This window comes from Salmo trutta, chromosome 23 (genome assembly GCF_901001165.1).
Source record: "Salmo trutta chromosome 23, fSalTru1.1, whole genome shotgun sequence".
Taxonomy (NCBI): Eukaryota; Metazoa; Chordata; class Actinopteri; order Salmoniformes; family Salmonidae; genus Salmo; species Salmo trutta.
Window position 1 is genome coordinate 6,222,494 of NC_042979.1, and position 115,726 is coordinate 6,338,219.

General features: G+C 42.5%; 3 protein-coding genes and 1 long non-coding RNA gene across 7 annotated transcripts; 2 read left to right on the top strand and 2 right to left on the bottom strand.

The window, feature by feature from the left end:
• Window positions 1–7,158: 7,158 nt before the first annotated feature.
• On the top strand, window positions 7,159–59,232 carry LOC115159169 (exosome RNA helicase MTR4). Its single transcript, XM_029708629.1, has 26 exons — window positions 7,159–7,305; window positions 7,896–8,039; window positions 9,771–9,837; window positions 9,980–10,042; window positions 10,191–10,303; window positions 10,890–11,064; window positions 11,243–11,458; window positions 11,963–12,061; window positions 12,876–12,996; window positions 13,150–13,281; window positions 19,322–19,401; window positions 22,116–22,226; window positions 22,463–22,564; window positions 31,184–31,309; window positions 34,922–35,072; window positions 35,986–36,158; window positions 36,363–36,431; window positions 36,642–36,770; window positions 38,940–39,050; window positions 39,496–39,684; window positions 43,368–43,531; window positions 48,616–48,721; window positions 56,099–56,155; window positions 56,950–57,112; window positions 58,449–58,553; window positions 59,072–59,232. Exons 1-26 carry the CDS (start codon window positions 7,214–7,216, stop codon window positions 59,122–59,124), a joined length of 3,111 nt encoding a protein of 1,036 aa, XP_029564489.1. The 5' UTR covers window positions 7,159–7,213; the 3' UTR covers window positions 59,125–59,232.
• Window positions 59,197–96,315, bottom strand: LOC115159170 (phospholipid phosphatase 1). 2 transcript variants are annotated; one of them, XM_029708630.1, is made up of 6 exons: window positions 95,787–96,315; window positions 81,040–81,194; window positions 68,186–68,469; window positions 62,654–62,711; window positions 60,168–60,344; window positions 59,197–59,871 (listed from the first exon to the last, which is right to left on the bottom strand). In XM_029708630.1, the coding sequence occupies exons 1-6, from the start codon at window positions 95,833–95,835 to the stop codon at window positions 59,749–59,751; spliced, it is 846 nt and encodes a 281-aa protein (XP_029564490.1). In that variant the 5' UTR covers window positions 95,836–96,315; the 3' UTR covers window positions 59,197–59,748. The 2 variants fall into 2 exon arrangements, with proteins under 2 accessions (XP_029564490.1, XP_029564491.1); XM_029708631.1 differs by lacking the exon at window positions 81,040–81,194 and adding an exon at window positions 71,709–71,860 and having other exon boundaries at window positions 95,787–96,308.
• A 1,147-nt stretch (window positions 96,316–97,462) lies between these two features.
• On the top strand, window positions 97,463–98,886 carry LOC115159172 (uncharacterized). Of its 3 annotated transcripts, none has more exons than XM_029708633.1 (3): window positions 97,463–98,025; window positions 98,142–98,336; window positions 98,445–98,886. In XM_029708633.1, the coding sequence occupies exons 1-3, from the start codon at window positions 97,767–97,769 to the stop codon at window positions 98,804–98,806; spliced, it is 816 nt and encodes a 271-aa protein (XP_029564493.1). In that variant the 5' UTR covers window positions 97,463–97,766; the 3' UTR covers window positions 98,807–98,886. The 3 variants fall into 3 exon arrangements, with proteins under 3 accessions (XP_029564493.1, XP_029564494.1, XP_029564492.1); XM_029708634.1 differs by having other exon boundaries at window positions 98,142–98,332; window positions 98,445–98,593; XM_029708632.1 differs by having other exon boundaries at window positions 98,142–98,886.
• A 2,271-nt stretch (window positions 98,887–101,157) lies between these two features.
• On the bottom strand, window positions 101,158–103,354 carry LOC115160208 (uncharacterized). Its single transcript, XR_003869033.1, has 2 exons — window positions 103,309–103,354; window positions 101,158–101,750 (listed from the first exon to the last, which is right to left on the bottom strand). It is a non-coding gene; the product is annotated as an uncharacterized LOC115160208 (long non-coding RNA).
• Window positions 103,355–115,726: the final 12,372 nt, after the last annotated feature.

Here is a 115,726-nt window from a genome sequence, read left to right on the forward strand (position 1 = left end):
ACACCTTAGCTAGCTAGCTTAGCTTTCTACTGCATCGGTAGATTCCCAGGAAAGAGAAATCACAAAAAAAAATTAATAGTAATGTTTTGCTGACTGTGGGAGCTGGTTCAGACTTTTTGACCCTGAGCCAGAGAACGTCTCCATCAGCGACTCCACAGACAGCGACTCAGACGAGCTCACTCTGAAGTCGAGGCTGAGCTCCTTGAGGAGGCAACCAAGGAAGACCACCTGTCAATGGTGGATCTGTCAGTTACGGTGCTTCAGTCGGTCAGGGGGCAATATGTCAATGATGCTGGGAAAAAAAATTAAAAGACTTGCGAATTCAGGTGCACTTGCAAGTCCGGCGAAGGGAAGCCATGCTTTTTTTGTTGTTGCTTTTTTACCCCCCATGAGGTGATAGTCAAAAGACATGACCAGATGAATTAACTCACCAATGCGTTACGTGTTTGACATTCAACTATTAGTAATGTGTGCGTGTTTCTGTCTATCTGTCTGTATTTGTCTGTGTAGGAGGAGGCACAAGTAGACTGACTAGCTAGCTAGTGTATAAAAGCCAAGTGTGTGTGTGTGTGTGTGTGTGTGTGTGTGTGTGTGTGTGTGTGTGTGTGTGTAATTGAGTGAATGAGTGAGTGTGTGTATGTGTTACATAAATGGTTACATAGAAAGGTTACATAAATGCAGTATCAAACATGCCTCATTTATAATACTAGTAAAAGTGTGTGTGTGTGTGTTTTGTGTGTGTGTGTGTGTACTGTTTGTGGTGTGTGCGCTCGTGCGTGCGCTCATGTATGTGTGTGTGTGTGTGTGTGTGTGTGTGTGTGTGTGTGTGTGTGTGTGTGTGTGAGATTCATGCATGCATTTCAACGAGTGCAGGTTACAGCATGTGTAGTCAGTGTGTGTTACTGAAAATGTGTTGATATTACTTGTATTGGCTAGATAGATTATGACGATAACTGAACGTTATAGAATTATATTTTGTTATGTGGAAAACATTAGTGCTCATTGGCAATATCGCTGGTTCCATGAACCTCTGCAAGGAAACGATCATCTTCAAAAGGAGCAAACAAACAGAAAAGAAACATCAGAGGACTATATATTTCGTTGATAGCCAGCACATCTGTTCCTAGGTCGTCATTGTAAATAAGAATTTGTTCTTAACTGACTTGCCTAGTTAAATAAAGGTTAAATAAAAAACAAAAAAACATTTGCAGAGAAACATTCAAGTTCCTAAATGTGTAAGTAATATAGCTTGATGTTTTCTGTTATTATTTTGACTGCAACAGTATTAAAAAGTTGAGGAGGTATTTAAGAAAAAATGAGTAGTAGGTTGTATCATGAATATAAATAAAATACATTGTGCCTTTCAGAACATATTAATTAGAGGCATGTTTTAAACAATTTATTTTCTGCTTTCAGAATTTCTACAAAAGCTGACTGCAGTGATATTTCTACAATGAACATGGTCTGGCTCCAAGGAAGAAGAGGTGTGGTGGCCGTCTTGCCAGCAAACGGGTGCTGTCCTACGAGGACATTCAGCTAATCGTCCACTATGTCAACAACTTCGCCGATGTCCAAGGAATGCTCCTCCCAGGACGGATCTCTGGATTTAAGATGGTAGACATCTGGGTGCCACCGACATTTGAGACCAAGTCCTCTGTGTGGAGCAAGTACAACACTTTGATGTGTTATCATGGTGAGTGTTTTCTTAAATCGTGATACTTATATTTGTATCAAACGTTCGTCAGCTCATGCCAGTGGACCAGTGGCAAGGGCACTAACCTTATGAATCAGATCTAAAGAGACTGTCAGTCCTTACTCTCTGGTGACGTGTATGTGTGGTCAGATATTTCTCATTTCAATTGCTGCTTAGAGACCAGACCTTACTCTGACCCTTTTTAGTTCTCACCCTCTCCATCCACTTCCTTGTTTTAGGTCTTTTCACATGTCATGTACTCTGTGTGACTGTCATAAAAATTCAGGTCCTGGGTTTGTCAGAGGGTTACTTGGGCACATCTGCATGTTTTGTGTGCTGTGCCCAGGGACGTGTCAGACGGAAAACATTTGTTTGAGTATAGCCTGTACACATTCTCTGTGACATGGATTTATAGAAGATGTTATTTAACATGGTAATTTATTCATTATTTATCCGTGCAAGCCTATGGGCCACGACCATGATAAACTATGGGCCACAACCATGATATATTCGTGGACATCACATGTAGTCCTCGAACGTATCACAGCGTGAACATGTGCAGTGTGAGAGAGTGTTTCGCTGTCATACAGTACCAGCCAAAAGTTTGGACACACCTACTCATTCCAGGGTTTTTCTTTATTTTTACTATTTTCTACATTGTAGAATAACTACGAAATAACACATATGGAATCATGTAATAACCCAAAAAGTGTTAAGCAAATCAAAATATATTTTATATTTGAAATTCTTCAAAGTAGCCACCCTTTGCCATAATGACAGCTTTTCACAAGCATGTGTGAAAATAATTGAATGTAGCCAATACATTCTGTTTTATGTATATGTACAAATGTACTGTATGTGTACAAATGTATGCACGTACTGTATATACCTGCACATATACACTACCGGTCAAAAGTTTTAGAACACCTACTCATTCAAGGTTTTTTATTTATTTTTACTATTTTCTACATTGCAGAATAATAGTGAAGACATCAACACTATGAAATAACACATATGGAATCATGTAGTAACCATAAAAGTCTTAAACAAATCTAAATATATTTTAAATGTGAGATTCTTTAAATAGCCACCCTTTATTGTTCTACTAGAAAATAGTAAAAATAAAGAAAAACCCTTGAATGAGTAGGTGTTTGTCACGCTTGTGTGTAGGAACGGACCAAGGCGCAGCGTGAGTATCATTCCACATCTTTTATTTGAATGTGAAACTTTGCAATACAAACAATAAACTATAAACAAAACACAAACCGTGACGACAGCGGTGCAACATGCACTAACTCAAACAATTATCTCCCACAAACACAAGTGGGAAAAACAACTACTTAAATATGATCCCCAATTAGAGACAATGATGAACAGCTGCCTCTAATTGAGAATCATACAAAAACCCCAACATAGAAAAAAGAAACTAGAACACAACATAGAAAAAATTAACTAGATAAAACCCCCCAGTCACGCCCTGACCTACTCTACCATAGAAAATAAGAGCACTCTATGGTCAGGACGTGACAGTGTTCTAAAACTTTTGACTGGTAGTGTACGTGTGCACATATACATATACGTGCACGTGTATGCGCAACAACGATGCAGACATACACTATGTCTGTATAGTTCGCGCAAGATGTTATTTTTATGTAGCGTGTGTGTGTGTGTGTGTGTGTGTGTGTGTGTGTGTGTGTGTGTGTGTGTGTGTGTGTGTGTGTGTGTGTGTGTGTGTGTGTGTGTGTGTGTGTGTGTGTGTGTGTGTGTGTGTGTGTGCGTGCGTGTGTGCGTGAGTGCGCGAGTGCCTGCATGTGTGCTTGAGTTAGCATATAAATGAGCATTAGTGAGTGAGAGAAAGAAGAACATGGACACTCATGCCAATGGATTTCATGTATTGTGTTTTGTATTAAGTTGTTATTAATTATATGAAGAAATGTCTTAAAAGTAACTGCAAACTTTGACTGTGTTTTTCTCAAAAACATGGTTTGGTGACACACCTTGTATGTTGGTCTCATTAGAAAGCTAACATTCTCCTCTTTCCAAATGCGTTTTCGGGTCAATGTGACTGATTATGAGAGAGCAAGTCATCGATTTTGGTCTACCCCTGAGTACAGGTTGTATCTGTGATGTAGATGGTACAGACAACATCTTGGGAAACAAGATTCTCTGGTCTGATGAAACCAAGATTGAACTCTTTGGCCTAAATGCCAAGCGTCACATCAGGAGGATACCTGGCACCATCCCTATGGTGAAGCATGGTGGTGGCAGCGTCATGATGTGGGGATGTTTTTCAGCGGCAGGGACTGGGAGACTAGTTAGGATTGAGGGAAAGATCAACCGAGAAAAGTACAGAGAGATCCTTAATGAAAACCTGCTCCAGAGCGCTCAGGACCTCAGACTCGGGCGAAAGTTCACCTTCCAACAGGACAACGACCCTAAGCACACAGCCAAGACAACGCAGGAGTGGCTATGGGACAAGTCTCTGAATGTCCTTGAGTGGCCTAGCCAGAACCCGGACTTGAGCCTGATCGAACATCTCTGGAGAGACCTGAAATTAGATGTGCAGTAACGCTCCCCATCCAACCTAACAGAGCTTGAGAGGATCTGCAGAGAAGAATGAGGGAAACTCCCCAAATACAGGTGTTGTATAGCTGGTGTAGAGAGTCAGGCGCAGGACAGCAGATCAACGTACTTTTACTCAAAATGTCAAATAAACAAAGTAACAAATACACTCACACCATGACAGACCGAAAATACAATAAACAATCACTCACAAAAACCCATGGGGGAACAGAGGGTTAACTAATGAAACAGTAATTGTGGGATTGAAATAAAGGTGTGTAAAACAAAGGCAAAACAAATGGAAAATGAAAAGTGTATCGGCGGTGGCTAGAAGGCCGGTGACGTCGACCGCCAAACGCCGCCCGAACAAGGAGAGCCTGACACGACTTCGATGGAAATTGTGACAGGTGTGCCAATCTTGTAGCATCATACCCAAGAAGACTCAAGTCTGTAATCGCTGCTAAACGTGCTTCAACAAAGTACTGAGTAAAGGGTCTGAATACTTATGTAAATTTGATATATATTTTTTATTTATACATTTGCAAAAATTTCAAAAAATCTGTATTTGCTTTGCCATTATTGGGTCTTGTGTGTAGATTGATGAGGGGATTAAACGATTTAATCCATTTTAGAACACGGCTGTAACGTAACAAAATGTGGAGAAAGTCAAGGGGTGTGAATACTTTCCGAATGCAGTGTATGCGCTCGGTCTCTGGTTATGAATGCGGTGCTGACAGACAATCGTTGATATATATTAATAAAGCTCCTATCAGGATCACAATTGATTATGGGTGTATAGTTTATGGAACAGAAGCTGTACAAAATCCAGTATATAGCTTTTAAGGGCTCCCGAGTGGCGCAGCGCCCTAAGGCACCGCATCTCAGTGCTAGAGGCATCACTACAGACCCTGGTTTGATTCCAGACTGTATCACAACTGGCTGTGATTGGGAGTCCCATAGGGTGGCACACAATTGGCCCAGCGTCTTCCGGGTTAGGATTTGGCCGGGGTAGGCCGTCATTGTAAATAACAATTTATTTTTAACTGACTTGCCTTGTTAATTAATGGTTAAATAAAAATGAGGATATGTATTGGTGTATTTAAATCAAAATCTGTATGTGCCTTACTAGTGGAGGCAGGTGAGAGGCCTTTGGATATACGGTGTAAAACATTGTCATTAGCTTGTTGGGTTAGATTGAAAAGCTGTGAGGTTGAGCATCCCACTGCTACTGTTCTAGATGACTGTTGGGAATATACTAGTAGACAAGGCAGTGGTTTTGGTTGGACAGTTGGAAAGCTTGCTGATGAGAGTGGTTTGAGGGAGTTAGAGTTTGGCTCTTTCTGTGGTGATAGGGGATGTTCCTCCATGGTTGCTCCCATATCCTGTTGTTCATCTAACCTTGGTAGAGAAAAGGAAAGATTGGTCAGAAGTCAGTGATAAAGGGAAACTGGTTGACAATTACATCGGTAGAAGTTTTTATGCTTTTTTTACTGCTTTTCACAGATGGATCCCAGGACCCAGATAGTGGACACACAGGAGCAGGCATATACGTTCCTGAATTTGATGTGCAGATATGTAGAAGACTAACAGATGAACTGTCAGTATACTCAGTTGAACTGTCGGCGATAATAGTTGCCCTCCAGTGGGCGGAGGATTTACAACCTGTTAGAATTATAGTATGCTCAGATTCTCTGTCTATATTGAATAGTTTATCATCTGGTAAATCTAATAGGAGTGACCTTCTATTGGAGGTATTAATGTTATTATGGAGAATTGAGAGAATGGGTGTAGTAGTGAGATTCTTCTGGGTCCCAGCACTTTTAGGTGTGGAAGGGAATGAAATTGTAGACCAGTTAGCCAAAAGAGCTTTGAAACGAGATATGATTGATATTAATGTTCCACTGGGTAGAGATGAGGCCAAATGTAAGATCAGAGCCATTTTGAGAGACGTGCGGCAGAAGAGACGGGACTCCGAGCACAAGGGCCGGCATTTATATGCCCTCCAAAGAAATGTTGGTGGACCAAGATTCAAAGGTCAGATTAGGAAGGAAGAGTTGGTGTTTGCTTGATTGCGCTTAGGACATTGTACATTGAACTCATCATTACATCTGGTTGGCAAGCATATGAATGGTTTGCGTGTGGAGTGTATGGTTGATGAAACGGTGGAGCATGTGTTGTTATATTGTTGTAAGTATGTTGTAAGTATGCATTGGGGTTGAATGGGGTTGGAGGAGGGGGGTTTGGAAGGGATTTTGGGGATGGGGAAGGCTCTATTACAAGTTAGTAGGACTGTTTTTTATTTTCTCAGAAGTACTGAGTTAGGTAGGAGGATTTAGAAATGTTGTAAACAGTGATTGACCACACACTCCAACACAGTAGGTGGCGGCATGCACTTTTAACATTGGTTTGCGGACTGCAGTTATATCATAGAAGAAGAAAACCAGCTGCGCACATTGCGAGACTTTTGAGAAAGCTTTGAAACAGACAAACAAATCTGACCGGGGTTTGAGAAGTCAATGAGAGAAGCAAAAATTGTTCCTGAGTTGTTAATTTTCTCGAAATCTAAAGGCAAAACCTAGATATAAGCCAATGTATTAAATTGCTTAACATGTTATTACTCCAATATTGCGAGAGTGACAAACTGACACGTTTTTATTATCGTCAAAAACAACATTATATCGAAGGAGTGCCTTTGATTTGACAGCCTGCACATGCGCAGTTTGGCGTGAGACACCCGATGACCGAAAAGTGTGAAAGGGAATTTTTGTTGGAGAAGCAGTTTTATCCTATCGTCATACTGTACTGTCTTTGATAATGCTGTGGCTAGTTTTATGAATAGTAAAACTAGTCTAAAATATTTTTCCCGTGTTATGACTTGATCGTTTCCGGATGCTGTACAGGAAGTGATATTGCTGATACATTTGCATTGTGGGATTTGTGTGCTTTCCTCTTGCAATCATGGCGGATGCCTTTGGTGACGATTTGTTCAGCGTGTTTGATGAAGAACAAACAACTTCAACTAAAAAGAAACTAGCGGTACCTGAAAAGGGGTATGTATGCTATGGGTGTTAACTCAGTTAGGGAGATGTCTATGTCACTACTTGAACTAAACAACTATAAGATGAGAACACGCGCAGGCAGGAATCGGGGCTAAACGTTAGACCTCAATGGTAATGCTACAGTATCTAGCTAGCTACAGCACATTGCCCACGTTTACACCGGCATTGTGTTTGTTTCATCCCAGACCCTTGGTAGTTAGATTGTTGTGTGTTTACTACCTAGTTAATGAGAATAAGCTCTCGCAACATTTTATTTGTTGAAAATGTGTACTATGTTAGTTATGTAGGATGCAGTGCAGTGTGTCAACTGTTTATTTTATTTGGCCCTCCATACTCTCCATAGTCAAATGTAGTGATTTAGCTATTTGAATATTTTTTAAGTGGTGGTATTGTCCTGGATTTCATATCTGATCATTTTGATTGGCAGGTCTATGTTCCTTAGCTAGATGCCATTAAATTTAAATATTCAAATATCAGCCAGAAATTGCTGAGGAATAATACCTACCAACATATGGGGCTGCAGAAAGTCTACTTGTTTCTGTCTTAAAGTAACAGTACCATAAAATATTCCCTTCCACTAGGAAATCGACCAGTAAAAATGGCAAAGGAAGAAAGGATGAGTTCTTTGCAGCCAAGAGTAAGCGGGAAGCAGACAACAACGGGACAGATGAGGTGGTGTTTGGGAAGAGGTCCAAGCTGGAGACTCTTTCTACAGAGGAGATCAAGTAAGATTGACTTTAAACAAGGCTAGATTTTTGGGCTAGGGTGGTCTTAGCCCAATATTGGATGTGCCCAATATTGGACTAATGGAGCCAAACTTTACTCCTTAGTCCAAGGACCTTACATGTTCTGTTTAAATGGTACGATTCTTGAAACATAAATACCTTTCATATCACACAAAAATAATTTCACAAATGCAAAATACACACTTACTGTAACCTGATCAAATAACATTTTATTGGTCACATAGACATTTTTAGCAGATTTTATTGTGGGTGTATCGAAGTGATTGTGTTCATAGCTCCAACGGTGGAGTAGTACCTAACAATTCAATGGTTTTAACAGTTGCAGCCGACAGTATTTTTTGGTGACAACATGTTTTGTGGTGTACGTCTTAAAATCCAATTTTATTGGTCACGTACACATGCTTAGCAGATGTTCATGCGAGTGTATCGAAATGCTTGTACTTCTAGTTCTGACAGTGCAGTAATATCTAACAAGTAATATAACAAATTCACAATGACTACCTTATACACACAGTGTAAGGGGATGGAATAAGAATATGTACATATAATATGGATGCGCGATGGCCGTGCGGCATAGGCAAGATGTAATAAGTGGTATAAAATGCATTACTCATCTCATATGTAAACATTATTAACACCTTCTCCACTACTGTCCCGTCGATGTGGATGGGGGGTGCTCCCTCTGCAGTTTCCTGAAGTCCACGATCATCTTTTTTGTTGACGTTGAGTGAGAGGTTATGTTCCTGACACCACACTCCGAGGGCCCTCACCTCCTCCCTGTAGGCTGTCTCGTCGTTGGTGGCAATCAAGCCTACCGCTGTAGTGTCATCTGCAAACTTGATGATTGAGTTGGAGGCGTGCATGGCCACACAGTCATAGGTGAACAGGGAGTACAGGAGAGGGCTGAGAACGCACCCTTGTGGGGCCCCCGTGTTGAGGATCAGCGGGGTGGAGATGTTGTTTCCTACCTTCACGGGCCCCCGTGTTGAGGATATACACGGCTGTGACTACAATCGAAGAGAAGTCTCTTGGGAGATAATGCGGTCGGCATTTGATTGTAAGGAATTCTAGGTCAAGTGACCAAAAGGACTTAAGTTCCTGTATGCCGTTATGATTACACCATGAGTAGTTAATCAATTCTATTTGCACATAGGTGTTTGGACACACAGCTAATTAGCAAATGTAATCCACTCTTATCTTTTGTCTGTTTTCTGTAAAATAATGCTGTAACATGGAAACCCTACCAATGTGTGTATCAATTGAACTTTTTTTTTCTCCAATAAGATAAGACCCTTATGCTTCCAAAACTTTATCGCAAGTGATGCGTGTTAAGACCGAGTGTTGCGGCTCTTAAACCCCCCACCCCCCCTTACAGAATACGCCTTCGTCCGTCCATTGATCTTATGTGTAATGGAACTGAGTCATGATCAACGGCTACCTCTGGATTAAATATAGCTACCGCTGCAGCACGGGTTCTAATCCAGCCCACTGCTATTTCTGCACACTCGCTATCTTTCATCTCTACCGACTGCCGCACCCCTTAGGAAAAAGAACAATACGGCGAGGCAAGATTAGTATTATTGTCTGGTGTTATTGTCTTGTTATAGACACAATTAGCTTCATGACTATATGATCTGCAAAGGAATGTGAATTATTCTTATGGTTGGTTAATGGATTGAATACTGATGAATGTGAAACTCCCATTTTCAGTCTTGCCGACTGCATGCCCAAAGTGAGGGTGGAGCCGGTTGAGACAGTGGAAGGATGCAACCACGAGGTAAGAGCGCTCACAGGACTTTTGAAATATGAATTTAATGACTTCATTTTTAAAAATTCATTTATGAAACCTAGGTAGGCCTATATCTCAATATTACAACTTGGTTCCCTTTATGGAAAATCTGCTTTCTTTACTTGAACAGGTGGCCCTACCAGCCAATGAGGATTACACACCGCTTAAGCCTCGTGTGGGGAAAGCAGCCAAGGTACTGTAACGGTACATCAGTCCACTGATTGGATAGGGATACTTTGAGAGCGCAGTCTGAAACTCATGGCCTTCAGCATTGCCTTGTCAAATGACTCCAGTCCACCCATCTGTGTTCCTGCTAACATCAAACTGATCTCTTTTTGCAGGAGTACCCCTTCATTCTGGATCCCTTCCAACGTGAGGCCATTCTGTGCATAGACAACAACCAGTCAGTGCTTGTGTCTGCCCACACCTCTGCAGGAAAGACTGTCTGCGCAGAGTGAGTTTGATATGCTGATACCCTTTCAGTTTTAACACTACTGAGTTTGGCTGAACTAAGCCGAGCTGCAATGTACTGTGCAGCACAGTGTGTATCGGGTTAGCAAGATGGTGGGAAAAGAGCACGAGTGCGTTCAGATGTTTTGCGTGTTTGTGACGAGTGAAATACTGGATTGTTTTTCAGCAGGGTTTTTAAGAAAGTTTTTCCATCCAAAACGGTATTTTCAGTGTGAACTTAAACAACTAAAACAAGATATTAAGTATGAATGCATTATTTTTTTGTAAGATCGTCTTTGAGAATTGACAATCACTAAATACAATTTTAAAGTCGGGGAGAATCAAAATGATGCATTCAGGAGTATTTTTGTCATAGCCCCCCATTGCTTTTGTTCTAATGTTCCGCTTATATAGCATAAGCAATTGCAAAATGTGTAGAATTGCAGGAAATTAGCTTTAAAACAGCTAAATTGTCACTGCAGCCAACAGGAGGACCTCAAAAATGTTAGGTCGGTGACTGCGCCATTGGCTTCGCCCCCACCAGAAAAAGCCTCTTACTCACTTTCCCTCCCTCTCCCTTCCTCATCCAGGTATGCCATAGCTCTAGCTCTGAGGGAGAAGCAGAGGGTCATCTTCACCAGCCCCATCAAAGCCCTGAGTAACCAGAAGTACAGAGAGATGTACGAAGAGTTCCAGGATGTTGGCCTGATGACCGGTGATGTCACCATCAACCCCACCGCTTCCTGCCTCATTATGACTACCGAAGTATGACGTTACAGCTTCCCGTTATAATTACATTATTCTCGCCAACAATCTCCACTGTGTCTTGTGGGCTGAGCTAGAATATGACTAAGTTGTACTTATATTTTTCTTTAGTGTTACTAGTATGTCTAGTTTGAAAATGATTGAATATGTTGACATTTCATTTGTTTCTGTGTTTCAGATCCTGAGGAGCATGTTGTACCGAGGGTCAGAGGTCATGAGGGAGGTGGCCTGGGTCATCTTTGATGAGATCCATTACATGAGAGATGCCGAGCGTGGCGTGGTCTGGGAGGAGACCATCATCCTGCTTCCTGACAACGTCCACTATGTCTTCCTGTCCGCCACCATCCCAAACGCCAAGCAGTTTGCCGAATGGATCTGCCACCTCCACAAACAGGTAAAGAAAAAAAATGTGTTTACTTTTATCGATGTGTATGGGCTACCACGGAGCGACCTTAACCCAACAACTAGAGACCTCGTCAAGGGGTTTGAATCGCTTGGGCTAAGGTGTCGGGATGACGGTTTAAAGGTCGCAGGTTCATCAAGACCTGGTTGGGACTACCCTACAATGCATTTCCCTTACCCCATGCCCTGTCTAGTGATCAGCTTCTGTCCCCTTGGCTGTCCAGTCTCCTTCCATTGCCAGATCAACTTCAGTCAGCAGAAAGGCAGGGCCATGAAGGCTGAGAAAACACAGCCGAAAATGTCCCTTGTCTGCTTACATGTGTATCAAGCATCAGGTGCTCATACAATTAACTTGTTCTTGTCTCCTGTAAGCGTATTTTGTGTTTTAACTGTATAGACATGCATCAAGCGTAATTGTTTTAATGAGATGGTTTAAAGAATTTCAGGGATTGTCATTTGGTGCTCATGCTGTTGACTTCCTCCTGTCCCCATGCAGCCCTGTCACGTGGTGTACACTGACTTCCGGCCCACCCCCCTGCAGCACTACATCTTCCCAGCAGGTGGCGACGGACTTCACCTTGTTGTGGATGAGAACGTAAGGAAATACACACAGCTAGAGGTCTTGACTAGGACGATAATACATTACATTCTGCATTTACTACGCACACACAGAGATAATGCACAGCCTGTCAGTGGAAATATACTTCATTCGGTTCCTTGTACAATAATTTAATAGATGTAGCCATAAAGATAATCTAGTGCTGTGTTGAGCATTGCTTGCCTCACTCTGTTGACCAGGGCTGGGTTTCCCCAAAAGCATCATAGCACTAAGATAATCTTTAGTCAATTTAGTTTCAGTAGAATTGAAATAATCTTAGTGCTACCATGCTGATTGGAAACCCAGCCCAGATGCTTTACTGTGCCGGGAACAAACAGAAATCCTCTCATTTCATTATTTAGGTTTGGTTTACAACGTCGGTCAGTGACTAAACATGGCATTAGGCTACACATACAATTAGTAGCTTAGAGTGCGGACCAGTCACACCTCCAGGAATAACTAATGTGTTGAGGAATGGGTCCAGGTGCATAATATCCCAAGATTCCCGACTCATGATTTGTGATTAGAATGCATCCCGCATCACTGACATATTTCACATTTTCAACAAATACAATGTGGCGAGAGTTTACGCTCATTAGGTACTAAACACACAACAATCTCACTACCAAGGGTACTGGGAATAAAACATGCTTGTAAATAAGTGTTATCCTTCACCACACAAGACCCACCTGAGTTGTGGTTAGATCTTAGTCAGTTTGTTGCGGAATGTGAAATGAGGCCAGCTTGTCTGCCTGGTGTACTGTAGGGTTAAGGTTGGCTGTTGATCCTTTGCTTGACTTGTCTCCTCCAGGGAGAGTTCAGGGAGGACAACTTCAACACGGCCATGCAGGTGCTGAGAGACACTGGTGACTCTGGAGGCAGCAGCGGAGGGAGCAAATGGGACCCCAAGGGGCGCAAAGGAGGAACACGAGGTGTGTGTGTGTGACTGAGACCGATAAACCATGATGTTATTTTAGAATAGCGGAAGTATTTATGTGAGAAGTTTTGTCAGGAGATTCAGTGTCATCTAAGTTAGGGTTTCAAATGGTTGCTTTTTTCCCCAACGTGGTTGTGTTTCTCTTTAGGGCCGTCCAACGTGTTTAAGATTGTTAAAATGATCATGGAGCGGAACTTCCAGCCCGTCATCATCTTTAGCTTCAGTAAGAAGGAGTGTGAGGCCTATGCCCTGCAGGTGTCCAAGCTCGACTTCAACACAGGTAGGGTTATCCCCATAATGATAAACGGTTTAATAGCCTAACTCTTAACGATACTCCCTGCAGGTGTCCAAGCTTGACTTCAACACAGGTAGGGTTATCCCCATAATGATAAACGGTTTAATAGCCTAACTCTTAACGATACTCCCTGCAGGTGTCCAAGCTCGACTTCAACACAGGTAGGGTTATCCCCATAATGATAAATGGTTTAATAGCCTAACTCTTAACGATACTCCCTGCAGGTGTCCAAGCTTGACTTCAAAAGCGGTAGCTACTCTTTCAATGAGTGATATGGGTAACACTGTGCCCTAATGGAAATTCATTAGGGCACACTGTAGCAAAGCGCTTTTCAATGGAAAAGGGTGTTCCTTATTGGAGAAGTTCAGGTAGTGTCTCCCCCCCCCCCCCCCCCCGTTTCAGTCGGTTTTCTTCCGTTTGGTGCCTAATGGATTCAACCATGTACTCCCTCGAAAGGTGGGGCAGGTATAAGTCATGAAGTTTGCTACGGGTGTTTTTAATCATCGGCATCACTCAAGTCATTCAATGTTATGTTTTCTATTAACTACACATCTCAATGTTCTCTCTCTCCTTGATGATGCTAACTAAATCCACTGATGTGAACGCACATGCCACTCAGAAATGCATAGCATCTGTCAATATAGCACCCTATTCCCTATATTGTGCCATTTCAGACATAGCCACTGAAGGTAGTGCATTATATAGGGAATAGGGTGCCACCTCAGACAGCCACTAAAAAGAGTGCATTATATAGGGAATAGAGTGCCACTTCAGACGCTGCCATAGATTTGCCACCCAATACAGCCACCAAAAGTAGTGCATTATATAGGGAATAGGGTGCCACTTCAGACGCTGCCATAGATTTGCCACCCAAAACTTGACTACACACTGTGCCAGTAGGTTATGCAGCCTGTGCTGTTTCATTGCAAGATGACCCTGAGCAGCAGGATGAATCTGGGCTGCAGATTTAATTGGTTAGGCCTAACTGTGAAGAACACACGTGTCAGAGTCCGCCCTGCGTAGCTGGCGAATCTACACGCTTTTGTGTGCGATTTCGATGAAGTCAGTTAACGTCCAAGAACACAATGCTCTCTTTCCACTGGGGATTATGTGAACGATCTCTCCATCGAGTTGATATGAATATGGGTGTTGTACTTTCTCAGCTGTTTGTAGATGTTCGCTGATCCACTTATGGCGATACTGCCCAGTCGGTCTCTGGAGGGAGGAGAGATGACAGTGCATTGATAAAGATGGAGCAGATTTCTCTTGGCTTGACTGGAGCCAGGCCCTTGGCAACAGAGGTTTCTATCCCCCCCCCCCCCCCCCCCCCCCCATCCTGACCACAGGAGGATTCTGTTTGTAATGGAGTTCACTTCAGCATGCGCTCCAGATCCCGAGCAAATATTTTTGATGTTGTGCATTTCTCGCTCACTTGGTTCGTTTTTGCTTTGCAACACACTGACACATCCTGTGTAAGATGTTCCATTTACACAAACAAACTATGTGACTTATACTGAAGATTTTCTGAGAATTCCTCAAGACCTATCTAGACGGTGCTAGTGCTCTCGTTTGAGTGAAGTGGCTATGTTATGGAAAGTCAAATACTTTGGTGTTCCGTCTCGCTCTCTTCTGAACCTAAAGCCTGTTTTATCTCATTACTTAATACATGAGCATTTTTCTTTTTAATAAGCAGCAGCCCTGCTGCTGGCCAGTCTTCAGGTTTAGGCTAGCTATTATGTCTCTGTGGTGTAAGAGGGTGGTAGTAGCCTAATTGGAGCCACGTTCCGCTCCCCCTCCTGACTCCATGTCTCTCTCTCTCTCTCTCCATCTCTCTCGCTGTCTTCCTTTAATAAACTGACTGGGGTTTAAACTTTTGTTTCTAGGCTGTGTTTATGGAACTGTCAGTCATGGCTTACTATGCGGCTTATGGTGCCTGCATGGCTTACTCTGCTTGCAAGGCAGCTGTGTGACACTGGATCGGGCCGCTTGGCTCTGGACTAGAGCTTGGACGATAAACCTGAAAATTACCGACATTGTCTTCCTCTCTTACCCGTCTGATTTTTTTTTTTTTCTGTGGTTTTTGCGACACAATATTCCGGTAGATTGTTCTAAAACCATTATTTGGTCAACAATAATAGCATGAATCGACATTTTGCATAGGCTATGAAAGTATCTGCCTGTGCTTGTTTCGCTGTCAGCTGTGGACTCTCTCTCTCCCCGCTGTGCGTACAGAGGTGGTGGAGATGCATTCTGGGACACACAAGCATATAACCGTTGCTCAATATTCTTTTGTAGGAAAAAATATATATTTTTAAAGCAAATAACATTGTTTTAGTTAGGCGACTTACAGCTTTCTGTGAGTGTATCTATTTTTCACCTTTTTATATTGAGTTCATAGCACCACTTTACAACTGGAGTAGGCTGTAGTCAGACCCGTGCAGGGCGTGCCATTTGCAGTGGATATGCCTGCATCAAGTAGCGCTGTACAGTTTTTGTAGGTCCTTATCCATATTGTAGCCTTTAGCCCAATATGCACGAAGATGTCGTAAATTTTTCTGACGAGCCAGGTTGCACATCAAAATATCAGTCATGCATTTCCTGAATATGAATTGGCTTGCTTTTTTAATCATAGGTTACCGTCTGTTGTCTGTCTTGGCACCGGAGAAAAAAAATTCTATATCCCTGCCGCTAATGTAAAGTATGGGCTGGCGTGTTTACACGTGGTCTGTGGTTGTGAAGCTGGTTGGACGTACTGCCAAATTCTAAAACGTTGGATGTATCTTATGGTAGAGAAATGAACATTCAATTCTCTGGCAACAGCTCTGGTGGACATTCCTGCATTCAGCATGCCAATTGCACACGCTCTCAACTTGACATCTGTGGCATTGTGTTGTGACAAAACTGCACATTTTAGTGGCCTTCAACTGTCCCCAGCACAAGGTGCACCTGTGTAATGATCATGCTGTTTAATCAGCTTCTTGATATGCCACACCTGTCAGGTGGATGGATTATCTTGGCAACAAATTTGTGCACAAAATGTGAGAAATGGAACATTTCGGAGGTGATTTTTTTCAGCTCATGAACATGGGACCAACACTTTACATGTTACGGTTTTATATTTGTGTTCAGTATATAATGGTTATCATCTGATGAAGTCACACTGTTATATAAATAGTATATCAGACAGGTGGGCTTTATAATAAATGATAATACTTTTCTGGTGCTGACCTGGTTACTATGGATGGCTGGTGTGGTCATGCTGACACCGCTAGCTCTACGTTACACACTACTCAGGCGCCTCTTGTGCCCGTAGTCGCATGGCAGTTATGTGGTTGTGTTTAGAGTTTAACATGTGACTGTTTCTGTTATGAGATCTCCGAGCCAAAACGGTATCCATGTGTATATTAAATTACTCTTGAGATGAGTTTCTCTATGTGATGGAAACTAGTTTGTGTGTGTGTGCGGAAATGTATTTGTGTGTGTATGTGTAGGCCTACGTGTGTGTGTATTTAAAGTGTTTACGTTTGGGCCCAGTGCCAGAGAGCTGACGTAAGCCAGTGGCCTGCCCGTAGGCTGTGGTTTTGTTTGTTTGTTTGCTTGTTCTCTTGTTCTGTCATTCTGTCCATGTGTTTTTACTGCTGCCCTGGGACTGTCCTCACTCTGCAGTGTAGGCCTTCTCGGGGAGCAGTGGACCATGGCACAGCCTTACTATGGCCACTTACAGCAATAACTAGAGGTCGACCGATTAGGATTTTTCAATGCCAATACCGATTTATTGGAGGACCAAAAAAAGCCAATACCGATTAATCGGCCGATTTTTATTTATCTTTGGAATAATGACAATTACAACAATACTGAATGAACAATGAACCCTTTTATTTTAACTTAATATAATACATAAATAAAATCTATTTAGTCTCAAATAAATAATGAAACGTGTTCAATTTGGTTTAAATAATGGAAAACTCAGTGTTGGAGAAGAAAGTAAAAGTGCAATATGTGCCATGTAAAAAAGCTAACGTTTACGTTTCTGAACATGAGAACATATGAAAGCTGGTGGTTCAATATTCCCAGTTAAAAAGTTTTAGGTTGTAGTTATTGTAGGACTATTTCTCTCTATACCATTTGTAATTCATATACCTTTGACTATTGGATGTTCTTATAGGCACTTTAGTATTGCCTGCCTAATCTCGGGAATTATAGGCTTGAAGTCATAAACAGCGCTGTGCCTCAAGCATTGCTAAGAGCTGCTCGCAAAGTGCTGTTTGAATGAATGCTTACGAGCCTGCTCCTGCCTACCACCGCTCAGACTGCTCTATCAAATATCAAATCATAGACTTAATTATAATAAACACACAGAAATACAAGCTTTTTGGTCATTAATATGGTCAAATCTGGAAACTATAATTTCGAAAACAAAACGTTTTTTCTTTCAGTGAAATATGGAACCGTTCCGTATTTTGTCGATCGGGTGGCATCCCTAAGTCTAAATATTGCTGTTACATTGCACAACCTTCAATGTTCTGTCATAATTATGTAAAATTCTGGCAAATTAATTATGGTCTTTGTTAGGAAGAAACACAGTTCGCAATGAGCCAGGCGGCCCAAACTGTTGCATATACCCTGACTCTGCTTGCATTGAATGCAAGAGAAGTGACACAATTTCCCTAGTTAGTATTGCCTGCTAAGATGCATTTATTTTAACTAAATACGCAGGTTTAAAAAAATATACTTCTGTATTGATTTTAAGAAAGGCATTGATGTTTATGGTTGGGTACATTTGTGCAACGAATGTGCTTTTTTTGCTAATGAGCTTTTTGTTAAATCATCATCCGTTTGGTGAAGTTGAATTAGGCTGTGATTCGATGATAAATTAACATGCACCGCATTGATTTATATGCAACGCAGGACAAGATGGTTAACCTAGTAATATCATCAACCATGTGTAGTTAACTAGTGATTATGTGAAGATTGATTGTTTTTTTATAAGATAAGTTTAATGCTAGCTAGCAACTTACCTTGGCTCCTTGCAGCCACAAGGTCCTTTTGACGCTGCACTCGCGTAACAGGTGGTCAGCCTGCCACGCAGTTTCCTCATGGATTACAATGTTGTGGGTTCGATTCCCACGGGGGGCCAGTACGGAGGAGGGGGGGGGAAAGAAATGTATGCATTCACTACTGTAAGTCGCTCTGGATAAGACCGTCTGCTAAATGACTAAAATGTAAATGTAATCGGCCATAATTGGCGTCCAAAAAGGCCGATTTACCGATTGTTATGAAAAACTTGAATTCGGCCGTAATTAATCGGTTGACCTCTAGCAATAACCTGAGAAACCATTACTCAAATAGAGAGCCAGCCCTGGTTAGGCCTATATCTGTGACAGGCAGCTGGGTGGAGGGTGAGAAGAGGCACACTCTGATGCACATTAGCTTACACCAAACTCGTTCCATTGAGGGCAGAGTGTCTGCTTGTTTATTTCCTGTCCAATTAACACCTAGGCAACCAGGTGAGGGGAGTTCCTACAAATGAGTGTCCTTGGTTGGTCAATTAAGTACAAGGGAGGCGTGAAAGTGCAGACAGCCCTCCGTGGAATGAGTTTGACACCTGTGGCTTAGTCTTTGTGGTGTGGAATATATGGAAATGATAATCAGATCTGCATCAGACCTACAAAGCCTGCATAATTCACTCAGAATGGGGCTGAATTCTGCATCTCTTTTTCAATCGATTTCTATTACACCATTGCATTGTGGTTGGCTGACGGTTGAGAAGCTAAGACGCACTCTTATCACATCCGAACGACTTTGTCTACCAATGACGTTTGATCCATATCAAGCATGAGTACTTTTCTGTATTTCTACAAAGTATTCAACATTGGCCTCAAACAGAACAAAACACACTCCCTGCTCTGTCAGAAGGATAACTTTTAGCATTTGAGTGACTCCTCCATCGGTCAGAAGGCACAAGTCTGATTTGTTAACTAAATGTGTGAATGAATATGTAAATCTGTTCCATTTGTTTTTCCAGATGAGGAGAAGAAGCTGGTGGAGGAGGTGTTCAACAATGCCATAGACTGTCTGTCTGACGATGACAAGAAGCTGCCTCAGGTGAGTACTTCTCATTGATTGATTTGAAAATATACTGAACAAAAATATAAACGCAACAATTTCAACTATTTTACTGAGTTATAGTTCATACAAGGAAATAAGTCAATTGAAATAAATTCTTTAGGCCCGATCTATGGATTTCTCATGACTGGGCAGCGGCACAGCCATGGATGGGCCTGGGAGGGTGTACGCCTACCTACTTAGGAGCCAGGCCTACCCACTGGGGAGTTTTTCCCCACAAAAAGGCTTTATTACAGACGTAAATACTTGTCAGTTTCACCAGCTGTCCTGGTGGCTAGTCTCAGACGATCCCGCAGGTGAAGAAGCCAGATGTGGAGGTCCTGGGCTGGCGTGGGTACACGGGGTTTGCTGTTGTGAGGCCAGTTGGACGTACTGCCAAATTCTCTAAAATGACGCTCTCATCACGCTAAGCTTTGAAATGCTGTGAAGCGTCACTATTTCATACACGCAACACAACCATTTTATACGTACAACACAATGTCAATAGAGGCACCAGGAATGCATCTCCATCGCGTTGAACGGCACTAATAAAGAAGTCTGTGAAAATTCGGTCTTGATGTTTATGGTTGTCTGTGGATATCATAACTCCACCACTTAAGACACAGCAAAGAGCAACCTGAATGTGAGCGCTTGTTCAAAAATGGTGAGAAACTCAACAACAACAAAAAAGTCCTCCCGATGTCAACTGCGTTTATTTTCAGCAAACTTAACATGTGTAAATATTTTGTATGAACATAACAAGATTGAGACATAAACTGAACAAGTTCCACAGACATGTGACTAACAAATGGAATAATGTGTCCCTGAACAAAGGGGGGGGGGGGTCAAAATCAAAAGTAACAGTCAATGCAGCTGGTGGCCACACCAGATACTAAGTACTGCAGTGCATCTCCTCATGGACTGCACCAGATTTGCCAGTTCTTGCTGTGAGATGTTACCTCACTCTTCCACCAAGGCACCTGCAAGTTCCCGGACATTTCTGGGGGGAATGGCCCAAGCCCTCACCCTCCGATCCGACAGGTCCCAGACGTGCTCAATAGGATTGAGATCTGGGCTCTTCGCTGGGCGTGGCAGAACACTGACATTCCTGTCTTGCAGGAAATCACGCACAGAACGAACAGTATTGCTGGTGGCATTGTCATGCTGGAGGGTCATGTCAGGATGAGCCTGCAGCAAGGGTACCACATGAGGGAGGAGGATGTCTTCCCTGTTACGCACAGCGTTGAGATTGCCTGCAATGACAACAAGCTCAGTCTGATGATGCTGTGACACACTGCCCCAGACCATGACGGACCCTCCACCTCCAAATCGACCCCGCTCCAGAGTACAGGCCTCAGTGTAGAGCTCATTCCTTCGACGGTAAATGCGAATCTGACCATCACCCCTGTTGAGACAAAACGGCGACTCGTCAGTGAAGAGCACTTTTGCCAGTCCTGTCTGGTCCAGCGACGGTGGGTTTGTGCCCATAGGCAACGTTGTTGCCGGTGATGTCTGGTGAGGACCTTCCTTACAACAGGCCTACAAGCCCTAGTCCAGCCTCTCTCAGCCTATTGCGGACAGTTTGAGCACTGATGGAGGGATTGTGTGTTCCTGGTTAACTCGGGCAGTTGTTGCCATCCTGTACCAGTCCCGCAGGTGTGATGTTTGGATGTACCGATCCTGTGAAGGTGTTGTTACACGTGGTCTGCCACTGCGAGGACGATCAGCTGTCTGTCCTGTCTCCCTGTAGTGCTGTCTTAGGCGTCTCACAGTACGGACATTGCAATTTATTGCCCTGGCCACAACTGCAGTCCTCATGCCTCTTTGAAGCATGCCTAAGGCACGTTCACGCAGATGAGCAGGGACCCTGGGCAGCTATCTTTTGGTGTTCTTCAGAGTCAGTAGAAAGGCCTCTTTAGTGTCCTAAGTTTTCATAACTGTGACCTTAATTGCCTCCCGTCTGTAAGCTGTTAGTGTCTTAACGACAGTTCCACAGGTGCATGTTCATTAATTATTTATTGTTCATTGAACAAGCATGGGAAACGGTGTTTAAACCCTTTACAATGAAGATCTGTGAAGTTATTTGGATTTTTACGAATTATCTTTGAAAGACAAGGTCCTGAAAAAGGGACATTTCATTTTTTTCCTGAGTTTATTTTGGAGTTTCTAAAAGTAGCTTTTTAAGAGAGCACTGTAAAAGTTTCCACACTCTCTTTGTGGCTCCTTCTGGTGGCTTTGATTACACTCACGAGCACACACAGTATTTTCGTTTCCCTTAATGCCGTAAGTTCAGGCTGTATTGGATTTGTTCTTCTCTGCGGTTATTTCTCATAGCGTAGTTTCGTTAGATTCAGCGGTGGTCGTTATTTTGTAGAGTAGTACAGATGTCAGGAGAAGGCTGCTATGCTATGAAAGCCGGCTCCGCAGGCCTGTTCACGGTCACGATCATGTGGGATCGTGGCTCTGCTAGGGTCAGAGGAGGACAGGCACATTCTTTCTATTGTCCTTGAGATGGATTGCTGCCTCATTCTAGTGTGAGCAGCTTTTGTATACATTTGATCTTACTTGATTGTTGTATGGCTTCACTTTGATTTCTATTGTAGACTGTGCCAGCTTTGGCTTTGTTCTGCTATCTTTGGCATATCTTGGTGCTATCATTGACAAGAAATGTGTTATTAATCAAATGTCTTATTATTCTTGCTATGCGTTTCCAGGTGGAGCACGTCCTGCCTCTATTGAAGAGAGGTATAGGGATTCATCATGGAGGACTGCTCCCCATCCTAAAGGAAACCATCGAGATCCTGTTCTCTGAGGGGCTACTCAAGGTAGGCCTGTCTGGAGCTCACATGGATCTCTCTTTGAATTATACCAACCGTTGTCACTCACCATTCTGTGCTGGCTCGGATATTGTCGTTCCAGCAACTATTATGGATGCATCACAAGGCCAGTACAGCTCTGCTCATCTCAGCTCTGTGATGTGAAAAGGCTATAACCCAAAGGTCTTGCTTTGTGTTTCAATAGGAGTAAGTATGCTGAATGTGATATTATCCTCTCTCCACAGGCCTTGTTCGCCACAGAGACCTTTGCCATGGGCATCAACATGCCCGCCCGCACTGTCCTGTTCACCAACGCACGCAAGTTTGATGGCAAAGACTTCCGCTGGGTAATACTCCTTTTAAAAAAAGCCTACTGTTTCTTACTTAGCCACTACTTTATCATTAGGGATTTAAAGATTCACAGATATACATCGGTCCCGGTTATGAGTGCGTCTGTCCTCGGGACCACAAGCCATCGGTTAAGAAATCGATTCAAACGTTTTAATCGCTGGTTCACTAATGTTTTGCACATATTACTATACCTTCGGGAAATACCTCAACTGCATCCTCTCCTTCAGTGTGGAACTAAGCATGTAATTGTGTTGACACTCGTTGATCTACAAATCATTTTGCATGCCGAACAACCCCAGGCCTAGTCAAACTGCGTGCTGTGAGCAGCTTCTCGCACTGACCAATGAGGTTGCCCTATTCCGTACCTTGCATACAAATGTTTGTAAAATGGTTGCGCAATATTAGGCTTTATTAGTTGAGTGACAACAATGTTATTTGCTAAGTAATGTTTTGGAATCAAATACGCTGTTGAAAATTGTTTTACCTGAATGAAAGTAACCTTAGCTACCGCTGGGGAGACAACTCTCATCTGGCTATAGCCTACATGCTAATTGGGGCAACTCATCTCCATCAGCAGCAGATTTTAATGTAGAATGGAAAATGTTAGCGCTTTGAATCATATCGAACCTAATCTCATCAATTTGTTCTTCTAATCAAACCGAATTACACTGGATCGTTTCAAACTAAAGCGTATTGTTCCTGTATCGAGTCGGAGCCCGTGTATGTAGATATGTATCACATGGTTTTGAAAGGGAACGATGCATATCCATATTGATAATCTTAGTTCATTGAGGAACATAGCCCACTGTACGGTCATAGTATTCCCCTTCCAGTCAATGAAGTGTCCAGTTGATCTTCCAAAGTTCTCAATCCCACCTGTTTGACTGGCTAAACCCAGGACTGTGATTGTGTCACGTTAGTAAAGACAAGGTCATATCATTATGTTAGTGACTGACTGACTCATGGGGGCATTTTATTCATTACACAGTTTCATCTAGGGCTGTTACGGTGTCCTTATTACCGCCACACCGGAGGTCATGATGGCAGTCAAATTCCACGTGACCATTTAGTCACGGTAATAAGGTAATAAGGGGCGGCAGGAAGCCTAGTGGTTAGAGCGTTGGTCCAGTAACCGCCAGGTTGCTCGAGCGACTCCCCGAGCTGACAAGGTAAAAATCTGTCATTCTGCCCCTGAACAAGGCAGTTAACCCGCTGTTCCTAGGCCGTCATTGTAAATAAGAATTTGTTCTTAACTGACTTGCCTAGTTAAGTAAAGGTTAAAAAAAGCTCTGATGCTGCTGTTGGTCATTAGTAGCCTACCAAACTTGCTAACTGCCTGGTACTCAGCACTCTATTGTCCTTCTAATCACTCTGACATCAATGCAAATGCTATCGAAAATCTAATCAAACACTTCATGAGAGCCCATGAGCTCATGTTGTGCAACATTTCTGTAGGCTTTGGAATTGCGGGAGAAAACAGAGTGATGGCCTCTATTAAAAAGAGGAGGATCCCATGAGCTTTCTATAGGCTAGGTCTATTATATTTCTCAACTTTCCTAATGTTAATCACATTGCTTCTCTTTGCAACGGGGTATAGCCTACCTGGCTGGCATGAAATTGAACCACGGGAAAAGCGTCGTCCATTCGCTATTTAAGTGCATAGATGACATGTATTTTTTTCCCCTGCCCCCATTTTGAGAAAGGTGTATGATAATAGTTCATTCTAAATCAAAACAAATTCCACACAGTGTGTGTGGAAAGTGCCCTTAACTTTTTCCACTTTTTGTTAGGTTACAGCCTTATTCTAAAATTGTTGTTAATTGTTTTTTTCCCTCATCAATCTACACACAATACCCCATAATGACAAAGCAAAAACTGCTCTTTTTTTCTCATTTAGAAAAATAAATAAACGGATAACATTCAGACCCTCAGTACTTTGTTGAAGTACCTTTGGCAGCAATTACAGCTTCAATTATTCTTGGGTGTGACGCTACAAGCTTGGCACACCTGTATTTGGGGAGTTTCTCCTGTTCTTCTCTGCAGATCATCTCAAGCGCTGTCAGGTTGGATGGGGAGCATTGCTGCACAGCTATTTTCAGGTCTCTCCAGAGATGTTAAATCGTGTTCAAGTCCGGGTTCTGGCTGGGCCACTCAAGGACATTCAGAGACTTGTCCCGAAGCCACTCCTGCGTTGTCTTGGCTGTGTGCTTAGGGTCGCTGTCCTGTTGGAAGGTGAACCTTCGCCCCAGTCTGAGGTCCTGAGCGCTCTGGAGTAGGTTTTCATCAAGGATCTCTCTGTACTTTGCTCCGTTCATCTTTCCCTCGATCCTGACTATTCTCCCAGTCCCTGCTGCTGAAAAACATACCCACAGCAAGATGCTGCCACCGGCATGCTTCACCATAGGGATGGTGCCAGGTTTCCTCCAGACGTGACACTTTAGGCGAAAGAGTTCAATCTTGGTTTCATCAGACCAGAGAAGAATTACTTAATCCTATCCCAGGTATTCCTTAAAGAGGTGGGGTTTCAGGTGTCTCCGGAAGGTGGTGATTGACTCCGCTGTCCTGGCGTCGTGAGGGAGCTTGTTCCACCATTGGGGTGCCAGAGCAGCGAACAGTTTTGACTGGGCTGAGCGGGAGCTGTGCTTCCGCAGAGGTAGGGAGGCGAGCAGGCCAGAGGTGGATGAACGCAGTGCCCTTCTTTGGGTGTAGGGACTGATCAGAGCCTGAAGGTACGGAGGTGCCGTTCCCCTCACAGCTCCGTAGGCAAGCACCATGGTCTTGTAGCGAGCTTCAACTGGAAGCCAGTGAAGTGTGCGGAGGAGCGGGGTGACTTCACTTGTAGCCTGTGAGAGAGACTTGATCACGTGACTGAGAGCCATGTAAGAGTTGTGCTTCGGTGTGCCCAGCCGGGAGTAACTCCAAATTAAGCCTAAAGGAGAACCTGTTTCTTTGTTAAAACTTCGTAGGGCTCAAATCCCGTTAACGGGACTGATTTGACAACAGCCAGTGAAAGTGCAGGGCGCCAAATTCAAACAACAGAAATCTCCATAATTAAAATTCCTCAAACATACAAGTATTATACACCATTTTAAAGAAACTTCTTGTTAATCCAACCACAGTGTCCGATTTCAAAAAGGCTTTACAGCGAAAGCACACCATATGTTAGGTCAGCGCCGTCACAAAAACATACAGCCATTTTCCAGCCAAAGAGAGGAGTCACAAAAAGCAGAAATGGAGAGAAAATTCATCACTAACCTTTGATGATCTTCATCAGATGGCACTCATAGGACTTCATGTTACACAATACATGTATGTTTTGTTCGATAAAGTTCATATTTATATCCAAAAATCTCAGTTTACATTGGCGCGTTATGTTCAGTAAGTTTTGCCTCTAAAACATCCAGTGATTTTGCAGTGAGCCACATCATTTTACAGAAATACTCATCATAAACGTTGATGAAAGATACAAATGTTTTACATAGAATTGAAGATTATGATTTGATTTTTTAAAATTTTTATTTGGATCTCTTTTAGTCCCCATTTGGACTAATCTTCCAAGAGTCCTTAAATATTAAAATACAATTTATATACGAACACATTTTCACACATAACACACTATTACAAACATACATAATATACTAACGTAATAAACCAATAAATAATCAATCTAAAAAATATGGATTCTTCATCTACTGTAATCCCACAACATTTCTGTGTATTATATTTAAATTGTTTTAAAATAATGTTTCAATTTATATATTGAAAGGTTTCTGGTTTGCTCAGTTCATTTATTCCATTTCTTTATTGAAGATGCACTTCTCCTTAATGCAACCGCGGTGTCAGATTTCAAATCAGCTTTACGGCAAAAGCACGCCATGCGATAATCTGAGTACAGCGCTCAGCCACCAAAACAAGCCATACAGATACCCGCCATGTTGTGGAGTCAACAAAAGTCAGAAATAGCATTATAAATATTCACTTACCTTTGATAATCTTCATCGGAATGCACTCCCAGGTATCCCAGTTCCACTATAAATGTTCGTTTTGTTCAATGAAGTCCATATTTATGTCCAAATACCTCCTTTTTGTTCGCGCGTTTAGTACATTAATCCAAATGCGCAAGGCGCGAGCACAAAGCCCAGACGAAAAGTCAAAAAACGTTCCATTACAGTTTGTAGAAAGATGTATAGAATCAATCTTTAGGATGTTTTTATCATCAATCTTCAATAATATTCCAACCGGATAATTCCTTTGTCTTTAGAAATGAAAGGGAACGCAGCTCGCTCTCACGACCACGCGCGTGACTTAGCTCAAGGCATTCTGCCAGACACCTGGTTCAAACAGCTCTTATTCTCTCCCCCTTCACAGTAGAAGTCTGAAACAAGGTTCTAAAGACTGTTGACATCTAGTGGAAGCCTTAGGAAGTGCAATATGACCCCATAGACACTGTATATTGGATAGGCAATCACTTGAAAAACTATAAACCTCAGATTTCTGACTTCCTAGTTGGATTTTTTCTCAGGTTTATGCCTGCCATATGAGTTCTGTTATACTCAGACGTCATTCAAACAGTTTTAGAAACTTCAGTGTTTTCTATCCAAATCTACTAATTATATGCATATTCTAGCTTTTGGGCCTGAGTAGCAGGCAGTTTACTCTGGGCACCTTATTCATCCAAGCTACTCAATACTGCCCCCCAATCCCAAAGAAGTTAATCGCTCAACACAAAATAGCCGCATGTGCGCACTCCCTCAAATACTTTAGAGAAAATATCCTGTTTTATTGAGCTATATTCAATTGTATTCTTCATACTATAAAATAATGCCACAGAATTAAGCACATCTTGTCTGCTAAATTAGTGTAGCCCATAGCCAGATCAGGACCTGACAACGCAGAGTCTGTTCTTCTGAAGTAGACTACATTTTCTTTATCATGTTTCTTTAGACCTGTCTAAAATAAATTATGGATTTATTGTGATGGATTGAATTTATTATACTTTTTAAAATGTAGATGTTTCAAAGGTCTGAATCAGTGGCTTGTAGGCTATACGTGGAAGCCAGGGGATGCTAAATGTGTTTGAGACAGTTATTTGCTTGACAATCACCGGCTGACAATTTAATTTCCGCCACAGCCCTAGTTTCATCACTCCCTGGAATGATTAATAGCCATCATTAGGTTTAGATAAACACAGTACACGTGTCTTAAGCTGGGTAATCCCTGTTATGTTGCAACCAGACCGACAGATGAACCCAGGGTTAACTTGATGTAGTGCAGAGCGCTCTCTGACTTTTTCATTTTGAGGCTTCCTCATCATTTCCGCTGCGTGTTTGTGTGACGCCTTTATAAAGCCACAGCGGGAGCCAGGGAAGCTCTGACAAAAGATAAACGGCCACGTATTGTTTGTGAGGAGCTGGGGGCCACAGGGCTTGTCGTGAATCAAGCTGTTGGGAATAAAAAGGCTAGATTATTACCCCTTTGGCTCGGGGATGGGGAGAGAGAGAGAGGAGAGCGATTGCTCGCTAGATAGAGGGCGGGAGAGAGAGAAAGGAAACGGTTGTCCAAGAGGCTTACGAGGAACATCTGGTGTGGGAGAACTGATGCCAGAACACCACGCATGCAGTCAAGGCCTTCCTTCCTCCTCTCCCTCCATCCCTCCCTCCATCACAAAGCAAAAGGGAGAGATCCAGGGCCCCTTCACGGGGTGACTGCCCCCTCTTAGCTCTCCTCTGGCTCTGTCATGGTGTGTGCGAGTCTCTCAGAGATATAAGGAGAGAGTAGAGCCCTGTGCCAGTGTTAAACTCGGGACCAAATGTTGTAGAGCACCAACAATGCCCAAGAGATTAGAATTGAATCTGCTTGACAAAGGCATAAAAGGAAGTGTTTGGATTAGCTCGTTCGTGGCAGAGCCAGTAATGTTTAGAAGTCCGAGACCAAATGGAATCTGGCGATTTTAATCAGGGCCATGTGTGGCAGGCAGCTTTAGTAAAGCAGAGGGTTTATAAACCAAGTGGCAAATCAAGCCGTTGCAGCTCTTCTCCATGTTAATGTTCTGAAGAGGTGTTAGTGCACGTTGCAACTAGTGCTGGCACAATTACCGTATAACCTACGGTTATGGATGATGACCGTCATGAAAATAAAATAACCATCATAACTGGTTTAATCTTTTTTTATATGAATAATTACACACACACACACACACACACACACACACAATGCATTCGGAAAGTATTCAGACCCCTTTACTTTTTCCACATTTTGTTACATTACAGCCTCATTCTAAAATGTATTGTTTTTTTCCCTTAATGTACACACAATACCCCGCAAATTTTTAATTAAAAAACCCCCTGATTTGCATAAGCGTTCAGACCCTTTACTCAGTACTTTATTCTCTGCAGATCCTCTCAAGCTCTGTCAGGTTGGATGGGGTGTGTTGCTGCACACCTATTTTTCAGTCCCTCCAGAGATGTTTGATCGGGTTTAAGTCTGGGCTCTGGCTGGGCCACTCAAGGACACCACTCCTGAGTTGTCTTTGCTGTGTGCTTAGGGTCGTTGTCCTGTTGGAAGGTGATCCTTCTTGGTCAAATAGCCCTTACGCAGCCTGGAGGTGTGTTGGGTCATTGTCCTGTTGAAGAAAACTAATGATAGTCATGCGAAGCGCAAACCAGATGGGATGGTGTATCTCTGCAGAATGCTGTGGTAGCCATGCTGGTTACGTGTGCCTTGAATTCTAAATAAATCAGACTGTCACCAGGAAAGCACCATCACACCACCACCTCCATGCTTCACGGTGGTAACCACAGATACGGATATCATCCCTTCACCTACTCTGCATCTCACAAAGACACGGCGGTTGAAACCAAAAATGTGGACTAATCAGACAAAAGGCCAGATTTCCACCGGTCTAATGTTCATCGCTCGTGTTTCTTGGCCTAAGCAAGTCTCTTCTTCTTATTGGTGTCCTTTAGTAGTGGTTTCTTTGCAACAATTCGACCATGAAGGCCTGATTCACCCAGTCTCATTTGAACAGTTGATGTGTGTTACTTGAACTCTGAAGAATTTATTTGGGCTGCAATTTCTGAGGTGGAGTTAACTCTAATGAACTTATTCTCTGCAGCAGAGGTAACTCTGGGTCTTCCTTTCCTGTGGCGGTCCTCATGAGAGCCAGTTTCATCATACCGCTTGATGGTTTTTGCAACTGCACTTGAAGAAATTTCAAAAGTTCTTGAAATGTTCTGTATTGATTGACCTTCATGTGTTAAAGTAATTACGGCCTGTTGTTTTTCTTTGCTAATTTGAGCTCTTCTTGCCATAATATGGACTTGGTCTTTTACCAAATAGGGCTGTCTTCTGTATACCACCCCGACAACTGATTGGCTCAAACGCATTAAGAAGGAAAGCAATTCCTCTAACTTTTAACAAAGCACACCTGTTAATGTAAATGCATTCCAGGTTACTACCTCATGAAGCTGGTTGAGAGAATGCCAAGCTGTCAAGGCAAAGGGTGGCTACTTTGGACAATGTCAAATATAAAATATTTTTTGTTTAACACTTTTTTTTGGGGGGGTTGCTACATTATTCCATATGTGTCATTTCATAGTTTTGATGTCTTCAGTATTGTTATACAATGTAGAAAATAGTAAACATTTAGAAAAACCCTTGAATGAGAATGTGTGAACTTTTGACTGGTTGTGTGTACACAACTTAAAACCTTAATATTGACTTGCACCCCCCCACCCCCACCCCACACACACACACTCTACGAGGTGTCGAAAGTGTTCCACAGGGATGCTGGCCCATGTTATGTCCAATGCTTCCCACAGTTGTGTCAAGTTGGCTTGATGTCCTTTCGGTGGCGGACCATTGCTGATTATTATATTTTATTCATGTATTTAACCTTTACTTAACTAAGCAAGTCAGTTAAGAACAAATTCTTATTTACAATGATGACAGCTTACCGGGGAACAGTGGGTTAACTGCCTTGTTCAGGGGCAGAACAGATTTTTACCTCGTCAGCTCTGGGATTCAAGCCAGCAATCTTTCGGTTACTCGCCCAACGCTCTAACCTCTAGGCTACCTGCCGCCCCACACGGAAAACTGTTGCGTTTAAACAACCCAGTAGCGGTGCAGTTCTTGACACAAACCGGTGCTCCTAGCACCTACTACCATACCCCCACTTAAATCTTTTGTCTTGCCCATTCACCCTGTGAATGGCACACACACATCCATGTCTCAATTGTCTCAAGGCTTACAAATCCTTCTTTAGTATGTTTCCTCCCCTTCATCTACACTAAACAGTCTAGCTTTAGGAACAAAACTCCAATCTCTGTTTCAGAGGAATGCATTTGACATCTGAAAGAGAATCGGCCTTATTTGAGTAAATGAATCTGATTCCGTACACATTTCTAATGACGATTAGGTCAAATAGTTTACCGTCTGTCATTGGTACTAGCTCCACATTTCTGAACTACTTCTCCCACGCAAAAGATGTCCATGCATGTGTGAATATTGACGTGGCTGCTATTTGTGTGCCTGTGAGCGAGCTAGCATGTGTGTTTTGACAGCTGTGACTATTATTAGTGACAATATTAATGTGCTGTGCTCTCTCTCTGTGTTAGATCACGTCTGGTGAGTACATCCAGATGTCCGGTCGAGCTGGCAGGAGAGGGATGGATGAGAGGGGTATCGTCATCTTCATGGCGGATGAGAAGATGAGCCCTGCAGTTGGGAAACAGCTGCTTAAGGTACTGACTAAACACAGACTGCACACTGGGGCTTTGAATAACAGCTGTATGTGTGTCGTTTTCATACAGAAGGATCATCCTCATAGCTTTTCTCCGTGTGTGTACAGTATGTCAATACACGCATGAATGATTGGGATGCCTGCAGTGTTGGCATTGATCTGATATCTTTCTTTTTTCTTTTTTAGAGGTTATAGAACGCGTCTTAGTATGTACACTATATGAGTCCCAGAACACCTAGTAGTCCAGTTGTAAAACACTTTCAGCACCAGATCAGTTACTCTTGAATTTTGCTCTAATCCTAACCTCCTGCTGAGATGATCTCACAATGGTTCTCGGGCCAAGACATCTCCCCTAGTGTTTTTAAAACGACGCAGTCCTCCCCTCCACACACTGTCCGAGTGACGTACAGGCTCTATGAATGATTGCACAGAGCGGGGGTAGAGAGGGCAGGGGTTTACAAGCACAACCTGAGCCAAGAAGCCTAATATTCTCCTGAGCCGCAGTAATGGAGTGAGTCGGTCGTTTTGGGGTTCTCTACTGGGTCACAGAGCTACTTCCCGACCCTCGGGTCATTTACACGCACGCACACACACAGAGAGCGAGACAAGGACAGATGGACATGCCTGTGTAGAAAAACACTTCTCCTAAACTGTAGCTCATTCCTGACCTTTAGGTCATTTGCAAGGACACACTCACTCAGCTGCAGCCAAACACTTCTCCTAACCTATAGGGAGTCCTTAGTCTTGATATAATCAGGATCTATCGGCTCTTGGTTTGATTAACTGACTCTCACGTTCAAACCTCAAGTCTATAGGGAGTCTTAATACAATCAGGGACCCTCTGGACCCTTGGTTTGGTTAAATGGCTTGCAAGCCTGAAACCCCAAAGCGCAAACCTTTCTTTCCATTTAGGTGGTCCTGTAGTTTAGAGGTTGTCTCTGGGGTACAGTCTGTCCTCCATCTCTTCCTGGTCCCTTGTGTCGTTGGTCCTGGGTTGAGGCCCATTAAGGCTCGCACAACACCATCTTTCACAGACAAAAGGGCAGTTAATCTTGGTCTTAACCAGTGTTTTCCTCCTTTCCACTGTCGGCTATACAGCCGGTTACACAATCATTTTCGGGCGGATACTTTTTCCTCTTAAATTAACTTTTAATTTTTTATTCGCAAGTCAGAAAATAACTCAACTGAGCCCCCTCCTGCTAAAATAAGTGATGCGAATTGAAAAGTAGCCTAGTTAATTCATGTTAGAAAAGAAATCTGCAGAGCCCTCCTGCGAGAATGAGCGACGTGTGATTTATAGATAGGACAGGCGCCTGTCAGTCACAAAGTGAGCGATGACGGGGAAACACTGATGGTTTGACAGTCTGCCGCCTGTTCCTCCTGGTACCTGGGTGTGACGCTGTGGTGGTTGAAGTCACATTTCTTTACACGGAGGGGGAGAGCATGATGCTCCTTCGTCTGTGAGTCAATTTGCACGTCCCATATAATGTGTGAACGATGAGTCGAAATCCACTTAGCCTATTTTCTGGCACATTCATTTATTTTCTTTCGTGTATTTCATATGCGGCCACCAAGTGCTGGTGCGTAGGCTATTACTGTACTTGGACGAACAGCAAGCTTGACTAGTTTGTAAAAGGTGTCGAACTGACTGAGGTCGATGTCATATCCTTGGCATTTATAAATCATTTAACTTAGTTTACATGTCCATGGTATCGCATCGGGACAAGTCAACCTAAGATCTCGTTTTGTATTTTCGATCTGAAGTCCATCAGGACTTGCCAGGCAGTGACGTTAAAGTGAGTGACTTGTCAGTAGCCTCCCGAATCGCATTCGTATGAGAGCCATTTATTTGGTTCCCTAATTTGCATACTGGTAGGCTTTTTGGCGATTTATCCGCAGATAAATTGTTAGGCTAGTAGAGCAATAGCCTCACTCTGGTCCAAAACATGATAAAAGAAAATGGATTGAATTGTGTTAAAAGCGAATTTTTCTTAGATCAATTATCTTTGAAAATACCATATCTAATTCATTTAATCCGTGTCGGAGTAGTCAACTGCTGCTTTCTGTGTAGCGAAGCTCATGATTAACACCTGCTTCGTTCTTCAAACATACCAGTATTGCAGATAGTTGAGAAAAAGCCTCTTGAAAGGAAGCTCAAAGCCTGGGGAAGTCAGCAAACTCTTACAAGATTCTTACATTTAAAAAAAAATATATATATATATATATATTTTTATTTTTTATAAATGACATTCTGCCATTCCCAAAGTTGCGCACACTAGTTGAAATTCTTTCACTAATTTAACTGACGTCATTCTATCTCTTAACATGTATGGACCCAGAACTTAAATGAACATCTGCTCTGTTTATTTTAGAGACCCATTTTTCCATTAGAAAAAGTGGCCATCACACAATTGTATTTTTTCTATTGTAACTTTTTATTTTTTCAAGATAGTTTGGGCTATTCTGTTTTAATAAAATGCATAATTTGAAGAACAAACATTGTGGCAATTCATACCTTGCGGTAAAATGCTTTAATTTCAAGAGACGACAGGCTAAATGTAAAAAAAAAAAAAAAAAAAAAAAAATTTACTTTTTTTCTTACTTAGAAAATAGTCCTTATCATATAGGCCAAGACAAATCCAAAAAAGCTAACAATGCACTGAATTCATACATTGTCACTATTTGAAATTGTAAACAATACCACAAAAGATGTGTCCAGTCTGAGGTCAACTCAAAGTATTCAATAATTTTGCTGTGTATTTCGGATGGAACCAAGGCATTAGAAGGTACCAGAGGCCACCAAAAATAGTTGTAGCAAACAATTCTTAAACACGCTTGGGCTTGGGGGGGGCTTACTGCCCGGGGGGTCCTGGCTGGCTACTTTTTCTATTTGGCTGGCAACTTCATGTGTTTGTGGAAAATACTGGCTAACACATGACAGATTAATGGCAGAAATGTATTTTAATGAGACATCTGGCTGCTCTTGTGTAGATATCATTTATCTTCTTACTGTACTGTTGTAATCGCTTTCTGGAAAACACAACTGAAGGATGGGTTTTGATTGCGAAAGATTCTAAGAAACTCCAACTGCCCTTGGCTTCATAGCCAAGTGGTCTCAAACATTTCCTTGGATAATGGATACCTTTTCTGTCGTAATGTGATTTCACAATTTGGTTCATTTAGTCACTCACCATCCGCTTGTGTTGATTTTAATGGGAGCTCCAAACTCCATGTTTATGTTTCAGTCCCTAACTATAGGACTTGTCAGAGTAGGATGTGATGACAATGTTTGACTGATTCAAGGTCTGTTAAGTTTAAACTGTTCCATGAGTTGCCCAGCTGTCTTTATGACAGGGTTATCCAAACACTCCATTTCAATTCACTCAATTGAAGTAATCTGAAATTCCAATGTTCTTCGTTGAAAAGCATGACTTGGGTCCCATACATTCACTGAGTTAATCAGCTTTCCTTATGACGTGACAGTGTGTCTTTTTGAATAATCAGCTGAATGACCATCGTCCTCTCCCCTGCTCCACCTGAGCTACCCTGCTGAATACGTTCGATCTGTCTAAACCTAACCACCTCTCTCCTGTCTTCTCCTTTCTCTCCCCAGGGCTCGGCAGACCCTCTGAACAGTGCCTTTCATCTCACCTACAACATGGTTCTCAACCTGCTGCGAGTGGAGGAGATCAACCCGGAGTACATGCTGGAGAAGTCTTTCTACCAGTTTCAGCACTACAGGGCTGTGCCCGGGGTCGTAGAGAGTGAGTACAGAATACAGGCCTACCTACTCCAGTCCTGTATTTGGTTCTCAACCTCTCCACTGGTTGGGAATTCCCCCTCGCTAGCCGTGCTTTATTCAAGAGAATAGATCAGATTCATTCGGTAGACTGTTCTGTTGATTTGGTTTGGCCAAATATAGTACAAGTAAAGCTTTATAAAGACCTGTTTTGATGTTGCTGGTGTATTATTGATCCTCTTAACTTTAGGAGAGTGTCATGTCGACTCAAGCCAAATGTACTTTTTTAATTTACCATTTTAAGTCATGTCTCCCGCCCGTTCTTGACTTTTCCTGAACACGTCTGTTTAAAACACTGTCATTGTTAGAATCTTAATATGACAAAAAGAATGTTACAAGCAGTTTAAGAGAACATGTCATTTCTCCCCCTGCCCGTCATTCACAGCAAGTCATTCACTGGCAGTCGGCTTGAAACGACACCTAAACTATATCAAAACTAATTTCACACACATCTATAATAATAGTCTAAAAACGAGATTAAATTGACAGTAGTCTGATGGGTGAGAATAGTGTCAATTGTCAAATTGTATGTAAAGAATCTGATTAGCAGTGCACCTTGGAATTGACACAGAGGCATCAAATCCCCTATCCTTGCCAAACAATAAAAATGACCCCGGGAGCTCTATTTTAAAATAAAACTTTGGGCAGAATCACCGCGATTCCGCGAACTTGCGACACACAGTAATTTTAGCGATAGCATATATTTATTAGAATGTTTGTGTATATCATTCATCGGTGTGAGCTGCTATTTTTAGCTCTTCGTTCCATACCGTGTGACCGGAATTACCAGAACGGCAATCCCCACTCTAATGATGTGCGTTCCCATTCTAGTAATTCTATTTCTCTGTGTATGACTGCCTTTCTTCTGATGTCCACAGATATGGCGAAGCTGGAAGAGATGTACAACGCCATAGAGATCCCCAACGAGGAGAGTGTGGTGACCTACTATAAGATCCGCCAACAGCTGGCCAAACTGAGCAAGGAGATAGAGGAGTTCATCCACAAACCAAAATACTGCCTTCCCTTCCTCCAGCCTGGCAGACTGGTCAAGGTTAGAGACCCAAATACCACTCATACCACCAACTCAAATACTATGTAGCGCAGCCCAAAGACAAAATGTACACCACCGTTCTTTAGTCTTCATGTGCTGTTCAAAAGGGCTTACGCAGATAAAAAATGATTTAGTTTTTCTGAGATGGAATATGAGCGTTTGTTGTACATATAGACGTGCCTATAATGTTGAACTATTTTCCAGGTCAAAAACGAAGATGCTGACTTTGGGTGGGGCGTGGTTGTTAATTTCTCAAAGAAGTCAAATGTCAAGGTAATTTTGATATGTTGAATGTTATCAGAAAGGATCTGTGAAAACACAACCTTTTTTTTGTATTAAAACTAAATACAATGTAGATATAGCTTGTGTTTTTATAGCATGTGTTTTGGGGCTCTGTGTTTATGCATTTGTTGTCCTTCAGGTTACCCAATAATGCTTAAGTGTCGCACCCATGTTGAGGGTATGTGATTTGTTTCCCTCCAGGCCATTACGGGTGACGCAGACCCTCTATACGTGGTAGAGGTGCTGGTCCACTGCAGTAAGGAGAGTGTGAAGAACACAGCTACAGAGGCTGCCAAACCTGCTGCCGCTGGGGAGAAGGGTGAAATGCAGGTGGGTACATATGATGGGGGACGACGTGGCTCTGTCAGAAATGGTTCCCTATTGCGGTGGTTCCTTTTTTAAAAATGTTTAGGGAACTCAGGCTTTCAACTTACTCTTACTCTTAAGTTGTAATAGTAGAATGCAAGTAGAATTTAGTAGAATTTTGAAATTGGGTATTGTAGACCTTTATTGGGAATTGCGATGCTATTTATAACTTGTCAAAAATGCCCAGATCTAGCCCATGTCAGCTTCAAGTTTTTTAGCTAGTTTTTTTTTGTTGCCCATAGATATTGTAATGTTTGAGTCGCTCCGACATCACATTAGACATGGCAAAATGTGTAGAATTGCAGGAAATTGGCTTTAAAATGGCAAAAAAAATAATAATAATCCACCCCATGGTGAAATGTATAGAATTGCAGGGGGGAAAAAGGCGTGGGATGTTCCCCAATGATGGAAGGAGGGAATCACTGCCCTAGTGCACTACTTTTGACCCTATATGGCCTCACACAGAGTCAAAAGACCTGATGGGTTGTTAATTCAGACATAGCCAATGGAATGCTGGGATACAATAATACCACTGGACACTATGTACTCCTGATTTTGGTGGTCTGCCGCAGGATGGAATCCAACATTGAAGTGGTTCTTTCTAGAATGTAGACCACACACAAGTCATTTAATGGATGGGTTACAACACTGTAACTGTCCTTGAGAGTGAAGGAAATCAAACATGGCCAAGTCGTTAATGGTGAAACGGCTGCTGTGCTGTCTCCTGGAGCTTCCCTTTAACTTAAAGCAACAACCACGTAATGAAATGGAACACATATTATATCTCTATGTTTTCAAGAGAAATTAGCTTGTATGCTATGTCATTAGTTGTCTTATACAGTATCTTCATGCTCACGTTGAAACACCATGAATGGTGTTGTCGGGATCGATGCCCCTCGTTTAAAACATTTATTTATTTTCCTTTGGTTTTGCAACCCTCCATATAATATAAACACCATTTTAAGCTTTGAGACTTCTCTCAGTTTAGGTTCATATCCAGACACACACACACACACTCACTCTCTGTCTTAGTTTATGTTCATATGGGCACAGAGACTTTAAAAAAAATCTGATTTCATCCCTCTCTCTTTCTCTCTTCCTCTCTCATATATATCCCATATCCCCCTTGCTCTCTCTGTCTCACCTTCTCACTATATCGGCTGTTTTCTACCCAAATACCACCAGACTTGGGTTCTAATACTGTTTGAATCATTTCAAATGCTGTATCTGTCCATGATTGAGCTTGCCTGTTGCAATGGAACCAAATAGAGAACTCTCAACTACAACACTCGCCCGCCTGGCACTCCAGGCAGGCTAAATCGAACGCTCAAAGTATTTGAAAGACTTCAAATAGTATTTGAACCCAAGTTTGCCAAGTACCATGCATTAAAACTGCTGCTTATTTTGCTGCCTGTGCACATTTCTTCCATTTTGCACTAGTCCTTTTAGTCTGTCTTGTTATTTAGTGCAGTCCTCCTGTCCTAAACTCCTCTGTGAGCTCTGTCTAGATGACTTTAGCTGCCTGCCTGTCTCTTGTCTCGTATTATTCTTCCATATCTCAGAGGAGCCTTTAAACTCTAGCTGAAATGCTGCCTGGCCCTGCTTTCTGGGCTCGCTCCTGTTAAACGCGTTACGATTAATCCCTCTGTCACAGCAAAGCCTCTCTTTCTCTCCCCACTCTCTCCCTCATATCTTCCCCTTCACTGTCAAAGTACGGCAAAGTCCCTCTCTCCCCAAGCTCTTCTCGCTCCTCTGTAGCCTGTGCCGTCTATCTGGCAGTGTGTGGACTGGAGGGATCTGCAGACCAATATCCAGTGGCCTTTCTGGCATTAAAAAGTACAGACTAGGGGATCAAATTTGATTTAAATGGAGAGGTTGACAAGTTGAATCAGGTGTTCTGCAGTTTGTGCCAATATACAGATCCCATAGACTTGTAGACATAGTGGCAGACAGGATTGTGTCTTAGTTCTGTATATGCATTTAGAACCCCATTAGTTAGTGTTCAGGAACTCCTGCCTCAGTCAATGATGATAGCTACAATGTTTGATACTAAGTAAATAGATACATATATGTTTGTATAGTAACTGTATGCATAAACGAACATACTTTATAATTTGTATTGCTTCTGATCAGGTGGTTCCTGTGATGCTCCACCTCCTGACCTCCATCAGTTCAGTTCGTCTCTACAGCCCCAAAGACCTGCGGCCTTATGACAACAGACAGAGCATGCTCAAATCCATACAGGTGAGAACCCTGTGGAATCAAAATACTTCTCGGTATCGTGATACTTGGCCTGGTATCACATCATTAGTAAAATGTTGGTATTGTGACAACCCAACTCTGGAAAATAGGCACATTTTCTTGCAGTTTACACCAATATTAAAAAAATAATAATCTGTGCAAAACAAATTGTCACCTTTTTGGGCCCTCACCAGTTTGCATTCCTGGAGGACACAACACCATGAGAAACATTTATCATAAACATTTTGGTTACGACATGATTCCTAATGTTATTTCATAGTTTTGAAGTCTTCACTATTATTCTACAATGTAGACAATAGTAAAAATAAAGAAAAAGGTGTAGGTGTCCACATTTTTGACTGGTACTGTAGATAGAATAAATCTATTTGTCAACGGTGATCAAAGGCTTTCTCATGGATCATTCTCTGGTCCCGTCTCCACCACACAGGAGGTGCAGAAGAGGTTCCCGGACGGCGTTCCCCTTCTGGACCCCATCGATGACATGGGCATTAAGGACCCGGGCCTGAAGAAGGTCATCCAGAAGGTGGAGGCATTCGAACACAGGATGTACTCCCACCCCATGCACTCTGACCCCAGCCTGGAGGCCGTCTACTCCCTCTGCGAGAGGAAAGCCCTGGTGAGGATGGGTGGGGTGGTGGTATTTGGGATGGTTGGTTGGTTGGTTCATGTCCTGTAGGGCCACTCTGTCCAGTGTATTGCCATATGTTCTGTCAGTAAGTAATGATTGATATGCTTGTCAGTGGGGCTATGATGAGTATTATGTTTTGTGGATAGGTTGGGGTTCAAGAAACATTCACTTTGACGAAAAATATTTGAATGATTTTGAACAGTTTTTCTTCTGTCGACGTAAATCAAAGGTGCTGTACTAAATCCTACAAGCGCCCACACCCCAAGGCTTGTTTTTTTCTGTCACTTACGTAGATCTAGCCTAAATCAGAACAATTGTTTTTGGTCTCTTCCTGTCCGTCTGAGCTGGAAACGGTCGTTTACTGACAGAAACAGGCATAGGGTGTGGTAAAGTACAATATCTGATGGAAATGAGATCGCTCTCATTCATTCATCTAATTTTGGCAGAACATTCAGCACCAATCGACTGTGCCTCTTTTAATTGGCTAGCTCTGAAATGCCAAGGAAATATTGTATTTTCACATGTTTGAAGCTGATGTACAAAACCGAAAGTAAAAGACACAAAAACAAAACTTAAGAATGGGAATCATAGAAATAGCACACACAGAACAGATCTACTGCTTCTTAGACTTGTTTCAATGAGATTTAGAACACCTTTCTATGTGAATTTGGTTGGGAAGCCCAAAAAGTTACATATTGCAGCTTTAAATGAAAAATGTATTCAGAACCACCCATTCCTGTAATGTACAGTGTTAAATAACATGTGAAAACAATATTTTTGTAAACAAATTTTTCATTTTGTCATAATGTTGATAGCAACATGTGGAAATCTGTTGCGGCTCAAGTCGACTACATGTAATGTAATGCTTTCTATGGGCTTGCTGGGTAGCTACATAGCTACTCGTGGAGTCTGATGTTCACAGCGGCAATGCTAAGGCACCATGCAATGCAACCTGGACTGAAGAGTTAGACAAATAGGAGAAATGTGTTGGGCCCTCATTCCAGAGAAGACAACCATGTATGATAGACGTTTTCATGATCCAAAACTCGTATTCCTATTAACTTCCAGTGTAGTGAGAGTGACTTTATCACAGTGCTACGTAATACCAGGCGGATTTCTGCCTGCTTGAATGGCAATTACTCAGATACACAAGATATGACCCTGGAATCGATTGAACATCGCTCAGAGATGCACTAAAGCAATATAGCATTCAAAATGGGTGAATCTTTTAAGTCCCGACCTGTACTGTGCTGGTTATTTATATTTTCCATTCCCTGCTCCTACAACTGACCTAGGTCGTGACCTCTGTTACCTCTGTGTGTGGGATGTATTACATGTCTGCGCATTGGAAGGGATAAAGCCCTATAAACCAGATTACACACACACCATGTTTGATTAGGCATGACGTGAGATTTATACCTGCTGGGAAAAGATCTCCAATCCTCGGCCTGGCCTCTGGGATTGGGCCACTGCACAACTGATCGGCAGCTACAGAAGGAAAGACGGACAGACGTACACTTTCACTAGTAACACAAAGCTGGTTCTATTCTGGGTTTTTTTCTGGGTTGACTTGGGCTTGAATAAAATGCGTAGGCATAACCTTACACTAGGGATGTGCATGGTTATTCGAATATCCGAACGGACGTTTAGTATTGGAAACTTGTGAGTGTTCGTTTTTACACCCCAAAAAATGAAATGCCTGTTTTAACACAGGCATTTTTTTTTTTAATCAAAATATCAGTTTGACTTTGTTACATACTACAAGGATATACCATGACATTTCAATTGAATAAAACAACATACCTTTCAATGTAGATTTTATGACGTGTGCCCCAGAGAAAAACTGGTAGCCGACCGGTGGCCTTCACGCGTGTAGCTTGTTGTTTATGTGTATGGGTCCTGACTGGCTCGTTTGGTAGAGCATGGCGCTTGCAAACACCATGGCTGTGGGTTTGACTCCCATGGGGGACCAGTATATTGGGGGGGGTATGAAAATATATGCATTAACTACTGTAAGACTGTTTTCATACACAGGCCTCTTTATAAGTACTGATCTCAGTCCCCTTTAAAGTGAACTCTGAGGTGAAAAAAAATAGAAAAAGCAAAGTTCTCTTTGTAGACACACTGCCCTTGCCTTTGAATGAGGACTCAACTATTTCGTGGTCCGAGTCCTCTTTGCATTCACATTGCTTTGTTTAGAAGAAACCAAGGTATTTTTCTAACATTCACTCAATGCACTCTGCCATTCCATCAATGTGTTATTGGACAGCTAGATATGCCCACTTGCATTTGGAATCTGATAGATTGCATTTAGTTAAAAGATTATACATAATTGTCATCAGAAGATAATATTAACATTTAATATTATTGGTAACTGAATAAATAACAGAAGAATAACTGCAGATTAATTAATGCTGTAATAGAAAATTGTACACCCAATGTAGGCTACTGCCCCTAGAATTGATTTTGTACCCTATGTTGTAATTCTCGCCAAATATGTTGTCTTTGCACACTATTCAAACCCCACAATTGAATGAACAACTTATGATGCTCGATTAGCCTATAGATCACATATTGCAAACAAATAATCTGAACCCCAAACTTTCTTTCTGTGCATCCTTGACAATCGCTAATCAATATCCAAAGCTTTTTTCCACGAACCTGCTCATCTTCTCATTTATGGCACCAATGGCGTTATTGCAGTCTAGTGTGTGGTGTGGGAATAATGACAAGTGAACCTAGGGAGCTTTGTGTTCACATTGTCCTTAAAAAAGGGAACCGGACCACGGAATTCAAGCAAACTGAACTCGGACCACCTCTTGAGATTGGTCGCAGTTTGGTTCGCTTCGGGGCACTTTTGAGAGGTCTGAGTTCCTTTGGAGTGTTCACACTGCACAAAAAAATGAAGCGTACCACACTGAGTTCACACACATTGTCTAAAGGACATAGTGTGAACACCCTGAATCTCTTTGAATAAAAGCATCTGCTAAATGACAAATTTAAATGTTGGTTAATCAAAGCTGCAATGCTCCGGTTACAAACGTACATTGAAAAAAAACATGTAGGCCTATTTCGAATATCCAGATTTTTCAAAACCCATATGTACCTTACACACACTTTTACATTACTAAGTGATATCACTCGGAGCCCACATCTCGTAACCTGTATACTCCACAACATATGTAAAAAAAAATAAAAAATCTTACTCTAGAGCTGTGCCAACTGAGGTTGCCTAATACTGGTGTTGCCTCGTGTTGTCAGTCACTCTCCCTGCAGCATGATATAATGGTGATGGGTGAGCCTGTAATTGGATAATGGTTTTAAGCAGGGACAGTTGGGCAGTGTGTGTGTGGCCGAGAGGAAAACAACTGCCTGTAACAGACCAAGACTGTTAACCAACACTATCTCCGCCTCGGCTGTCAGTCTTGGCTATGGCTGAGCTGAATGCCACAGTTTGCAGCTTCAGTCATGCACGACAAATCTTATGATATGACTAAAATGGTACATTTTTAAATGGATTGTTCAGCCTAATGACAAATGTACATATTTGTTTCCTTGAAAGCGGTCTATGGTCTGGTTGTTAGCACTGAGATCAGTCATATTTTCTTCATATGGTTCCTTACTAGGGCGCAATGGGTTTTAAGTGTCATGTTATCCTGTGTCTCTGTCAGATTGCGGGGGATATCAAAGGAGCCAAGCGGGAGCTGAAGAAGGCTCGAACCGTGCTGCAGATGGACGAGCTCAAGTGCAGGAAGCGCGTCCTGAGGCGTCTCGGGTTCGCCTCTTCCTCGGATGTCATCGAAATGAAGGGCCGGGTGGCCTGTGAGATCAGCAGGTAAGGAAAAGCCACCAGTAACACTTTACCCAAATAGGGCCCTATAATATTGGTTTTATTTTTTAGCCTCTTTCTCCATGTTTTCTCTCTTAATATTTGTTTTTATATAGAAAAAAAATCCACAGCAATGCTTAACACATCAAGAGACTACTTTTCAGGTCTGGGGAAAAAATAAGAATTTTGTGGGTTTGGGTGTAGTTACCCTTTAATTCAAGTGTACACCAGTAAGAGACCATTGTTTGGTTAGCGATGTGATTGCAGAGTTTGCAAAGCAAATGGTCACTCGACTAATGCAAATAATCATATTCTGCCAGGTAGGCATAGGCTACTTTGTAGTTTACATTTAATTGAATGTTTTTGGGAAAGCCTTAACATCTCTACCAGGTGGTTATAGTTAGCATAATTGCTAACAGCTACACAGTGTAGACATACACCGCACCGCACACACATTCCGGGGCATTCTTGTGTGTCAGAAAGTTGCAGGAAACTAAATCACTGATGCATTTTAAGTGTCTTATGATTAACTTAGTAGAAGTTGCTAGCTAGCATTAAACTTATCTTATAGAAAACAATCAATCAATCATAATCACTAGTTAACTACACATGGTTGATGATATTACTAGTTTATCTAGCCTGTCCTGCGTTGCATATAATCGATGCGGTGCGCATTCGCGAAAAAGGACTGTCGTTGCTCCAACTTGTACCTAACCATAAACATAAATGTCTTTCTTAAAATCAGTACGCAAGTATATATTTTTAAACCTGCATATTTAGTTAATATTGCCTGCTAACATGAATTTCTTTTAACTAGGGAAAATGTGTCACCTCTGCAACAGAGTCAGGGTATATGCAGCAGTTTGGCCGCCTGGCTCGTTGCGAACTGTGAAGACTATTTCTTCCTAACAAAGATAGCCAACTTCGCCAAACGGGGGATGATTTAACAAAAGCACATTTGCGGAAAAAAAAAAAATTAAGTTAAAATAAGTGTTCATTCAGTATTGTTGTAATTGTCGTCATTGCAAAAAAACAAAAACGGCCGATTTAATCGGTATCGGCTGTTTTTTTTGAGGCCTCTAATAATCGGAATCGTATCGGTGTTGAAAAATCATAATCGGTCGACCTCTAATTTGGTCCCATATTCCTAGCACACAATGACTACATCACGCTTTTGACTCAACACATTTGTTGGATGCGTTTGCTCTTCGTTTTGGTTGTTCCAGATTATTTTGTGCCCAATAGAAATGAATGGTAAATAAAGTATTGTCATTTTGGAGTCACTTTTATTGTAAATAGGAATATAATATGTTTCTACTCAGTTCTACATTAATGTGGACGCTACCGTGATTACGGATAATCCTGAATAATAATGAGTGAAAAAGTTAGATGCATAAATATCATATTGGCGTTTACTGTATTCCCAAATGTATTCTCAAACATTTTATTTTCTCTGTTAAGCTGTGTGCACTGTACTGACTTGCAGGATTGTTGCTGACACTCCGATGTTCAGATGAAGTGAATTAAATAGTCTATTCTGCGCACCGCCTTGACGTTCAAGCTACTATTTTTGCCATATAATGTTATTAAAACAGAAGCGGACAACTTCGTAGTAGAGTTACCTAGTCGGCTTGTTGATGTGTGTTCTATGCAGGCGCTTTCAAATTGCGAGAGCCATAGAGAGGGAATTTGTTATGACAAGCAGTCAATGCACAACAATTCTTAATTCAATCGTGGGAAAATGCGTTTGAAAGCAGTTTTGGTGTTTGTTAAAAAGGGATCCCAGTTTTCCATTGCTACCATGTCATTTTTTTTGTCCTTCAATTGCACGAGTGGCATCGTTTTACAACTGCAGTTAGAAACGCAGTTTCAAGCATGGTGGAGCAGCTGTGCAACAGTAGTGACGGGTTGTTCGCAGTGATGCCGATTTAGTAACTTTTCAGACTACCCTGGCAACTTTTTTGTCAAACAGCACCTAGCAACACATTTAGCTACTTTTAAAAATGTATTTTGAACTTTTAGTAACTTTTGAAAAGTGACTCAAACGCTAAAATGCACGCATTTTCCCCTCTAAATGACACACAACCGATTTTCTCTGTCACACTCAGTCACAACACACGTGCCTGGCTGCAAAAGTGCATTGAGTGACGTCGGCAGCAGGCGCTCAGCTCGTGCACTGGCAGCAGCAAATTGCAAATCAATACTGCAGTAGTACGGGTTCGACGAGCCAAACCCAATTAATATACACTGCTCAAAAAAATAAAGGGAACACTTAAACAACACATCCTAGATTTGAATGAAAGAAATAATCTTATTCAATAATTTTTTCTTTACATAGTTGAATGTGCTGACAACAAAATCACACAAAAATGATCAATGGAAATCCAATTTATCAACCCATGGAGGTCTGGATTTGGAGTCGCACTCAAAATTAAAGTGGAAAACCACTACAGGCTGATCCAACTTTGATGTAATGTCCTTAAAACAAGTCAAAATGAGGCTCAGTAGTGTGTGTGGCCTCCACGTGCCTGTATGACCTCCCTACAACGCCTGGGCATGCTCCTGATGAGGTGGCGGATGGTCTCGTGAGGGATCTCCTCCCAGACCTGGACTAAAGCATCCGCCAACTCCTGGACAGTCTGTGGTGCAACGTGGCGTTGGTGATGGAGCGAGACATGATGTCCCAGATGTGCTCAATTGGACTCAGGTCTGGGGAACGGGCGGGCCAGTCCATAGCATCAATGCCTTCCTCTTGCAAGAACTGCTGACACACTCCAGCCACATGAGGTCTTGCATTAGGAGGAACCCAGGGCCAACCGCACCAGCATATGGTCTCACAAGGGGTCTGAGGATCTCATCTCGGTACCTAATGGCAGTCAGGCTACCTCTGGCGAGCACATGGAGGGCTGTGCGGCCCCCCAAAGAAATGCCACCCCACACCATGTCTGACCCACCGCCAAACCGGTCATGCTGGAGGATGTTGCAGGCAGCAGAACGTTCTCCATGGCGTCTCCAGACTCTCACGTCTGTCACATGTGCTCAGTGTGAACCTGCTTTCATCTGTGAAGAGCACAGGGCGCCAGTGGCGAATTTGCCAATCTTGGTGTTCTCTGGCAAATGCCAAACGTCCTGCACGGTGTTGGGCTGTAAGCACAACCCCCACCTGTGGACGTCAGGCCCTCATACCACCCTCATGGAGTCTGTTTCTGACCGTTTGAGCAGACACATGCACATTTGTGGCCTGCTGGAGGTCATTTTGCAGGGCTCTGGCAGTGCTCCTCCTGCTCCTCCTTGCACAAAGGCGGAGGTAGCGGTCCTGCTGCTGGGTTGTTGCCCTCCTACGGCCTCCTCCACGTCTCCTGATGTACTGGCCTGTCTCCTGGTAGCGCCTCCATGGTCTGGACACTACGCTGACAGACACAGCAAACCTTCTTGCCACAGCTCGCATTGATGTGCTATCCTGGATGAGCTGCACTACCTGAGCCACTTGTGTGGGTTGTAGACTCCGTCTCATGCTACCACTAGAGTGAAAGCACCGCCAGCATTCAAAAGTGACCAAAACATCAGCCAGGAAGCATAGGAACTGAGAAGTGGTCTGTGGTCATCACCTGCAGAACCACTCCTTTATTGGGGGTGTCTTGCTTATTGCCTATAATTTCCACCTGTTGTCTATTCCATTTGCACAACAGCATGTGAAATTTATTGTCAATCAGTGTTGCTTCCTAAGTGGACAGTTTGATTTCACAGAAGTGTGATTGACTTGGAGTTACATTGTGTTGTTTAAGTGTTCCCTTTATTTTTTGAGCAGTATAGTTGGTCACGAATGTTTGATCTTGAACAGAACTTACAACATCAATCAACATGTCTCAATCAAAATTGTACAGCCAGAAGTACAGATACGAGTGGGAGACTGTACCTGAACAAATGTCAAATCATATTTTTCGCCGAGATGGCCAGTCAATTTGAGTAATGTTACTGTGTATTCTACGTAATGACGCAGTTTTACGTTATCACGCAATGACATCACAACGTCATTTAGCAACTTTTAGCAACAAATCAACCTGCCTCTAGCAACTTACCCTGAAAATGAGTTGGCAACACTGGTTGTAAGCAAACCATGAGTCATTTTTGAACGTCGGTAACCGAATTGCATATTTTAAAGAGCCGTTCATCTGGCTCCCTAATTTGAATACTGTTACTATTGCTTTTTGAATTTGGGACATCGATTATCTGGAGATTAAATTATATAAACTTTATCTGGGGCCTCCTGAGTGACGCAGTGGTCTAAGGCAGTGCTAGCCGTGCCACTAGATATCCTGGTTCGAGTCCAGGCTCTGTCGCAGCCGGCCACGACCGGGAGACCCATGGGGCGCCGCACAATTGACCCAGCGTTGTCTAGGTTAGGGGAGGGTTTGACCGGCCGGGATGTCCTTGTCCCATCACGCTCTAGCAACTCCTGTAGCGGGCTGGGCGCATGCACGCTGACTCGGTCGCCAAGTGTACGGTGTTTTTGCGGCTGGCTCCTGGGTTAAGCGGGCATTGTGTCATGAAGCAGTGCCACTTGGCTGGGTTGTGTTTCTGAGGACGTACGGGAGTTGCAGCGATGGGACAAGACTGTAACTACCAATTGGTTAGAGCGTCTGACTAGTAACCGAAAGGTTGCAAGTTCGAATCCCCAAGCTGACATGGTACAAATCTGTCGTTCTGTCCCTGAACAAGGCAGTTAACCCACCGTTCCTAGGCTGTCATTAAAAATAAGAATTTGTTCTTAACTGACTTGCCTAGTTAAATAAAGGTTAAAAAAAAATTATATAAAAATGTGCCTGTGGCGGTCTGGAATTGGCCAAACTCGCAGTTTCATACACATAAAAAATAAATGATGGTCATGACTTTCTTACATGAAATTTGACATTAACTTGGCCCCAGACAATCCATCTGCGATCTGCTTAAGCTTCTCATGGGATTCTTTTTGTTGTTTTAACCCCTGGCTGCTGGTGACTGAGATGGTGTTCAGCTGTTCTTAGAACAGTTATCTATATCAACATGCTATTAAAAAACACTGACTGGTCTGAGACCTGTGTTTGATCCAGTGCTGATGAACTTCTACTGACTGAGATGGTGTTCAACGGCCTGTTCAACGATCTGTCTGCAGAACAGGTTACCGCTCTACTCAGCGTCTTCGTCTTCCAGGAGAACGTAAGTCACACGCACACACATCTTTTCCTGCGCAATCAGTTAAAACATACTTTTGGCCAGATAAGCAACAATCTTCTTTCCCACACTCTTCAACTTGAAATGTCGTCACGACATTTCTTACACCCCTCACTAAAAGCACTTTGACCTATTACTTCAAGTCTGATAGTCTAATGTCGCCATATCTTGAGTGTTATGTGTTTAAATTAATCAAGTCCTCAGTACATCTTGATGCTTCCTCTCAAAACAAGGAATTCCTGTGCCAAATGCTTGAATTTTTTTGTTGTCTTGGCTTCCTCAATTATTGACCTCCCCAATAACAAAGTCCACTCTAAACTCCATCGTACAGGCAGGTGGTCACTCTGCCAAAAGTAGGTCTCTGGCACGTTTCTCTTCTCTGAGTGTTCATTGTTCTCTGTAAGCAGCGCCACACTCTTCACTGCTGGTCCAAGTATGGCAGCCCTCAGTAAGGGTGTGTTCCAGCTTAGTGATGGGGTGTGAAATGCTGGTCTTTCTAGCTCCATGTGTTTTGTGTATCATAGTGTAATGACAGTACAGGTGTATTATTGAGCAACGGTCTAGTGCCGTGTGTGCATCATCATGTCAACACTACATTTAAGGGTCTAGCTCTGTGTTTGTGTATTATCATGTCTACTGTCTAAACTGCGATTTAATTTTAGGCTTCTATATGTATCATGTCATATCTACTGCCTGCAAGTCTCTCTCTCTCGCTCTCTCTCATATGCCTCTGTTGTGTCTGTTAGCAGATCAGCTCTGTGACATTCACATGCAGCTGTCGTCCAGTGTCCTGTCGCCCCACTTCCCCGCATAAAGGCTACAGTGTGCTGTATGTTGATATTTATGCAGCTGCTCCCTCTTCTCTGTGTGGAGGGAGAGCTTCCACCTGCTGCTGCTGGAGAGGCTGGTGAAGGATGAGGCAGGCAGGCAGGGAAGATCTCATGACAGGCTAAAAACATCAAGGGTTAATGGGGCGTCACACAGGGCACTGAGCCAGAGACAGAATAGGCTTGGGAGTAGGGCACAGAGAGGGAGCTTGGGGGGGCCTGAGGCACTGCCATGGGAGAGTGGGCAATGGGATCAAGATAGTCACACCAATTATTATTTCCCACGAACAAGTGGGAATCTTTATAAAGACAAAAATTGGGGTAACGGTCTTGTATCCCCCCCTCATCTGCAGGAGGTAGACTTCCACTTCACCACTGACCTTTAAAGGTCCAATGCAGCAGTTTTTAATATCAATATCAAATCAATTTTGAGTAACAATTAATTACCTTATACTGAGTTTTTTTCAACCATTTTAATTGAAAACAAAAATAGCTTCTTAGCCAACAGCAATTTCCTCAAGCAAGAATTTTGCTAAGACTGTCTGGGAGTGGTCTGAGTGGGGAGGGGAAAACTGAAAATTAGCTGTTATTGGCAGATTTGTTATTGGTCTGTTAAAGGAAAATTCCACCCAAAAACTATATTTTGGTATTTGTTTCATTAGTCCATTGTTGATGTAGTCCCAAAATGTTTTGCATGTCAGAAATCTAGTTTTCAAAAATATACTTTTTGGGTGGAGTTTTCCTTTTAACTAATTTAACTTTATTATTGGTCTGTTAACTAATTTACCACAACCCTTACACTAAAAGGACATTAATATAATTTTCACAGTAATATTCCAACCTCATAGTGTGGATATTTACAGTACCAGTCAAAAGTTGACACATCTACACATTCAAGGGTTTTTCTTTATTTTTATAATTTTCTACATTGTAGAATAACACATGGAATCATGTAGTAACCAAAAAAGTGTTAAACAAATCAAAATATATTTTATATATGAGGTTCTTCAAAGTCAAATCAATTTTTTATTAGTCACATGCGCCAAATACAACAGGTGTAGACAGTGAAATGCTTACTTACGAGCCCCTAACCAACATTGCACTTTAAAAAAAATACAGATAAGAATAAGAGAAAAGTAAAAAGTAATTAAAAAGCACTAGTGAAATAACAATAGTGAGACTGTATACAGGGGGTACTGATACAGAGTCAATGTGTGTGGGTACCGGTTATTTGAGGTAGTATGTACATGTAGGTATAGTTATTAAAGTGACTATGCATAGATGACAACAGAGTGGCAGTGGTGTAAGGGGGCACTGCAAATAGTCTGGGTAGCCATTTGACAAGATGTTCAGGAGTCTTATGGCTTGGAGGTAGAAGCTGTTTCGAAGCCTCTTGGACCAAGGCTTGGCGCTCCGGTTGCCGTGCGGTAGCAGGGAGAACAGTCTATGACTAGGGTGGCTGGAGTCTTTGACAATTTTTAGGGCCTTCCTCTGACACCGCCTGGTATAGAGGTCCTGGATGGCAGGAAGCTTGGCCCCAGTGATGTACTGGGCCGTTCGCACTACCCTCTGTCGTGCCATGCGGTCGGAGCCCGAGCAGTTGACATACCAGGCAGTGATGCAACCAGTCAGGATGCTCTCGATGGTGCAGCTGTAGAACCTTTTTGAGGATCTGAGGACCCATGCCAAATCTTTTCAGTCTCCTGAGGGGGAATAGGTTTTGTCATGCCCTCTTCACGACTGTCTTGGTGTGCTTGGATCATGTTAGTTTGTTGGTGATGTGGACACCAAGGAACTTGAAGGTCTCAACCTGCTCCAATGCAGCCCCGTCAATGAGAATGGGGGTGTGCTCAATCCTCTTTTTCCTGTAGTCCACAATCATCTCCTTTGTCTTGATCACGTTGAGGGAGAGGTTGTTGTTCTGGCACCACACGGCCAGGTCTCTGACCCCCCCCCCCCCCCCCCCCCCCATTGACTGTCTCGTTGTTGTCGGTGATCAGGCCTACCACTGCGTCATCAGCAAATGTAATGATGGTGTTGGAGTCGGGCCTGGCCGTGCAGTCATGAGTGGACAGTGAGTACAGGAGGGGACTGAGCACGCACCCCTGAGGGGCCCCTATGTTGAGGATCAGCGTGGCGGATGTGTTGTTACCTACCCTTACCACCTAGGGGTGGCCCGTCAGGAAGTCCAGGATCCAGTTGCAGAGGGAGGCGTTTAGTCCCAGGGTCCTTAGCTTATCGATGAGCTTTGAGGGTACTATGGTGTTGAACGCTGAGCTGTAGTCAATGAATAGCATTCTCACATAGGTGTTCCTTTTGTCCAGGTGGGAAAGGGCAGTGTGGAGTGCAATGAGGATTGCATAATCTGTAGATCTGTTGGGGCAGTATCCAAATTGGAGTGGGTCTAGGGTTTCTGGTATGATGGTGTTGATGTGAGCCATGACCAGCCTTTCAAAGTGCTTCATGGCTACAGATGTGAGTGCTACGGGTCGGTAGTCGTTTGGGCAGGTTACCTTAGTGTTCTTGGGCACAGGGACTATGGTGGTCTGCTTAAAACATGTTGGTATTAGACTCGGACAGGGAGAAGTTGAAAATGTCAGTGAAGACACTTGCCAGTTAGTCAGCGCATGCTCACAGTACACGTCCTCGTAATCCATCTGGCCCTGCAGCCTTGTGAATGTTGACCTGTTTAAAAGTCTAACTCGCGTCGGCTGCGGAAAGCGTGATCACGGTCTTCCGGAACAGCTGGTGCTCTCATGCATGTTTGTGTTACTTGCCTCGACGCGAGCATAGAAGTAGTTTAGCTCGTCTGGCAGGCTCGTGTCACTGGGCAGCTCTTGGCTGTGCTTCCCTTTGTAGTCTAATGGTTTGCATGCCCTGCCACATCCGACGAGCGTCAGAGCCGGTGTAGTACGACTCGATCTTAGTCCTGTATTGATGATTTGCCAAATGGAGGGTGAGGGATAGCTTTGTATGCATCTCTGTGTGTGGAGTATTGTTGGTCCAAAGTTATTTTTCCTCTGGTTGCACATTTAACATGTTGATAGAAATTTGGTAAAACGGATTTAAGTTTCCCTGCATTAAAGTCCCCGGCTACTAGGAGCGCCGCCTCTGGGTGAACGTTTTCTTGTTTGCTTATGGTGTAATACAACTCATTCAATGCTGTCTTAGTGCCAGCCTCTGACTGTGGTGGTATGTAAACAGCTACAAAGAATACAGATAAACTCTCTCGGTAGGTAGTATTGTCTACAGCTTATCATGAGATACTTTACCTTAGGCGAGCAATAGCTTGATACTTCCTTAGATATTGTGCACCAGCTGTTGCAAAGAAGCGACCCTTTGCCTTGACGACAGCTTTGCAAACCCATGGCATTCTCTCAACCAGCTTCATGAGGAATGCTTTTCCAACTGTCTTGAAGGAGTTCCCACATATGCTGAGCACTTGTTGGCTGCTTTTCCTTCACCCTGCAGTCCAACAACTTGGGTTGAAGTCGGGTGATTGTGGAGGCCAGGTCATCTGATGTAGCACTCATCACTCGCCTTCTTGGCCAAATAACCCTTACACAGTCTGGAGGTGTGTTTTGGGTCATTGTCCTGCTGAAAAACAAATGGTAGTCCCACTAAGCACAAACCAGATGGGATGGCGTATCGCTGCAAAATGCTGTTGTAGCCATGCTAGTTAAGTGTGCCTTGAATTGTAAATAAATCACTCAGTGTCACCAGCAAAGCTCCCCCACACCTCCTCCTCCATGCTTCATGGTGGGAACCACACATGCAGAGATCATCTGTTCACCTACTCTGCGTCTCACAAAGACATGGCGGTTGGAACCAAAATTCTCAAATTTGGACTCATCAGACCAAAGGACAGATTTCCACCAGTCTAATGGCCCAAGCAAGTCTCTTCTTATTATTGGTGTCCTTTAGTAGTGGTTTCTTTGCAGCAATTTGACCATGAAGGCCTAATGTACTCAGTCTCCTCTGAATAGTTGATGTCTGTTTACTTGAACTCTGTGGATAATTTATTTGGGCTGCAATTTCTGAGGTGCAGTTAACTCTAAGGAACATATACTCTGCAGAAGAGTTAACCCTGTGGCGGTCATCATGAGAACCAGTTTCATAGCACTGAAGGGTTTTTGCGACTGCACTTGAAGATATGTTCTAAGTTCTTGATATTTTCCAGATTGACTGACCTTCATGTCTTGAAGTAATGATGGACTGTCATTTCTCTTTGCTTATTGCCATAATATGGACTAGGTCTTTTACCAAATAGGGCTATTTTCTGTATTCCATCCCTACCTTGTCACAACACAACTGATTGGTTCAAACGTATTAAGAAGGAAAGAGAATGCCAAGAGTATGCAAGTCTGTCATCAAAGCAAAAGGTGGCTACTTTGAAAAATCTCAAATCTCAAATATATTTTTTAATTTAACACTTATTTTGGTTACTACATGATTCCATATGCATTATTTCATAGTTTTGAGGTCTTCGCTATTCTACAATGTAGAAAATAAAAACCCTTGAATGAGTAGGATTCCACATTTTTGACTGGTAGTGTGTGTGTGTGTGTGTGTGTGTGTGTGTGTGTGTGTGTGTGTGTTTAAACTCAGCAAAAAAAGAAATGTCCTCACTGTCAACTGCGTTTATTTTCAGCAAACTTCACGTGTAAATATTATGAACATAACAAGATTCAACAACTGCGACATAAACTGAAGAAGTTCCACAGACACGTGACTAACAGAAATTGATTGTCCCTGAACAAAGGGGGGGTCAAAAGTAACAGTCAGTATCTGGTGTGGCCACCAGCTGCGTTAAGTACTGCAGTGCATCTCCTGAGTTTATGTATGTATGTAATCATGTTTTTGACTTCACTTTGCCTTAAGTCAATTTAACAATATTTGACCTACTATTAGCAAGGATAACAATGGTGACTACCTGGAGTGAGGACAGCAATCCGTGACCTTTACCAGTCAGACATTTAGCCAGCTAGAGTGGATGTGGCGGGAGAAAAGGCTAAGGTCATCAGTGCGGTCATCCATGACCTTTTGAGAAGAAACATTTACAGTGCCTTCAGAAAGAATTCATACCCCTTGACTTATTCCACATTTTGTTTGTCCAGATTGAAAATGTATTAAATAAAAATATATATCTTACCCATTTACACACAATATCCCATAATGTCAAAGTGAAAACATGTTTTAAAAATGTGAAATACAAAAATATATAATTTACATAAGTATTCATAAGTACCCCTGGGTCAATACTTTGTAGAAGCACCTTTGGCGGTGATTTACAGATTTGAGTCGTCTTGAGTGTGTCTGTATCAGCTTTTCTTCCTTTTTTTCTCAAGCTCTGTTAATTTAGATGGGGAGCAGCAGTGAACAGCAATCTTCAAGTCTTTCCAGACTTTCAATGGGATTTTTGTCAACTCCAGGTGTGCTGTCATGTGCCTTTTTCTCAGGAAGACTTCTGTCTGGAAGACTTCTGCTGTGGAGACTGTTGTCCTTGTGACAGGTTCTCCAATCTCAGCCAAGGATGTAGTTCTGTCAGCGTGGTCATTGGGTTCTTGGTCACCTCCCTGACCAAGGTCCTTCTTGCACAGTTGATCAGTTTGGTTGGACGGCCAGCTCTAGCCATAGTCTGGGTAGATCTATATATATATATATATATCTTTCCCAATGATGGTGACCACTGTACACTTGGAAGCTTTCAACACTCTATAAATTGTTTTGAAACCTTCCCCAGATGTATGCCTCATCAATTCTATCTCGGAGATCAACGGACAGTTTATTGGACTTCATGGTATAGTTTCTGCTCTGACATGCACTGTCAACTGTGGGACCTTATAGCCAGTTTTCTTTTTAAATCATGTCCAAACAATTGAATTGGCCACAGGTGGACTCCAATCAAGTTGTAGTGACATCTCAAAGATGATCAAAGGAAATTGGATGCAGCGGAGCTCAATTTGGAGTGTCATTGCAAAGGGGTATGAATACTTATGAACATGAGATTTATTTCATTAACAATAAATGTGTTAATATTTCTAAAAACATGTTTTCACTTTGTTATTATGGGGTATCGTGTATGTAAATGGGTGAGAGGAATTATTTATTTTTTTTATGCATTTTGAATTCCGGCTGTGACCCAACAAAATGTGGAATAAGTCGAGGGGTATGGATACATTCTGAAGGCACAGTAGCCTGCACAGTAGAAATGATGAGGTAAAGAAACAAGCCTGCTCGCTCCCATTACTGCGCTAGCTCACTGCATGTTTCACCTTAAATCAATAACCGACTGGCAGCCGTAATGTTTCATTGACACTTTTCTTATTAGGAGTACTAAAGGCAGAGATTGATCAATAATCCTGCTACCGAGTGCCTCTACCCACGGTATCGGCCAACATTTTCAATTTTTCAAACGATTCATCATGTTGAATTGGCAAAAACACGTTTGCTCCTTGACACCCAGCAGGTGGTCGCGGTGTGTTCAAAGCTTTAGACTAACGTCGTTGTGTTTTTGTTCTCTTCCCTCCCTCAGGTTAACGAGATGCCCAAGCTGACAGAGCAGCTGGCTGGACCTCTGAGACAGATGCAGGTAAACATTATTCACTCCGCAGCAGAATAAGCACGGTCCCGGTGGTTAGCATAGGTTACAAAGCAGGATCAATATGTGTAACCCAGGTCAAAAGTAGTGTACTGCATACAGTAGGGAATACGGTGCCATTTGGGATATAGCCAATGAGTTTAGCAGCAGGCTTTTCTAAATATGATTTAAATAACTTAAATATGGAATTGAAATTGGAATGGTAACAAACTCAACACTTTAATTCTGATTTGAGATGCACCCCTCAGGCCTGGTTTAATCTGCTTTTCCGATGTGTGGTTTCTAACACTTAGCTCATGCTGTTTGTGAACCAAGGCATACACCGGCATGTTTAACTACTCTGCAATGTATGTTTGACTTGGAATCCTACCAGTCTACCTATTCTATTGACTTACTGATGTTTCTGTCTGCTGAAACCTGTCAGCCTAGCCAGCTAGAAGCTAGGCCCACAGTCTACAATCTAAATGTTTGGTGAAAGATTAGATCGGGTCTCCCTGCCTGAGTGGTTGCCTTCATGTGAATGGATGTTTGCTGAAATAGTATAATCAAAGTGTAAGATATGCCATGTACTTTTTGTTTGTTTTCCCTTTCAAATAATTTATTTATGTTGTCCAGATACCGAAATAGAGGCTGTGTCCCAAATGTAGTGCACTACTTTTGACCAGTATCCATAGGGCTCTGGTCAAAATGAGTGCACCGTCAAAGTAATAGGGTGCCATTTTGCACGCAGCCTATGACAGTCATATGGATGTAATAAAACCTGGAACTGGATATCTGGTTGTCAGGAGTGTGCCAAGCGCGTTGCCAAGGTGTCTGCGGAGGCTAAGCTGGAGGTGGATGAGGACACCTACCTGGACAAGTTCAAGCCTCACCTGATGGACGTGGTCTACACCTGGGCTAACGGCTCCACCTTCGCCCAGATCTGCAAGATGACCGACGTCTTTGAAGGTAACTCACCTGGCTAACCACCTGACGCTCTTGATATCTGTCCAGTGCCTATAAAATGGACAGCACTCTCCACATTTCGGTTGTCTGTTTCCGTGTGGGGTAGCCCCATGCATTTGAGTCATTTAGCAGGTAAACTTATCCAGAGCCACTTGCAATCAGTGCAAGGTAACTCACCTAACACAAGCTCAGTGCCAATCTAATGGACAGCCTTCCAATTGTTGTTTTTCTGTTGGCCAATGGGGTCGCCCATTGGCCAATGTCTCTATGACTAGCAGTTGATAACTTTTTATTTGTTTTGCAAACTGGCATGTTGTAGTACATGGAAGAAGAGCCAGAAGACCAGGTGATGAACTCATGTTGAAATATATGGTTTTCTCTGCATTCTGAATTGGCTGTAGGCCTAGTCCTTTATGGCTGGAAAGGTTTGTTTTTCTGAGGTGCACTTTAGGGAATAACAGATTTTTACCTTGTGTATGAACTGCAATAGGCAATGGCTGCAATGTATAGCTTCAAAATATGTTTACTATCGTGGACTGTCAGTCCTTGCATCTATGAATTTCAGAGGGATTACATTTCCACAGCGCCATCCTTCAGCTGTATACCAAAACAAGTGACGGAGCTGCTGTTTTGCTGAAAAACAAATCCCAGGTTGTAGCTTTTAAGGCACCATGAGTGTAGAGGATATAAAACGATGAAAAATAGCTGAAACAGATCATCCCCCCCTAATGCTCTCATTCTCTCTTCAAAGTAACTCTAGAGATAAGACTGGTATTTGGCTCTGTATTTCACCCTGACATGAGCAGGAAAATATGCATCTCCCCTCTTAATTGCGACGCACAAGATCATCGTTCAGTTATCAGATCCTTCTGAGATTGTGGCTCTGGATTCCATGTGAAGCTGTAAACTATGTAGTTGTATTTTTATAAGGAGGGTTGGGGTTCTGGTCACACTGAGAGGCGAACCTTGGTGTGGCCTGGTACCTATCATGTTGTCATATAGTTCAGTTGGAACGGTCTTCGAATAACTATTTAATGGCCTTTGGCCGAATCGTAACTGAAGACTCCCCCATTGACAATCTCCCCTGAATTTCCCTAGTTATACACACACATCCTCTATTTGAATGACAGCGGGCCATCACTCTAGTCAAACTGACCCGTATCTCAAGAGACTCCTGTCTGAGTACCGATCCCTTTCTCAGTACAGATCCCTGTCTCACTGATCTGTGCGGAGTTGAGTTTTCATACTGATCCCTGTCTCTGTGCTGGCTGACCTTCTCTCGTCTTTGTCCGTAGGGAGTATCATCTTCTGCTCGGTAACCCTGTGTCTGTCTCTGTAGGGAGTATCATCCGCTGCATGCGTCGCCTGGAGGAGCTGCTCCGTCAGATGTGTCAAGCAGCCAAGGCCATCGGTAACACCGAGCTGGAGAACAAGTTTGCGGAGGGTAAGATCTGCTCTACATCTACTGGTTGCAGCCTTCAGGCTGACAGAATGCTCGTGTGTGGTCTGTAAGTCTGCAGACTTGTTCTCCTACTATTGGTTTAAACTGTAGAGGGTAATCTGATCTCTTCTGCTGACTGCCCCGATGCTGACATATGTATGCCAGAGTTCAAACTTGGTGTACTACTACCAGGGCTTCAGAGAATCCTCATGTTGGTTGTGCCTGTGTCCCAAAGTCAAGACATCTCCCCTAGTTAAAATACATTGTTACAAAGACACAACCACAGCTCACAAAACTAAAGTCTGAACATCCTTAGCAGTCAATGGAGACAACCAACACTGTCTGTTGGGTTTAATTCCAACTAGTGCAGTTTTCACCCTGCCTCTATCTTAGATTGTAGGACTGAGTTGTATGGACCAGGTTGTTGTCAAGCTTGGAAGCACCTATTACCTTAAGGAGATACTATGTGTACAATTTCAACGACAATTATACTCATGTATTTCTTTTGTTTTTCATTACAGGTATTACGAAAATCAAGAGGGATATTGTGTTTGCTGCCAGTTTATATCTGTGATTTGTTGTATTTTGTGACCGAGTGACACCTGTTTGTTGGTTTGAGTATTTTCCATCATGACATCCAGACAAATTAAACAGATTTTTTTTATTTGTGTTAAGCATAAAATGGCTTATTTTCCTTTCAAAAAGCGCAACATATTTGTACATACTTCAACAATTTTAATAAAAGTCTGTATAGTGATTTCTTTTAACATACAGCTGGATAAAACAAAGATGTTTTTTTTGTTGCTTCAGGTGAAGATACATTATATTGGTCTGGAATAATACACAGGAAGCTGTAATAGTAGCAGTCCAGCCAAGGCAACATGGGTGGGACTCAGAGTCCAATAGGGAGCTGAGACAGCTTGGCTCCAGGTCATAGGTCAGGAAAGCACAAAGCAGGGTTACATTCACATGTCTGTCTGATTCCCAAATGGCACCCTATTCCCTACATAGTGCACTAGTTTTGGTCATAGCCCTATGGGTCCTGGTCAAAACTAGTGCACTATGTAGGGAATGGGGTGCCATTTGAGACGCATAATTTCTTTCCACCCCAGTGGTCCGACCCTTGGTGGGGTATGATGTGCATGCAGTAAACGCTTCCCACCAGATACGCGGGTGTACGGTTCCTCTTCTCTATAGCTTAGTTGGGGCTGCTGTCGTAATGGTTTCCGTTAGTGGGTGTCTCTTGCAGGCTGGTGTGGGGAATCTCCACATCCTCCTGAGGCTCCACCCTCTTCTTGAAGAAGTCTGACACGAAGAATACCTGCAGTGGAAAGATAAGTGTCAGTGGACATCTTCGCAGGGAAATGGTTAACCTTTTGACTTACCTCAGAGCTCATCATTTTATTGAAGAGAATGGCTACTTAGGTAGGAATTAAGGCGGGACACGTATAGGTCTAAATAGTTTCAGGTCAGGAGACGCCTTTTGACTACAATCCACTGGGTCTGGATGAAATGCCCTCTAACCTCTAGGTAACAGAAGACCAATTTCTATTGTAACAAATGGACAAATAAAGCTGAATTGCCTTAACCAAATGAAGCAGTGTGACGGTAACTCACCACCAGTATGGCCACGAGTGCTCCCTGAATAAGGCCAGCCAGGACGTCGCTCCAGTGGTGTTTGTAGTCGGACACACGGGACAGGCCAGTGTACACGGATGCAGCGATCAGGAAGAACTGGAGTGTTGGTCTCAGGAGTCTAGCCCACTCTGCCTGCAGTCTGGCCTGGATGTATAGCTGGGAGACAGGTGGAAATGAGTTAAGACGTGCCTAATTAAAGGTAAAAAAAAAAAAAAGGCCTTCTGGTTTTTACTGCTAACTTGTTTGGTCAGTTAAAATGGAAATGAGTTACAGGCTAAATGGATTTTAATGCTAACTAATTTGACCACAATATACTTTTCATTTTACAACAAATTGCTTTGCTGTCACAATACCCAACCTTGCACACAAGGACCACAGTGTCTGCTGCATAGCAATGTCATCAGAGCAATTGTAGGTTTGAAACTAGTAGTTGACATGATTTAATCCTCTTGAGGTTCGTGTGTACTGTTTGAGTTGGTTAAAGTGCTGGCTACTGTTTGTTTGAAAGTGGTCTGATCCATCATTAATGTGCGTGAGCTGATTTTGCCACTGTGTTCTGGTGTATGTAAAAATCATTCTAATGTTGACGCTGGCAGCTGTGGGATCTTGTGCACTTCTGTTTACTTAAACCGACTCTACATGGCAGCTTCTCAACTCTTGGATATAAACATGCTGAAACTTCCAAAGTAGTATTTAACCAACCAATCAGCCTTCGTCTGCTGTTTCTAATAGGCCTAAAACTTAGTTTAAATGCCTTAATGCCATATACAGTGAAATAGATCATTTCTATCAAAACAATATAATAACCTACTGTTCAATTTACAGCCATTTCCACCTCAAGGTGACTGCTTATAATTATGTAATAGTTTCCAAATCAGTAAACATGGTTATGAGTTATGGCCATTCTGTACCCTTGGACCATTTTGTTCAATAGGACAAAAATCAGCTTGACTCAGTAGTTCTCAATGCGTTTGTACAATAATGGGTGTGTCTATTCATTAATGGAAAACAAACCAGCGACGCTTCTTAATAGACTATGGACTTCTCTGTTCTTTGACTTTAGAACTGCTGTTTGGTCTTAACTCCCATTTGCTGCAGCGATTGTCAGGACTGTGTCATACTGTAGAAAGCTATACCACCTTACCAATTTTTACTCTCCTGTCAAAAGTTACATTGTGTTCAGCATTACTGTAACCCTGAGTCCTGACATCCTGTTTAAGATAAGCCAAAGGGACCCTTGCGTTCTGTGAGTCAGAGACCCAGCTCACAAAATACAAAAATACACTACTTTGTTGACCATCCATAGCTGCCAAAGTAACTGTCTACACCCCAGTGAAGATCAGCGCAGTGCACTGATGTGTTGCTGCATTTTGAGTACCAGTATTCGATGTACGCAAAGGGCCTTTATATTTATCATCCCATGTCTCTGCACTGTAGTGAACTTGAGGTAAATTCTGTTCTCTATAAATCTGAACCATGTACTACTACTGTATGTCAAGTATATCGAACAAAAATGCAACATGTAAAATGTTGGTCCCATGAGCTGAAATAAGAGATCCCAGAAATGTTCCATACCCACAAAGCTTATTTTTGCACATTTGTTTACGTCTCTGTTAGTGAGCATTTGTCCTTTGCCAAGATAATTAATCCACCTGACAGGTGTGGCATATCAAGAAGCATGCTCATTACAAGGCCACTCAAATGTGCAGTTTTGTTACAACGCAATGTCTCAAGTTGTGGGGGCATGCTGACTGCAGGAATGTCCGCCAGAATTTAATTTCTCTACCATAAGCCACTTCCAACATTGTTTAAGAATTTGGCAGTACGTCGTCGTCTGAGACCGGACAGCTGATGAAACTGAGTATTTCTGTATGTAATAAAGCCCTTTTGTGGGGTAAAACTCATTCTGATTGAGTAGGCTTATGCCCAGTCATGTGAAATCCATAGATTAGGGCCTAAAATATTTCAATTGACTGATTTCCTTACTCATTAAAATTTGTTGCATTTATATTTTTGTTCAGTATATACTGTCTCTGCACTGCAGTAAACTCAGTCTAACGTAAATCTGATTTACTTGCCGACGTATGTATCAGATTCATTATTTTTGCTGCTTTGAGTTAAATATTCATATAGAACACATCCAATGACCCTCTATAAATGTCTGCATTGTTAATGAATCTGATACATTTGAGCTGGGACGATAAACCAAAAATCTACACTGGACATTTTGCTGACATTCATTACAATTAAAAAAAACTATAGGGCCCTATTAGAGAAATATCAAGTTTGAAAAGTTTTCAAATATCTGACAATTAATGGCTACATTTAAAGTAGTAGTTAAGGGTAATAAACTGGTGCACATTGTTTTCAATTTATCGTTAAAATTCAGTGTATGGATTTTTGTCCATATCACCTAGCTCTATGATACATGAGTGCACACAGGAAACCCCATAGAGCATACTTACTGCCAGGAACAGCATGCAGTACATGGAGAAGGAGGAGTGGCCGGAGTAGAAGGACAGCCTGCAACACAACACACAATGGCATCATGGGATGGCTGTGTGCACTGGGGGGAAAAAACCCCACAAATAATTCACCCACCCACTTCAAATTGGCGCAGTGTTGGTGATAAATCCCTATTCTGTTGAATAACAGAAACACACACTGGCAAAACTGACACACCCTTTTCTGGGTAATAGGGTTGTGCTGGGGAGGGATGTCTGCTGACGTCTGTTATGGAGCACTGACTGATGAGGGGTGGGGATGTTGAGACAGCATCAGTTGCCCTGGGCGGGCGGTGAGAGAGCCGTTACCCTAGCCCACTTATCCGGCCGGCTTTAGTGTCTTCCTGTTTGCTTAAGCAGTGCTGCCCAGCGGAGGCGTCCGCTCGTCCAGCAAATGACTGATAACCAGCTGCTGATATAAACAGTGGGGATAGCTGCAGGCCCACAGACAACGCCCTGGAGCCTGGTACTGAAGTGGACACTAGTTAGTGTTGGGAGAAAGCCCATGGTTACACACACACACACTGCTCCAGTACTGAAGTGGACACTAGTTAGTGTTGGGTGAAAGCCTGACCATACTGACCGAAAAAGTCCACAGTACTGTAACATAATCCACCAGCCTAATGGCATAACAATAGAGAGCTGTATACAGCTTCTCTAGTGGTAATGGGTGAAAACAGAGGTTAAGACATATCACACAGAGAGAGCCAAGAGAGCTCTAACTCAACTCCCTTAATTCAATTATCTTTATTAACCATGTGAGGACAGTACAGCAATGAGGGAAGACAGATTGAACCCACAGGACCCAAAACCCCCTGTAAACCATTATAGAGGAATAACGTTGATTCACTGAGGGAGGTTTCCAAGTGTAAGGCACTTGGGACACACAAGCCAAGGTTCTGACCGACAGCGGGCCTCATTTCCCTGAGAGAAAGGCTCACATTGCAGAAAGAGGAATCGGGGTGTTGATCTGACCTGCTCTCATCACTCGATCCACCAGGCAGTTATTTGTTCTATTAATGACTACCATCCCAAAGAAAACACAAAGAACCCGGCCCTTGACCGGGGAAGGGCTGCCATGGGAGACCAGAGTAACACCCAGGTAAATATGACCTGGGGCCACACGCGACTGGGAGAGCCCACCCAGGGATCATGGTAGAGATTAGAGTAGTCTCTGTATGGGGTATACTCTGGTTTCTAGGGTAACACGGGAGAGACTTACCACATGAGGTAATGATGCACCACAGCCAAAGTGTATAGTCTGTATAGAGACAGCCAGCGAACTAACTAACGCCCACCACTGCCAATAACACTGGTATGACTGAGGATGGGACAGACCGGCAGGCACTCGACAACTAGCTCTCCATTTACGTTTGTTGTTGGTCTATAATTGACAAGTCCGAGATGTTGATTTCAAAATCTAAATAAAGACAGACTTCCTCTCCTTCGTACAACTGTCTTTTCAAGTAGATGAAAAATATGTTGTAATCTATATCCAGATTGAAATTTAGAGTGTTTTACAGAATTTGGTTAGTGCCTCATCTGATACTGGTAATTAACCTTGGTCTCCATGGTGATAACAAGTATGCTTGGAGACCAGCTTTCAGTGAAATCTCAGAGAAGCAGAATTCATATGGAACTTCTAAACTCAGACCCACGTCCGCCTCTGGAGCAGCCTTGCAAAGACCCATTTACCCAAAGGCAAATCAAGGTAAAACCATGGTTCCTAGTCCATTGCAATTAGGGCTTAAAGCAACCCCAGGTGTCCCAGTACAATGTAGGAGCTATAGCCAGGCAATAGCCCTACTTCTGTTTATTCCAGTTTGGCCTTGACTCCCACAGTTATTTGTGGAATTGCAAAACATTGTAAAGGTTAAAGTACAGAGAGAGATCTAGCTGAAGTCATTTCCCCCTGATAAGCAGCCAGCCTAGTTGTCAGTGTCAGACATCCTCTCAGTGAGTCTTTATAGACGATTTCCAGCTGAGCAGTTGTTCAACTGGGCACAGTCTGAATCCAAAATGGCTACCCCTTTTTTTTATTTTACCTTTATTTAACTAGGCAAGTCAGTTAAGAACAAATTCTTATTTTCAATGACAGCCTAGGAACAGTGGGTTAACTGCCTTGTTCAGGGGCAGAACGACAGATTTTGTACCTTGTCAGTTCGGGGATTCGATCTTGCAACCTTTCGGTTACTAGTCCAACGCTCTTACCACTAGGCTACGCTGCCGCCCCCTTTTCCCTATATAGTGCACTACTTTTGCTATGGGCTCTGGTCAAAAGTAGTGCACTAAATAGGGAGCCATTTGGGACACACAAGAAACTTCAAAGTGTGGGCTTGCCTTACTCAACAATGGTCAGCACTCAGCATATCAGAACCATAGAAATATAATATATTGGATTCTATTTCTAGGAACAGAACATAATCAGCAATAAAGCAGGAGATATTCTATTTCAGTGGAAGTATGATATAATTGAGTCAGCAGATCTGTAACAAGCATCCCAGCTGGTCACAAATCTTTCCTTAACCCTTCCTTTGATGTTTGCAGAGCTGTAAAAGTCAATGCAAGCTTGATCGAGCAATGCTGTACAGAAGGTGTGACGCATCGCTGTGCGCCTCCCAAATTTTGTAACAATGCAGAGGGCTCCGTATAGCTCCGCACTGACATGATTGGTTGACGGTACAGTGAGGGAAAAAAGTATTTGATCCCCTGCTGATTTTGTACGTTTGCCCACTGACAAAGAAATGATCAGTCTATAATTTTAATGGTAGGTTTACTTGAACAGCGAGAGACAGAACAACAAATAAATCCAGAAAAACGCATGTCAAAAATGTTATAAAATGATTTGCATTTTAATGAGGGAAATAAGTATTTGACCCCTCTGCAAAACATGACTTTGTGATTGCCAAGGGTTTTGCCACCAAGTACTGAGGTCAGACGTTTCTTGTAGTTGGCCACCAGGTTTGCACACATCTCAGGAGGGATTTTGCCCCACTCCTCTTTGCAGATCTTCTCCAAGTCATTAAGGTTTCGAGGCTGACGTTTGGCAACTCAAACCTTCAGCTTCCTCCACAGATTTTCTATGGGATTAAGGTCTGGAGACTGGCTAGGCCACTCCAGGACCTTAATGTGCTTCTTCTTGAGCCACTCGTTTGTTGCCTTGGCCGTGTGTTTTGGGTCATTGTCATGCTGGAATACCCATCCACGACCCATTTTCAATGACCTGGCTGAGGGAAGGAGGTTCTCACCCAAGATTTGACGGTACATGGCCCCGTCCATCGTCCCTTTGATGCGGTGAAGTTGTCCTGTCCCCTTAGTAGAAAAACACCCCCAAAGCCTAATGTTTCCACCTCCATGTTTGACGGTGGGGATGGTGTTCTTCGGGGGTCATAGGCAGCATTCCTCTTCCTCCAAACACGGCGAGTTGAGTTGATGCCAAAGAGCTCCATTTTGGTCTCATCTGACCACAACCCTTTCACCCAGTTGTCCTCTGAATCATTCAGATGTTCATTGGCAAACTTCAGACGGGCATGTATATGTGCTTTCTTGAGCAGGGGTACCTTGCGGGCGCTGCAGGATTTCAGTCCTTCACGGCGTAGTGTGTTACCAATTGTTTTCTTGGTGACTATGGTCCCAGCTGCCTTGAGATCATTGACAAGATCCTCCCGTGTAGTTCTGGGCTGATTCCTCACCGTTCTCATGATCATTGCAACTCCACGAGGTGAGATCTTGCATGGAGCCCCAGGCCGAGGGAGATTGACAGTTATTTTTGTGTTTCTTCCATTTGCGAATAATCGCACCAACTGTTGTCACCTTCTCACCAAGCTGCTTGGCGATGGTCTTGTAGCCCATTCCAGCCTTGTGTAGGTCTACAATCTTGTCCCTGACATCCTTGGAGAGCTCTTTGGTCTTGGCCATGGTGGAGAGTTTGGAATCTGATTGATTGATTGCTTCTGTGGACAGGTGTCTTTTATACAGGTAACAAGGTGAGATTAGGAGCACTCCCTTTAAGAGTGTGCTCCTAATCTCAGCTCGTTACCTGTATAAAAGACACCTGGGAGCCAGAAATATTTCTGATTGAGAGGGGGTGAAATACTTATTTCCCTCATTAAAATGCAAATCAATTAATAACATTTTTGACATGCATTTTTTGTTGTTCTTCTGTCTCTCACTGTTCAAATAAACCTACCATTAATATTATAGACTGATCATTTCTTTATCAGTGGGCAAACGTACAAAATCAGCAGGGGATCAAATACTTTTTTCCCTCACTGTAGGTGGGGGCGGTACATCCTGTATAAACACCAACTTCCTTGGCAACAAACATGGAGAACTTTGACAAAAGGCTATCCAACAAGTTCACAAATAAAACATTTTATGATACCCTGTGTAGGGATTTCAATGACACAAAAATGAGTTTGAACTCCTGGAAAGAGATCGGGGAGGTAATGGGGGTAGATGCGATAAAGATTTCAATGGAATGCAGACCGTGGAGGACAGAAGGACGCTGGCACACTTTCAACAAATCTGATCTAACAATGTGGTTTTTTGTCAAATCGGTCATGGTTGATGTATTGTAACAGGCCCACAATGTGGTTACTAAAATTCGAGTTGGATATATTTTGCTGCGTAACATTTAGAAGTTGTCCCTTTTCAGGTTTAGAAAAAGTGATTGCTAAATGCTAATTCCCATTCGTACAAGCTGGTAGAATAGCTAGCATACAGAAATCGATGGTGGTAGTCAGTTGTTTTTAACTATAAGGCAGTTGATTGACGATGACATGAACATGTATCGGGGCTGGCATCCATTCAAGTATTATACTCAGATTTTTACCTCAACATAGTGTGTAATACACACAAACAATAGCCTAAATGTAGACACATTTTGGGGCGATTTGGGATGGAGATGCAGGTGGGAAAACAGCGCAGTCTTTTTACTTCATGCTATCTTGGCAGATCTATGTTAAGCACCGGGAAACAGACTCCAACATCTCAGAAGAGGTAAGGTCTTGTCTTTTCATTTAGCCAGTTGCTTGTAATTAGCTGGATGGCTATAGAGATTAGCCCTGAAATCACTACGAGTGATGCGGTGCAGACCAATTTATTGCATGCCCATGACAGCTACCCGAAGCATGAATGCTCCGACCTCTGTGGAGGCTGCATCACAGTAAATGCTGTACAGCCACTGCAGATGTCGGATTGACCACATAAAGCCTTTTAGGCATAAGGTGGAAGCTCCACCATGTCACTGCCTATACCTTTCCAGACTCATCAGATATGCCTAATACCCACCCGATCTGTAAACACTGAAGGGTTAGGAGGGCTAAGGGGAAGTGGTTCTACACCCGCTTTGCTTGCTGTTTGGGGTTTTAGGCTGGGTTTCTGTACAGCACTTTGAGATATCAGCTGATGTAAGAAGGGCTATATAAATACATTTGATTTGATAGGGAGAAAATTCAGCCCAGCTGTCAGTTTCCTCTCAACAACACCCACCTGGCCTCGTTGACCATGTGCGTATCCCCGGTGCAGGTGAAGTCCTCAATGTAGGCGCCTGCCGTGCAGTTGATCAGCTCCCAGTCGGGCTTGCACACATCCAGGAAGTGAGGTCGCAGCCGACCAATCGAATACTTGGCGATGTCAGTGAGCGATTGGCTCATGGCAGCCCCGAACACGAAGGTGCCGATGGCTTTGTAAACACTGGCCACATACATGTTGCTGAAAGAGGACTTTGATTTGATGCGCTTTAGATAGACTGAAAGGCACTCTCCAAAGACCATCTGTGAGGAAGGGAGGAGAGGAAGTAGAGGAAGTAGAGGTTAGATCACTTACTCATCCCTCACAGCTTAGAGTCACAAGTATTTGCACATTAGTATTGTAATTCAAGTCAAAAGTCACAAAAATGACAGGTATTTTTAGAAGAATGTCCATCTGAGTGAATATATTATAAAGGCCTAACAAGGATGTCCACGGAGAAACATGTCTAAAGTAAAATGAGTAAAGGCCTTTTTAAAAGGGGAAATATCACAATGCAGATTGAGATGATTGAGACCATGTTGAGTGCAACAATCGTGTCATTTAATCATTGTGGGCGGTTGGTGAAGTGGGTCTTTTTAATGTCAAATAGTGTGACAACTTTCTGACTCACACCTCTCTACCACACTGTGTGACAATGGACCTGAAAGCATAAGCAGTTATCCGGGAGTGTATTTGCGTTCCCCTATCTGGAAATAAGCCTACAACATTAACATAAGCTTACTACTGTACTCTACACTCTCCCGAGGTGGGCGTTGACCTGATAACGGTTGACTGTTCAACTGTTTAAACATCAAGGGGAATTACCACCATGACACAGATACCATCAAGTCATAACGTGAAAGCCTTTGTGTGTGTGTGTGAAGGAATGGTCGAGGAACTGTCTTGAGGATGGAGGGAGTCCCCAACTTTCATTCATGACCTATAAATGAGTTGCATCCTGTGTGAGGGTTTCTACTTGCCGAGTACAATTACGCTGACTGACTGGAAATGTATGCAGACCATGGGATGTGAACCTTTTTGTCTTTTCCCATCAATTATAATGCAGAAGTTTCCTGTTTGATGTCAATTTAATGGAACTAAAAAGCTTTTTGATTTTGAATGCTGCAAAGAAGGACTTAATAAGTAAGATTTGATAACAGCCACAACGCTCCTAGTGTGCCTCATTTAGGCATTTTATTGGTATCTATCTGGCCCATATTCACAAAGTCTCAGAGTAGGACTGATGATAGGATCAGTTGTCTTTTAGACCAGGGGTTCCCAAACCTTTTCACTCGGGGGGCCTCCCTTCCGGCATTGGAGAACATCCAGCGCGCGTCATGTCTATGTCTATGGGCCCAAGCATTGTTCATGACAAACTTCACACCCCTCTTGTTGGTGGAGAGAATTTTGCAGGTTTAAAACTTATTTCCTGCAATTCTACACATTTTGTCATGGGGTGCAAAGAAAATGTTGCCGTTTTAAAGCAGATTTTCTTGCAATTTTATACATTTTGCCATGTCTAATGTGTATTCATGTGATACTAGAGTGACAAAAAAATTACAACAATATCTATTTTGTCCGATTTTGTCCGCTAAACCGCCCCCAGGAAAACACAGTTGACTAAGGTATGCAATGACTAACACTAGCCAATTTCGAAGTGGCACCTTGTGCATTTATATGGAATCATGTACTAACCAAAAAAGTATTAGAATCTAAAATATATATTTTGATTTAAACACAGCTTTAAACACTCTTGGCATTCCCCCATCAGCTTCATGAAGAATGCTTTTCCAACAGTCTTGAAGGAGTTCCCACATATGCTGAGCACGTGTTGGCTGATTTTCCTTCACTCTGTGGTCCAACTCATTCCAAACCATCTCAATTGGGTTGAGGTTAGGTGATTGTGGAGGCCAGGTCAACTGATGCAGCACTCCATCACTCTCCTTCTTGGTCAAATAGCCCTTACACAGCCTGGAGGTGTGTTTTGGGTTATTGTCCTGTTGAAAAACAAATTATAGTCCCACTAAGCACAAACCAGATGGGATGGCGTATCGCTGCAGAACGCTGGTTAAGTGCGCCTTGAATTCAAAATAAATCACTGACTGTCACCAGCAAAGCCTCAAAAGGGCTTTATTACAGACAGAAATACTCATCTGCACTCTGCCCCCCTCTAAAGATCCCGCAGGTGAAGAAGCTGGATGTGGAGGTCACCCCTGCCGGATGTGCACCACCCATGCCGACCCCTCGTGCCCCCCGTAAGGGGCACTCCCCCCCAGTTTGGGAACCACTGTTTTAGACCATGGTGACAGGGGGGACCTGATTCTAGATCAGCACTCCTACTCTGAGATGCTTTGTGAATACAAGCCTCTGTGCTTTGAGTTTAATATCTAGAAAATCTCTTGGAAATGTACTCACATGCTGACTAGACCAGGGGCGCGCTTGTTGATTTTGTCCGTTCACACCAAACGCAAATCAGGACAAGCAGGTTGAAATATAAAAACGAATTCTGAACCAACTATATTCATTTGGGGACAGGTCGAAACACATGAAACATTCATGGACATTTAGCTAGCTAGTTTGCTGTTGCTACCTAATTTGTCCTGGGATATAAACATTTGGTTGTTATTTTACCTGAAATGCACAAGGTCCTTTTTCCTGGATCTTTGTAGAATATTTTTACTGCCAACAATTAATCCACAGATAAAAAAGGGGAAACCTAGTTAGTTTCTAATTATTTATCTTCCAGTCTTCTTCTGTGGACTTTATATGGCGGTTGGCAACCAACTTTAACTGGAGTGTGGACCTCAGTTCATTTTTCAATCACCCACGTGGGTATATATGCTCCTAAAAACCAATGAGGAGACGGGAGAGGCGGGACTTATAAAACCAAGTTCTCTTTTAGCGCCTGGCTACGCATACGCTCGCGAGCAGTTTGGATGAAATGATTGAATAACATGTGTAAATGTATTTTTGCAAAGCTCGCGCAAGCAGTGTGCTCAGCATGTTACACAGTCAGAACACAAGCGATATCTCGGGAAGGCAGAGGGAGGGACAGTCTGGCCATTCCTATTGTATCGTTCAGACAGAGACTGAGTAGACTTATGGAGAGGTCTTTGTTACGGGGACTTTAACGGTCAACTGCCATGGTCTGATACGTTTGTGATCTAAGGGGTACATAGAGAAGCAACTAGCAAGAGTTGGGGATTTGTTTGCTTTTTCAGTTCTGAAGTGATACTTTGAGCATCTCTAAAATACGCAGTTCAATTTACAAATCAGTTTATTTGTTTGCTTGCTTTTGCAAGGAGGAGCATGGTGCTCCATTTATTTATTTTCACACAGACAGTGTGAGAATGTGATTAATGAAGCCAAGTAGTTAAACTATATACACATCATTGCTACAGTGATGTATGTATAGCATAAATTAATGACAAGCGCTAAGACTGGGAAAGGAAGAGAAAGATAAGTTAAGTTATCTAGTGAACATAAAAACAGGTGCACTTACAGTGAGTACTGTGATGGGTATCATAACTCCACCTAACAACTGATAGGATATGGTGTCTTCTTTAAGAGGGTACTTGATTGAATCATCGTTACAGAAAAATCCACGTTTGAAGGGATTGTGTAGCGGTGTGAGTATTGCGAATGGGAGTCCAGCTAGCAAAAAAAAGCAAAATTGGAGAAAACAGAACAAGAGAAATCGGTTAGGAGAGTAGGCTCTAAACAGCCTCCATATAAAGTCAATGCACAGTGCACGCCTGTCTAAAGGCGTCCGCATGCTTCCCAGCCGAAACAGTTCGGTAGAGTTTGTGCATATATTATGGCAACATTTTGTGACGTTTTTGTTCGTTTTGGACTTCAGTGAGTTTTTGTTTTTTTTGGAGCCGAAGTATACGCCCCCTTCATCAGTGATTGGTCAACAGTAGGGATTCTTCAAGAAAGTCTGTCATTCAACGAGGCATGACTCGTTTTATGCACATTCTTTTAAAATGAAGAATACTGCACCAAACATCTTGGTTAGATGGGTTCAGTTGGTAGAGCATGGCGATTGCCCCGTCAGGGTTGTGGGTTCGATTCGCATGGGGGACCAGTATGGGAAAATGTATGCACTCACTACTGTAAGTTGCACTGGATAAGATCGTCTGCTAAATTACATAAATATCTAATATCTCGTTGGCATAAATGTCAATTAATGACATTTCTTGAGTTAGATTCATTCTGAGTATGCGAGCACTCTCGTTCGGTTTGGCTAGGCTCCAGCCAAACTGAAGCATGCTGACGCCTTAAGACTGACAGGAAGAGAACATTCAGAGAGGAAAGTCAACACATATCCAAGTAGATATTTAAACATCGCAGGCTGTCAGGAACATAAGGAATGAAAAGTTTGAAACATTGTGGTTAGACAGTTGTCATGGCAACAGCCCCTACTCACTCCCATGGTAAAGAGATGGTGTTAATGGAAGAACAAACAAACGCCCAAATTATTCCTCTGCACTGATTCACAGCCTCAACTTTCACAGCCGTTTCGTGCTCGAGTGCAGTGGACTGGACACGCAATATGACAAGTAGTTGTCCATTCCACAACAACTCCCAATAGTGCTTGTTCTCTCTTCATCTCCCTCTCTGGGTTCATTTAAGGGCACAGCAGGTCATCCTTTTGGAAGTGGGCGATTCCACGCCAACGGGAGCGGGGTTTTTTTCGGGGGGGGGGGGGGATCTCAGATTGTTCTGGCAATTCTCACAGAAACTTCATTAGGAGGAAGGATGTTTGACCTGCCTTTCTACATTTATCACAAACCATTTTTTAGAAAATCATCAGTTTGAGGCCTTTTTAGACCTATACATGCCTCCTATAAAAATAACTTAGGATCCGTGAATAGTGTGCCCTATGGAGTATTTCTAGATTCTGAAATACACATATTTCAACATAAAAAAAAAATATTCATATGAAAATCTCAAAATTACCCTTTTTGGCTTTGTTCATTTTAAGATATCTTGTTTGGAACAATATACTCTACAAGTGCATAACATTTCCAGAGAGGGCTCTCTGCTAATTCTGAAGTTCTGCTACATTTTAGGAGCACCACCAACACCGTGAATGTTAAATGGATTTAAACGGGCGCTCCCTCTGCTTGTGATTTGCAGAATGTGCAATCCTAAAGGAGGGCTGTGATTGGTTAATGACCTATAACGTCAATTTCTATGTATAAAATGGGTCATATCATTAAAAGTACCAGAGAGCCCACTCTGGAAATGTGATGTGTTTGAAGAGTATATTGTTTCAAACAATATGTCTAAACATAAGCAAAATCAAAAATAGTATTTTTGAGATACTCATATAAAATGTTTTAATGTTGAATAAATGAAATGTTAGAATTGGCATTTCAGAATCAAGACATACTCCATAAGTTGACGCACACTATAAGGTGTGTAATGACACCAAGATGTTGTCTGTATCATGTAGGGTTCACAGATCAGTGTCTTACAGGAGGCATGTATAGGTCTAAAAAAAAGGGCCTATTATGGCCACTTTCATCATGATTTTCCCCACTTTCATCATGATTTTCTCAAAACGTGATACAAATGTTTAAAAAGCATGTCAAACATCATTCCTCCCAATGAAGTTCCTATGTGAGAATTGCCAGAACAATCTGAGATACAAAAAGATGTTCCGCTCCGCTGGTGATGAATCGCCCAAGTAACTCAGAGGAATGCTGTAACTGAGGAAGATTCACCTGGTTTCAATGTTAGTTACATAAGAAACTTTACAATAGAGTTTCACACTACATACAGTAGGGAAACTGTATTTGCTTCAAACGTGCTGTGGAAGAAGTCTTTATTTCACCTTTATATATACAGGTAAGTCAATTAAGAAAATGTTTTAGTAGTTAGTAATAAACACAAAACCGTAAAATCCCACACTGCTAGCTCTACAACACACATTGACCCAAAGAAAGTAGAAACTGGACATGTAGAAAGCCTCCCAAAATAGTTGAAGTTAATTCACATTGGTATGCAAATACTCTCCACGACTGATCTAAGAGGTTGTATTTCAGGATGTTATCATAGTCCGATCATGCTGCTGTCATCACAAAGGACCCCAGAACAGTCTGGCTGTCAAGGACTGAGAGGAGAAACTGGTCCAACACAGAGTCACGTGACAGATTCACTCTCGCTTTACAGACCCACTGTTCCTTAGAGCGAAAGCTGCATTGTGAAGCACCACAGTTTGAAAAATGTTGCCACGTGATGTGTATATATAAATAAATCAGTGTAAACCATAAATAGTCTTGTCCAGGGGACTGGAGTGGAGATAGAAGCAGTGAAACTTATGTATGGGACTCCAGTTAGATTATGACAGATTAAGTATAGATAATGGCAAAAAAAGTCAAAAGTCTGTGTACACTTTTTACTATACCTGTGAGTACCAGATGTTCTCACAAGCATAGAAAACCAACAAAAATTCAGAGAAGTCAGGGCATTTTGCCGATCCTCAATTGTAAAAAGGCTATTAAATAGCCTTTTAGGAGTTAGGGTAATGGAAAATAGGATTTTGAATGGGAATCAATTGTTGGTCCTCAAAAAGTCATCACAAGTATAGTGAGACATAGTTGTGTGTGTGTGTTTATATATATCAACATCCTGAAATCAGAGTGTTCCAGGAAAGTGTTCCAGTTATTTTTGGACAGAGAAAGTAGACAGTGTTTGTTCCAAAGCCTATCAACAGGATCCTCAAGTTTTAATAACATCTCTACATCCAACGCTCAATAACAAACATGTTGAAATTCTTCTAAATCTAATTTCTGTGTTAGCAGATAAACCTTAGGATCAATGATGTTTGCTATTGCCAAAGTTGGAAAAAGTGGTTAAGGAAAATTCCACAATAATGGAATTGCGCTGAGACTCAGATTTTTCACTTAAAATGTATGCCAAACAAAAAAAACATTGATTTCAAAGTTTAACAAACCATAGAAAAACTCTATGCACAAAGACTACTGTTAACAATTTACACTGAACATTTCACAAAAACACATTTACTGGAAGAACTGTGCAGATGCAAAGTTTGGTAACAGAATTTTGGTAAAATCTCCCATGTTTCCAAAAACTCTTAAATGCTGTATCTACTCCAAATTAAGATTTAACGATGTCTGCAGAAAGAATAGGGTTTCAATGATGACATGACAAATTGACTTTGAAAAAAAATCTATTTTGGTTATTGAACTACAGTAAGTGAACTGGATTTATACCCGGTAACGGAAATGCGGTAACGGAATTTCATCATCGGCCCCTAATCTGTAGTACACATAAATGTACAATTATGGATATGGTGATGTATCCTAAATAGGTACACAAAAAGGTATAATTATGCAATATCCTCCTTTGCATATTTGGGTATTATTCTACACACTGGCTATTATTTTAAAGAGCTCTGCCCCCAAACAAGACCGAATTTGAACCAATCATAGATGTCTTTGTTTCCCAAGTAGGGGACATCAAAGTACAGCGCAGTAGAGCACAGAACAGTAGAGTAAATTATGAGCTCAGTACTGTACAGTTCAGTACTCAACCCTAGTGTGCTCTAGTGTAACAAACTCCATTGTACTGTGCTGTCCAAACTTGTAAACCCAACTGTGGTTTGTGACTACTATGATTTGTCATTGTAGCTTATCAAATTGCAGACATTATGTTACGGATTCCTCGGAAATTCCATTACCGATTTGGTAAATGTTTTTAGTTTTAATCACTTAATAATTTATAAACCAAATAAATATTAGTAAAAACACTAAACTAGTTGTTGGCAGGGATGCACGATATATATCGGTGAGCATATCGGAATCGGCCGATATTAGCTAAAAATATCAACATCGGCCCGATGTCTAGTCTAACGCCGATGTGCAAAACCGATGTCAAAGCTGACGTGCATACCTATATAACCTATATATATATATATATATAATATATATATGACGTAATGACGCCATGTAAAATGTAGCGCTACATGTGCAACACAGCATTCCTAACCTAGCACACAATGTCTGCTGTGTGGATCGAGCAGTCAACAAGTCAAGCAGTCATTTGAAAGAGTAAGAACATTTCAGCGAGACAATTCAAAAGGTGAAATCCATTAACGCCAAGATAATGGAATTCATTGCCCTTGACAATCAACCGTTCTCTGTCGTGGGTGATGTTGGCTTTCGCCGACTAGTCGAGCACCGGTACACACTACCAAGTGCGCTATTTTTCAGATGTTGCCCTACCGGAGTTACACAGTAATATTGTCACTGCTATTAGCTTCAATTGACATTTTGACCAGCGATATCATGCGGAGCCTGACAGCACAGTGGGTCGTCGAGGATTTCGTACTGAGGAAAGTTTTTTTTGCATGCTCATGAATGTGCTGGTTGTCATACCGTTGCTGCCATTTCAATGGCATTTGAGAACATATTTGAAACATGAACACACTAGCTAGCTCCATTCTAACAACTGACTCAAGAAATAAGCTCATCAACTGCGCCTGCAGCAGACGTGATACCCTCTCATGGCATTCAAACACTTGCTCAACAAAACTGCCGACAATGGCTCACAAGCGATTCGGTGGCATTCTCTCTTTACTGTGTCGCCACAATGCTCGACCCTATGTACAAGGACCGCTACTTCGATGCAGAAAAGAAACTGGGTTTACGTGAAATGTTACATACACAGCTGGACAAGATGGAAACGGACACTGTGCACACCGAGGAAGAGGCGCCACGGACAGACAGAGCTGAAACTTCACAGCTTGACATGCATGATGAAATCCTGGTTGAGAATGAAACGACTGAACAAATGAACAACGAAACAGCACAGCAAGTAAGTGGAAGAAAAAGGTTTTGATTATGTTTTACTGGTAATGGGGACATACGTAAATGCCAACAAAATCACTTTTTGGTCAGTGTGGTGTGCGTGTAACCTTTATTTAACTAGGCATGTCAGTTAAGAACACATTTTTATTTACAATGACGGCCTACCGCGGCCAAACCCGGACGACGCTGGGCCAATTGTGCACCGCCCTATGGGACTCCCAATCACGGCTGGATGTGATACAGCATGGAGTCGAACCAGGGACTGTGGTGACGCCTCTTGCACTGAGATGCAGTGCCTTAGGCCGCTGTGTGTGTTAACTATTTAACTGTACTAGAATGCTTAAAAAGGCCAAAAATATGTAAATATCGGTAAAGTTTTTTTTGGCAAGGAAAATATCAGATATCGGTAAAAAATGTAATATCGGTGCATCACTAGTTGATAGGTCTACCTTAACTCGTTACCTCTGTGAACTTTTCCTCCTAATGAGGGAGAGATAATAGAAAATATCTTAAATATATATGTTGTTGTTTTTTGATAACGGAATTTCAAAGCACATAAGGCAATGTTTCATAAACTCACAGAAGGCAGAAAAATGTATCCGAAACTAAATATAAGTGTTGATATTAGTTGGCAGGGGTCTTCAACATTGTGTTTTATATGTTCTCTAAGACCCCTTTTCCATCTGTTTGACCAGAAATCAAAGCCTTTGCTTATTCCAAATTTGTACAATGGAAAATGGTTTTAAAATATTCAGTGCCGTCGGAAAGTATTCAGACCCCTTGACTTTTTCCGCATTTTGTTACGTTACAGCCTTGTTCTAAAATTGATTAAATAAAACAATTGCCTCAGCAATCTACATATAATATCCCATAATGACAAAGCTAAAACAGGTTTTTAGAAATGTTTGCAAAATGTAAAAACAAAAAAACTTTGACATAAGTATTCAGACCCTTTTCTATGAGACCCCTTGCTATTGAGCTCAGGTGCATCCTGTTTCCATTGATCATCCTTGAGATGTTTCTACAACTTGATTGGAGTCTACCTGTGGTCAATTCAATTAATTGGACATGATTTGGAAAAACACACACATAAGGTCCCACAGCTGACAGTGCATGTCAGAGCAAAAAGCCATGAGGTCGAAGGAATTGTGCATAGAGTTCCGAGACAGGATTGTGTTGAGGCACAGATCTGGGGAAGGGTACCAAAACATTTCTGTAGCATCGAAGGTCCCCAAGAACACAGTGGCCTCCATCATTCTTAAATGGAAGAAGTTTGGAACCACCAATACTCTTCCTAGAGTTGGCCGCCTGGCCAAACTGAGCAATCGGGGGAGAAGGGCCTTGGTCAGGGAGGTGACCAAGAACCCGATGGTCACACTGACAGAGCTCCAGAGTTCCTCTGTGGTGATGGTTGTCTTTCTGGAAGGTTCTCCAGAAAGACAACCAGAAAGACAATGGTCTTATGAAACCAAGATTGACCATTTTGGCCTGAATGCCAAGCGTCATGTCTGTAGGAAAACTGGCACCATCCCTACGGTGAAGCATGGTGGTGGCAGCATCAAGCTGTGGGGATGTTTTTCTGCGGCAGGGACTGGGAGACTAGTCAGGATCGAGGGAAAGATGAACGAAGCAAAGTATAGAGAGATCATTGATGAAATCCTGCTCCAGAGTGCTCAGGACCTCAGACTGGGACAAAGGTTCACCTTCCAACAGGACAACGACCCGAAGCACACTGCCAAGACAACGGAGGAGTGGCTTTGGGACAAGTCTCTGAATGTCCTTGAGTGGCCCAGCCAGAACCCGATCGAACATCTCTGGAGAGACTGGAAAATAGCTGTGCAGTGATGCTCCCCATCCAACCTGACAGAGCTTGAGAGGATCTGCAGAGAAGAATGGGATAAACTCTCCAAATACAGGTGTGCCAAGCTTGTAGTGTCATACCCAAGATGACGAGTCTGTAATCGCTTCAACAAAGGTGCTTCAACAAAGTACTATGTAAAGGGTCTTAATATGTAATAAAACATTTTTTTTATTAAATTAGCAAATATTAGTTTTTGCTTTGTCATTATGAGGTATTGTGTGTAGATTGATGAGGGGGGAAAAACGATTTAATCAAATTTAGAATAAGGCTGTAACCAAACAAAATATGGAAAAAGTCATGGGGTCCGAATACTTTCCGAAGGCACAGTATGTCTTAATTTCTCCAAAATATAGACTCTTTTCTTTCGTTTGACATGCTCATATGAACTTCACGTTGGTGCTCATGGGTCCTTTTACATGGACATGACCTTAAACTAGCAACGGTCATCGAAATTGCCAAAGGTTTTCAAAACAATTATAATAAATGCAACAGTTGGACAATGGATGAAGATACTCCAAACTTTTTTCATTTTTAAAAAAATAATCCATCAGATATTTACTGCACGGACAAATAATGAATGAAGTTTAGGGGTTTGTGTGGGAATTCTGGTATTAAAAGTGTATTGTAAAACATCACATTTTCTTATTGTATGAAGTATTTTAAATATTTTGTGTTAAAACAAATACAATTACATGTGCCTCATTTGCATAGAAACACTGGGTGTATGTGCATATATTCATTAATTAACATAAGGGGGTTTAACAGGGCTGCAACCTTCCAACCACTTGCTACCCCACCTGCACTCCCCTGCGCCGTCTACACTGCCTCGTTCTCTTGCATAATTCAACAAGTGTGTCAATAACAGGATAATCTCGGATTACTTCTTTTTTTTTATCACATGCTTGGCTTTAGATTACACCCATCTAAAACTTACTCTACGTTGTTTGTGAGATCAGACATAATGTTCACTACAATCTGAGTGTTCATTTTCTGAACCATTCTTTCATTTCAGCACATGTAATTTGTAAACATTTCATCCATTAAATTGGAACTTTTTTCAATTCCACAAAAAATGAACACCCATCAAAATAAAGTCATTTTTCTTCTCTTTCCTGTGATGTAAGTGTCGAGCCGGTGCGTTAAATCCCAGACTAAGCTTCAGCGTATTCCATTAAGACCATTTGACAGGTCATTACAAACACTTCGGCGGTCGTAACGTTAACGGGAAAAATTGATAGGCACAAGCAAGGGTATGAAAGCGTCGCAGGAGTAAAATCAAGCCAGCGAGATTGAAGTGACAAGTGGATTTTTTCCCCTCAAACACAGGAAATAGATGGCTGAAATAGATCCTGAGGTAGGCGAGGCATGCGCATTGCTAGTTAAACTTTAAATCACGTTTGAATGGCCTAGTTAACAGGGTAACAAAATAAACAGCTTGACCACAGGGGTTTGCTGGTTTCTCTCAGGTCCTCTAATCTCTTTTTACATTTCAGTCATTTAGCAGATGCTCTTATCCAGAGCGACTTACAGGGAGTGCATTCATCTTAAGTGCCCTTACATGCTCTTTGATATTCAACCCCAGAACACCCTTCCTGTGAGTCGCCTGCAAACACCAGGACTTCCTCGCTGATCCGTTGGACTCTAAAGGCCTAATGTTGATGAAAACGTCTCTGTAGCTCGTGTTGTAAAAGCTTCTCAGGTGACTGAAATGACATGTGGAAATCAGGATATGTGAAATGAAATGAGGACATGGGAAGGGGAAGTCTTTGTGGACTGGACATCCTCTTTTGAGTTAATAACCCTGACACAGTTGGCAAAGCTGGTTGAAGTATGACATCAACTAGTTTTGCTTACTGGGTATGACCTTGTTGAACTTAACCCTTTGGTTCGGACACCTAAGCTCAGTGGACATCCTCCCTAATGTTGAGGCCTTATTGATACGATACGCATCATGGCCAGGGGTTTAACATCTTCACTTTTTACTGTGATAGAACAACTGCCTGTTTGTTAGTCATTGTGTAGTACTAACAGTGACAGAGGTGCATTGGTAATTATGTACGCTGCTGTTCAATGTTTGGTCAGTTAAAATCTAAGAAATATCTTGGTTTGTCAATTCTACTATTGTTACTTACACAGCAAATGGGCAGAGCGAAGCCCGCCGTGTAGAGCACATTGGAGGTGACTGTACTCTGGTGGAAGGGGTAGCTGATGCTGTCATCGTTACAGAAAAAGCCCCTCTGATAGGGCTTGATTTTGCCCAAGTTAAAGGCTGCCAGGGGCAGTCCCCCTGTGGATGGAGAGAGAGGAGGTAAAAGGGGTTAACTTTGTAATAAAAAAATATTACATTTAAATGTAAATAGTGATATGAGGAATAAACACACAGTGAATAACGAATAAAAAATATGGCTATATACAGGGAGTACCAGTACCGAGTCGATGTGCAGGGGTACGAGGTAATAAACTCAGCAAAAAGAGAAATGTCCCTTTTTCAGGACCCTGTCTTTTAAAGATAATTCGTAAAAATCCAAATAACTTCACAGATCTTCATTGTAAAGGGTTTAAACACCGTTTCCCATGCTTGTTCAATGAACCATAAATAATTAATGACCATGCACCTGTGGAACGGTCGTTAAGACACTAATAGCTTACAGACGGTAGGCAATTAAGGTCACGATTATGAAAACTTAGGACACTAAAGAGGCCTTTCTACTGACTCTGAAGAACACCAAAAGAAAGATGCTCAGGGTCCCTGCGCATCTGCATGAACGTTCCTTAGGCATGCTGCAAGGAGGCATGAGGACTGCAGATGTGGCCAGGGTAATAAATTGCAATGTCCGCACTGTGAGACGCCTAACACAAGGAGACAGGACGGACAGCTGATCGTCTTCGCAATGGCAGACCACGTGTAACACCTGCACAGGATCGGTACATCCGAACATCACACCTGCGGGACAGGATGGCAACAACAACTGCCCGAGTTACACCAGGAACACACAATCCCTCCATCAGTGCTCAGACTGTCCACAATAGGCTGAGAGAGGCTGGACTGAGGGCTTGTAGGCCTGTTGTAAGGCAGGTCCTCACCGGCAACAACGTCGCCAATGGGCACAAACCCACCGTCGCTGGACCAGACAGGACTGGCAAAAAGTGCTCTTCACTGACGAGTCACGGTTTTGTCTCACCAGGGGTGATGGTCGGATTCGCATTTATTGTCGAAGGAATGAGCATTACACCGAGGCCTGTACTCTGGAGTGGGATCGATTTGGAGGTGGAGGGTCCGTCATGGTCTGAGGTGGTGTGTCACAGCATCATCGGACTGAGTTTGTCATTGCAGGCAATCTAAATGCTGTGCATTACAGGGAAGACATCCTCCTCCCTCATGTGGTACCCTTCCTGCAGGCTCATCCTGACATGACACTCCAGCATGACAATGCCACCAGGCATACGGTGCGTGATATCCTGCAAGACAGGAATGTCAGTGTTCTGCCATGGCCAGCGAAGAGCCCGGATCTCAATCCCATTAAGCCCCGTCTGGGACCTGTTCGATTGGAGAGTGAGGGCTAGGGCCATGAGGAGATGCACTGCAGTACTTAATGCACCAGGTGGCCACACCAGATACTGGCTTACTTTTGATTTTGACCCCCCCCCCCCTTTGTTCAGGGACACATTATTCAATTTCTGTTGGTCACATGCCTGTGGAACTTGTTCAGTTTATGTCACAGTTGTTGAATCTTATGTTGATACAAATATTTACACATGTTAAGTTTGCTGAAAATAAACGCAGTTGACAGTGAGAGGACGTTTCTTTTTTTGCCGAGTTTATAAGTAAGGGTAACAGGATAAATAGACTTAGCAGTAGCAGCAGCGTATGTGGAGCAGGAGCGTGTGTGCGCATATGTTATGACTGTGTGGGCGTATGTAGCGTGTACAGTGGAAGTCGGAAGTTTACATACACTTAGGTTGGAGTCATTAAAACTTGTTTTTCAACCACTCCACAAATTTCTTGTTATCAAACTATAGTTTTGGCAAGTTGGTTAGGACATCTACTTTGTGCATGACACAAGTAATTGTTCCAGCAATATTTTACAGACAGATGATTTCCCTGTATCACAATTCCAGTGGGTCAGAAGTTTACATACACTAAGTTGACTGCCTTTAAACAGCTTGGAAAATTCCAGAAAATAATGCCATGGCTTTAGAAGCTATTGATAGGCTAATTGACATAATTTGAGTCAATTAGAGGTGTACCTGTGGATGTATTTCAAAGCCTACCTTCAAACTCAGTGCCTCTTTGCTTGACATCATGGGAAAATCAAAAGAAAATCAGCAAAGACCTCAGAAAAAGAAATGTAGACCACAAGTCTGGAAATTGCTCCCGAGGATGAACCAAACGCCTGAAGGTACCACGTTCATCTGTACAAACAATAGTACGCAAGTAAACACCATGGGACCACGCAGCAGTCATACCGCTCAGGAAGGAGACACCTTCTGTCTCCTAGAGATGAACGTACTTTGGTGTGAAAAGTGCAAATCAATCCTAGAACAGCAAAGGACTTTGTGAAGATGCTGGAGGAAACAGGTACAAAAGTATCTATATCCACACTAAAACAAGTCCTATATTGACATAACCTGAAAGGCCGCTCGGCAAGGAAGAAGCTACTGCTCCAAAAATGCCATAAAAAAGCTAGACTACGGTTTGCAACTGCACATGGGGACAAAGATCGTACCTTTTAGAGAAATGTCCTATGGTTTGATGAATCAAAAATAGAACTGTTTGGCCATAATGACCATCGTTATGTTTGGAGGAAAAAGGGAGGATGCTTGCAAGCCGAAGAACACCATCCCCATCGTGAAGCACAGGGGTGGCAGCATCATGTTGTGGGGGTGCTTTGCTGCAGGAGGGACTGGTGCACTTCACAAAATAGATGCAAAATAGATGGCATCATGAGCAAGGGAAATTATGTGGATATATTGATCTTAGTTGCGCAATTTTGCATCTGACTAGGATGTTTGGTGCAGTATTTCTCAAGTGAAAGAATGTGCATGAGAACGAGTCGTCTCTTGTTGAATGACAACAGGCACTTCATCGTAGAATCTCTACTGTTGACCAATCGCCGAGGAGGGGGCGTAGACTTCGGCTACCGACTTCGGGCTTGCCTCTAGAAAAAAGAATTGTGCTCGAACAGCCAGAAAAAAACCCTGCCGAAGTCCAAAACGAACAACAAAAAACATAATATAAATACGCCATTTTCTGAACTGTTTCAGCTGGGAAGCATGCGGACACCTTACGTATGTGTGTGGGTAGAGTCCAGCGTGGTGTGTATAGAGTTAGTAAAAGAAACAGTCAATAAGGTAGTCCGAGCAGCCATTTGATTAGCTATTTTGCAGCCTTGTTTAGCAGTCTTATGCCTTGGGGGTAGAAGCTGTTCAGGGTCCTGTTGGTTCCAAATTTGGTGCCTTGGTACCGCTTGCCGTGTGGTAGCAGAGAGAACAGTCTTTGGCTTAGGTGGCTGGAGTCAGTTTTTTGGGGGGCCTTGCTCTGGAAACCGCCTAGTATAGATGGCAGGGAGCTCGGCCCCAGTGATGTACTGGGCCGTACTCACCACCCTCGGTAGCACCTTGCGGTCGGGTGCTTTGCAGTTGCCGTACCAAGCGGTGATGCAGCCAGTCAAGATGCTCTCAATATTGCAGCTGTATAACTTTTAGAGGATCTTTTTAGCCTCCTGAGGGGGGAAGATAGTGTTTCGAGTGTGGACCATGTTAATTCCTTAGTGATGTGATTAGCGAGGAACTTGCAGCCCCATCAATGTAGTTGGAAGGACGAGCACACCTTTCCCGTTCCTGTAGTCCCCGATCAGCTCTTTTGTCTTGCTGACGGTGAGGGAGAGGTTGTTGTTCTAGCACCACACTGCCAGGTCTCTGACCTCCTCCGTATAGGCTGCCTCATCATCGTCGGTGATCAGTCCTACCACCGTCAGCAAACTTGGTTTTGGATTCGTGAGAGGCCACACAGTCGTGGGTTAACAGACTACAGGAGGGGCCTAAGCACACACTCCTGTGGGGCCCCCCGTGTTGATGGTCAGCATAGTGGATGTGTTGTTGCCTACCCTCGCCAACTAGGGGTGGCCTGTCATGAAGTCCATGATCCAGTTGCAGAGGGAGGTGTTCAGTCCCAGGGTCCTGAGCTTGGAGGGCAATATGGTGTTTAACACTGAGCTGTAGTCAAGCTGTAGTCAATGAACAGCATTCTTACGTCGGTATTCCTTTTGTCCATGTGGGTGAGGGCAGTGTGGAGTGCAATAGAGATTTTGTTATCAGTTGGAGCGGGATTTGAATTAGAGTGGGTCCAGGGTGGCTGGGATGATGGTGTTGATGTAAGCCATGACCAACCTTTCAAAATATTTCATGGCTATATTTGCAAGTGCTACGGGGCAATAGTAATTTCGGCAAGTTACCTTGGCGTTCTTGTGCACGGGGACTATGGTAGTCTGTTTGAAACAAGTTGGTATTACAGACCGGGTCAGGGATAGGTTGAAAATGTTAGTGAAAACACTTGCCAGGTGGTCAGTGCATGTTCCGAGTACACGTCCAACAGGGTTGGACTCAATTCTGTTTTCTACTCAGTCAATTAGGAAGTGAATTTACATTGTTTTGAGGAGTTTTGAACTTTGACTTGAAAATGGAATTGACCCCAATCCTGCTACCTATAGCCTACTTGCCAGCCACAACCAAAGCTTCCAAGTTGCTCTCTCTTTTCTATCTGGTATCTATATCTGGGTTTTTCATTTCTCATTGTCAGCTGTGCCACCCCGTTAAATGAGTGGCAGTGACAGCTGAGAGCGCCTGTGGGTGTGTAAAACACAGCAGGCCACCTTCAAAATCCCAAGACTCCCTTTCCTCCCTCTCTCTCATAATCTTATCCTGTCTTGGCCTCCTCGACTTCAAAGAGGACAGGGGAGGACACTGGTCATGGTTAAGCTTCAGTGCAGAGATATCCGTGCACCAATACACTCAATGAATACTAGGCTAGGAGGCTTCTGGGCCTAGGGGAAGAGTGTAGTCACATTGAAAAGTCAAGTCACAAACATTCAAATAGGCTGTTACAACTCCTTAACATGTTTAGGTTACTATGTCGTCTGTGAAAGTGCAGAGGTAAAAGCACCACACACATGCTGTCATGATATGTACATTAAGGTTTCTTGCGACCAGCAGAGTAACTTAAAACCAACCATATGGGTTTAGTTACGTGAGCAAGCCTGACAAACACACACACACACACACACACACATCCCTATGATTTACCTATAGACCACAATTTCAAGAGACAGCTATAAAGTTATCCGTAGTCACAAATCTAGACATTGGTGATTGAGGGCCCATACAATATTACAAACAGTTTGAATTGTTGAGTCTAAATCCTCATCTACCAAATAAAATCTTTGACATAGTTGCACGTGATAGAACAAGCTTTTGCCCCCATAAGATAGCCCTATGCTATTGCTAACACCACCAGCTGGACGTCCATTAACAAATTCTATAAATCAGCCAATTACAAATGTTGACGTAGTTGGACGAGGGTCCTTAACAGAAGTCTTACGGCACCATCTGCTAATCAAAGTTAATAAAAAACACTCATTGTAGATACTATTTCACATTTCGACTTGTTTACGTGCACATCGGTTTATGTTTGGCTGGCTCTGCAGAGTCTACCCCTCATGTGAGGAGATATCGATCAGCCCATGGGTCTCAGCCAATCAGCTGGTGCCCGCTTGCCCCACACTCTGAACTGACCATGCACCCTCTGATTGGCTAAGGACATCTAGCTGGTCCTGCACTGGCTAGGCAGGCCTGATGCGTGCCGTTGCATCCTTAGAAAATAGGACACATTTGCCGATGGCCGTTGCCTTCCAGCGCAGACCAGAGGTGGATGTACAGCAGTATGTTAATGAAGTGCGTGGGTAAAAGTGTGCGGCGGTGATCGAGTGTGTATTCACTACCGTTAGTGGTAATTTGTCCCTGTACATTATTACATGTTTGTTTATAGTCATACAGTCCTTTGTTCTATTTATCACCATCAATGGTGTGCTATTGCTGTCAATACTGTATTCCATTCATTTGCTCTGTTTAGATTCATGTTATTACATGTAGAGCTACTCTGTTGTATTTATTGTATCCATGTACTGTACCAGTCAAAAGTTTAGACACACCTAATCATTCCAGGGTGTTTATTTTTTACATTGTAGAATAATAGTGAAGACGTCAAAACTATGAAGTAACACATATGGAATCATGTTGTAACCACATATGGAATCATTTAGTCCCCTCCTTCACCCAAGACTGCTTGGCCGCGCACGACTCCAACGCCGTCATTAAGTTTGCCGACGACACTACGGTGGTAGGACTGATCACCGACGACGAGACAACCTATAGGGAGGTCAGAGACATGGTAGTGTAGTGCCAGGACAACAACCTCTCCCTCAACGTCAGCAAGACAAAGGAGCTGATCGTGGACTACAGGAAACGGAGGGCCGAGCCGCCCCTATTCACGTCGGCAGGGCTGTAGTGGAGCAGGTCGAACGCTTCAAGTTCCTCAGTGTCCAAATCACCAACACAGTCGTGAAGAGGGCGCGAAAATGCCTCTTCCCCCTCAGGAGCAGTGGTGACCCATCATTCAGAGCCCCACCTGTTTTGAGCCCCACATTTTTTTGCTATATATATATATATATATATATATATATATATATATATATATATATATATATATATATATATATATATATATATATATATATATATTTATTTTTTGGGGGGGTGGGGCTTGCCCTTTTTGCATGTTGTTTTGGCATGAATACATCTCTTTTTTGTTTTCTTGAGTAAGGCAGCTCCAAAATGCAGGAGTTTCAGTCTAGCTCAGTGCTTTCTGTGGTGGTGGGGCAAGGCAGCAGAAAATACAGAGTGTTGCGTCATGATTGGCTCAGTGTTCTGTCACTCATGGGGACTTTACGTCACTGCCAAGTGTAAGAAGAGACACCCAACCCCTCTGAATCAGAGAGGTGCGGGGGGCTGCCTTACATCCACGTCTTCGGCACCCGGGGAACAGTGGGTTAACTGCCTTGCTTGGGCAGAACGACAGAATTTTACCTTGTCGGCCCGGGATTCGATCCAGCAACCTCTCGTTTACTGTCCCAACGCTCACTAGGCTACCTGCCGCCCCACAGTAGCTTTGATTGGACTGATCATGTCAACATAATACTTTAACAATCTTAGCTAGCAGTCATCATCGTAAATCAAGTCGACAATCTACTGGCAAATTCTTTTCATATGAAGAGAAATGATGGATAAAACGGTGCTCATCGGCCATTGAACAAACATTACACAACAAGTTGTCGTCCCCTTACGCCATAGTTTGTACATCTCAATTGTCATTAGAAATTTGTTTGAGCAAGTCAGCCATATAAGCTATGTTTTTTTTAAAGGCAGTAAATTAGGCTGAATTAACAGTTTCGCTGCCAGACAAGGCACCGCTGAAAGCCAGGTATAGCAGTGGTAAGGTGTTGGGACAACTTTATGTGGGCACCGTTTGTCACCGTTATAGTGCAATTAATGTATTGTTTAGTGGCTTTGCTGGCATGCATTCCACTTTATTTTTGCCGAAACAAGATTTCCATGCTAAAATCACCACTGCTCAGGATGCTGAAAAGATGTGGCATGGGCTGTAAGATCTTCACTGTTCTACAGCTGCACCATTGAGAGCATCTTGACTGGCTGCATCACCGCTTAGTATGGCAACTGCTTGTCATCTGACTTTAAGCGCTACAGAGGGTAGTGTGTACGGCCCAGTACATCACTGTGGCCGAGCTCCCTGCCATCCAGGACCTCTATAACAGGTCGTGGATGGCAAAGACTCCAGTCACCCAAGCCATAGACTGTTCTCTTTGCTACCGCACAGCAAGCGGTAGCGGAGCACCAAATCTGGGACCAAAAGGCTCCTGAATAGCTTCTACCCCCAAGACGGCCGAACAGTTAATCAAATGTCTACCCTGACTATTTGCATTGACCCCCTTTTGACTTGCACGGACTCTCTTGCCCCGGTTCTATGCACACTCACTGGCCTCCAACCACACACACTGATGCCACACACACACAAATGCATAGACTCCACACACCATCACACACGCTGCTACTCTGTTTATGATCCATCCTGATTGCCTAGTTACTTTGACCCCCATCTACATGTACATATTACCTCAATTACCTCGTATCCCTGCACATTGACTCGGTACGGGTACTCCTCGTATATTATTTTACTATTTCCTTTTTTTTGTTGCTAATTTCTTACTTTTTAACTCTGCATTGTTGGGAAAGGGCTCGTAAGTAAGCATTTCACGGTAAAGTCTACACCTGTTGTATTTGGTGCATGTGACAAATTAAATTTGATTTTGCTTGTTACAGTAAATGGAAAGCGGGTAGGTGGTGGTGTCATGGTAGCTGTCAGTAAGAGCAGGGAGAGGTGACATTAACGAGAGAGAGAGAAAGAAGGAGAGAAAGAGGGAGGGAGAGTATGAGGGAGGGGGAGTAAGAGGGAGGGGGAGTAAGAGGGAGGGGGAGTAAGAAGGAGGGGGAGTAAGAAGGAGGGGGAGTAAGAGGGAGGGGGAGTAAGAGGGAGGGGGAGTAAGAGGGAGGGGGAGTAAGAGGGAGGGGGAGTAAGAGGGAGGGAGGGATTGTCCAGACTGTCTTGGTTTGACCACCAGCCAACAGAAATAAAACAGCTGAACATAACAGTATGTCAGTGGAAGGGAGGACAGTAGCAGGTGACCCAACTGAGGTTTGTGACTACTAGGAGTTCCCATTGTAGCCAATTCAATCGCGGTAATTTCGTTACAGATTTTTCTGTAATTCTGTTACTGATTTGGTAACAGAATTACGAGTTTTAATCACCTACTAATTCATAAACAAACGTGATATCAGTAAAAACACCAACTAATTGGTAAGTCTACCTTTACTTGTTACTTCTGTGAACTTCCATCCTCATGAGGGAGAGACATTTTTAAATATCTTTACGATATGTGGGGTTTTTGGTAACAGAATAACAAGGTACAAGGCAATGCTTCTTACATTTTACAGAAGGCAAATCATTTCTCTAAAACTAAGGATGGAAAATGGTAAAAACTGTATATGCCTTAATTTCTCCCCACCAAAAAAATAGACTCTTAGCTTTAATTTGTCACGGTCCTATTAACTTTACATGTTGAGGCTCATGGGTCCTCTTAGATAACGTTTAGCACACAGGGAAATTAAATTAGATCACTGCACTTTGGAATACATTATCTATGACTCATCCAGGACTTCCATAATTCAGAATGAGCTTAAACCCCTACACAAATCCGTTGAGATATGAGTCATAATCTGAAAAAAGAGATTATCAGAACTTTATATGTTATATTACTTAGGCCTAGTATCTCATAAACCAGGCATTGTTAGAAGTAGCCTAAGTTACAAAATGCACCAGTGCAGAATTGACACAAATTGACCAGGTAATGATTTTAGAGTTCATAAGTATATGATGACAGGTTGGGTTATCCATAATGGGTTTCCCATAAAGCTCTTACGAGAATCCCTAACACAATAAGGCCATGTTTCCAGGCAACAATGGATAAATCATCACAAATGAATGGCAATTCAATATTGCCTGAAATAGAAGACAGTCCCTAATAGCTTTGAATAGATAATGTGTGGATGCACGAAAAAGGTGTTGGTACAATCTAAACAACAGCAATGCTCACGCCATAGTTCTACACGTTTTGTCGGGAGTTACATTGCAACAATCATTTTAGACCGCAACAGTTACATTTGTTACCATTCTCTATTACATTGCAACCACATCAATCTCACATGCAACAAACTGATCAACATCAATCAACTAAATAAACCAGCAGCAGCAGTCAATAAAATACTTGTTCGGCTGTTTATGATTTATAAATCAAATTATTCAAGAAATTGCACCCTCGCTTGACCAATAGGCAACATATAACCACTCCCTTGGTCTTCCACCTTGGTTTGAGATTCAATATTTGACAGAAATTCAGACATTCAAACTTCAAGTGCTCGCGAACGATTTGAGCTACCCATCTCAGGTTAGGCTCTTTATTCAGGAAAAAAGGTTTACATTGCACAGGTCTTATTTCCCCAATTCGGACCGGAGTTTCAAAAATCACATGGCAATGTTTAGAAAGCCTGGCACACCTTCAATGTAACTAGTTAGGGACCGTCAACAAAGTGCATGATCACAATATTTACGTTTCAATAGCTCCTCAACCACGCAACCTCATTTCAATTGTATATTATTCCTTACATAGAAAGGCATATTGCATAGCCTTTAGTTCTCACAAAAAGATTCCAACACACACGTTCAAAAGTTTAGGGTCACTTAGAAATGTCCATGTTTTGGGAAGAAAAGCAATTTTTTTTGTCCATGAAAATAACGTAAAATGTATCAGATATACAGTAGACATAGTTAATGTTGTAAATTATTATTGTAGCTGGAAACGACAGATTTGAATGGAATAGCTACATAGGCGTACAGAGGCCCATTATCAGCAACAACACCTTTGTGTTCCAAAGGCACATTGTGTTAGCTAATCCAAGTTTATCATTTTAAAAGGCTAATTGATCATTAGAAAACCCTTTTGCAATTATGTTAGCACAGCTGAAAACTGTTGTTCTCATTAAAGCAGCAATAAAACTGGCCTTTTTTAGACTAGTTGAGCATCTGGAGCATCAACATTTGTGGGTTTGATTACAGGCTCAAAATGTCCAGAAAAGACCTTTCTTCTGAAACTCGTCAGTCTATTCTTGTTCTGAGAAATGAAGGCTATTCCATGCGAGAAATTGCCAAGAAACTGAAGATCTTGGAGGCCCCGGGACACAACTGAGCAAGAGGACAAGTACATTGGAGTGTCTAGTTTGAGAAAAGACGCCTCACAAGTCCTCAAATGGCATCTTAATTAAATGGTACCCGCAAAACACCAGTCTCAACAGTGAAGAGGCGACTCCGGGATGCTGGCCTTCTAGGCAGAGTTGCAAAGGAAAATCCATATCTCAGACTGGCCAATAAAATGAAAAAAGATTAAGATGGGCAAAAGAACACAGACACTGGACAGAGGAACTCTGCCTTAGAAGGCCAGCATCCCAGAGTCGCCTCTTCACTGTTGAGACTGGTGTTTTGCGGGTACTGTGTTTTAATATAAGTAACATAATACAGATATCCCCATCAAAACCTGTCCGTTTAAGCTAGAGAAATCTGTCGTCCTTCCGCATCTGCGGTGGAAAGTGGTCGAGCTACGGCGGCGTTTGTCAGACCATGACACCCCAAAAATCAGACCGATATGACCCCGCTGTGGAAAGGGGAGACTCTCACGAACACGATGGTGTTCTCTGTTTTGCTCTACGACCCATACAGGTGTCAAGGGACTCATCTGAAGGTAACCCATACAAATGAATGGAAGTATGGAGGTAGGTTTGTGCCAACAAAAATAAAAGGGTTAAATATGTGTTAAAAAAAATACATATTTCCTGAGCTTTCATACACTTCAAAACCTTATGATTTATTTTTTGACTGTCTTTTTTGCCATTTATGAATGTGTTATTCAATAGGCTTGGGAGGTATACCGGGGTATTTGGATAGAGCCAAGAGATGTTTTTTCCAATAACGTCAATATCATTTAAACTACTTTTTTTAATAAATGTGAATATTTGTATCTACTTAAGTAAATACCTGCATTCAATTTGTGCAATATGCTCATTATGAAGCTTGCCAGTAGTCCCCAGTCACGTGGTATTTGTTTACAAGCACAGAACGATGAGACACCGGAAGCTTGTGATTCACTCACTGTTGTATAGCACGCACCAGGTGATCTAGTTACCGTATGGAATTTACAACTAAATGTTTGCAAGCTACACTGAACAAAAAAATAAAACGCAAGAACTTCAAAGATTTTACTGAGTTACAGTTCATATAGGAAAATTAATCAACTGAAATAATTTCATTAGGCCGTTATCTATGGATTTCACATCACTGGGAATACAGATATGCATCTGTTGGTCACAGATACCTTTTTAAAAAATAAAAAAAACTTAGGGACGTGGATCAGAAAACCTGTCAGTATCTGGTGTAACCACCTACTGCAGCGCAACATATCTCCTTCGCAGAGTTGATCAGGCTGCTAATTGTGGCCTGTGGAATGTTGTCACACTCCTCTTCAATGACTGTCGAAGTTGCTGGATATTGGCAGGCACTGGAACACGCTGTCGATCCAGATCATCCCAAACATGCTCAATGGGCGACATTTCTGATGAATATGCAGGCCAGGGAAGAACTGGGTTATTTTCAGCTTCCAGGAATTGTGTACAGATCTTTGTGACATGGGGCTGTGCATTATGTTAAAACATGAGGTGATGAATGGCATGACATAGCCATAGATAAAATGCAATTGTGTTCATTATACATGGTTTATGCCTGCCCATACCATAATCCCACCGCCACCATGGGGCACTTTGTTCACAACGTTGACATCAGCAAACCACACGCCCACACACACACTGTCTGCCATCTGTAGGCACAGATGAAACCGGGATTCATCTGTGAAGAGCACACTTCTCCAGCATGTCAGTCACCATCGAAGGTGAGCAATTTCCCACTAAGTCGGTTTCAATGCCAAAATGCAGTCAGGTCAAGACCCTGTTGAGGACGATGAGCAAGCAGATGAGCTTCCCTGAGACGTTTTCTGACAGTTTGTGCAGAAATTCTTCAGTTGTGCAAACCCACAGTTTTATCAGCTCTCCGGGTGACTGATCTCAGATGATTCCGCAGGTGAAGAAGCCAGATGTGTATGTCCTGGACTGGCGTCGTTACACATGGTCTGCGGTTGTGAGACCAGTTGGACAAACAGCCAAATTCTCTAAAACGATGTTGAAGGCAGTTTATGGCAGAGAAATAAACATTCAATTCTCTGGCAACAGCTCTGATGGACATTCCTGCAGTCAGCATACCAAATGCACACTCCTTCAAAACTTGAGACATGCGGGGTAGTGCTGTTTGACAAAACTGCCCATTTTAGAGTGGCCTTTTATTGTCCCCAGCACAAGGTGCACCTGTGTACTGATAATGCTTTTTAATTAGCGTCTCGATATTCCACACCTGTCAGGTGGATGGTATATCTTGGCAAATGAGAATTGCTCACTAACAGGGACGTAAACAAATTTCTGCACTAAATTTGAGAGAAAAGATTTTTGTGCACATTTAACATTTCTGTGATTTTTCATTTCAGCTCATGAAACATGAGACCAACACTTTACATGTTGTGTTTATATTTTTGTTCAGATAGATATCTTATACTTATTAAGTTAATGGTCTAAACTATGCTTAATGCTCTGCAGTTGTGCATTGGTTTGCTCATTTAATAGCTAGTTAGCAATCTAGCTAAGTGGTTAGTTACTTCCAAAATCAAGCTTAGCTTGGTAACAACAAGGCTCTTGATCAGTATCCCCTCATGGATCAAGAGCCTTGCTGTCTAATATTTGTTTTGTGCATGCATCAAACTATGAGTAGCATTTTTGAGTTACTTGTATAACTTTATGTACTGGGGTGTCGGTCCTGCAAATACTTTAAGTCAGAGACTGTATAAAATGCTTGCAATGCGCTCGTTAGAATTTAGTTAGCATTCTCTATGGGATTTTAAATGTACATGTTAGCAATGCTAATCTTTGGGGTTTGAAAATAGTGAAAAAAAGTGCCCCTTGTGTTCAGTGCCAGTACTACCAAATATCCTGGTATGGAACAAGGTCGGTATGACAATCTGGATACCGCCCAAGCCTATTATTCAACGTGTTTCTATGGGCTATAGTAATAAAGGCAATTCTATATATAAAGTATACTTAAATGGGTCCTAAAATTCTAAATCAAATAGTCATACCATGGATCATTACGCTATCTTAAAACAATTCCATTTGTTAGCTTAGTAGAACCCCCCCCACCCCCCACAGCTTAGACTTTTAGAGGTTAACATCTCTGCAGACCTGTCTATGAAACTTCTCTCTGCACTAGCCATGAACATTGTGAAGGCATAAAATGTTACTGAATGTATAGCCAACTACAACAGCATAATTCAATATTGGCATTTACATGTAAAATGACAGTTGAAATGAGGTTGCTAAGTCACGTGGGTTAACAGCTATTGGAATTCTAAAGTTTCAAATATTTACATAAAATGTGCTGTTTTTTTTAAAACCAAAGGGTGTGCAATGTGTTCCCCTCTCCATTGAGCAATACAAAGTTGGTTTGAAGTGCCTTGGTCATATGATCAAGGAGCTATTGAATTGTGAGAATTGTTTTAATTAAATGATATATATCTTTAATAGAATCATTTTATGACAAAACCAACGGGTGTGCAACATACCTCTCTTTGTAAGGAATAATGGACAACTGAAATTATGTTGCTAAATCAGGTGGTTGAAGAGCGATTGACGTTTCAATATTGTGATCATGTACTTTGTCGACGGTCCCTAACTGGTTGCGTTGATGTTGAGCCACGCTGCCTACACCGTTACCATATTATTATAAAAATAAGACCTGTGCAATGTTGTACAACTTTTGGCTTCGTAAAGAGCTTAACCATAGGTATGTACCTCAAATCGTTCGCGAGCTATTGAAGTTTGAAGGTCCGAATGTCTGGCTAATATCGAATCTCAAACCCACGGTCTCCCAACGCCATAGCCTATGCATGCACGTGACAGCGATTGGCAAAAATATCATTATGGAAACAAGGTTAACTCATTACAATGTAACAACATAATACGCAAGTCATGTCAACCAGATACATACCGATAATTAAACAGGCCATGTCAAGCAGAATAAAAGGAATCCCTAACATGATTGCGGCTTCTTCTCCTCAACTCGTGGACAGAGATTTAAAAAAAAAAAGAAACACTCGCACGAGTCAATTGCTCCTTGGACGTGTCGTTGTCGTATCCTTGAAAGCGCAGTGGCCAAGCCTATCAGCAAACCGCAGATCTCATTAGACTAAAACGACACTACACTTCTACCTAAAAAGATGATTAAAACCCGTCAATCGAGTAGCCTACCATTGGAAGGCTACCCTAATGGCGACAGATCGCCTAGTCGCCGTAATTTGACACGGAATGCAGAGCCGATCTTCCCCTTGGAATTATCGAATTATAGCGCGCGTCGAAATTCTGATCAAAGGTAAATTAGACGGTCTCTGCCGTCTCATTCAAAATCGCTTGGCCGACGGGCGTAAACTATTCGGTAGAGTTCTGTACCGGACTGCACACCAAGCCATGGGCACAGTGGGGTTTCATGATAGCAGCTGACGAGGATCAACAGAAGAGCCTATCGCCTGCTTGCCAGCACAATATGAGAACACCGGTCACGTCCCCTTTCGGTACCTACTCTAATAATCTGTCCCATTGCTGTGTTACTTTTCTCAGTTACTGTAGCAATGTTATTATGGTCCTTTAATAACTAGTTGAGGAAAAGGCACACAGATATCAGGAAGAAAATAATCTACACAGGCTGTTTGATAGGTTAAATGCAAAGTATTGGTTTTATAGATACACATTGCCAAGACATCTCATCAATATAGTATATCTTGAACTTTTAACTCAGATGGAAATATATAATTTATCCAGAAGATTTGATATTATGCTTTAGGAATCATAACCGGTAGTCGGGACCGGTTCCAGGGATTATTCCATGCATAAGCGACTCATTTGGGTCTAAATTAGTTATTGAGAGTAGGAATAGTAGAATACAACAGGTGCAATTTCAAAATTTGGTTGTGCACCAGCAGTTTTTCTCTTGTTATGTCAGTCACTGACAGTCACTCAATTAGCCATGTCAGCTAACTATTTTTTTTTAGATTGGTAGTTAGTCTAACCAGATATCTAAACTTGTAGTAATCATGGCCGAGTACCAACCAGGCACGCAGGGCATGTGCCCAGGTTCCCTGACCTCCAGAGGGCCCCCATTGATTTTGTTAGTCATTCTCACTGATACCATTATTAGGGTACTAGGGGTAACTACCCCCCCCCCTGTAATTCACATTAAGACCACAAGATGTCACCAAATTATTTCCCCAACAATTTCCCAGCAATTTCCCTCAACCAAAAATGTTCTCTGTGTCATCACAACTTTTGGAGATATTTCAACAAAACGATTTTGTGATAAGTTGATCTAACTTTTGTAAATTCTGAAAAAGTTGTACCTATATTCTAATACAAGTTGGAAAGCCTTAAGATAAATAATCCACTTGTTTAGAGATATATAGATACTTTTTGAGTAAAGTAGTAATATGCTGGACGAGTGTGTTGGGGCAATCCCCCCCCCCCCCCCCCCCCACTAGGGGAATCTAGCTAGTTACCTCCTTATGGTTATGAATGTGTTTCTAGCTGTCATTTAGACATTTAGTTAGTGCTTGTTTATGCTAAACAGGTTGCATGGTTGACCAGCGCAGAGAGTGGCTTCACAGTAATTTGTGCTATCAGTGCAGCGAGGCAGTACGTACTGCCCCTCTTCATCTTCCCCCGGAAGAGGATGAACGAACAGCTGCTGGTTGGAGCACCTCCAGGGTCCGTTGGAAGGGTGAGTGACGCAGGCTGAGTCGACCGTACCACCGTTGTCGACTGGCTCCACCACTTCATCCACAGTGTTGGTTGCACCCCTGAGGAACCCCACATCCTCATCCTCGATGGGCACCACTCCCATAAGACCCTGGAGGCTGTTCTGACAGCAAGAGGCCAGGGTCTGATTCTCATCACTCTGCCACCCCACTGCAGCCACAAGATGCAGCCGTTAGACCGTACTGTTTTCAAGGGTCTGATGGCCTTTTACAACAGGGCAGCAGATCAGTGGATGACGATGCATCCTGGGAAAAGGATATGTATATACCAAATGGCTAGACTCTTCACAAAGATCTATAACAAGGTGGCCACTGTGGAGAGAGGAGTGGAGGGCTTCCGGGCCAGTGGGCTTTGGCCTTTGGAGAAGGACATCTTCACAGAGGCAGAAGAGGAGGTTATAGAGGAGCCTGAGCCCATTGCCAGTAAGAAAAAGTTATCTAAATTAACAAAAAGTAGCAGAAGCAGCATGTACTTGGTAGAAAGTGTTTATTGTACTAACACCGATGTATTGTTTTTGTCTTTTATTTTCAATGCAAAGAATCCATTCAACCACAGTGCTCTACCGCTGCCACCTCTACCGATGCAGCTACCAGCTCTACCACCGCCACCTCGGCTGCCACCATCCTTAGCTCTACCTCCGCCGCCACCAGCTCTAACGCCAAAACCTCTACCTCCACCACATCTACCTCCGCCACAACCTCCACCGTGCAGCCTACCCTTGCTCCAGATGTTGGTAATATATATTTGTTAGGGAATATATGTTTGCATATAGTGATTAGCAGTGTTTATTGTACCAATACTCATGTGTTCTTGTTGTTTATCTTAAACCAACAACCAACAGCTGCAGCAGTTCTATTAGAGTTGTGGCCGAGGCTCCCGGAGGCGAGGCAGAGGAAGAGGAAGGCAGAGTCTGCGGCTGTACTCGACAGAAACATCAACAAGAAGAAAAGAGAGCGAGTAAGAAAACAAATCGGGTTCTTCAAAAAAAAATGGTCTCAAAGAAGGTTGGTGCAACACAACAAGCCACATCAGCCACCAAAGAAGGGGGTTCGGAGTGTCTTTTCTGTGAGGTGCTGGTTTCAGTCACAGGTGGGGACTGGATTAGGTGTGAGCGCTGCAGGAGGTTTGCTCATGGGTTGTGCTCCAGTTTTACTGGGGATAGCTTCATTTGTGACCTATGTACAAATTAGAATTGTGCAATAGCAGAGCATAAGAGATGCAACATCAACGTTACACTGAATTAGTTAAATTATGATTTATTGTTATTAAATGTTATATTCCAATGTTATTTCATGTTATTAGTTATATTCCATTCCAATATTATATTCCAATTAATATATTTATATAATGAATTTTAAAAAACGATTGAAAACCTTTTGCTCCTGAATGTCAATTTAAAGACTGCAGGGATTTAAAATCTTGCATTATTCCAATACTATTTAGTGAAATTGTACATAAAGGATTGTAAGGAAAATAAACAATAATGAAAGAACAAATAAAATGAATGTGCAGGTGAGTTAAAAAGAGGGACTTTACATCAAATCTCCTCACAGTACCCCGGTACTTAAAAAAACACCCCTATCTAAAAACAACATTTCATGAAATAACTAAAAAAGTGTTAACTGTAGCCATTTATTTAACTTTATATTTTATTTGCCTAAGCATGACCTTCATAGGTTAAATGCACATACCAAACATTTATTTTTTGTGTCAGCAATTCAACATTGTGCTAGTTACCCCCTAGTACCCTAACATGGCATGGGTCATTCCACCAATTTTGGGCCTTTTGAGAAGTGTAAATAGTTTTAAAAAAAAATCACCTAATTTTAACATTCGGTCATAAAAAGAGCACATGATCAACTTGACTATCATAAGTGCCTATTAAGTACCAAATAAAGTAAGAGAGTTGAACGTAACAGGGTTGACAATTTCTTCTTAAATCAGCCATACAGCTCCTTGTGACAGGGTGAATCGAAGCATGTTGTGTGCTAAAGGGAGTGGCAAGCTTCACCCCAAAAAATGAAATTATTACAAAATGTCTAATCTGTCTATCTGCATACATGCAGACACAGCATCATTCAAATAACAGAGTTTGATACACCTGGTATTGGATATGACTGAAAAGAAATTTGCTAAATGAGGGACAAATATAAATGAATCACTAATCATCTCGTTAAATACAGTGCATTCGGAAAATATTCAGACCCCTTTACTTTTTCCACATTTTGTTACGCTACAGCCTCATTCTAAAATGGATGAAAATATTTTTTTCCCCCTCATCAATCTACACACAATAAATGCCCCAAAATGACAAAGTGAAAACAGGGTTTTAGAATTTTTTGCAAATGTATTAAAAATATAATATAGAAATACATTATTTACATAAGTATTCAGGCCCTTTGCTATGAGACTTGAAATTGAGCTCAAGTGCATCCTGTTTCCATTGATCATCCTTGAGATGTTTTTACAACTTGATTGGAGTCCACCAGTGGGAAATTCAATTGATTGGACATTATTTGGAAGGGCACATACCAGTCTATATAAGGTCCCACAGTTGACAGTACATACAGTGGTTCCTCCTTTAAAAGTTGTGTCATACTGCGGCACACCTTGCGTGCTGCCGTAGCATTCTGTGGCACGTCATTTAATTGTCAGCCATTTTTTTCTGTTACTTCAAGTTATTGCTAGTTTGACCACCAGAGGGCTTCTTTGAGAAGCATTTGATAGTATTCTGTTTTGGCATTACCAGAGAATTTAAAACCTTTTTTGTAATAATGTAGTATATGGGATTGATTTTAAGAAATTTGTCTTAATTAATTTGATTAAAATTATGGTGTTTCTATTCAGAGAAAAACAAAAAACAAAACCCTCAGGGTTTCCCTCAGGATGGAATGGAAAATATAGTGCTGTACAACGTGACGGTCGGCAGTACAGTACTGGGCTATTTAGCTAAAGAATCCCTGCAGGGCACGAGGAAAGAGTAGGCTGTCCTTGTAAATAAGAATTTGTTCTTAACTGACTTGCCTAGTTAAATAAAGGTTACACTAAGAGCATAACATTTCTGCACCCTAATTTTCTAATTATTGTCTTACCAATACCCAAACGGAGATGAAGTGAAAATACAAATCTAATTGATTTATCAAGACCAGTCCCCATGCTTGCCTCAGAGCAGTGTGAAACGGTGCTAAAATAGTTGTAGGTGTGTCTTTTTGCTCTAATTACAGTCAGAAGACAGTTGAAGAAAATTGCGTGGACTATATATATATATATATATATTTATTTTTTTATTTATTTTTTTAAATGATCAGAACATTAACCATGTGTGCTCGCTTGTTTTGTACTGTTCTGTAGTTTCGACCCAATGATTCGTCTGTGTGAATATCTAAGGGGATTTTATATAATTCTAAATGAATTAATAATAATAATCGCTTTGTTTAAAAATGAACGATATTTTGGAGATTTCATTTTCATTTATCCTAGAGTGAGCGAGGAAAAAGGCAATTCTTGAGCATGGGGTGAGACATTCTCTCTAATTTGTAAATAAAGCCAGTTTGTTATTTTGAATTATTTATTTCTGGAGAAACTTAATTTGATTATTTAGTACACATCACTTGCTTATATTCAGTCAACACATATCTTAAGAATATCATGGAATATTTGAAAATGTTCTTTTCTCAATGCTTGTCTCAGAGCAGCGTGAAACGGTGCTGAAATAGACGTCCGCTGTGGGAAGGCTATGTATTCTGTGCCCACTTGTGGAATCTCTCTTCGGTTACACATCCTTGGAATAGCAGAACAGCATAACGGTCCGGGCGGCCCTTGCTGTGCCTGGTGAGCAGTTGGTCAAGTTGTCAGAAGAGGAATGGAAATGTCAGGGTGAACCGAAGACCTGACAAACCCGCCACGTATGTTGACTCTGCCTGTCGGAGGTGGAGTTCCAGAGCTCACAGGTGTGTCTGGCATGGATTGTGACTCCATCTCGCTCTTTTCAACGCGTGAATGAGTCAGTCAATGATTATAGTGATTCGTCTGACAAAGAACTTTGCGTCCTGCAGGCCCAGGCATGGATCAAAGCTGGCGAGACATTCAATAACATCATCTTCACAGACAAATCAACCATGGCCCTTGAGCAATTTGCTCAAAATTGCTACAGAAAAAAAGGAAGAAGATCAAGAAGATTAACGAAAGCATAAAGATGTTGATGAAGAAATGCTGTTTTGAGTTAAAAATGTAACACTTTAGAGTACTTAAGCAAGTTGAGGGATTTTCACAACAGTAGCCGGGCTATAAACAAATCTATTGTCCTGCTAATAGGAAACATTTGCATGATGGGCTACATTCTTTATTGTAACCACAATGCCACACATTTGTATCTACCTTTCCAATTACTTTTAGAGTTGGGATTTACAAATGTGCGCTTTTAATTATTAGTTCCATTCTTTAGTTCGAACGTGCAGACTTTTTGTCTTTAAATTATTGTTTTATGTAGGATGCTACATTTTTGACCAGTTGTGCAATTGTAAGTAGGCCTAATAAAAAACAATCCTACTCTTATTAGGCTGTTAAGCCTCATAGCCTACCTCAGCCAGTTAGGTTTTTTTATATAGGTCTAGGCTCCGAAGAAATAGACTCCTATAAAGCCCTCTTGTTGTTTGTAAAGTCAAATTAAAATGAAGATTATTGTTGAAATGAATTGCTTGACTGGTGTAGGTTTTCTCCATCTGTTGGTGTGCAACACTTGCATAACAAGTTAGCTATATTTTCAGCACCAGCCGCTGTTTACCTCCTATTGATTGCGCTGCAGTTGCCGGCAGTTGTTTTTTAAATTGAAACTTTATTTAACTAGGCAAGTCAGGTAAGAACAAATTCTTATTTACAGTGAAGGCCTACCCCGGCCAAACCCGGATGACGTCGGGCCAATTGTGCGCCGCCCTATGGCACTCCTAATCACGGTCGGATGTGATACAGCCTGAATTCGAACCAGGGACTGTAGTAAAGCCTCTTGCACCGAGATGCAGTGCCTTAGACCGCTGCACCACTCGGGAGCCATATATATATATATATATATATATATATAATATTTTTTTTTTTCTTCAGAACATTAACCGTGTGTAGATAGATACGTGTGTAGGTAGATAGATAGATACAAATTATTTGTTGTAAGTTGGGGAGGGGGGTTGGGTGTTCACACCTAGCTCAAGTTGGGGGGGCTAATAGCTCGGCTATTAGACAATTCTTTAGTAAAGGTTGAATAGTCTATTGTTCAGCTAATAGCCCATCCTGCTACGCTTGTGAAAAACGAATAATAATACTTTTTCCCCTTTCCACGTTAAATATTCCAATTAATAAACTGTTTTTAGCCACAATCGGCCCCAACCCTAATTAATACATTTGGGCACAGTCGATAGCATGCTGGACTTCTGGCTAGAATGTTGAGGGTTCGAAACCTGCTCCCTGGAGCAGGAGTGGTAAACACTGTTGAAGTGTATAATTGTAATACATGCATGCAGACACAGGATCATTCAAATAATGGAGTTTGATACACTTGGTATTGGATATGACTGAGAAAAAAAACTTGCTAAGTAGTGATTTTCGTAAATTAACTTTATGACAAAAAAAATATGCATAATCGTTAACATTAACTAACATATTCTTCTCAATTGTATTTTTTTTGCTTGACTCGTTATGACGTTATAACTACTTACATTTGTTTGCCCGTAATGTTTTGTCAGCCATCTTGGCTGAAGAAAGTCACCAGGGACGGGTGGCTCCGTCAAATTCGTCATTGGAACCACACGATATGACGATTGGTCATATAAAAACCTTGGGACCCAAATGCATAATGAGTGCTCTAACTCCCCCTTGTGGTGGTCTGGAGCAATGAAGCCGTGACACTGGGTACCTCTAAGTCCCGCGTGTAAACTTGCAACTTTTAAAGGAGGAATCACTGTTTCAGAGCAAAAAGCCTTGAGGTCGAAGGAATTGTTTGTGGGGCTCCAAGACAGGATTGTGTCGAGGCACAGATCTGGGGAAGGGTACCAAAACATTTCTGCAGCATTGAAGGTCCCCTAGAACACAGTGGACTCCATCATTCTTAAATGGAGGAAGATTGGAACCACCAAGACTTCCTAGAGCTGGCCGCCTGGCCAAACTTAGCAATCGGGGAGAAGGGCCTTGGTCAGGGAGATGACCAAGAACCAGATGGTCACTCTGACAGAATTCCAGTTCCTCTGTGGAGAAGGGAGAAGCTTCCAGAAGGACAACCGTCTCTGCAACACTCCACCAATCAGGCCTTTATGGTAGAGTGGCCAGACGGAAGCCACTCCTCAGTAAAAAGCACATGACAGCCCGCTTGGAATTTGCCAAAAGGCATCTCAAGGACTCTCAGACCATGAGAAACACAATTTTCTGGTCTGATGAAACCAAGATTGAAATCTTTGGCCTGAATGCCAAGCCTAACATCTGGAGGAAACCTGGCACCATCCTTACGGTGCATCAGGTGAAGTTTTGGAACAGGCGTGAGCCAACACATGGAGTAATGAGTAGGATTCTGTGGGAAGATCTCAATTGCATATTCCTCACGTCCTCTCTCCTTGTCTCCTTCTCAAAACACATTGGATGAGAAAGCCAGAGGTCCTCTGGCTTTCTCATCCAATGTGTTTTGAGACGGAGAGTATGCAAAGAGTATGCAATTGGGATTTTCCCTGTGTTTTATATAACCCAACAGCTCTCAAACATTGTACCTATAGAGCTACCGTCCTATAGGATTTCAATCCAACCCAACCCTAATCAAGCTCACTTGTTGGAGTGGAAACCTACAAGACGGTTGCTCTTCAGGAACATGTTTGTAACTAATGCTGAGTGACGTGTGAATGGCATTGTAACTGTGTAATTGTTGTTTTTAAAATAACAAATTCTTTATTTAAATATTTTTTGAAATACAACGACAGCTGGGAGTAGCTGTCGTTGGCCTCAACCTAGATGTTCTCCACTCAGCGTCCACTCCAGGGTGATCCGATAAGAGACCAGTCTGTATTGCCTAGATAGACAGAAAATAAATGCATGATGATTTTATATACAACAATCAGGAAAATGAATAGGCCTATACAACATGAAATATAACAGGCTCAGGGATCATTAAGCAGATTCATTGATAAGCTGTATTGATGATGGCTCAATACATTTACATTTAGGTAATTAAGCAGATGCTCTTATCCAAAGTGACTAACAGGAGCATTTAGGATTAAGTGCCTTGCTCATGGGCACATAAACAGACTTGGAACCACACACCCTCGCCACTGAATAGCTTTGCAATGCTTGCATTTAGCCACTGATTCCTTCCAAACCACTCATTGTCAAATTTGCGATTTCCAACTTGTGTAATGTTTAGGTCCAATGGCTGATGATCACCGATACGTTTTATCTATAATTTCTCTTCATTATTTCTCTTCATATGACAAGGATTAAAAAGGATTTGCCAGTAGATTGTTGACTTGATTCATGATGTTGACTGCTAGCTTGCTAGCTAAGATTTTGAAAGTATGATGTTGACATGATCAGTCCAATCAAAGCTACTGTAGATATAACGTGATTTGACGTAATTTTATCTGTGGCCAATGACCTTGAGCCTTCTTGGATGGGCACTTCTAATATAACTCTATGGCAGCACCCAAGGGGCTTGAATTTTCGAGCTCTCCCCATAGATTTTGCAGTGACATAGTGTCCCCATGAGTGACAGAACATGGTGCAACTAGAGAACATTACCCACCCCTATGCTCCGTATTTTCCGCTGGCTGCCCCACCACCACAGAAAGGACTGAGCTAGGCTGAAAAACCTGCATTTTGGAGCTGCCTTAATCAAGAAAGCAAAAAAGAGAGGAAGTTTCTTTTTTTTGCTGAGTTTATATAGAAACCAGACAACAAAGTTTAAATTAAGTCTCTGACATCGATAAATCAACATATCCCCAAGCAACTGGGAAAGTGAGTGATCAGTTATGTACAACAGCGAACAAATCAGTTGGTAAAGCGGCGTGGCGACACGAATACAAGGCGTCTTACCCCGGAGGAAAAGACAAGGAGCAACTTGGAGAGGCAAAAGAGAGTAATGAACTGTTAAAGGCTATCCAGGGAAACATAGCTAAAATGTTCTCAATGCACACCAAAACAAACAAACTGCTTCAATTTGTTATTACAAAAGTCAATTTGCTCGAAAAGATAGTAGAGGCTATTGTATCAGACATGCACAAACAAGGCGTGCACATGAACCAACAAAATTTGCCTTTTGGAAAAGGTTGCAAACTTTAGGAGGTGAATTGGACCAGCAAGAAAACAGAATGAGACTAAACAACATGAGAATATTGTCCATACCGGAAGACGAGAAGAAAGGAGATATTTCCAGCTACGTGGTCAAATATCAGAGGAGCTTGACATGGATATATCACCAGAGGATCTGGAATGATGCCACAGGATCGGCAGAAGAAAGATAAATACCTGTGCATGGTAATCTTCAAACTGTGGAACCATCAGACCAAAATAAACATTCTGAGGGCACAGGGGAGGAAGGAGATCAAAATCCATGGCCGGTCAATTTGATTCGTCCAGGACCTGTCTGCTAATCTAATAAATAAACGCAAGGAATATATTCTGATCAGACAGTCACTGGAGGAAAAGGGAATAAAGTCTCAGATCCGCTTCCCGGCAGTGCTGTGGGTATGGAAGGGAATGCAAAGGATGGAGTTCACAAGCGCCGATGAAGCCCTGATCAAGCTACAAGAAACCTTCACAGAAACCTTCCCCGTTGGAGGAGAGCCCCATGCTCTGAAAAGAGGATGAAGTAGGATAAAACTACGAGCCCACTAGGGTACATACAGTGATGCCTTAGACCAGTTTATCGTAAATTGAGACAATATTCTTTTCCCCTCCCCCAAATACAATCTATACTCTACTTTCCCCAAATAACTGTTCTTCTCTTTTGAAGTAACAATATAAGTAGCTGATGCCAATGGGCTACATGGACACTGAAAATACAAAGGGGTAAATATAGCATGTACAGTTGAAGTCGGAAGTTTACATACACTTAGGTTGGAGTCATTTAAAACTCGTTTTTCAACCACTACAAACATTTCTTGTTAACAAACTATAGTTTTGGCAAGTCAGTTAGGACATCTACTTTGTGCATGACACATGTCATTTTTCCAACAATTGTTTATAGACAGATTATTTCACTTATAATTCATTGTATCACAATTCCAGTGGGTCAGAAGTTTACATACACTAAGTTGACTGTGCCTTTAAACAGCTTGGAAAATTCCAGAAAATGATGCCATGGCTTTAGAAGCTTCTGATAGGCTAATTGACATCATTTGAGTCAACTGAAGGTGTACCTGTGGATGTATTTCAAGGCTTACCTTCAAACTCAGTGCCTCTTTGCTTGACATCATGGGAAACTCAAAAGAAATCAGCCAAGACCTCAGAAAAAAAATTGTGGACCTCCACAAGTCTGGTTCATCCTTGGGAGCAATTTCCAAATGCCTGAAGGTACCACATTCATCTGTAACAAACAATAGTATGCAAGTATAAACACCATGGGACCATGCAGCCGTCATACTGCTCAGGAAGGAGATGCGTTCTGTCTCCTTGAGATGAACGTACTTTGGTGTGAAAAGTGCAAATCAATCCCAGAACAACAGCAAAGGACTTTGTGAAGATGCTGGAAGAAACAGGTACAAATATGTATATCCACAGTAAAACGAGTCCTATATCGACATAACCTGAAAGGCCGATCAGCAAGGAAGAAACCACTGCTCCAAAAACGCCATAAAAAAAGCCAAACTAAGGTTTGCAACTGCACATGGGGACAAAGATCGTACTTTTTGGAGAAATCTCCTCTGGTCTGATGAAACAAAAATAGAACTGTTTGGCCATAATGACCATCATTATGTTTGGAGGAAAAACAGGGAGGCTTGCAAGCAGAAGAACACCATCCCAACTGTGAAGCACGGGGGTGGCAGCATCATGTTGTAGGGGTGCTTTGCTGCAGGAGGGACTGGTGCACTTCACAAAATAGATGACATCATGAGGGAGGACAATTATATGCATATATTGAAGCAACATCTCAAGACATCAATCAGGAAGTTAAAGCTTGTTCGCAAATGGGTCTTCCAAATGGACAATGACCCCAAGCATACTTCCAAAGTTGTGGCAAAATGGCTCTCAACCAGCTTCATGAGGTAGTCAGGTGTGCCTTGTTATAAGTACATTTGTGGAATGTCTTTCCTTCTTAATGCATTTGACACAATCAGTTGTGTTGTGACTCGGTAAGGGTGGTATACAGAAGATAGCCCTATTTACTAAAAGACCAAGTCCATATTATGGCAAGAACAGCTCAAATAAGCAAAGAGAAACAACAGTCCATCATTTTTATATTTAACTTGGCAAGCTAGTTAACCTCTCTTTTCAAGCTAGCATATAATGTCACAAAAAACAAAACCACAGCTAAATGCAGCACTAACCTTGGATGATCTTCATCAGATGACAACCCTAGGACATTATGTTATACAATACATGCATGTTTTGTTCAATCAAGTTCATATTTATATCAAAAACCTGCTTTTTTACATTAGCATGTGACGTTCATAACTAGCATACCCCCCGCAAACCTCCGGTGAATTTACTAAATTACTCACGATAAACGTTCACAAAAAACATAACAATTATTTTAAGAATTATAGATACAGAACTCCTCTATGCACTCGATATGTCCGATTTTAAAATAGCTTTTCGGTGAAAGCACATTTTGCAATATTCTGAGTAGATAGCCCAGCCATCACAGGCTAGCTATTTTGACACCCACGAAGTGTGGTACTCACCAAACTCCGATTTACTATTAGAAAAGTTTGATTACCTTTGCTGTTCTTCGTCAGAATGCACTCCCAGTACTTCTACTTCAATAACAAATGTTGGTTTGGTTCCAAATAATCCATAGTTATATCCAAATAGCGGCGTTTTGTTCGTGCGTTCAAGACACTATCCCGAAGGGTAAAGAAGGGTGATGCGCCCGACGCGTTTCGTGACAAAAAATGTCAAAATATTCCATTACCGTACTTCGAAGCATGTCAAACGCTGTTTAAAATAAATTTTTATGCTATTTTTCTCGTAAAAAAGCGATAATATTCCGACCGGGAGTCGTTGTTCCCTCAACCTCAAGCTCCCTCACGACGCCAGGACAGCGGAGTCAATCACCACCTTCCGGAGACACCTGAAACCCCACCTCTTTAAGGAATACCTGGGATAGGATAAAGTAATCCTTCTAACCCCCCCCCCTTAAAAGATTTAGATGCACTATTGTAAAGTGGTTGTTCCACTGGATATCATAAGGTGAATGCACCAATTTGTAAGTCGCTCTGGATAAGAGCGTCTGCTAAATGACTTAAATGTAAATGTAAAAAAATGTAAATGTTGTTTTCGTTCAAAGAGAGAGAAAGTAAACATGGTGTCAGCTCGTGCACGCGCCTCCAGTCTCATTGTCCTCAGATCGACCACTCAGCCATGGCCTGCAAAGCCACCATTCATCGTTCTGGCGCCTTCTGAGAGCCTATGGGAGCGTTAGAAAATGTCACGTTATGCCAGAGATCCCCTGTTTTGGTTAGAGATGATCAAGAAGGCCAAGAAATAGTCAGAGAGAGCGCTTCCTGTTTGGAATCTTCTCAGGTTTTGGCCTGCCAAATGAGTTCTGTTATACTCACAGACACCATTCAAACAGTTTTAGAAACTTTAGGGTGTTTTCTATCCAAATCAAACTTAGATGCATATTCTAGTTACTGGGCAGGAGTAGTAACCAGATTAAATCGGGTACGTTTTTTTATCCGGCCGTGCAAATACTGCCCCCTATCCCCAACAGGTTAAGAACAAATTCTTATTTACAATAACAGCCTAGGAACAGTGGGTTAACTGCATTTTTCAGGGGCAGAACAACAGATTTTGCCTTGTCAGCACAGGGATTCGAAGTAGCAACGTTTCAGTTACTGGCCCAACGCTCTAACCACTAATCTACCTGCCGCCCCATGAAGACACGAAGGTTAGTCAATGCAGAACATTTCAAGAACCTTTAAAGTTTCTTTCTTCAAGTGCAGTCGCAAAAACCAGGCGCAGAGTTGGTGAACGTGTGATCTCCGCATGTGTAGTTTCCACCGTGAAGCATGGAGGAGGAGGTGTGATGGTGTTGGGGTGCTTTGTTGGTGAAACTGTCAGTGATTTATTTAGAATTCAAGGCACACTTAACCAGCATGGCTACTACAGTATTCTGCAGCGATATGCCATCCCATCTGTTTTGCGCTTAGTGGCACTATCATTCGTTGTTCAGCAGGACAATGAACCAAAACAAGGGCTGTTTGACCAAGTAGAGTGATAGAGTGCTGCATCAGATGACCTGGCCTCCATAATCACCCGACCTCAACCCAATTGAGATGGTTTGGGATGAGTTGGACCACAGAGTGACGGAAAAGCAGCCAACAAGTGCTCAGCATATGTGGGAACGCCTTCAAGAAAATAGAAAAACATTCCTTGTGAAGCTGGTTGAGAGAATGCCAAGAGTGTGCAAAGCTGTCAAGGCAAAGGGTGGCTACTTTGAAGAATCTAAAATCTAAAATATATTTTGATTTGTTTAATACTTTTTTGGCTACTACTCCATGTGTATTATTTCATAGTTTTGATGTCTTCACTATTATTCTAAAATGTAGAAAATAGTCAAAGTAAAGATAAACCCTTGAATGAGTAGGTGTGTCCAAACTTTTGACTGGTACTTTATGTTTTGTATTGTTTGAAAAAATAAAACACAGAGAGGTTTATTAATAATACACTGTGTTTAATACACCGAGAGGTGACTAACAGCACTGTTTAATACAATGTTTGGACACTCCAGTCTCTCATTCTTCGTCCCAAATGGCACCCTATTCCATTCCTTATATAGTACACCAGTTTTGACCAGAGACCTAGGGGTGATGTTGTGGACGCTTGTATGTTGTTGTTTGTATGTTGTTGTTTGTATGTGTATGTATTGTAAAAAATAAATGTTTAATATCATCACTTTTAGTTACAGGATTAATATGATTTTTGTATTATATTACTTAGGGTGACGCACGGGTGCGTCAATGGACTCCTAATAACTGACAGAGCAGAGGTAGGCTACGTCAGGACTATCATACAACACATAAGATACCACAAGATATAGTTCTCATGGTCAGCAGCCAATTGTTCACATCGGACATCATGTGGTGATCACATCACATCTTATCACACCTTACCACGTGGGTGTATTCTCCAATAATGTATGGGGGGATTCTCATTTGGGAAAAAGACCGTCCTTCGTCCTCTCTCCTCCGTGACCTGGAAACTGATAAGTGGTCGAGGAGTATATCATTTCGTTAGTAGGCAAACGGAAGAGCGCCACCTCTCCTCGATAGCTACTTTTCATCGAGGATACTAATGTGTATCCTACCATAGAAGAGTTTTGAAATCTGCCACACCCCCTTAATCAGCTTTTGTTTTGTCAGAGAAGAAAAACATGCACACGTTTAAAGGTGCTATATGCAGAACTTGCTCCGACATTTCCTGGGGGATAAAATGTTAATAGTTCGCCTAATTTCAGTTTATGTGACAAAACAAGTAAGTTTAGTGTAGAGAATCATTGTACCATCTTGTCACGTTCTGACCAGTATAGAGGATATTTTGTTATTGTAGTTTGGTCAGGACGTGGCAGAGGGTAGTTTATTTATGTATTACGGGGTTTTTTGGTCACTGGTCTATGTTTGTATTTCTATGTGTATGTTCTAGGGTAGTTTTCTATGTGTAGGTTGGGTGCTGGACTCTCAATTGGAGGCAGGTGTTTCTAGTTGCCTCTGGGAGTCCTATAAATAGGTGTGTGTTTTGTTTGTCATTTGTGGGTAGTTGTTTGAGAGCACTGCTTTTGTTGAGCCTGCTACTCTGTTCCTGTCGTTAGTTTGTTTTTCCGTGGTGTTCTCATTGTTATAATAAATATGTTGAGCACGCAACCCACTGCGCCTTGGTCCCATTCTCTCTTCCACGACAGCTGTGACAGAACTACCCACCAAAAATGGACCAAGCAGCGGAGGAGGGAGCAACGGATGGACTATCGTGAGACATGGACTGAACTAAGGATAAGCATTTCCAGGGCTATGGAGGAGTTAAGGGAGTCTGAGAGACAGCCCCAATATTTTTTTTTTGGGGGGGGGCACAAGGGTAGTTTGGCTGGGTGTGGATGGAGCCCCAGGCCAGCTCCCCGTACCCTTTTTGGGCAGAGACATACTGGACAGGTCCCGTGCTTTGGGGTGATGGGTGATGGGTGCTGTGGCAAGGCCGGGTATTTTCAGGCCGGTATGCGCAGTACCAGGGGAAAGTGGGCATCCAGCCAGTACGGGTGATACCAGTCCTGCGCTCGAGACCACCAGCACGCCTCTACGGTCCAGTGTTTCCCGCTCCACGCACTAGCCCTGAGGTGCGTGTCTCCAGGCTGGCACGTCCAGTACCAGCACCACGCATCAAGCTTCTAGTGCGTCAGCCCAGCCTCGACACTCCAGAGCCGCCCGCCAGCCAGGAGCCGCCAGGAGCCGCCCGCCAGCCAGGAGCCGCCCGCCAGCCAGGAGCCGCCCGCCAGCCAGGAGCGGCCCGCCAACCAGGAGCCGCCAGAGCCGCCCGCCAGCCAGGAGCCGCCAGAGCCGCCCGCCCGCCAGGAGCCGCCAGAGCCGCCCGCCAGCCAGGAGCCGCCAGAGCCGCCCGCCAGCCAGGAGCCGCCAGAGCCGCCCGCCTGTCCGGAGCCGCCAGAGCCGCCCGCCTGTCCGGAGCCGCCAGAGCCGCCCGCCTGTCCGGAGCCGCCAGAGCCGCCCGCCTGTCCGGAGCCGCCAGAGCCGCCCGCCTGTCCGGAGCCGCCAGAGCCGCCCGCCTGTCCGGAGCCGCCAGAGCCGCCCGCCTGTCCGGAGCCGCCAGAGCCGCCCGCCTGTCCGGAGCCGCCAGAGCCGCCCGCCTGTCCGGAGCCGCCAGAGCCGCCCGCCTGTCCGGAGCCGCCAGAGCCGCCCGCCTGTCCGGAGCCGCCAGAGCCGCCCGCCTGCCGGAGCCGCCAGAGCCGCCCGCCTGTCCGGAGCCGCCATCGTCGTCCGCCAGCCGGGCGCAGCCATCGTCGTCCGCCAGCCGGGCGCAGCAAGGGTCGCCCGCCAGCCGGGCGCAGCCATCGCCGCCCGCCAGCCGGGCGCAGCCATCGCCGCCCGCCAGCCGGGCGCAGCCATCGTCGCCCGCCAGCCGGGCGCAGCCATCGTCGTCCGCCAGCCGGGCGCAGCCATCGTCGTCCGCCAGCCGGGCGCAGCCATCGTCGTCCGCCAGCCGGGCGCAGCAAGGGTCGTCCGCCAGCCGGGCGCAGCAAGGGTCGCCCGCCAGCCGGGAGAGGTCAGGGTCGCCCGCCAGTCCTCCGGCGCGGCCAGGGGCACCACCTAAGTGGGCGACGCCGAGGGTGGAGCGGGGTCCACGTCACGCACCTGAGCCGCCTCCGATATAGGTGGGTTTGGGAGGGGGGGGGTGTAGCACTGTGCCGTCGTTGACAGCAGCCACCCTCCCTTTAGTTTAGGGGGGATTTTTCTGTTTGTTTTGGGGGGTTTTCTGTGTTTTGGGGGGGGGGGGTACTGTCATATCCTGACCAGTATAGAGTATATTTTGTTATTGTAGTTTGGTCAGGACGTGGCAGAGAGTAGTTTATTTATGTATTACGGGATTTTTTGGTCACTGGTCTATGTTTGTATTTCTATGTGTATGTTCTAGGGTAGTTTTCTATGTGTAGGTTGGGTGCTGGACTCTCAATTGGAGGCAGGTGTTTCTAGTTGCCTCTGATTGGGAGTCCTATAAATAGGTGTGTGTTTTGTTTGTCACTTGTGGGTAGTTGTTTGAGAGCACTGCTTTTGTTGAGCCTGCTTCTCTGTTCCTGTCATTAGTTTGTTTATTGTTTTTCCGTGGTGTTCTCATTGTTATAATAAATATGTTGAGCACGCAACCCGCTGCGCCTTGGTCCCATTTTCTCTTCCACGACAGCTGTGACACATCTAAACCGCAGGTAAATCTTTTTTTAATAACCAGAATACATTTTTTTACAGCTGTTTGAAGCTGGTATACAAAACTGAAAGTAGAAGACACAAAAGCAAAATTAAGAACGTGAATCATAGAAATAGTACACATAGAACAGATACTACTGCTTCTTAAACTTTCAATGAGAATGACATATCCATAACTCACATTTCTTTGTGAATTTGGTCAAGTGGCCCAAAAAGTTACATTAAAAACAACATGCTACTTATTGTTTTATCTATAAAATGTCTTGCACAACTAACTTCATTTGTTTTGATCACTTTACCCATTTATTTACCCATTTACTTTACCCATTTATCCACCCCTGTAAATGTAATTTGCCTAATGACGCACGAGTGGAGAAAGACCGTCTCATGTCAAGCAAGTGCATTTCCATGCCAGTTCACTCTCCTCGCCGACTTTCCTCGATTACCTTTGACCTTGTTCAAAAGGACGGTGGAGAGAGGATGCAGGAGGTGAAGAAATCGAACTAATAAAAGAACATTATATATTCTAATCGGATGTTACAGGATGCACTGAAGGTCAGTCTCATGTTGCAAATGCCCTATAATATCTAAAGTCATAGCCTTTCCACCAGAGTACAAATTATACTGTGACATTAGGGGGAGCCTCTATTGGGTATACAGTGCTGTGAAAAAGTATTTGCCCCCTTTCAAATGTTCTCTACTTTTGCATATTTTTTATACTGAATGTTATCAGGTCTTCAAACAAAACCTAATATTAGATAAAGGGAACAAATGAAAAAACAATACAACAATGACATACTTATTTCATAAACAAGCTCCGTGTGAAAAAGTAATTGCTCCCTTACACTCAATAACTGGTCATGCTCTAGTTGTTGATCAGTCTCTCACGTCACTGTAGAGGAATTTTGGTCCACTCTTCCATGCAGAACTGCTTTAACTCAGCGACATTTGTGGGTTTTCAAGCATGAACTGCTCGTTTCAAGTCCTGCCACAACATGTCAATTGGGATTAAGTCTGGACTTTGACTAGGCCATTCCAAAACTTCAAATTAACATTTTTTTTTGCCGTTTTCATGTAGACTTGATTGTGTGTTTTGGATCATTGTCTTGTTGCATGATCCAGCTGTGCTTCAGCTTCAGTTCACAGACGGATGGCCTGACATTCTCCTGTAGAGTTCTCTGATACAGAGCAGAATTCATGGTTCCTTCTATTAAGAAAAGTCGTCCAGGTCCTGAGGCAGCAAAGCATGCCCAAACCATCACACTACCACCACATTGCTTGACCGTTGGTATAAGGTTCTTACTGTGGAATGCAGTGTTTGGTTTTTACCAGTCATAATGGGACCCATGTCGTCCAAAAAGTTATACTTTAGACTCATCTGTCCATAGAACATTCTTCCAAGAATCTTGATGATTATCCAGGTGCTTCCAGGTCCTTTTTGGAAAACTCGAGTCAACTTTTTTTGGACGAGATGGGTCCCATTATTTCTGGCGAAAACCAAACACTGCATTCCACAGTAAGAACCTTAAACCAACGGAAACCAACGGTCAAGCATGGTGGTGGTAGGGTTATGGTGGGCAATTACTTTTTTCACACAGGGGAATTGGGTGTTGCATATCTTTGTTAATTAAATAAACAAAATAAGTATATATATTTCTTTGTTTATTTGTAAACTCAGGTTACTTTTATCTAATATTAGGTTTTGGTTGAAGATTTGATAACATTCAGTATCACAAATATGCAGAAATAGAGTAATCAGAACGGGGGCTAATACTTTTTCACAGCACTGTAAATTCTTTATGGGCCTAATAGGAAAGAAGTCGTTTAATGGTAAAAAAAAATACTAGGCTGATTGTCAAACAAATCACTTCAAAAAGTAGGCTACTCCAAAATAATTCCAACATCCAAACAGTACACTGTGCACGCACCAATTGATGAATGAAAAGATACATCTGTTACAAAAGTGTAATGACATTCATCGATTTTCATTAGGCCTACTACAGTGGCGTGTATT

Coding starts and splice junctions, on each gene's coding strand:
- LOC115159169 (XM_029708629.1), top strand. CDS start 7,214: ATGGCGGATGCCTTTGGTGACGATTTGTTCAGCGTGTTTGATGAAGAA. Junction 39,685..43,367: donor TCTGCGAGAGGAAAGCCCTG/GTGAGGATGGGT, acceptor TGTCTCTGTCAG/ATTGCGGGGGATATCAAAGG. Junction 56,156..56,949: donor GACCTCTGAGACAGATGCAG/GTAAACATTATT, acceptor TCTGGTTGTCAG/GAGTGTGCCAAGCGCGTTGC.
- LOC115159170 (XM_029708630.1), bottom strand. CDS start 95,835: ATGTTAGGGATTCCTTTTATTCTGCTTGACATGGCCTGTTTAATTATC. Junction 81,195..95,786: donor CATGGCCTGTTTAATTATCG/GTATGTATCTGG, acceptor CTCCATCCACAG/GGGGACTGCCCCTGGCAGCC. Junction 60,345..62,653: donor ACTGCATGCTGTTCCTGGCA/GTAAGTATGCTC, acceptor CCTGTCTCCCAG/CTATACATCCAGGCCAGACT.
- LOC115159172 (XM_029708632.1), top strand. CDS start 97,767: ATGCAGCCGTTAGACCGTACTGTTTTCAAGGGTCTGATGGCCTTTTAC. Junction 98,026..98,141: donor GGAGCCTGAGCCCATTGCCA/GTAAGAAAAAGT, acceptor TTCAATGCAAAG/AATCCATTCAACCACAGTGC.